At 40.7% G+C, this 105,400-nt stretch overlaps 2 protein-coding genes across 3 annotated transcripts; one reads left to right on the top strand and one right to left on the bottom strand.

Annotated features, from left to right (window-relative positions):
- Positions 1-399: 399 nt before the first annotated feature.
- On the top strand, positions 400-102,610 carry lrp1ab (low density lipoprotein receptor-related protein 1Ab). 2 transcript variants are annotated; one of them, XM_059334206.1, is made up of 90 exons: positions 400-995; positions 13,504-13,644; positions 28,171-28,308; positions 37,360-37,479; positions 38,555-38,683; positions 38,987-39,247; positions 46,881-47,043; positions 48,570-48,792; positions 49,727-49,916; positions 50,694-50,837; positions 51,012-51,248; positions 51,415-51,595; positions 51,988-52,210; positions 52,488-52,677; positions 52,781-52,903; positions 53,213-53,353; positions 53,696-53,821; positions 55,580-55,696; positions 55,799-55,879; positions 55,962-56,129; positions 57,266-57,448; positions 58,356-58,553; positions 58,702-58,947; positions 59,209-59,406; positions 61,113-61,317; positions 62,005-62,169; positions 62,466-62,710; positions 64,058-64,189; positions 65,507-65,734; positions 65,846-66,020; positions 66,276-66,370; positions 66,482-66,631; positions 66,791-66,931; positions 67,075-67,203; positions 67,294-67,425; positions 67,546-67,680; positions 67,776-67,905; positions 68,530-68,656; positions 68,927-69,078; positions 69,224-69,348; positions 70,152-70,526; positions 74,799-74,988; positions 75,183-75,387; positions 75,476-75,668; positions 76,432-76,557; positions 76,645-76,773; positions 77,193-77,312; positions 77,481-77,594; positions 77,740-77,889; positions 77,982-78,104; positions 78,268-78,384; positions 78,514-78,642; positions 78,779-78,904; positions 79,057-79,197; positions 79,924-80,111; positions 81,012-81,195; positions 81,288-81,373; positions 81,464-81,583; positions 82,383-82,570; positions 82,697-82,902; positions 85,631-85,819; positions 86,829-86,977; positions 87,213-87,306; positions 87,881-87,997; positions 88,579-88,698; positions 88,785-88,907; positions 89,002-89,127; positions 89,223-89,339; positions 90,275-90,381; positions 90,645-90,777; positions 90,905-91,027; positions 91,154-91,276; positions 91,381-91,518; positions 91,707-91,844; positions 92,211-92,330; positions 92,445-92,704; positions 92,840-93,018; positions 93,447-93,553; positions 93,672-93,791; positions 93,901-94,077; positions 94,225-94,365; positions 94,468-94,641; positions 95,588-95,749; positions 96,361-96,532; positions 96,683-96,784; positions 97,724-97,797; positions 98,103-98,196; positions 98,319-98,357; positions 99,014-99,158; positions 100,795-102,610. In XM_059334206.1, the coding sequence occupies exons 1-90, from the start codon at positions 923-925 to the stop codon at positions 100,930-100,932; spliced, it is 13,671 nt and encodes a 4,556-aa protein (XP_059190189.1). In that variant the 5' UTR covers positions 400-922; the 3' UTR covers positions 100,933-102,610. The 2 variants fall into 2 exon arrangements, with proteins under 2 accessions (XP_059190189.1, XP_059190190.1); XM_059334207.1 differs by lacking the exon at positions 98,319-98,357 and having other exon boundaries at positions 401-995.
- LOC131972375 (galanin receptor type 1-like) lies at positions 71,192-72,577 on the bottom strand. The gene has a single exon (XM_059334208.1). The coding sequence runs from the start codon at positions 72,575-72,577 to the stop codon at positions 71,540-71,542; it is 1,038 nt and encodes a 345-aa protein (XP_059190191.1). The 3' UTR covers positions 71,192-71,539.
- Positions 102,611-105,400: the final 2,790 nt, after the last annotated feature.

Below are 105,400 nucleotides of genomic sequence, written 5' to 3'. Positions count from 1 at the left end.
TCTGGATTCCTAAACCTGTGATTGAAAGCAAAAACAAAAGAATTGTTTGCTTGGTGGAAAATATTTGTGTATTTCTTACGGACTTCATCCCATGTAGATATAAATATATATAAAAATGACCATCCTGCTATGTTGGTTTGTTTCACGTTTTTAATTGACTTTGCAGTATCATTTAATACAGTAACGAGAAATAAAAATCCAGATTCTGTAGAAATATTGAGCCAACATGGCTGAACCCAGAGCGCCAGTTGCAGGCAGCGCCGCCTCTCTCTCCCACCTCCACGGTTGATGAAAAAGCGCATGAAATAGGAGAAAAGGAGGTGTGTTAGGGCATGCGCAGACGGCGCTCACCGCTCAGTTATCCCCATTTTTTGAGGAGTCGAGCTTACGTCACGGGCTCGTCCACAGAGCTGGAGCTTGAGATTCACCATCCACTCATGCAAGCACAAGCAGAGGGAGGCATTGGCGCTCCGAGGGGACAAATCGCTTTTACTTTTTAATTTTTCTTTTTAGTTTGGCACGGAATGAGCTGAGCGGAGCCGCCGGCTGCAGCGCTTCTGGACGTGTGCACGATTCTGTTGGCATGGTGTGGTGAAACAGAGACCCCTGCAAGGCACTGAGAGACAGAGGTTACACAGTGCATCATGTTTGAATGCCGATAATCAATTAGAAATATACATGACTGTGCTGCTGCATTGTCTATAGCCTCGCCGGGCTGTAGCAAGTCTCCTTTTCTTCTCTGAAGCCCGTCTGAAGCGACCACCGTGCTGAGGGGCTGAGGGTACAACTGAACGGACAATCGCACCCGGACCATTGAGGGGGTTCGGATGAGGTGGTTGATCGGGTTGTTAGGTTTTAGAAATCCAGCCAACTTTTCCTCTATTCCTTTCTAACAGCAGTGCCACCGAGCATTGCTCAGGAGATGGCGATGAGGTTGTTCTACTTGGGATTTATACTCTGCTTGGAGATCATCTCTCCTAACGGTGCAACCGTAGGTAAGAAGCCTGTTGTGTTATCTTGCATTGTGATACTCGAGAAAGCATGACCACTTTTTTTTCCTTCTGCAAAGCATCTGTGCATAGGCCTGTGTTCACCAGAGTTGGAGCCAACACCGCAAATAGGTTCACAATAACACAGTGTGGCCACAGTCTCCTCAGAAGAAGAGATCGATAATTAGCATTGCCTTTAATCAAAGAAACTACCGCACAAATAAGCAGCGCGTTGATTATTTTGGCCTAAAATCAGTCTGTGTGTGTGTGTGTGTGTTTAGCAGTGCTCCTGTCTGAGCAGACAGAATGGGCCTGCCTGCAAGGATGGCAGACAGTGAGGTTATTCACTGTTGTATCCAGCAGGTAACAGGCAACACTTGCATGAACGACCCATTTCCACAAAACGACATAATTTCTGATTGACTGCGACAAAATGGCTATATCCCCTCTCCATTTTTTTTCCCCAACACAAATACAATTTCTCATGTCTGTATGGCGACAGCTGAGAGCTACCATTCAAACCAAACGTGCTGTTTTTTTATTTAAAAAATAAATATAAGCAGCAGGCTTGAGTTTCTTATCAAACCTGTAGGAGTCATCGGCCAGATCAGCTTTCATGTTTGTTTTCAGTTACTCTTCGCATGAAAACAACAGTTGTGTCTGCTAGTAAAGGTGTAATCTTAATGGCGCGGCTTGTCCCGACGTGTAGCGTCAGTTGCTGCCTGGGAATCACAACTTATTAGTGACAGCCAGGTTCTGTGTGATAGTGAAATGAACAGTTATCCTGTTACGTCCCGGGAGCCTCCTAATACTCCCAAATCCCTGATAATAATAATTAGATATTAAATGCACCATTGCTCTTGTGACAATGCATTGCAGACCTGTTGAGCCTGGTTTTTTCTATCTTGAGCACTTGAAGGGAAACCTGGAGGTACAAAATAGCATATGTATTTGTAATTTTTCTATTTTGCCACATTCATACTTAACTTTGAACTTACATAAACGGTTAGAATTAGGTTTACCCAGAACACACATGCTGCATTCAGCCTATATACGGTCATATTCTGGAGTCTATAAACTATTGTAGTCCATAATATATTGTAGACGTAAAACTCCCCAAAAAAGCCCAGCATGTCCTCTCTTCTGTCCAACTCAGACCTGACAGCCATGTATATGGATAAGTATGTGTAACATCAATCTGACAGTTAATTTCCCTCTTCTAGCCCATGTTTACTTTAATGCCCAAAGGGAAAAACAACACATTAAAAACTTAATTTTGCCAGCTGCAGCTGTTAATGTCTTTGTAAAAAATAGCCCATGTCCTTCTCTGTGTTGGGAGATCTTATGTAAGTTTCATTAGATTTTGATGGAGGCTTTTTCAGAATAAAAGCCATAGCTGAGGTTACAGGAGTGGGCAAGCTCCTCCCAGCTCCTCCATCAGTATGTAACATCTGGACACAGGGAGACCATTAATCCAACTTAGATGTGACTGCAAGGAGGGGGGCAGGGACCAGCTGAAGAGCTGAGGGTGAGAGCGGGTGAAGCAAAATAAACTTCAGGAATCAGTCCTGGATGCTCTCTGAAACTGACACTTGGTTACATCACAGGGAGCCAGGGAATAGGAATGATTTATGTGTGTTACATCATTAGTAACAGTTGATTAACCAGCTGCCCATTGGAACACTGTTGCTTCATAAAGGTGGAAACGGTCAAGTCAGTGGTTACAAGCCTTGAGGCCGGCCAGTTCGACTGGATTTGTCTGGATCACCACGGGGCCACAGCATGAATTTACGAATGGGAAAGGATTAGTGAGAGGAAGGTCAGAAGGCCATAGTTAACAGTTTAACATTGGACAGACCTCTTTTGTTTGTTATTGATCTTTGGTGTTGATTAGAGTTTACGGCTGTGGCATGTAAATATGTCATCCTCTTTAGAATCACAAACCCGTTTTAGTGCTGATGAACCCTGATTATATGAGGAAACATAAACACAATTTGAACTGATGCATGCTCTTAATTTATGATTGTTGACATTTGGAGTCTGCAGATAAAAATGTATGGACATTGGGATTTTTTAATTTTTGGGACACAACTAACAATATTTTTCTGATTAATTGTTTGCCCTACAAAATATAATAAAAATGTAAAAATGCCGCCCACATCTTGCTCAAAGTGACATACTGTATTCAAATTGCTTGTTTTGTCCAAGCTGCAACCTCCGGGACTGAAAAATGAAGCAAACGCTGTACTGCCAAAAACTGCAGTTCTCAAAATGACCACTTGAGGCTGGCTCCAAATGTGAGTCAATCCCCATAGACCTCCATATTAAAATGGCCAACTTTACATCTGAAATAAACATACAGCCTGATACAAAACACAGTTGTGTTCACTATAGCTCTTACCCAGTTCATGAAAACTGTACAAGGGACGAGATTTTTTATTTTTTTAATTTGGACTAGCTGGGAGTTTGGAGGAGTCAGACACTGCCAAAATGGCGACAGCTGGATTCACTCACACTGATCTTCATAATGTCTCTTTAGAGACCAATGGAAACTATGTCCATATTTGATACAGTCTATGGTTTTGTCCTACCTGTAGTTCAAAACTCAAAGATATTAAGTTTTAGATAATGAGAACATAAAGTAAAGCATCAAACTTTTGAGAAGCTGGTTGGCTTTTTTGTATTGAAAAATTATGAATCAATGCTTTGAAAATAGCATTTCAGTGTTGATTTATATGAAATTTCCTCCACATTTCCTTATTGTTTGGAGTTCCACCACCAAGACCTCCATGTTGAATGACCGTATGACTACTGAGCTTACATTTAGGATCTCAACAACCTTCAGAGGCAGAAGAAGCCCGTTGGTGAAAAGTGTAAATGTGGGTCAGAGGCTAAAGAGGTTGAATTCCTGAGCAGCCTATACTCTGTTTGCCTGGCCTTTTTAATGGGACCTGGCTTTACCTTTCCTCAGAACTGTCACTAGAAACATCTGCTGGAAAAATTCAGCATCCCTCATACAAATTCAACAGCTAATGGAACTTGGATTGCTCTCCTCAGCTCTTCCAAGTGGAGGTCACTGGGGAGTGGTTATTGTAACTATGTACACCTGAGGCTGCCTGTTGATGCACTCTTGTCAGGTAACACAGGTAATCCCCGTAATGATTTTCTGCCTTTTGGAGTCTTCTTGCAGCTAAATATACTATAGGATAAAAAAGCAGAAAAGATGGATTGAAATACAGCCAAAGTGTCCAGTACATTCTTTGGCTTTTGAGCAAGATTTAATGTAAAGCTTATGTGCAGGTGTTTTGCATTTTGGTTTTGACCTAGTGAAATATTTGTGAAATGATAATAGCAGACGGTGGTATTCTTGACCATAGCCGCAGAAAAGATCCCCTTTTTATCCCTCTGCTTCCTGCGTTGCATTGCAATCAACTGTGACCAGAAGGTAAAACCAGATTAACATAAATGTCTTCAGTGTTGTTCCCCACAGATTGAAGGCGCGAGAGGACAGATGAAAGAGTGTTTGCTGATTGTGAATAGCAGGGGTGTACTGTAATTGGTATTTTCTGCTAGCTACATCACTGTTTACCCTGTTTAGCTCCTAAGACCCAGAAAAAGGAACGGATCGGCTTCTTTGAAAAAAACGGGAGTGTGTGGGTGTGTGTTAATGCAGCTCTGTAAGACTCATTGCATTATTGTTGGTATTATAATCGGGCTTGCATTGCTGTTTTCCTTCTCTGCCATTAATACGATGATGCTTTTTCAAAATGAGTATTTCTTTTTAACATGACACATCTTTAGATGGGGAGATGTTGCACTTTATAAAGAGAGTACTCAGAGTTGTTGAAATGTTGCAAATGGTTGTGATGTTTGCCCGACACCTGGCAGAGGTGACAATACTGGCTTTGTAACCCCTGTTTTACTTTGACATCATTAACGGTGGACTCCTCACCTGATGCGTCATGCTGACCTCCTCTAATGTCAGTATTCGGACACATTTAGCAGCTGCTCTCTGTGGGTTGGTCCTGTTGGCTTTACTGGGTCATGCTCATGTTCACCTCAGATTGTTCCCGATGTCGCAGGCTCTGTGCCTGACTGGAGAATCGATTTGATCGCAGGGAACCTTCGTTGCTTTCACACCTGGTCAGAGGGGAGAATCTGATATATGGAGATAAGATTCCAATTTCATGGACTGCTGCAGTGAGTCAAAGCTGTTTACTTTCATCAAAGTCACAGCCACGGCTCTCAGTCATCTGTTTGTGGATGCTGGCTGTGTTGTCGCAAATATATGGACACAAGTAACTGCATTTGTTTAATAGTACCTCTGTGCAAGGACTTGTAAATGTTCCTGTTTGATAGATTTGATCAAAATTACTGTTGCTGACCACAGATTTTCATTTTCCGCCTGGTTGAAGATAAATACATTGTAAGGGTACCCAATGCTATGACACATCCAACAACTTGTAAAGTCTTCCTTTACTGAAGTAAAGTGTTTGGCATTTCAATAAGCAGTGGCACTAAAAAACAAGTTTTTCATGTTGATGTCTGTCACAGAAAAAATGTCTCTTGTAGAGACACTGCAGGCAAATCTATTGAGCACTAGTTTCACTTGTTGGAAGCAAATTGTCTCAAGGCTTGTACTTATCTTTGAACACAAAAATCACATTCACTTTGATGGTTTTAGAGCTATGATTGAAAGCTGCTTGTAACCTTCTGAGTTTTTATTTCCTTGTCTGATTTTGTTATCACCTGAAAACTGTTATGCGCGTGGCCCCGAACCAGTTGGATGTACTCTGTGGTACTCAACAATACTATCAAGATTGAAGGGTGTGGGTAGTCTTTGACTTTAAGTGTGCTTGCCAAGGTCCACAGCTCCTGTGTAACAGTAAAGTGAAAGTTGAGTTTCCAGCAGCCCATTGTGATATTTTGTTATTTGTAGGACTTGGTGAGAGTAAAATGACTCAGAGTGCATGGTTTAAAGGACATTTATGTAAAGTTGAGACCTTTTATGTATCACTCTGTCAACCTTTAGGATCTCACTGCTGAACAAAGAGGTCATCTGTTATGATGTAAAGTGGATGACAACTCATTTGTGTGTTGTTTATGAGTCATTCCTATCTAACTATTGAGCCAGGAACATTCCTCCCTCCTGCCTCCTTAAGAGTGAATCTAATGAGGGACCCATAGAAATCGACTTTCATTAACTCACATAAACATTTCATCCTTTAGCTGAGGCAAATGCTCATTTTAATAACATACTGTATTCATACCTTACTCTTGTGGCCTTAAATGTTGTTTTCATGGTAGCTCCAGGAGACAGAGGAAAATCGGGATTTACAGTCATTTCAGTTGTAGTGAATGCCTCAATTTATGTGGTCCAGCCTTCATTTTGTGGCCTACATATTCTGTTTTCTTAACAGCTGAATCTGGTTTGACTTTTCCTCTATGGGTGCACAGAGCTGTGCTATGCAGACACTGCAGGGCGGGTGTGGAGGAACTCTGCAGAGAGCACCATGAGACCTATTTACATTCATCCTAATGTCCATCAATCACACTCACTCAGTGTTATGTCTTTTACTGCGTTGCCTTTTACTGCTCTGGCCTGTGACGTCCTGCAGAGCCTCATTGGGTTACCTCCGAGGTCAAACCTGCACCCTTTTTGTTGTGCGATGACACAAAAAAATGAGGCTTTCAGGCACAAGAGGAGCTGAAAGTATTCTGCATGTTCAACCTCTTAGAAAATGGCTATTGTGGATTAGAACTTGAATAGCCTATGGTCACTGAATGTTCACTGAGAGCCAGTAAAAGTGCTCCAGTGCTTGGCTGTGACTTGGCTTGACACAAAGCTAAGTGGTTGTTTCCACTGGATGGGCCCTGCACAGTGTGGCCATTGAAGAAGGTCATTCAGTGGCTACAGCAGCGGCCAGGGCAGGGCTTACATTAGATAATGTTTGGGAGAGTTGGGACCAAGTCATTGTTTTGCAAGTCTCAAGTCTTTGCACTCAAGTCCTGATTCAAGTCCCAAGTCAAGACATAATGTACTCATTACCAAATGTATTTCCATCACATATTTAAGCATATATTACACTTACAAAAACTTGCACATAGAATGGAACAGGACGGGATAGAAGGGAGTTAACTAATTCCTGGCACACTTTTTAAATAACATCCTTTTTCATCTTTGTGCTGGAGGGGAGGTAGCAAGTATTTTCAAGTCAAAAACCTCACGTCCAAGTGAAGTCATGAGTCATTGAGTTGCAAGCCTTTTTTGATTCTTGACACGTTGAGTCTAAAGTCAACAATTTTGTGATTGGAGTCTGACTCAAGCCCAAGCAATGTGATTTGAGTCCAGGGCTCTGGTGTTTATCACACTTTCTACCCTCTTATACCATGCCATACCACGTTTTACATCTAAAAGGCTCTGACTTTTGTTAAGAAATAGTCTTCCATGTGAATAATTAATACCGCACAACATTCAAAATAACAACTTCCCTCTGCCCTCATTATCTTCCCTGTGGTCCTTGTTTGGTTTTAATTGTTATTTATAATGCATGGATTCTTGCTTTGAAATCCTGCTAAACTCAGCGCAGAGAAATCACTTCAAACTTGACCTCAGGAGTCTAATTACATACTGTAGTCGGTTAGTTTTTTTTTCACTCCCTAAAACACCCTAGAAAGACCTGAGTTCCACAATGGAGGACCACGAAGGGGAGAAGCGATGGATGATGAGAAACAGTCCTGCTTTTATTTCCACTTTCTCTTCTGTCACAGCCATTGTACTCCGAGTCCCATTTATTTACTCATTCATTCAAGTCAATTCCCATTCCCATTCGTGCTCTTATCTTTTAGCAGCATTTAATAGAATCCATGCTCTATTGCTCAGCCTGAAAATTACCCACAAGAGGATTGGGTTGGTTGAAGACTTGGATGTGCTCAGTGTTAAAGGCATACTTGTGAAACAAAAGTTGATGTCATATATCAATTTGTTTAAACATTTCAGCTGAGTCTATGTGCATTTGGGTGGCGGTTATTATTATTTCAAGACAAGCAAACAATGAATATAACTAAAGACTAGAACTTTTTACATTGTCCGTTCTTCTTAGAAAAGGGAAACAAGTAATTTCCCCTTGAATTCAAAACTAGCAAAGGTTACTTTGAATCGAGCTGCTTGTCTGTAACAGATTGTCTTTTTGAGGCGAAGCTTTACACATGAAATCAATTAGAAGGTGCTGGAATGTGCTGCATGGATCTGGAGTTGATTTGTAGAGCAGGGATGGCCATATTGAGAGAGACAGATCGGAGCGGGGGGAAGTGGGTCAGTGTTGTGTCCCAGCTGGTGATGGTGTCTGGAGGCCTCCATCACTTGGCTGCTGAATTGGTGCCACAACACCGTTTACTCACCATCCCGTCCTGTTCCATCCCACAAAGTTGATTTCAGCCTTTTGAGATTGTTTGCTAAAGTTTTTGCATTACGTAAAAGACAAAAGAACACCTTAAATGTGTTCTTGCAAATGAAAAAGATGGCATTGAAATAACTTTATTCTTTTTGTTAAGCACTCAGGGGGGATGTTTCTGTAAGAGCTGGGCTCTGTGTACGTTTATGCATTTGCTCATCCGCTCGTGTTTAATGCTTTTTGCCATGCACAGGGCTGAGGGGCAGTCCAGTGTGCACTGTTTGGACAGCGCAGAGCTGCATAAGGAAATGCAGTGTGTGTGTTCTCCATACAACTAGCAGTATGTTCAAAATTGAACCAATTCAGCATACTGCTGCCTGGGAATCCATATACTAGGAAGCAGCTCAGTGATTTATAGCATAATATAGGGATGATCAATTATTATCAAAATGTTGTGAAGTTACACTGTGGAATAGTTCACTATCCATATTGCAGGAGGTGCAATATTAAAGGCCTGTTAAAGGCAAAATATGGGTCAAAATATTTACTGCTGTATGTCCCAGCCTTGAATCATATTGCAATTGCAATATCATAGATATTTTTTTCCAAATCATGCAGCTGTAGCATATTTAGGGTTAAAACATTTGTTCAATGTACATTTCTGTAACAACAATGTGGAGGAGCTTGAAAGGCAGTTTAGTTTCTCTTACACAATCATGCATATCTTCCTTAAAAACAAATGCACTGGTTTCGGCACTTAATAACCAGGGGAAAACCACTAATGGATCTTTTTTAGTCAGTAAAACACTGATCAGTTCTCTGTGATTTCTTGATTTGACAAGATAATGAGGACAGAAAATAGGACAAAGGGCCTGTTTTTTTTATTTTAACACAAACATCCCAATTGAGTGTCCTTGAATTTCTCTTTTTCCAAAAATAAGAACTTTAAAACCATTGAAAAACTTTAATAAGATGTTTAGCTGAGTGTAGAGAATCAGATGTTTAGAAACACTAATCCCATGTCTAATGGACAAATACTCAAGACATTTTAGTACTGCCCTTCAGGCATTCTTGGGCTTACAGACGCCTGAAGGACTTTCTCAGCATTCATATTTAATGCTTTTGCCATATTCCTCTCCTGTAAAGATATTTTAAATGACATTTACTGTCCGCGCAACATAACAGAGTACATCGGAGTGAAAAACGGGTTTTGGTTCTTGTGGAAGACAGCTGTTTGTTTTTTTAAAACCAGCCAAATAAAGATGTTCGTACATCATGTAATTTCTCTTCAGAAATAGAAACTCTGTTTCCTGTAGAGCTTCCAAAGTTGCCTTTAGTGAGTAATAGTGTGAAATTCAAAACTCTTGAGGGTTTTAGGGAAGTCTGTAAAAGTTATTCTTCTCATTTTCTTCTCTAATTAGATTTTCTTTTTTTCTTTTTTGTTCTAATATATACCCAGAGGATGGTTGTTTTTCTCAGGTTATCTTCATGCGAAGGGAGCAGTTTTACAAGTCTATTCTAAACTGATCTTACTTTTAAAATATGATTATAAGCAGCAGAAAGTGAGATTATTACTTTTTAAATGTGATAATCCAACTGTTTCGTGTGGATAGAAACACTGTTGAGTTTCCTACCATTTAGTCACAGTGGTGTGATCAAGTTGCCTTCAGCTGTGGCAGGAAATGCTTTAGCTGGAATGGCATTATCAAGAGGGGACTCTGTTGGAGGCGAACACACTGGGCTTATAGGAGTTCCTGTAAGTGGAGTATGTACTTTGATTCAATGGGATTGGTGTTTGCTGTTGGGCCAATCCCAGGAGACTAAATAAAGGCCTTCTTCATTCCCTTTTGTAGGTAAAAGTGGACTCAAATGGTTTAACATCCCGGCCTGATTTGGACCCTCCAAAAATTGTCAGCATTTTGCCAGGAACTTTGTAGAAAAAAAAGACTTTTCAGGCTGAATTAACAATTCACATCTCTGTTTGAGATATTTCAGTGGGCTTTGAAAGAGGGCTGCTGAGGGGGACGGCTGCCAGTCTTTCCCCCGGTCTCTAACCCCTCCTCTGCCACAACCTCCAATTAGGCTTAGAGGTTCTCCCCTCTGTGGTCATTTCATGCTGGTGTGTAAAGCGATGATAAAATTAGAACCCACAATGTTTTATTTCCAGTTTTATGCCCACTCATAGGGAACAACCGGCTCAGCCCAGCTGCTTCACACGGGGGACCGGAGAAACCGAGGGAATGCCTTCACATACTGTAGCAGCCTGTCGGAGATTTCAATGCTTTTACTCATTTCAGCTCAGGGCTCAGTCAGTGCGGCTGTTTGTGTGGTTGTTGGTTGTTTAGGCAGATTAAATGGCAACATATAAGCGCAGGCAAATCCAGTGTATTTACCACCATCCAAAATGTACCAGCACATTGGTAATCTGAAAAGAAGCAAAACTAACAAGTTGGCCTCAGGCCATGGCTAGCTTCTCGCTCAGTCCTTCACTGAGGGGCTGGGTGTGTGCATGTTGTCCAAACTGATTCATGCACTGGTCTCTATCCATTCTTTTACCGCCCTCTGTGCTCGCCTCAGCTTTAATTTTATGTCCTGTCACATTGTTATAACATTTGATACGAACTCTGTATTATGGAGTCTCACGGCTGAGTTCTCTTGCATCAAATTTAGTTTGGTAAGCCTTGCCCCTGCCATTGTGTGAACAGAAGAACGGAGCGAACGCTCTGCATTTTAAAAAACAGCGCTCTTTCTCTCATAATCTCCTCAAATATCAAGTTGTTGTTCACATAAGGAAAGCTGTGATCTGATCCCTGCAGCCCCTCAGCTTCTAATTGTATTTACAAAAACATGACACTCAGAAGTCTCAGTGTTTAGTGCTTACACATACACTTCTGTGAAAAAAAAAGACCAGGGTCTAAACCCTTTAGTCTGACAGTCAAAAGGAACGTGATTGCAATGATACACTAGCCTCATGCTCTCTTGTGATTTCAGTCACATCCCAGCCCCCTTGCGGTCCACCCCCACCCCACCGCCCACCCCAAACACCTCTCTGCCTGCCAAGTACGTAGGGAGGCAAGTCATCCAGGGCGAGAGAGGACTCAGTTCCTGCTGAGAATCACAATGAGACCTTTGGCGTTGTCCTTCCCAGAGCATTACTGCACAACAGTACAGTAACAGCAGCCTCCTGCCTGAAATGGCTTTTGTGGTATTTTTTATTGTGTGTTACATTTTTGACCACTCGTGGAACAGGAACAATTTCACTTGTATATATTTGGAAACCTATTTTCGCTCTAACGTATACTGACAGAAAATGTTACCATAGAATTTCAGCTTTTTACATTCTAATGTTTGCTGTTTTATTGAAAGATTGAAACAATGTTTGCATTGCTCAGAATAATCCAAAGGTCTCAATGTTTATCAAAACTAATTACTTTTTCTACTGGAAAAATATGAAAATAGTAATACATGATTAGATTTTGAAAGTGCCCTAATATTTAAACTAGTTGATTTTATTTATTATTTTTGTATTATTTTATTTATTTAATAAACATTAAAAAACAAAACATATATACACATTTAAATAAATATGTATTCTATTTATTTATAAACTTTATTACATTTATTGTTTTTGAGCTTATCTTATATTTGAAGTCCAAGAAAATCCATCATTAAAAAGAAATTTTAATTAATTTATTTTTAAGTTCAATAATTGCATGAGGTTTCCATAGTCACTAAGTAATCCTGTTAAATAATCTCAGAACTGAACAATGATTTTTTTTGTGAACTGGCCCTTTAAGACACATTTTTAAATTGGTGACTAATTCAGTGTTGACAGACTGATGCAACACCATGTAGGTAGAGCTCTATTTGACGAGGGTTTTTCTGAGTGTTGCTGAGTTAAAGCATGTCAGCTGTGTCACACTGCTGATGGGTCATGAGCGTTGCTGTGGTGCTGCTAGTCTGTGGTACACCTCAACAATCTGTGCTGACTTACTGCCCAGAACTACCGCGCTCTGCACTTTCCCATGGGTCAGGCGGTGATTGAATGCCCAGTTATGTCTGTGCTGTGACACATGAAAGAGCCTCTGTGGTATAACTTGAAAAACACCTTATGGGTAATAAAAAATAGAAGAAAAAAAGCGGAAAGAAATGAGATGTCCGTAAGAAGAGAGGAAACAACAAACAAACCCCAGAACTAAAAGGCACCACTGTTGGTTGTAAACTTGTAGACGAGTTTTTTTTCCTGAATAGAGTGTGCCTGTGGGTCTTTTGATACAAAAACATCATTGTAAACTTGGGTTGACCCTTGCATGTTGCTTTGCCCTGTTGAGTTAAGATCTATACCGCTTGAAGCTGGAAATTTCCTATGTAGATTCTGCACAGGAGAGAATAGTTGTTTAAAACTTTATAACGCGTTAAAGAACCATACACTTTAATGTTTGTATTTTTTAAGATTGAGTGTTGGGGAATTACATTTCTCTCTAAATGCATTTGTTATTGAAAATAATATTTATTTCTATAGCCCCTTTAAAAAGAGCTACAAGGTGCTTTACAAAATACAGTACCTTACCATATAGGTGCAAAGCTAAAGAATATAGAAGGGCACTTGAAGGCCCTGCATGAACCTGTTATATCCTGCTCCCGCCAGTAAACATTGTGAACATGCATACAAGTTGCACAAAGGAGATAATTTATGGAATCATTTTTTTATTGCTACCTCTATTTTTGGTAATGGTTGTGTTTTGGTGAAACAGCGCCCCCACTGGCAGATTAGTATCAGTTTAGGCAGAGAGTGGTACTGCAGAACAGGAGACGGCAAGAGGCTTCTAAAACAAAAACCCACAACATGATGATAAATTCAGATAAAGTTCTGTGAGAATATAATGTGGGAAAAGTTCAGAAGAAACCACAATACCACATAAAGCACTGTATTATGTCAAATTTTAATAAATGTGAAAAATAATTTGCCTTGTGATTTGGATCCACTCCTGAATTGAATGGGTTCTTCCCATGCCCATGCTACAACCTTCCACCAAATTTCATGAAGATGCTAGTCAGCGTTTTCAGCCGCAATTGCTTTTCCTGATGACACATCAACTTTCTTATCCTGTTTTTTTCAGCCCCCAAAACTGATGACCAGCCCAAGACCTGCAGCTCTAAGCAGTTTGTATGTAAGGACCAGGTGACCTGTATCTCCAAAGGCTGGCGCTGTGACGGGGAGAAGGACTGTCCAGATGGCTCGGACGAATCACCAGATATCTGTAAGTATGCTAACATGAAAGTAGCTACTAAAACTGTCTCCTGTGTCCTCTCATGGTTCAGGGAAATGAGGATGATTACTGGTGTTACTCCGCTTTGTGATTTTTATTTTCCACATGAACCTTTTTGTTTTATACTTCATGTTTCCACTGTGTTTTTGCTGAACATGAAGTTATACAACATCAAATTCACTACCTCTAAATGGCTTTGAAGAGACAACGGCGCAGACAGTTTAATTTGGGCCTGAATAAGAGGGTGGGTTATGCCCTTTCTACGAAGGACACAGGCTCACAGTGTGTGCTCTGGCTGCTCTGCTGAGTTATAACTCTAATTATGCAGCAGTGTTTAGTCTGACTGTTTAGGGATGTGTCTGCTCTTGTCTGGACTCTTGCGGGATCTCTGCAGTCCCTAAGAGTCCTGTCCCGGCCACTTGCATCTTTCAGCCTCTCCATCCTAACATTCCATCCATAAACTCTCCCTGTTAAAAGCCTTTCCTCTGTTTATATGCAGGCTCTAATAGTGATTTTACTGTCTGCTTGTGCCACACCTTTTAACTGTCATGCCACAAGCATTCTCACAATGGTCTGGCACGCACAGACACGAAGTTGGCACCCAGTATTAAGGGACTTGTTATAGTGAGTTAATACACAATTAGGTATTTACACATAGGATAAGGTGTTGAAAATGCATGACAAGATTTATCACCTTCTGATTCAGAACTGAAATACAAAGGTGAAGCTGAACAGAAAAAGTTCTTTCCTCTGCTCGCTGTCACTCACATCACACAGATGAAAATGTGCTCCTAACTCTTTATTTTTTAAGTTTACAGTAAATTGAGCAACAATAAAAAGCTGAAAGATATTTCAGAGGGGGAAGAAAATAATCAATTTTATTTTTGTAAATAACAGCAATCACAGGATGGGAGCAATTTTATGTTAGTGTGACCCGCATAATTCACTCAAGAAAGCTACAGCCATTCAGTTTCTGCCCTTTTCTACTAAGCAATTGAACTGAATTTTCCATAGCACTTGTGTAATTTGGTGACACAGACAATGGTGTGATTCATCTTCTGCATGGAGAGATGAAGAGCGATGTTTCACCAGAACATCAAGATGTGTTCTGCTCAATTACCCGCTTCCCATGGGCTCCACTCTGCCTGTCACTTTACCTTTAGTTAAGGCGCGTCTCCATTCATGTGAGTTTCTGAGGCAGTCATAATATATATCTGTTACTGCAATTAATGCACTTTTTTCTGTACAGCGCTATGTGTTTGCAGTCTAACAAGCACAGTCAAAAGGCGAGGCGCCTTTAAGTATCACAATGAAAGGCAGCCAGACTGTGATTTTATCCACAGTCGTTTAGTTGATCCATCCATTAAATGTGAGTAGTGTTTGGAAAGAAGCGCTGCAGATAAAGCTACGGAGTGAATGGGCCTGAGCCAGCATAGATGGAGAGTTTGGAGGAGTATGACTCTGAAGGTTATTTAAAATCCAGCTCTGACTCAGAGGAATGCAAAAGTCTTTTACTTTTTATCCTGGCTTTTCCATTCACGGGGTGAAACAGTTTTGCAGGTCATCAGTCTGGTTTCTCCCCCACTGGGTAGCATTAGAAGAGGCAATCTGACCGGCACGCTGTAAATAAGGCTGCTCTCAACTGAGCTGTTATGGAAATGGTGGATATAAAAGCAGGCCCAGCATTGATCCATGTGAGAGGAGGACTGAAATCTGGATCAACTGTGGAAGTTTTGTGTTGATGCAGTTTTTCATTTTTAAAGCTCAAGGTGTCATCTGTTCATCCAAAGCTCTCTTTCATCAGCCACAAAGTTTACAAAAGCAGTTGAACTTCTCCTTTCAAAACATAGTTTATGAAAGTCAGAGAATTCCAAGAAAATTCCCTGCTTTTGTTCCAGCATGCCCCCTGACCACAGTCTAGTTCTGTGCGTTAATGTTGATGGGAATTAGAGTTGTGCACACTGCTATAATTACGACATTATCTCCAGTTCAAGTTAATTGCTAACTACAGGCTTGGTTTACAAAGATTTCTCGCAGAGATTTCACGAGGCAAAAACATTTTCCTCTTATTTTCTTCTCTTTCTTCGAATCTATTCTTCCCCTCTCCATGGTGTGGCTTCCTGGCTGTACTCCGATCTTAGTGTGGGATCGCCCCACAGTCTGGCCATCATGTAAATCAGAGACTGTGACAGTGCAGGCAGTGTATGCAGCCAACAAGGAGCTCTGTCTCTTAAATAGATTAGTATATGATTTGAAAATGGCACTTGAGAAAAGTGAAAATAAGAATCTGCCTGTATTATTCCACTCATCCTCAAGTGTTCTGATGAGAACCTAATTTGGCAGAAGCACCAGTTTTGTTTCTGTTAAATGCCACCTGTTCTGTTTACGATGATCATGAATTTACTTGCTGTCAGCGGTGGGTGTTGTAAACATGTGCTTTTGTCTGGTGTGGACCTTTGATCTATACACCTCTGGTACCCATGCTGGAAGAAAGTACACTCCTCAGTATCATACTGTCTGGAGGTCTAATTGCCTGTCGTTTCCAAACCATTCATCTGGGCTGTAATTATGTTGAGGAGCTAAAGACCGACTCCTGCCACAGTAGTGGGGTTGTAGTGTTGCATCACATGAGGCGTTGACATGCTGTGGTTGAGGTGGCAGTTGGGTTTATGTTGCATGTTATCATCCTTGATCCTGTGGGCTTGTTTATTGGAGGGGTACTGAAGCAGAGTGATGGGACAGAATGTGCATGGATGCTTGTTTTGCGCATGGATCTGCATGACATGTCATCATAAATGGACTGGTGGGGGTCTGGGCAGGTTGCCAGATGTTTGGCCTTCATAGCCCTCAGACCCCCAGCATGCACCTCCCTCTTATAGCCCCTAGTACACACTCAGATAGCCATCAGCAGTCTGCCAGTACAGGCCCCTGTCTGCAGGTGTGACCCTGTCATCCTCTCCCAGGGACTGCACTGACTCTCTCCTCACTGTATGGCTTCAGTTGATTTCAGACAAGCCATTTCACCTCAATTACATACAGGCTTAGGGCTCAGGAAGTGGTTGACAAGTGCCCTCGGGGCATGAGTATATGCTCTGTGCGATGGTGCTCTGTGCAGGATTGCTGGTTTTTAACTCTCTCATAGGTAGTTGTGGTATGTTGTTACAGGGTTATCTTGCATTTTTCTAGCAGAGATAAAGTGGTGAGGGCTGCTCATGATGTCAGTTTATGGCTTCCCTCGCAGAAGTTGAGCATATATGTACAGAAGTCAACATAGGACTGATGAGCCACAGAGATGTGGATTAAAGGGATAGTTCTCATTTTTAAAAGTTAGATATGTATTCATAGACGGTGTATTATCAACAGCAGAAGTCTGGGAAAGCCAGTGGAGCTACTAGCATGGAATGGAAGCATACATTATTGTTGCAATATCAATTTTGAGATATTTGGTTAAAAAAAATTGTGATATTTGTCTTCCTACATATCACCCAGCCCTTATTTGAACAAACAAAGCTTTAGTTGTCTAATCACTCTGATAGCAGTTTTTCATGGTGCTGGAATTACAAATGCTGTGTCACAAATTTCATTTTATTTCTTTGTTGGAACAGTTGCTGCACAAAACAGTGACTGTATCCCAAGTCTGTATGCAATTATGATTCTTGCGTGAACCACATTCACTGTGGTTGAGCCAACTAATGGGAACAGATGTTTGAATAAGCCCTAGCATGTAAGCACTTTCTCCATCATGAAAAGTGCTTGCCATGAAGGAATCTCTTTCATCATCAAAAAAAACCTTATGCAACAATTCTCTGCACCTAATTCTCTGTTAGACTTTTTAGCCCCTGATTTAACATGACAATGTCCACAGGAGGACTTCCAAGCAGGGGGTGAAATGCATTTCAATCATGCAAATGCACTGCCTTTCTCTTCCCCCCATGGTGCTATCCACTTTCATTCAGGGTGAGAAAATGAGCTGCTAACTCAAAGTAGTTAACACTTGCAAATGACAAGCCACTCCCTGTACTTGTACTGTCAAGCTGTCATTAAAGTCGTCTCCATGGTCTTGTAGAAGAAGTACACACAAATTCATTCGTTTTACCTTGTCGGTGCTTGAAAGTAATTTTGAGGGGATATACCTTGGAATGCAGTTTCATAATGAAACTGAGGGACCCTTGGCTGAAGAGGCTGAAAGTATTTAATGTAACAATAGCCAAATGTGGACTCTCAAATCCAGACACACTCTTTCATGTTAAGCTTCCAGTAGACATGTTTTATGTCTTTCCTTTCAACGGAACAATTTGCACCAGCACACTCTAAACTCCCTCAAAGAGTTTGTCTGATGTAACAGTAGCGGCACGATACAACCATACCATGTCCCTTGGCCCACACACTCTGGCACATGCCAGTGGATGCCATGGCCTGGGGCCCGAGCTGGTAGGGAGGCCTGATGGGAAGATTGAGCTATCATCTCCGTGCAGCTGCCTGAGGCGACCGTGGGCCACACAACAAGGTTATCTGTCCATCTCTTGCCCTCGAGCCCCCTCTGGACGCTCGCCAGCATGGTCCTTTGTCCGGCCCGTCTGACTGTCATGCCTCAGCAGCCTCCCCAAGACAACCAGGAACAGCCCACTGCTGCTGAGGTGGTGGGATGGGATGGAGACATGGAGCGTTTGGGAGAAGGGATGGTCCGTCAGGAAATGCCTTTGTATAGGAGAAAATGAGCAGATTAGCATTAAGGCTGAGGAGGAAAATAAAAATGGCTTTGCAAAACTCTGATTTTCTATAGAAAACGTGTTTTACAGTAAAGTTGAGGTGGGGAGGGGCAGTCTTTTCATAGACTATAATCAGTCATGTAGCTGTACTCACAGGGGGCACCACGCAGGGGCAGGGGGGGTCTGTAGTGGCAGTGGTTGACACACTGCTTCCACAGAGGAAGGAGCAAAGCCCCGTAAATCCCTCTGGTCTGTGGCCCTGAGCCCTCCTCAGCTTCACCGGCCTATCAACAGACAGAGAACACAGGGCTTTCTCACGCCACACAGGCACCACTTCGCTTTCTCTGCTGTCTCCTCCACGCCCTGTCTCCTTCTCTCTCTCTTCCCCTTCTTTCCTGTGTCCCACTGTCTTCCTCTCTGCCTGTCAAAGCAGGCAGAGAAGCTAGACTCAAGTCATCTCTGTTCCTCATATCTCATCTCCAGTCTTTCCTCTGGTGTAATTGCCTCACAGTTTCCCCCCTTGGTTGCAGATGGTTTGTTGGTTTGTTTTGCTGGCTGTCTCTTTTGTATGTTACTTTAGGGAAATGTTCTGCGGTGCATTTTACACAGTGACAGTTTGATTGTGTTTGAAGCTGGAGACAATACTGCATTGCTCTGTGGCAACAAATGTAACGGACTTAAATGTTTGAACAAGCAGGTACACTGATTTAATAGATTTATATTGCTGTTTTACTGGAAGAATACAGCTTTAAGTGATACTACACCCAGGCTCTGTCATTTCAGTGTCAAGCACTCACCCCCATGGGCTTGAAAGGTTTCTGTTAAATCTTTGTAGTTTATAAAAACTGAGGATCCAGTCCACTCAAATGCACATCAGTTACAGTTGTTTTTTTATGGGTAAAAGAGAGTAGCTTATGATCACTACATATGCTACTTTTGGCAAAGCTGTGTGGTATTGTGACAGTCATTGCATTCATGTCACAATACCACATAGCTTTGCCAAAAGTAGCATATGTAGTGATCATAAGCTACTCTCTTTTACCCATAAAAAAACAACTGTAACTGATGTGCATTTGAGTGGACTGGATCCTCAGTTTTTATAAACTACAAAGATTTAACAGAAACCTTTCAAGCCCATGGGGGTGAGTGCTTGACACTGAGATGACAGAGCCTGGGTGTGGTATCACTTAAAGCTGTATTCTTCCAGTAAAACAGCAATACAAATCTATTAAATCAGTGTACCTGCTTGTTCAAACATTTAAGTCTGTTACATTTGTAATATATTGTACTGTAAAAGGTCTTGAAAAGTACTTGAACATTACTTTCAGAACACTGATTTATTTCTCTAATTGCAGATCGATGACTCTTAGAAATACACCGATTTTTTGCAGAAAAGTGGATATTGCTACATGGATTTTGAAAAAGATGGTTATCAATCCTGAAAACTTTTTTTGCAGACACTTATTAAGACCAAAGTGGTGTGTTTTATACTGAAAAAAACAATTTGATGTCATCACTTTGACATAATACCCTTGTCAGGATCTCAATAGGTTTGTTGGTCCTAAAAGAAAAGTTCACATCATTTTTGCCCGCTGCTATTTCCACATTTGTGTGCAAAAAGTTGGAAAAGCCACTGAAGAGCAAATAATACATGAATAACATCCAAAAAGCTTAAATAAAACTTTCTAAAAACAAGTCCACTTTGGACCAGCCACAACCATCAGATCTGGTAAAATAATTTAGTGGGCCTAAGCCTTATGATGGTAAGGAAAACCCTGACTGCTATTCATAATCATCCTTTAAGATCGTTATAAGCATGTTGGAATAAAAATGCGTCAAGTCTTCTTCCAGTGAGGGCACTATGTGCTATGCTGTGTGCTGTGGTTAGCTCTGCAGGGTTTGGCATCGCCATGTGCTTGTTGTGAACGCTGCTGTTAAGTGTGATTCCAGAGTGGGGAGAGTTAGTCAGTGGGCAGGCCTGCCTGTCACACTGCACAACATATTCATTCGAGCTGACAGCAGACTTTATGGGAGTAAGTCAGGGGCTGGCATGGAACCCAAAGAGTAGAAAGAAAAGCAGGCTTTTATGCTCAGGACAAAAGATCGACAGGGGATCCAAATTTAAGGTCATTGCATAACTACGGGAACTGAAGGATGGGGGATAGCGGGGTCCAGAGGTTGAGGTGTTGGAGGGAAGCACACAGAAGAAGAGGCCGGCATGACCCTAATGCCTTGTGCCGCCCAGACAAGTTAGTGGAACCCAGAGCCACAAGCGAGGGATGGCTGCACTCTCTACTGGGGGAAATATTTGAAGGTGACACAGGTAGTGATGTATTACCTAAATCAACACTGTGCTCAGGGGAAATGTGTAAAATTGTCTTTGTACAAAGTCATATTTCATTGCAAAGAGCACATGCACTGCATAAGAGTTTCAATAAAGCATGCAAACATAAGTTGTGCATTATGACTGATAGTTTATAAAGTTTTAATCATGATGAATCCCAGGGCTCATTGCTTTTATATGGGAGTGATATAAGAGCGACAGATCATGCAGCAGATAGGAGAAATATTTTAACAATTAAGATCCCTGAGGACACAGTGAGGATATGCTAATATCACTGTTAGCTGATCACACAGTTTAGTGCAATAATGTAATTATCCTCACTCTGCCCTCTAATAGGTGTGAGGGTTGTAATTTTCCCTCTTTTTCTTTGTCTGTTATCTACTGCACTGCCAAGCTTCTTACATTGTTCTCACTTGCAGAGCTTTGTCTCCAAGGCTGCCAAACTCACTGAAATATCTGCTATCCCAGTGAAGTGACATGTAAAGTTATTGTTAAAAATTATTCTGTGATAATTATATTCCTTCACTCCTATAGCTTATTCTATTGCTAATGGTACTTTAGGGCAAATAATACCTATTTTAACCGACAGAGCGTTTCAGATTATGCTACCTGATTGCCATGTAAAATATGCATATTTTTAAGTTATTTATTTCATTTGTCTCTGTGGTAGCTTATTTGTGGTTTGGTCTGCACTGAATTTAAAGAAGAAATTGTTTTCAGAAAGGTACCTACAACAAAATAAAAAATGGAAGTGGTTTCACATTTCTATGTTGTGGCCCCGAACAGATGGAGATGATTATCATTTTATAACGTTATCTATGTTTTATGGAACTTTTAAAGAGAGTTGCAAAGCTTTTTACGAAGAGTAAAAATAACAGCAAAAGTAATACGAGCACCGTAGGGAATGTAAGCCACAGGGTGGTAGATCTTATCTTTTGGTCCCATACAAATCCGAGCAATTGCATTTTTTATAAGTTGGGAGCTTTTGACTCAATGCGAGGCAAAAGCATAGAAAATGGGTATGAATTACTTTGTCTGAATCAGTAAATTATCTTTTCCATTTAATTTTGTTCACTTTCTTTTCTTGAATAGAGAGAGAGAGTCGATCCATCAGCCTGTAGAAACATGAAAAAACACCAGCTCCTTGATATTCACTTTGCAATGACAGACCAACTGAAATTTTAGATAGTTATAAAGTTTAGTTAGTTATGCAACACTGAGCCTTTAATATTTCCAAGGCAGGTTGTTAGTGGCCCCGCTGTAAGTGTTGCATTTATTTTTAATCTTCACCTCTTTTAAGCTTCATTTTAAGCTTCAGATGCCACTGAAGCATGTGAATTAAGAATTAAATAGAGCCAAAAGCTGGATGCTCTAATGCAATTTAAGGAAAATAAAGTTGTTGTGTTTTTTGTTATGTTTTTTTAGAACGTGGTCTTTTTGAAACAGATCTTAACTTTCAGATAAGTTACCTCCTCACTAAAGAGTTGACTCAGTTGAACAAGATAACAAGATGTGTTAGTCATCTTTAGAAGATTTAATTCCACAAACTTAAGTGAGTGTGACAAAACAACTCGTATCACACCACCTAATGTTCAACTTATAATATAATTTTTTTTTTTTTTTTTTTTACCAAAACCAACCTGATGGCAGAAAAAAACTACAGCAAAGGTGTCAAAACAGCACCATTTGTATTGAAAAGTACATTCTGCTATTAAAGACTGCAGTTGTAATGATTTTCTTGGTTTGCCACTCAGTGTTCTCTGTATGCCAGAAGTTATTCTGGGCGGCACTCACTATAGTCTCCCTTTTCAAGCTGAGCATATAATGAAGAGAAGAGAAAAAAGAAGAGTTGAGCCTTTTAATCATGAGTTGCATCTTTCCACCGAGCAACAGTGTCTGAGGACTGTAAATATGCAGTGTATACTCCCTAGACATGAATAAAAACCCAGTAATTTAATTTCTTGTTCTCCTCAGCATCTGGGGCGGAGAGAGAGAGTTTGGATGGGAATACGACATCTATAGTCTATACAGCCAGATGCTTCTGGGAAGTTTCAAAATTCATGGAAATATAACATGTAGTTGGCTTTGCCTGCAGCATTGGGGGGCTGATGTAATGATCCTTCAGTTCAGAAAAGGCACTGCCGACTTGATGGATTACTTTACATACTGTTGCTTCACTGAGACATAAATCTGCATTTTGACTGCGAAAGGTTCCAAATGCCAGATGACAAAAACCATAATGTGATCTGCACTTAAAGAAAAGGAGTCTGGGCCTTTCTGTTGATGACAACAATGCAATTCTGGGCAGTAAAATGATATCCTTTGCATTGTATTTGCTCCTGTCATGAAGTGCTTGTATATGGATATGGTGTGTACTAGTTTTCAGAAGAAATAGTGTAAATAAGAATATGCTAAATGTAGGGATGTTCTTAATCTGATTTAAAAGGTCACTTTAGTTTATCTTGGGGAAACCAGACCTGAGATCCAAGACTTTTAAAAAAGGAACAAAACATAGAATTGGTTGCTCAAACAACATGGTTTGTCACTGCGTCGCAAAGATTAGTAGGTGCTCTGAAGCACTTTAAAGCAGAATGGAATTCCTCCAAATCGCCCTTTGGCTCAAAATAAATTATTTGTGCTGCTGCATCTTTTTCTAAAACCTGGGACAAAAGTTTGGAAACAAACCTTAAGTTTTAAAAGTCAGCAGCTGCAGAATAATATTTTTTATAGACTTGGTGTGTGTGTGCTTGTGTGTGCTTGTGTGTGTGTGTGTGTGAGTGCCTATGAAAAAAAACATGACAAAAGTAGCAGTGCTGTATTCTTTCCCTTCAGATTTGCACAGTAATGCTCAGCTTCCACTGACAGATGACGCAGGAAATGGCTCCTGCCAGTATGAGCGGAGCTTATTGTAATACACTGCCAACGACTTCCCAAACTGGAGCAGGGAGTACAGGGTTCATCTCCATTGTCCCTCCTGCAAAGTTATTTAATCCTCCATATTGTCCTTTCTATTTAGTTTTCTGCTGCTGGTCTCTATTCAGCTCCTGCCAAGGTATTACTGTGTTGTGGAACTCAAACAATTCTTTCCGGCTGTTGTGTATCATTGGCAGTTGTTAGTGTGTTTCCAAAAACTTTGCTGCTGTCTTGTGAGTGAATAGGTTGGAGTGTGTGTGACGGAAAGCAGAGTTCTTGTCCCTTCAGTCTTTTGGTGGCTGCAGTGTGAAGACACCTGGTTCCGGGGATAGTGTGCCAGAAACACTATTGCCTAGTTTCCTCTGCATGGTTCGGCTCAACTCAACGACTCGACTCAACCCACTTTTAGTTCCAGGTCCTTTTAACTATTTTCGATTTCCACTAACCCTAACCCCGTCAGTGTCGGCAGGATTGACACTCACTGATTTTTTTCACTGGCAGCCAAACAGAGGAAAGTCTGCTAGATGGAAACTGATAGGGTTTTATTGATACCAATAATAAATACCATTAAATACCATTATTCTGCTTATTAGCCCGATTCTTTATCAATTCTCTAGAATTCTCCAATTCTCTCTCTTATCAGCTCAGCTAGCTTTGAACCTCATCTGAGTATATTGCTGACCGCGTTTGGCCAATGTTATTTTGCCGGTAATGCATTACAGGAATAGTTAATACTCCTGTAATGAGTGAATATTATGGATATTTGTAGTTGCATTAGTAGTATGCTTTTGTCCCAGTAATACCAACAGGAAATAAACATTATATGATATAATTATCCTTAGAGAGACAAAAGTGATTTTACACCACTCAGTGCTTGGGCCCTAATAATCACCTTTAAAATAAAATGAGTGAAGTAAAAACACAGTCCTTATGAGGCCAACGACGATGTGTTTCTCAATCAGTCACATACACACCCGTGTGAAGGGCTGACCTCGGCAGTCTGCCAAAAAAGGACCAGGAACTATCCATAACTTTTGCCAATGGAAAACCTAAAAAGAGGCCCATTGTACCATGCAGTAGAAATGCTGCACCAGTCAGTTAATACCTTTGTCTGTCTGCTTAATCCTCAACACATCACTTTTGTCAGATATGCTTACATGCATGCATAGTTGCAAAGACACTGATTTGTGCAGTGAGTGCCATTCAGATGACTTTCATCATGACTTGTCTTTTGTCCTCCGAGAAAACTGTTGACAAATGATAAATCCATGGCAGGGGTCTCATTTCCAGTGTGCATGGCAGTTTATTCCCGGTAATGCAGTTTATGTAGAAATCCCCAGGTTGGCAGTTTATTGAATGTAAATCAGGCAGGCTTAGAGGCCAAGGCTGCAGGAGGGCTGCTAATATGCTAGCATCCCCCATGAGGGAGAGCTCTCCCTCTCCCTAAGCCAACTGTATTAGAAGCTAATTCTCTGTTCGAATGTGGCACATTTTCCACGCATGCTGCTGTGGTGGGATCATTGTGGAAGCTCTTGTCACTTTAAGGTACTTGTTTTAACCGAGTTACATTTTATGATCTGTGTGCGGTTACTAATCTCTTGGATGGATAGGGAGGACTTAGAGGGAATGCTTGTGGTTTTCTTTAGGGAATGCCGGCATGCAGGCGAATGTTCTCCCTCACAAGTCTCTGTGCACATCCACACTTTGATTCATTTGATGGCATGTGTTGTTAGAATACGAGAGAGGTATTTATACTTTCCTCTAAGACCTAATAACTTCCCACACTTGATGACACATAGACATAACCTACTGAATGTCAAGTCAATTATATTTTTGTTAAAGTAAAACACCCTCTATCTTCAGAGTCTTTCTTCAGACAAGGAAAACTCGACATGTATGAAGCAGAAATAAGGGTCAAATGAACTGCATTTTAGCTGATTAGTATTCAGACACTGAAGACTGTCGGATTCTGTAGGAGGCATCTGAAACAGGTTTGAAGCTCGGGGTGCACAAATTCAGATATTATCCTCTCAAAGCCTCTCCTAGCCGTACATAACCCTGCAGAACTCCACAGATCGTTTCCTGTGAAGGCGGTGAACTTTATTTTCTCTGCTTCTAGTGTTTTTCTAAAATGGGTCAGCAGATGTTAGAGAGAGAGAAAGGAAAAGAGAGGTGGAGGAGGAGGAGGAGGAGGAGGAGGAAGAAAAACAGCCAAAGCAAACTGTTTGTTCTGCAGTGTGGGCTGAGAGGAGAGATAGAGAGAAGAGTGGGAGAGAATGAAGGGAAGAGACTGCATCTACTGTATGTTCTGGTGTGACGCTGATAAAATAACAAAAAAACTGCTTTTTCTGGACCAGAGGGGATCACGTTCTGTCCTTTGACCTCCACACCCCTTAAGATTCAATATATCTTTGCCAGTGTTTACTTTTCTAATTTTCTAATAATGTTTCTTGATCACATTTGGAGCTGTGTGAACATACAGTAAATCACATGCATAATATTCCTCTATTTGTCTTTGACACATGCAGGGAACATTCAGTTTCTCATGTGCTAAAAAGTGATAGTTCCAACGCTTATCTGCCAGAGGGTCACTACTAAGTACATTTGCTCAAGTCCAATTTTGAGGTTCTTTACTTGAGTGTTTCCGTGTTATGCTGAAATCTTTAGTTACTCTACTGTAAGATTATTAATACAAAATAAAAATCAACTAATAAATTGTGATGTATCATTATAGATTAAAGGCACACTGTGTAGGATTTTTCCTAAAAATGCAAAGACTCCTACGAAAGTAATTCCTCTCAATCATCACTTACATCATATATGACCCACTAGAAGTGTCTGGCTGTGTCTGTATCTGCAGAGACGCTGCCCTTGCCTGTATTTGCTCTTTTATTTTAAAGCCATGAGGGCTCATTAGCGGCAAAGTGCTACATCCTAAGCACGCATCCAAAAGGAAGTTACGAAAACAGCGAACACAGTGCTGCAAAAACACAAATATAGTGAGGCAAAGCACCAAGTGGACAAAGATTGCAGCAAAACGAGTGTGAATCTGGGGTTTGCTTTCACCTGCTGGCCAGCACCGCGTTGAATAGAGAAATGACACTAATTTTGGCTTAAAGCTACACAGCAGTATATACATTTTTAAAATTATCCCCACCTTAACCTACTGCAGCATTAAAGCAATTTCATATAATTAATGTAAATCACTTTAATGCTGATACATTCCAGTCATAAGTCCTATTTCTATATGATTCAGAAATGGGACACTCTGCATAATGAGTTTTACTGTTGATATTTTTTAGTATACATTGATGCTAATAATTTGTATTTTTTTTAAGATTTAAATGCAGGACTTTTACACTGTGGTATTGCAAAGTTTACTTAAGTAAAAGATCCAAGTACTTCTTCCACCACTTTTTTGTCGACTTTTGTGCCACGCCAACCCGGCAAAACAAGATTGATGTGTTAAAAGGAAGATATGAGGATGTAGAAAATATTGGTTTTCAAAATGGACCTTTTAATGGTGATTGATGATACTGCCCTCCTCACAACAGGAGAGAATTCAATGAAAAAACTTTAAGCCTACTGCAGCGAGTAAAGGCAGCCAGTTTCAGACATACTGAAAGATTTCCTCAAATGTTTGATCCAACCATTTGAACTATTTGAAGGTTATTTTTCATAAGTTTCACCTATCATCCCACAGATTGTACATTGACCTAGGACAGTGCAGGTTGTTTCTGATGCTGTTTGTATGTGCATGTGTGTGACCGTCTGTGTTTGTTGTATGTCTTATCTCTGTCCTATTTATTCTTCTGCACTCTTGCAAAAGAGATCTCGATCTCAAAGAGACTTCCCAATCATGTAAAGGTTATAATAATGAGATTAGAATGGAAATATTTGACTTTTTCCTTACTGTTGTGCCGTAAAGGAAGTATTTTTCTTTTAGTCTTGACTGAGATCTTTCTAAGTGTGATGGTATCTGCTGGCTAAAGGCCCCACAGCGAGGGATTCAGCCTCACCCACGGCAACAGTTTAACCATATTCAGTATGAACTGTCTGTGTCTGTGGTGTTTAAAATAGGTATATAAAGGCAAATACACACATTTAAAAGTCACGACATATCTTTTTAATGTTATTTTTTAAAGAGTCATAAGTTACTGTGCCAAAAAAAGAAAGTGCACCCTTTGAAATTACCTACATTTATGCGAAATCTATCCTTTAAATGTGATCTGATCTTCAGCCAAGTCACTATTACTGTGCTGTAATAAGTTTTAACTAGGTTTTATTAGCAAGGGTTTGCTTTTTTCAACCTGCATTTAAATGTTCAAGCAAACATTTCGATAAATGCAGCAAAAGCTGCTATTGTTTTTATGTAACTATTTCAGGCAGATGAAGCTTGTCCATTATTGTAAACTTAAAGAATATCAAACAACATTTATTACTTAATTATGCAGAAATGTACCATTATCCAATGGCTTTGCTTACTATTTCTTTGTACTGTATTTGTTGGAGTTTTATATTTTTCCTTAAATGTGTTTTCTTGTTTTCTAGGCTCACACAACAGGGTGAACCAGTGTCCTGTCAATGAACATGGGTGCCTGGACCTGGACGTGTGTATCCATATGAGCAAATTGTGCGATGGAGTCCCTGACTGCTCCGATGGCTGGGATGAGGGCCCTCACTGCAGAGGTAATAAACACACAGAAGCATACACACACATCTGCTTACTCAGAAAAGATTGTATCATCATTTTCTGTATCTCCTCTGTCACACAGAGAAGAGACTTTCTGCCTTTGTTGTGGGTCAAAAATGACCAGCCAGCTTCTCCTCGCTAGCATCTTCTTGTCTTCCCATCCAGCCATAATCCCTATCCAATAATCTCCTCTGCTAGACCCTTTAATGAGCCAGCCTGCTCTGGCTTGTGCAATTACAATGGAATTTCTCTTTCTGGGGAAAAAAAGTCATTAATTTATCAATCAGCTCAGCTATGAGGCTGTTTCCCCAATCCCTGTGGGAATGATGAGCATTCAGCCCGGATGCAGCTGGAAAAGAATCCCATCAAATCCTCTACTATTAATTAGAGTCTATAGAAGAATGAGTGATGGGACATATTGGGTCCATAGTGTCTGTCTTTGTTGCAGCAGACAAAGGAGCAAACACTGCCTGCCTACAGAGGATTGCCTCAGTATTCAGCAAACAGTCCTCAGATATAGCTGTGTGAAGCTCTGCCTGTTTATAGTTGCGATAACTCATGTAAGGATACATATTTCTGTTGTGTCTCTGTCTCTCCATGAAAGCCTAGATCAAATACTAATCAAATACAATCAAGTCTCAGTGGAGCAAAGTCCTGGGACGTGGGCTGGTCTGCCAGGTTCTCAAACAAAAGCTGCAATCTCAAGTCACCTTATCTCTTTTTCCTCATAATTGTAAAGTATTAACCAAACTTCTGTTGTTTATGCCAGTACTGCAATGCAAAATTTGAGTAATTTTAGATAGTGTAGGTTCTGGACGTGGTGTCTGTATTTATTTTATCACTTGCAGCTTTATCTGTTCTAGTCAGAGCATAACCCGCTCTACTCTGCCTCTGATTGGCTCACCGTGATAATCACCCTCACCTTAACCAATCTCATTCCTCATGCCTAACTATGGCGAGAGTTTCAATCAAGATGGATCCTTTCTAGCCAAAGCTGCCAGAAGCGACAATTTTTGATTGAGAGGGTTGAGCTGGAGAGTGTAAAGTTACACTAAGCTACCAGCTAGCTTGGTTAGTAATATTCAGCTGTAGCTATGATGTCAATCAGGATGTTTATTTTGGCTAGTGATTAAAACAAAATCTACTTTCAGGGAAAATAGGAACAGCCGACTCCTTAGAGTGTCTTTTGGTACAACCTAAACATTTTAAGCGACCAAAATGTTGAAATTGACTTTCATAAACTGAAAACACAGACAAGATTAAAAAAATAACTTCATTGCTTTTTAAATGTACACAGTGCCATGGATATACATTCCTAAGCCTCTAAACTGATTAACAGGTCACTTTGGTATCTACTTGACAGTCACAAGGGTAGTCATCCCCTAAAGCACACCCTGCTTTATCGTCTTTTTTACTCTAAAAAATGGTACTCTGAAACCATGGTTTACAAAATGAACATCACACTGTATTGAGGAAGACTTGAAACTAGCAATTGAGACCATAAATTAATTAGAAAAATGTTTCAGAGGTCATAAATCAAGCGAAAAGTAGGGTAATGTTCTCATAGACAGGTTTCGTCCACTTCTTTTATACAGAAGGTTTCGTCCACTTCTTTTATACAGAAGGTTTTTTTATTTTCATTTTTTAAAAATCTATCTGTATTATTTCTTGCTGTGTAATACTTCTACATTCTACTTCTACTTCTACATCTTAATCTTCCTCTGTAAACCACATGCCCAAGTGTTTTTATTGGACCACCCTGTATAGATAAAGACTAAACAAATGAATAAATCTTCTACATAGAGTTGAATTATTAGATTAAAGAGCTGAGGTGCATTAGTCAGAGTGTTTAAGTGTGATATGGTTAGTCCAGAAGAGCCGCAGCACTGTTGGGCTGATGAAGTGGACAGTTGTAGAGAGTGGGTGAGAGTGTTAGTATCCCACACACTGGTCATCACCACGAGACAAGCCTTTACACAACACAGTGATGATGTCATCTAATCAGAACATGCACTGCCTGTCCCTGAGGACACAAGTCCAGCTGTCCTCAGTAAAGGCATTGGTCACACACCTACACGTTCATGGGCTTGTGATGCATGCATATACTCACACGTGCACACAAACATACACTCACACAGTTGGATTCTTGCAAATACACACCCAAACACACCCATTACCCCCAAACACAAACACACCAGCAGTGTGTCCAGAACTTTTGGCATTGCTGTTTGTGAGCTCCACTCTTTTCAGGGAAAGGCCTGGCCTTTCACAAGCATCCTAGTGTTTGCTTGTACAAACTGCCGGGTTGTGCAAGTATACCTGGGCGCAGATGTCTGAAGGCACACTTTGTCAGTCGGTGTGTCCAAGTAATTCTGCCAAAGTTGTTGACAAGAGTGGTTAGAAAGGGGAGTGTAGCAAGGTTAGGCAGGAATTTTATCTTGCGGCATTTTCATAGCATGTAGCAAAGTTTCCGATTAGTTGGTGTGATTTGTTGTTGAATGAGTGCAAGGGAGTAACCAGGTGGACTCAATAGTGCTGTGATGGATGGTGAAGTTAATAGGGTTCCAAGGTTGAGGAAGAGCACCGAATCTGACACTTGATTTGTGGTTTTGGAAAAAGCAAAAGCAAAGCTAAAACAAATCAGAACATGCATATATTATTACGGTGTTTTTAACACCCTGAAAACCTTATATGTAAAATAAGCACGTTCGCTGCCATGCCAAGTTTAAATATCAGAATCAGACTGTAAAAAGAAGTGGACATAGCCACCAAGATGTCACCTACACTGTAAAAAAAGATAAACAATAGCTACTCAATAAAATTGAGGCAACAGATTGCACGCAATATTATTTATTAAATCTAACTACATTACAAGTTGAGTTAATAACAACTTAACAGGAAGTGCCTGTCAGTTAAAAACAGACTGAAAATTCAAAATTCTCTTGATTTAGAATTACATACACATAAAGATTATATTTAATGTGGTCAAAATAAGTACATTCTATTTCAAACATTTTTATATTAAAGTTACTTAAACAACTGCCTCAAAATCAATGACGCGTTTATATTGAATACATTTTATCAAATATATTAAGTAAAATGAAAAGACTACAGAATAATTTATTACAGTGTAATGTTTGTGAACTAACCTTTTAAAGCCTCAAGTTTGGCATTTTGTACATTGCCATCTTGGTTTTTGGCCATCACCAGCTTGTTTTGTTGTAGCCAGAAGCGTCTACATTTGAATGGGAGGGTGGAGCTAGCTGCTGGCACCAGCTGGCTGGCTTGGTTAGCAAGGTGCAAAATAAATGAATAAAACAGTTGACTCCTTGGAGTGTCTTTTAGTATGAAAACATAGCCAAAACCCAAACCAGACAACACTGTGATAGTGACTTGTCAATCATACGGCAGGCCGGCCCTACAGCATACTCTGCTCTATCATTTGTTTTACTCTAAATGGCACCATAATTTACAAAATTAACAGCATGCTGTATTTCAGAAGACTTGAAACTAGCAATTGAGAGAATTAGGATTTTTTAAATAATTTATTTCATAGATCAAATGAGAAGTTGGATCATTTTCTTATACACTCTACAATCTATACAATCAGTCTTCTTTTTGCAACCAGTGGAGTCACCCCCTGCTGGCCATTAGGAAGAATGCAGGTTTAAGGAATTTCTGCATTGGCTTTACTTTTCAAACCTGGAGGTTGCCGTTTGATAAGAACTCTGCCTGGCCATAAACTAACCCCAGTGTGTACCATACACTTACTGGAGCTGTAGGAATTGATACAAATCCTGATAGGAACCTTGTTTGACTGCAAATAAGCATGTAAAAGGCAGTAATCCAAACCAGTGTCTTGAGTTTGCTTGTCTAACCTTCTTTTCTATCCTTTGGTCAAGACACAAAGTATAGTTCCAGGCCTACATTTAAAAGGCCTTTTTTTTTGACTAAATGTAGTCTTTTCAGACAACTGGCAGTTATGTTGTTTTTCTGTCATATGGGTGAAAGTTGAGTCTTTTCATTGATCTGTGGGCCTGCATTTGTCCTTTCTCTGTCATCTTGTGGGTGATGGGGCCTCTGTTGGGGGGCAAGGCCTTAGACCTGCCTCCCTCAGAAGTGACTGATTGATAGGGAAGAGAAAATGGGGTCACGGCAGTACTCTCAAGAGATTTTCCCTTTTTCTTGCCTTCTCAAAGGGCTCCCTGATTATTGTAGTGGCCTGATGCTATTGTTTATGCATGCAGTGGGCTTTCATTGTCCTTCATGTCCCACTAACTGTGGAATGAGAAGCAGTCATAGGCTACTTGAGGCTGCCTGTGGAAAGACCACATTTTCATCTTTATTCATGAGTGGGTCTTGACCTAAATGAGTTTATTGGCTGCAGTTAGAGTTGTCTCGCATGACAAGACCTGTTTTATTGCCAGTCTTTGCCTGTCACTGTATTTAGAGACACTACAGTGTTGTGAAACTGTCATATATGTCTTGACTCATAATGGGCTGCAGATTAAAGAAAATCTGACTCTTGATTTTCTCACGCAAGTTAAACTGTTGGTAAACGTTGGTGCCACAGTGTGTACTTTGTCTGTGTTTGAACATTTGTGTTTGAGTATTTGTGTAGATTTAAGCAGCTGGGGCAGCATGCTGCCACTGTTTGGGACTACGATAGCTACTGTTTGCTCATTACTCAAGCCACTGCCCTGCTAGTGTTTGCATATGGTTACTTTGCCCCCTTTGACTCTGCAGCACCACACAATTGCCAATAAATACACTTTCATGCTCACAATTGCTGAGCCAATGCATACACACATATACACATCATTATCTTCTTTAAGTGTGATTTACCATTCTGAACAGTTCTCGCTTTGCAGTAATGCAGCATTTACCACTAACCTCGGTGTGATGGGATGCACCAAATAATCACAAAGTAGTTCCACAGAGAGAAATTGCCTCAGATAATGGCTGATTGTGTGTTTAACTGAGCATGTCGGCCTGCTTAGCTTTAAATGAGATTGTTACTCTCAAAGTTTTCGTCGATAATAAGTTTGTCCAAATTCTTTAAACTGTTATGTTCAATGCTGAAATGCAAATTAATTATTTGAAAGGTATGTGTATCCATACAAAATGAACAGAAATTTGCACAAACCATTCACTTTAAGAAGTAGATATCAGGTTATTTGATGGGACTGTGCAGGAAAACGGGAAGCTCCTGTCAGCTGCAGGTAGAGGACAGGGGCATGTGTAGACTTGTTTCCAGACAGTGCGAGCACAAAGGTAGGAATGTCCTGGGAATTACCTCTCTTTAAAGTGTCACACACTAGAATAGACTGTTTAGACTTTGGTTCAATTTGTGCTTTCAATTAGGGCCTCTTGATTTACAAATGCAGGGAGGCTTTTTTTATTTTGTTTTGTGTTTTCCGTAACTAAAGGGATTTCCAGTTGATGGATAGATGAGCAGATCTTTTTAAGGAGTTACATTTATGAAATCATTCAGTCGTTACAGTTATGTTGTGTAACTACAGCTATGACCTCAACACCACCCGGTCTTTGTCTCATTCAACCTACGTCACCCTGTTGCAGCTGGCCTGTCAGCCCCATGATTGGATTTTGGAGGAAAATGTCAACTTTCATATATTTCCTCATGGACTGGTCGTGGACAGCTTCCAAGAGCAGTTCTTCTCTTCCTCCTTCTGCCTCCTCTCCTAATGTTCTTTTTACTCATTGTGTTCCTGCTCATGCTAATCACCCCCTTGACCTTTTATGTGTGTGGATTTTTCATGCATGTGCTAGTAATTCACTCAGTCATCTGCCACTCCAGCCTACCCTAAGGCTGGACTAGTTCCAGACATACTTTCAGAATATACTTATCATATGATATGCATATCATAGAGGAGGTCGCAGCCTCAGTGGGATGCATTTGGAATAGGGCTGGGTATCATTTAAAGGGACCGTTCACCACCATATCAAAAATACACATTCTGATGAAGTCTGCTTTCTCTCAGATATAATGCAACTTTATGGCACTTAATGAGTTTGACAGTTCACACCATTTTCCCTCTTAACTGTATTGCTATTTAAAGTAAATCAAATCAATGTGGCTTTATTGGCATGGGAAACAGATATTTCCCATGCCAAAGCAAGTGTGAAAAGTTGAAAACTTTTGTGTTATTATAGATTATTGTTGAGTTTGTACAGATATAAAATAGTCACTGCAGATTGACTTTATAGTGGTTGTATTTCGGTAACTATAAATATTACAGCACAAGGCAGTACCAGTACCTTTAAAGCGATACTGAGCACTTCTGTTGATACTGTTTATTTCTTTGAATACCCATGATGTGAATGGAAGCATTTAATTGTGTAAAAAGCCACCACCACCACATGTATTTTAACAGGCATCTTGGCACGTTTTAAATCAAACACAACAGACTTTTTCCGCACCACAATTGTAGCTTAGTTTAGTTTATTTATTTGCACAAGAATGCAGAAAAGTTTGTAGTAGTAAGAGTAGTTACAGTGCAAGAGACGACAGTATGCAGGAATCATTTGACTGCCTTTTTGGTACCTGGGTTATTTTGGTCAATACCTTCAAGGTGTTGAGTACCGATATCCAGCCCTAATCAAGTGCTGTGCATATCTTATACTCCTCTTAAATTCATTAAGTTTTTGATGTCTGTTTTAATTGTGCACACACGTGAGATGCTGGCCTTTTGGCAAACAGCCTTACACTCTCACTCCCTGATTCCCTTTGAAGACTTATAGATGAGTGAAATTGAGGGTTGCCATCCATGCAGTAACAGGATCAATGGCTTTGGCATGCTTGTTTAGGACTAAAGGCCTTTCAGTGTGTCACTGTGTGATTTGTTTGCTTCGTTCATTAACCCCTGGTCAAACGCTTAACACGCTGCTGTTGCTTGTTTGCTTGGAGCTGGAGCTTTCAAACCACTCCATATCCTTAAGCCCTTTATTCACCAGTTTCCACCCTGCCTTCCTCTTCTCCTCCCATCTTTCCCATGTTTTTTGTTGTCTTCACATTTTCTATTCTCACTTCTCTCCCGTCCTGCCATCGTACAACTACAAATGCTCTCTGAGGTTAGAACAAGAAAAAGGATTTGCAGATGCACATTCCAGAAACTTTCCCCCTGCAGACTGTCTCAAAGGAGAAATACATTTTTTTTTTTTTTTTTTAGAAATAAGCCAAAAAGTTATCCAAAGTAGGCCCTCAGAAATATTTTTGGATGCATTTTTTGAGCTTGTTGATGCTCCAAAAATTGAGTATAATAGATATTAACATTTATCATCTCTCCATATAGTGTAACAAATATATCATACCATAGCATAGCTTATAGTTGTAATGTCTAAAGATGATTCATGATTTACTGAACCAACATCTGTCAATGTAAAAGTTTTTTTTTTTTTTTTTTTTTAAATCATAGAATATAATGGTAATAGATCATTGGCTGATATTGAGATATCAATGCTAATTCCAGCAATACTTATATTGCCCATATTGCCCACCCATAGCTAGACAACACACTCGGGTACAAAATGGGACAAAGTGACCCTGACAGAGTTGCATTTTGTGGGTGTTTTAGCACTCTAGTTGCCTGTGGTCTGTCACAGTGTGAGGCTCGGTGAATGGATTCGATGTGGGCCACAGTGTTTGCTGGGGGGACTCTTCCTTTCAGCGGGGCCACAACAAAAGGGTCATTGTGACCAAGAGTGCCACAGGCTTTATATAATAAGGGCCCTTCACTAGTCCAATCGCCGCTATTCACAGTCATACTATCACTAGCTACTGTACGCATAGTGTGTCCATGACCATTCACTGCTTTTTTCCCCTTTTTTTCAATGAGGTAAATTTCTTTGAGCTAGTGAAAGCCTCTTGTGTCTACAGTTTTGTTATATTGGTGTTTACACTTGATACATAATTGAATGGGTATGTTTCTCAGCAAGGTCACTCAATATTTTATTGAAGTTAAGCTTGCTGGTACAGAATATTGCTGTGGCCATTGTTATGGAGCTTCAAAGGGCTGACAGAAGTTGTTACGATGTAAAACTGCAGCATGAGAATACACACCTGTCATATTTCATGTCAGCAAAAATCTTAACTCAAGGATGAAAGCTTGCACAGATTGTGACTTAAAGAGTAATAGAGATGTTAAGACACAAAGAGAATATTGTTGAATGAATGAGAGCAGATCATAGTCAGGATAATATCTGCCCCTATGACTTCACTCAAAAAAACTCAAAAGTTTATCTAACTTTGGGGCAGGACCCACCCAGTGTGGGTCACAGGCCTGTTCTTGGTGGACGCACAACAGACCTAAGTAACAAAATATTTTATCAGTCAGAGTTCAAGAGCATTCCAACACTATTTATTTGAGGTTTAAAGCTTAAAGAAGCTGTCTGAAATATTATGTGTTATGCAATAGAAGGTGTGTGCCACTATCACTACCCTACCCTATTTATCTACTAGCCTAGACGCACATATCTACACACACACACACACACACACACACACACACACACACACACACACACACACACACACACACCTATAGCTATCATGATGAGGGGATGTGTGGATGCCCCTCTTTCATTTCCTGCCAAAAGGATGTGTCCTTGAGTTGCCTCTGGGGGCGGGAAACAAGAGGCCCCCTAACGTGTGCGCATTCAAATCACCTCGTCTGTCACATGCACAGATGAATACACATGCATGCACGTGTGTGACCCCTCACGCTCTCTCACACACGTGCACATACACACACATACACATACAGCCACAATCTATCTGATCTCCCAGTGGAGATGTGATAGGATACGACACTGCGACTCTGTGAAGATTGCGCAGGGATTAAGATTATCCTTAGAAAGCTGATCTGCACACAACTAGATCAAGGAGGCAATTACTTAAACAGGCTTAATTTAGCTTGCATTGTTGCATTGAATTTATTTGCCCTTTAAATCTGATATGTATGCTGCCCTCCCCCTTCCATGTTCGCCTCCACAGTATTTAATGTTTTCTCTGTTTTTCTCTGCTTCAGAGCGAGCACCAGGCTGCGCCTCCCATGAGTGCCAGTTTCACTGTGCTGTGACTCATGATGGGCCTCTGTGCTACTGTAGCAACGGCTATGAGGTCGCTGCAGATGGAAAGACTTGTAAAGGTGAGTAAGTGATTTTGCAGATTTATTCTAGCTTGGCCAAAAGTAAAATACATAAAATCATCTGATTACTTGGATTTACTGCTTGCTGACTGGAATTTGCGCGGGGCGGCACGTAGAGAAGATCAGAATTTTTTTATCAAACCATTTGCCTCAAGCTTGAAGATAAATGTCAGTACGCCAGGGTTTGGTAGTAACCTTTGTTTTTAGTTGCCTTGTGTTAAAACATGTTTTAACACAGTATACCCAGTGGAGTAAGTTGTGAATAATTGCTGAAAAACTTGCTGTGTCTGTTACCCCTCTGAGACCTCTGGGATCGCCAATATTACTATGTTTAATTGGCTGTACCTTCACTCAACTATAGAGCCAGAGTGAAGATACTGGTATCATATAAAACTAGATGACATAAGGCATTCATTGGTATCAGCTATGTGATACTAAGGGAGCTAAAAAATGCTCAGCTCAGCAGGGGTGAAACTGGCATGGCCATATTCAAAGGGGTCCCCTGACCTCTGACCTTTTTGCCTATTAAAAAAAATTGTGTTTTTGAATTTTTATGCATACTTAGGTCCCTAAAAAGTTTTTTTGCAACTGCATACAATTTTGTATTACTGAAAAGCTGAGACTGCTGTAGATTGAATGAGTAAATTTATTTTTTTAATGTGTGATGATAATAAGTAGCAATTCAGTGTAGTGAGATCTTTTTTTGAAATTTGATCTCACTGTATATAATGAACTAGAGCATTCAGTGGATGTATGGCTACCCTAGGTATATGGACAACAAGGGGCAATTTTGAGAACATAAAAGCTTACCACCCAATCGGCAAAAAGTGATATTCTTTCAGAAATCTCAAAATGGTCAGACATTTTTGATATCGAATCACAGCATGGATTTTTAGAGTTGAATCTCTTAAATCAATCTTCAGGTTCTCAGCTTTCACAATATGTACTCCATCCCCATGTGGCATAACTGTTGACCTTTCATCTACTCCTGAACATCTCCTTCCTCCTCCTTAAAATTACAAAATTGTGTCAATATGGGTCTCTGTGGGTTAATGCATTACTCTCTTCTCTGTAGATTTCAATGAGTGCAATGTGTACGGGACGTGCAGTCAAACGTGCACAAACAGTGAGGGTTCCTACACCTGCAGCTGTGTTGAGGGCTACCTGCTGCAACCTGACAACCGCTCCTGCAAGGCCAAAAATGGTGAGAACACACACACAAAAAGAGCAACAGAGAGAAAGGATGTATTTCATTTTAAGCAAAAAAAAGATTTGAGTTGATTTGTTTCTCTGTTGAAAATGTCTCCTGCTGTATAATATAAGATAATAACATCTGCATGCTGTGGCACATCCTTTTTTTCACAAGCTTGATTGCTGGAGAGATGTATTGACCTTTCACTCCTCTTCATCTCCTCCTGATATTTCTTCCCTCTTATGCCCTCTCTTCCTCATTTTGAACCTCTTTCTTTGCTTGCTTGTCCCCTCCACTCCTGATTGCTCTCTCCAGAGCCGGTCGATCGTCTTCCTATGCTGTTGATTGCTAACCTCCACGACATCCGCTGCACCTCCCTGAGCGGCTCCACATCTCGGCTTCCCTCCATCGCCACCAAGCAGACCATGGCTATGGACTTCATCTATGCCGAGGAGACCGTCTGCTGGATAGATGTGGGTGACAGCCCTGCTGCCACACAGCTGAAGTGCGCCAGCATCCCTGACCTCAAGAATGTCACGAACATCCGCACCATCAACATCTCCCTCAGCCTGCACCGTGAGTAGTAGTTTCATTGACAAAAATGACTGACTGCAACAGAAAGTTTCTGTTTCTGGAAATAGTATTTTCTGCTGACATAGAAAAATGTTGTCAGGTACTTTAAGGGCATAGCAGTTTAGCTGTAAACTGCCAGTGTGAGAGAAATGAATTCCTCGCATAACAGCACGCAAGCAACGCTCAGGTAATCAGTTGGAGTTGTCAGCTCACCCCGTGTGAAATTTCCGTACTTCGCCTCAGGTATCAAATGGTCAACTTTGCATCTGCTAGCTCAGACAAATGTAAGATGTGAAGCAATACAGCCTCGTCTCCCAAAGCTGCTCATACCAGCATAAAAGTGCCAAGTAGAAACGCTGAGTCCAGCTTTATTTTTCAAACGGTTTGTCTTTGAAGAACAGGGGCACCCTGACACAACACTAAATCATCCCATAGAGGCAATATGTGTGTAGCTTACTTACAGTGATATGATACATAGAAGGCTGGCAGCATGCCTTCAGGCATTCATTTGCACATTTCTTGATGGGTAAACTGTAGCCCACTGTTTAGCCTGATTTATGTACCGAGTGGGCTATTCAGAAGTCTGGTAATGTATTCTTTCACTGCTCTTGTGAAATCATTTGAATAGAATTGGTGGTATCCAGACTCTGGTAATTGATTTCTTATATAATGACATTTGGCATCACACAGAAGTCCAAGCATTAATGTGCGTTTTGTTCTGCTATGGATGGATGGATGGATGGATGGATGGATGTTTTAACATAGTTGATCCTATTTTGATCACATTTGTTAATATTAATATTGTTGTTTATTACATATATAGTTTTATTACATTTTTATATATTTATGTATCTGCTTTTTTGATATTTACTTTGTTTTTCAGATAATTTATATTTACAGTTCAAAATGTTTCAGAAGTCGATGGATTATGATGATTGAAAACGATTTAAGCTTTCTATATTGATTAAAATTAACTGTGATTATGTTTTTTAACCAGAATAGAGCTGTCCTAGTGTGTGTGTTTCTGTGTAAACAATGACAACTGAAACATCTGGCCTGTGGAGGTAATGTCCTCATACCCATAGGTGTCCTCTTAACTCACAGACTCATCTGTTGGGCAACACCCATACGGAGCATGTGCACACTTCCCTCTGAGAGACTTACTAATATAATGCTGACATGATTTAGCTCTGATTACGAGCCTGACAAGGTTTGTTTTCATTCGCTGGCTGACAGAGCCGTTACTCTCTAAGAATGGGGGCAGAAATGTAGACAAAACATAAAAGCGAGGGTGTGGGTTTGTGCGTGTGTGCAAACGTTTGTGCGCGTGGGAAGCGTTCCCTTGAGAATTGGCCCAAGGCATGAAATGGCAGATGTGAAGAAAACAAGTGGAGAAAGCCGGTTGTGTAGACCCTGAAAACCTGCGACGTGATTAGAAGTGCCTTGGCTCATATCCACTTCAAATGAAGCTTGTGCAACTGCTGTCACATGTGACAGCCGGGGCAGAGTTGAGGCTCACAGGCTCACTGAACCCCAGCGTCCTAAAATGGGTTTTTTTCCAGTTGAATCACTGCTCTCATGTGTCGCCCACCTCGCCCTCATTGTGTTGGCTCTCCACTGTGGCTTTTTTATCCTCTGTTCTGTTAAGTGGATTGAGAGGTAAATGGGGGGTGAGGGGTGGAAGTGTAGGGGGGGGCGCTGAGAGAGAGATTGAAGCAAAGGAGACAAGGGAATGATAAAATGAGAAGGAGAGAGAAGGTAGTGATTTGCTGTACCTCGGAGGTGTGTGTGCATGTGTGTGTGTGTGTGTGTGTGTGGTCATGCAGATGGTATTTAAATTCCAGCGTTGGGTTATGTCAGCCTAAACAGCCTCCACATTCCTCCGGCCGTCTAATGTCCTGTCCAGTCAGGTCACTTTAAGTCGCTCATAGCTGTGGCTCAGACGCACACACACACACACACACACACACACACACACACACACACACACACACACACACACACACACACACACACACACACACACACACACACACACAGACACACACACACAGGCATTGACCTAAATACCATTGACTCACGCACCCATTACTTAGTGACATATAACCTTCTATGAATTCAAATTTGAGTTTTTCACTCATTGCAGTTTGGCTGCAACTGTCCACATACTGTATTATTATAATTTACAACAGGCCTTATCTAGAAATGCGAGAAGAGCAGATATGTGCATAAATTAACTGTTTTTGACAAATTTTACTGCTATTTCTGCATCATTGTATATTATCTTGAAAAGGTAAAACGGCCTTTAATGTATTTATTATACACATGTTAAATACTGTATGAATGAGGCCAAATTAATATATTTAGGTGCAATTAAAAGGCTCTCATTTTATTCTTTTAATTTACTTTATTACATTCAGTGTTATAGTCTAATCTAATTTGAATTTTCATTTATATCAAACATGCTTCTTTTTGTGTAACTATTCTTATCTAACAGTCAATAATTAATTCATTAACCAAACCAGGTTGATTCCACGTCAAATCTTATTTCACTATGGATGAAATTCTGCAAATTTATTTGGCGATGCATACAAAATCCCCTGTGACTGAACCCTGTCTCTGGAAATGATTGCCTTAGAGTATGAAATATGAGAATATGTATTGTGCTCTCATTCATCAGAGTAAAAATGTAAATAAAGCAGCATCTTAAATGAAACTCTGTTGAGCATTTGCTTATTGCATTCTATTCATTTTTAATCTGAATTTGTTTTGAGTGCACTAATGTAATATCAGTAATGTTACCATTTAAGTTTCATCCCATCTGATGTTGATATGAGAAAGTAAAGTTCAGAATAAAACAATCAGGTGATTGACTTTCTGTTTACTTGAAGAAATGGCTCTGTAGTGCTCACACAAAGAGGAGGGCAGAGTGAGCTTTGTCTGAGATATATCATCTGTGGATCTGGCTCTTTAGTGTAAAAGTTCCCCTCAGGAAACTGTTAAGCAGCGGCGGTAAGCCACTTGATCTTGTTGCATCTTGTCTTGTGACTCTGTACAACACAACACTCATTAAATTTATGTTCTTTTTCTTGTTTTTCCCTGAAGGTTAAATACATATGGATGTTAGTGGAGGCAGTCTTAATTTCAGGTAAAGTGGACCACCTCCACCATAGCACATTGTGGAAAACCCTGACAGTGTGTGTCCAGTCATGTCTGTTTTGTGAGTTTTGGCTGTCCTCAGTCACTCAGGGAGCAAACAGACAAGAGGCACTCTTTGCACTTTGGCTGACTCCCCATTTTTATGTTGCATCAGTCTGGGTTTTCAGCTGCGATAAGCGAGAAAAACCCCTTAATTTAGTGGCTCTCTGCTGATTCGAAAGGCCATTTGCTGCATATTGTCCAGGTTGTTTCTGCTTTCCCTTGTGGTCGTTTGCTTTAAAATATTAGCTAAAGTGGACTTCTTCATAAACCATTTGCTTTTCCTTTTCTTGAAGATCAACTTGCTGTTTCAAAACAGGTTCTGATCATATCAATGGAACCAATGCCAGCATGGGCTCTTTGTCAGCTCCTTTCAGTGTTTTATAATGAGCAGGGCTCAGGTGCTCTGCTAAAAGTATGGTGGGCAGACCTGGGGATTGGCCTTAGGTGGATATGGATGAGGGCAAAGGGAGAAGTGCAGGGTTCACACAAACAAGGTGATTTATAGCTTCTGGGGGCCTGAGAGAGCAGGGCCGATGCATAGACGAGGGTTCCAGATGTGGCCTGCTCTGTCTGAATGTGTGAGTCTCTGACGGGGAAGATAAAAGGGGAGCAGAGCCTCCCCGTCTCATCCTCTCCACCCTCTGATCGGAACTCCACAGCAGGCACCAGCCCTTCTTCCCATTTCCCTCTGCCAATCGTTCAGACCTCCTTCCTCCTCCTTCCTAGCCTTTGTTCTTCAGGGTTTTTTTCCCAGAATAAATCAGTGCACAGGTCTTTGTAAATATGCATCAAGATCTGATTATAAACCTATAGTTTCATGGGGTAAAATCAGCTAGGGCACTCTGTGTCATAACACTTTTTTTTTCTTTTCTTTGTTTTCTTTTTTGTAACTGGATTTAACCCTCTGAACCCCAAGCATTTTCAGGGTGTTTTCTTTGCTCCAGGTCACATTTTACTCACTGTGGCTTTAACTCCTGCCCCTGTATGGAAACAGCACAATCACTCCCTCATAACTCAAACATTTATTTTGTATAGTAAAACAAGTTTAATTTCTTTGATAAATTATTTTTGCACAAACTCAGATAAAAATAGAATCTATATATATAAAGCATTTGTCCAAGTGCCCATAAGTGTTACCAATATTGGTGGGGAAATTGGGGCTTTATATATATTGAAATATTAACATGTTTATGGCCTTTGTTTTAAAAAAAATATATTTTCCTCTCTGCTATGTATAAACAACAGCCTGCAAATTCAGTTAAAGTTTCACAGAATCTTTGTCATGTGACTGTCTCAGCAGAGTCTTTCATGGTGTCCATATTGTGCTGGGAGCGCACAATTTAAAGTTATTTTTACAGTATTTGGTTATTACAAACAATTAATATTCTGCAAAATTTTAAATGAGACCTGTAGAATAAAGAGATTTTGATAAAATATCAGAATTTTAGCTTGGATCAAGGATAATCAGAAATGTTAAAAATCAGATGGACATTTTGGATTATTCTATCTCTGTCACCTGCATCCAAACAGCACATCTATTTTACCTAAAATAAACTTTTATTTTTATTTTTTAACCTATCATGTCCTCATGGGTAAAATGATGTCACATTTCCCCCTGTCATTAGGTCTTCCTATCCAGCCAGTGACCTCTCTTTTTCACTTGCCGCAGACAGGGATTTGCTCATGGCATAACTGCTGGGAATTATAGCCTCTTAACTGGAGGTCATATGTCAGATCCTTATGGAAAATCATAATCGCTGAACTCCACAACTGTGCTCTTGAGAGGTCAAAGAGGGGGGTCCATTTTGCACAGATTAACAGGATACTTTTGGCACAGGGCGGATTATGGAAGCAGCATGATGACAGTTCTTTTCTGTTTTGCACTAACATGTAAACACAGGAATACTTGCACTGACATGCAAATAGAGGAAATCACATTCAAATACAAATTTTGTGGCACAATTCCAAAGTCTAGGCGCCGCTCTGTAACTAGTTTGAAGAACTAAATAGGCTGTGGTCCTATATGTAAATAGCTTTTCTGCTTGGGCAGAAAGCATGTTTGTTGTTGCCAGTGAGACCCCCTCAGCCTGTGAAATGCTTCCTCAGAGTGGTGTGAGCTGCTAGGTGTTAAGGGCAGGAAGTGAAATGGGGTTGTGAGGGCAGGGTGGTTGGATGAGGAGAAAGGGGTGGGTTCATTCACTTTCCCAGCAAACTTTCCACTTACCAGAATCTGAATGAGCGACGACGTCAACAGACTGGCTGGCTCTCTGGATAAGGTGGTCCACTCGTTTTAGGCTGTTGCACAACGTTATAGTCACTGTGTTGCACAACTGGCTCCTCCACTGTGTATATGAGTCTAATCAATGCCTTGTGCAGCCAAGCTTCCAGCTGGATTTCTTTAAAGGAGTATGGTTTTAGAGCTGATACCAATGGGAGTATCACTATCCCACTAAACTCCATGACAAACTTCCCTTCCCTGTTGTCAGAATCTTGATGTTTATGAAACATCTTGGACTGGTTTTTACTCCCTCCCTCTGTTCTTTTGACTGTTCTTTGTGTGAATTACCTCACTCTTAAATGTGAGATTGTTTTTACCTTTGCCGGCTGTCAATGAATTATTTCCACCAAAACTTTTGATGTTCTAACATAGATTTTATTTGTATCTTTCTTTCCCAACCACAAACCAATCGGTTTCCCTTTTTCTCCTCAGCTCTGCTTATATTGTAGCACAAGGCATACTGTATGTCCCATGTAGGGCAGGTCTTTTGAAGCTCTGTGTATGTTTGGTAGGTGGGGTGGAGGGTTTTACATTAGGCCCAGATGTGTGTATGCTCTGTTGTGGAGCTTGCTTTGGCTCTGTCTTTGAGCAGCATGGCTGTCTTTGTCGAGGTCAGGACGCTCCAGTGCAGATGTTTTCTTTATGAATGGTCAAAGCCCTGGGACTGTCAATGGTGTTAGACCCCAGTCATGTACCCTAACATCAAAGTTGTCCCATGGATTAACTGGAAGAGACACGAGTGGTCACTTTGATACTGTATGTTGAAGTAGTGACTCTGTGTGATGTGTATGTGTGTGTATACAATGTTCTGCTTTGAAAGGGAGTGTGGCGGCAGCTGTTAAAACACAAGCCTGTATGTATCTTCAAGCCCCCCACCCAACCCTCTCCCTGTCCCACAGCTGGGTCTCCCTGTGGTCTGGGATTTCTGCACCAAGTCTCATACAGGACAGAGGTTCTCAGAGAGTGAGAAATGTTTCCAGTGCTAACTTAACACTTCGAACCCACTAGTGCTGGAGGCATGTCTGACATTAAGTTCTCCCTCTGCAAAGCTTCCTCTTTCTAGGTTGGCTCAGAAAGCAGTGAGGGTACAAAATGTCATGTTCTTTTGTCAGAGGTGTTCCAATAGTACTTGAGGTCACTTTGACTGATCTTCAAGTTGTAATATATCCAAGTTTCATGAGTCATGTTTTGTAATGCAGTGTATTAGTATTGGATAAAGAGACTGGAAAGATGGAGGGAGTGGGGCAACATTCAGTAAAGTTCTGCAGAAAGGAATCACACCCGGGCTGCAGCAGTAAGGTCTCAGCCTTACCGGAGCACATGCTCTACCAAATGAACTACCGGGACACCTCTTGAAGTGTTTTAAGCCGACAACATACAAAAAAACAAGAAAGCAACAACAAATGTTAATCCTTCGTCCTTATATTGATAGTGACACCTGGTACCTCCTTATTTTGTGAATTAAGCTGCTCACAAGAGGTATCTGCTATGTCTGGCCATTCTGCAATGTTTTATCCTCCCCTCGAAACCCAGGTAAGGTTTCCAAGTTGCTTAAAGGGTTCTTGTTCCCATGGGAAAGTTTCTGCAGTGAAAATGCTCAGTGTTGTCATCTTGGTTAGTTTATGTGGATCCTATGCAGGCACACTGGGCTAGTAAAACTTTGCTTTGACTTGCTTTCTCCTCATAGTCGAAATCTTCTTTAGTATTTACAACAAGTGAGCCATGCATACTTCAGTAAAATACTTAAATTCGTCCGAAAGTAATCTCGAGTCACCCTCTCTCTTCTGTGTCATTTCTCCAGTCCACTGAAAGGAGTTCAGCTTAGAAAGTGCATCTCTCACTGTTTATCTGACACATTTTGTGTTCCTGTCCCTCCCCCATGCCCTGCATGCTTTAATCAAAGACAAGTGGAGTGCTGGTAATGGACAACCTGTTGGACCCAGTAGTGCAGGAAGATGACAGCAGCTCATTAATTCGGCACTAATATTTTCTTTTTCAAGAGTGTGGGAACACTTGAGGAGAGGGTCATGGCACCATAAAGTGGGAGGTTTTGAAATGAGGCTGGTATATGACCAAGATTTATATTACTCTGAGGCTCTGTTTATGCTAATGCTTCTGTCCTCATCTCTGTCCTCTTCTCTCCTCTGCATCCCTCAGATGTGGAGCAGATGGCTATCGACTGGCTGACCGGAAACTTCTACTTTGTGGATGATGTGGATGACCGAGTGTTTGTCTGCAACAAGAACGGCCAGACATGCGTGACCCTGCTGGACCAAGAGCTGTACAACCCTAAAGGCATTGCATTGGACCCGGCCATGGGGTCTGTACTTCCCTCCACTCTGCTTGACCTAAAATACCCTCAGTGCTGTTTTAGCAACACTCGAGAGGAAAATGCTGTCTTATGGTCAGACGTCGTGCTGACCAAGCAGGCCGTCAAAAATCTAGGAAACCTAGACAGATACGTGTGCACGACACAAACACTATGGCTGTTTCAGGATCCTGATACTGACAGGCTGGTATCTGATGTAGTTCCTTTTTCTTAGGTACCAGATACGTGTGCATTACACAAACACTATGGCTGTTTCAGGATCCTGATACTGACAGGCTGGTATCTGATGTAGTTCCTTTTTCTTAGGTACCACTTCTCCCTATTTTTATCTCCTGGAAACAATTTTATATCCAATATAATGACTTATACAGATATCCCATTTGTGGTCAATGGCGTAATGTCAAGCCAATATAACGATACATGAAGTAATTCAGTTTGTTTTAAGTTATATAATTTCCTCTTATTAAAGGGTATATTTATTTGTGTTGATTTTGATGGCCCCTGTCAACAACAGTGGAAGTGTTTCTGTGAGCGCCACAGTCTTGTGTCATAAAAATATAGCATTTTTTAGGGGAACGGAGGGAGAAAGACACAATTTATTTGTAATACTAGTTTCCTTATTGAGAAATAGCTGTTTGCAGGATGCCTATTGATGAGGTAATGTCTCTTTTTGTGGCTATGTAGGATTAATAACTGTAGCATGACGATAGTGGAACAAAGTAAACTGTTTTGGCCAAATTCATGTATTGATGTAAAAACACATTTTGCAATGTGTTTCATATATAAATTAGATTTTTTTACATTCCTGTCAAGGAGGAAAATGGCAAATTAAGGATGAGTTTTGAGTCCTTTCAAATCTCTATCTGTTGAATGGCTTGTTTTTTCCACTTGTGCTCTGTCACTGTCCCTTTTAGCCTTTTTTTTCTTCAGTCAATTATTTTCTTTTTCTCTTTGCTGATCCTTCCCCAGTATCATCCATAACCTTAACTGCTTTCTCTTAACTAGCGTACTACTCAATGCCAAATTTCACCTGGGAAAATGTAAACATTGGCTCTTTTGGTCTGCGTGCTGTGAGTCATTTTGTTGGATTTCAAAGGGAATTGACATTAAGAAGAACTATATAGAAATATCTCACTCTTATCTTCTCGCTGATGGTCTTGTTTGCTTATGTAGGTCTTAAAGAGGCATCAGTAATTATGATCAGTTAAAAAATCTTTGTAATTGTTTTAATTTTTCTTCTTCTTTTCTGTCACCCTTTTTTTACACATCTTTTTATTTCAAAAGAGTGTACAATAGTTCTCAGCCACCAAGGGAGGAACATACCATTATACCAGTTCACTCTTTATTATCATACCCCCACCACCACCCTCAAGTAAACAAAGCAGGAAAGAAAAAAGAAGAAGATAGAAAATGAAAACAAAAGAAAATAAAGCAAAAATAATGTGTAGTGCACATGCAACTTACCATTATTGACCCCCCCTTCTCCCTTATTTTCTGCTCCTCTTCTTCTGCTACAGCAAAGTGTTTTTCACAGACTACGGCTCTACGCCGAGGGTGGAGCGCTGTGACATGGATGGCCAGAACCGCACCAAGCTGGTGGACAGCAAGATTGTCTTCCCCCACGGTATCACGCTGGACCTGGTCAACCGGCTGGTGTACTGGGCCGACGCCTACCTGGACTACATCGAAGTGGTTGACTACGAGGGCAAGAACCGACACACCATCATCCAGGGCCTGCTGGTGAGGTTTGAGGGATGGTTGGATGAGTTTACACTCACAGAATACCAACTACACGCAAGCATACTCAGAGATGCAGTCAATAATAACGATTTGGGATTGTTTAGCCTTCTTTTTAAAGGTTGAACCAAGCATCGATAGCCCAGAGTCTCTACTGACTTTTCAGTTTTCCTTCCGATAATGGATAACATCTGTTTTGCAAATCTGTTTCATCATTGATTTAATATCATCATCTTTAGAGGCAGTACTGTTTTCCAGTTGTCTCTTGTGTATCAAGGCAAAGTGAGCCCGCCTCTCCAGGGGGATAAGTTCTTTTTATTGCCTTGATTGATATTACTTAAAGATCGTGTGATATTCCTGGCTAGTGCCTCTCTAAACATATTAGTCTGTCCCTTGCAAAGCTTGGCTCAAACTTAAAGTAGAGTAATGATCTTAATGAAATCAGGACTGCAGTGATGGTGGTGGCGCGTGTGTGAGAGAGGTGGGGGAGGTAATATGATCCTAACCCATAAATCTTTCTGACAGTAGAGGAGAGCTGCACAGAATAGACCCTTATAAAAGTAAAACCTCTCTCTGTGTAACTGAGAAGGAAGTGGAGCCATTATCCCGCCCTGTGCCAAGTTTACACAAACTCTCTCTCTTTTTATCTCTCTGTCTGTCTGTCAGTCTCTGTCTGTCCTTGTTTGTTTGTCTCTGTCTGTCAGAGATTTCTCCACATTTTTAGAACCTGTCAAAATCTGTCTTATACTGATAAATAGTTTGTTAGGAAAGTTTCATTATGCATACTTTACCAGACAGCTTCCAAGATAGAAATGTGTACACAAACGATATCATGAAAGCCATTAGTCATGCACAATGAGCTGTTTTACTGAGAATGTCAGCGTTTTTAGGAGCAAACTCAAGAACTTTTTAATTTGGCTGCTTTATTGTCTTTCAGATTGAGCATCTATACGGGCTGACTGTGTTTGAGAACTACCTGTATGCCACAAATTCAGACGAAGGAAACCTCAACCCCAAGACCAGCGTGATCCGAGTGAATCGCTTCAACAGCTCCGACTTTCAGGTGGTGACGCGGGTAGACCGTGGAGCCGCACTGCACGTCTACCACCAGAGGCGCCAACCTCAAGGTACTCTTTCAGGAAGGCACTTAGCTTAACTGCTAACCAAAGACTGTATATAAGAAGTGGACGTAGCTACTGTGACATCACCCATTGGTTTGTGGAGGATGACTGTCTAAAGAGAATTGGATGCATTAGAGGCAACTTGATTTGAGGCAGAGTACCATTCATTACCATGAAAGTTGCATAGTGAAAAATGAAGCCAAAATGTTTGACTTCCGTGTATAAAATGATCCATAACTTCCCCATCTGTGTGCAGAAGTGCTTCCTGCCAGGGAGTGGATAACGGAAAATAACTCTGATTCGGTAGTTGTAATTACAAAGCTTGGCGCTGTTCCTGTCCTTGAGTTGGCATTTTAGCTGGCGTCATCCTGACATGTTGGAGACAGAACCATATTTGGGGGTATCGATGATGTGTAGCCACACCCTAAAGCATACCCTGCTTTATCATCTCTTTACCCTATGGGACCGTAATTTACAAAATCAACATCGTGCTGTATTAAAGAACACTTGAAACTAGCAATTGAGACCATAAAATCATTACAAAAATGTTTACTGAGGTAATAAATCATTTGAGAAGTGTGTTCATTTTCTCATTGACTTTTATACAATCCTTTCTAGTCGCCCTCTAACGGCCATTAGAAAGGATGCAGGTTAAAGACACTTCTGCATTGGTTTTACATTTTACACCTGAAGGTTTTTCGCTTGCTGCTAAGTGATCCATGTTCACTGATAACACTTACATTTGCATGACAGTTGGTTTTGTGCCCCTCTCTCCTGGCGTAGTGCGCAGTCATGCGTGTGCCCTGGACCAGTTTGGGAAGGCTGGAGGTTGCTCTGACATCTGTCTGCTGAGCAACAGCCACAAGACCCGTACATGCCGCTGTCGCTCTGGATTCAGCCTTGGCAGCGATGGAAAGTCCTGCAAGAGTGAGTATATCAAGACTGAGGGAAAACTTTAATTTGACAAAAATGAACCCAGTCCCATTAGTTTCCGCAGTGATGATTAATGATGGCAATGAAGTAATGGTGGTTACAAAATATCTGGCAGAAGTAATGACACTTATTCATTGAGAATGTTTTATTTTTCTTCTTCTTGTGCAGAACCAGACCACGAGTTGTTTTTGGTTTACGGTAAGGGTCGACCTGGAATCATCAGGGGCATGGATATGAACGCTAAGGTGCCTGACGAGTACATGATTCCCATTGAGAACCTAATGAACCCTCGAGCTCTGGATTTCCACGCCGCTAGTGAATTCATCTACTTTGCTGATGCCACCAACTACATTATTGGCCGACAGAAGATCGATGGCACAGAGAGAGACACCATACTAAAGGAAGGTAAAAAAAAAAAAAGAGACAGCTTTGCAGAGAAATCTGGGAACTATTTCTTCTCCTGAACCAAATCCTGGAAAATAATTGATTCAGGTTATTCCATATGATTTTAACCTTTCTGAATTGCCCGCTAATAGTTTCTTTTCACACCGGCTTCTTGTGCTTATCTCAGGTATTCACACAGTCGAGGGGATAGCAGTGGACTGGATGGGAGGTAATCTCTACTGGACAGATGATGGGCCTAAAAAGACTATCAGTGTTGCCAGGCTGGAGAAGGCTTCACAGACCCGCAAGACTCTCATTGAGGGCAAGATGAGTCACCCTCGTGCAATTGTAGTGGACCCCCAGCATGGGTGAGACACTGGAAGGGAGGGTATTGTTATTTTTATGTGAATTATTTTCTCATAAATGCTATGTTGACGTTGTTAATCCACTTATAATGTTGGTGAGGCAGCAGTTAATCTGTATGTTTGTACTATTAGTGTAGTAAAAGAGGATTTGTAACTTGCAGCTATGTGGGCTGCCTACACTGTTAATGTTTGTTAAACTCATTGGTTACATTCGTGTGTGTGTGTGGGGGAGCTGGTGAGTTTTCAAGGGATTTTTGGACACTCCATCCTTTGTTGTTTTCGTGGGATGATCTTTCAAAGGGCATTAAAACATTTTGGCGGCTCCAGCTCTCAAAAAAATGTCTTATCTCACAAGGCTTTTGAACATGATGATAAGTCTTTTTTTCTTTTCCCAGATGGATGTACTGGACTGACTGGGAGGAGGATCCCTCAGAAAGCAACAGAGGGAAGATCAAGAAAGCTTGGATGGATGGATCCCATCGCCAAGTGTTCCTCACCAGCAAGACGGTGCTGTGGCCTAATGGCTTGAGTCTGGATATTCCCCAGGGCATCCTTTACTGGGTGGATGCTTACTACGACCGTATTGAAATGGTTTACCTCAACACCACCGAGAGAAAGGTTGGTAATGCTTAGGGACTATATTTAGACTGGGGTGTTTTTGTTGCATTTACAAATGATAAAAGAGATACTTCCCACTCCAATGAAAATCATGTTTTAAAGCCCCCCTCCAGGCATGTTTTAAATGATTAATATTTTATCTGACATGGTCTTTGATTGGCTTTCAAAGTACTGACATATCTACTTAATTCCAACATTTTGGTCATAACACCAAGATAATCAGTTTCTTGGTACTCAGGTTGGAGATTTAACCCCTACTTTTCTCCTCATTTCTCAGGTGGTGTATGAGGGACAAGAGCTCAACCACGCCTTCGGCTTATGTCATTACAAGCAATTTCTTTTTTGGAATGAGTACCGTGGTGGCAGCATCTACAAACTGGACCAGGTCACTAAGACGGTCACGCTACTCCGAAACGAGAGGCCGCCCATCTTTGAGATCAGAGTGTATGATGCACACCAGCAGCAAGGTATCTCTCCCTTCTACTCATTCATTATTACTTCATGACTTTCTGATATATAACTTAAAGACAATGACGATTTTCTTTCTTTCTTTTTTGTGTTTTCTTGAAGGCTCCAATGCGTGTCGAGTTAACAATGGTGGCTGTAGCAGTCTGTGCCTTGCTATTCCTGACGGCAGGTCCTGTGGCTGTGCTAACGATCAAATCCTGGATGTCGATAATGTCACCTGCAAAGGTACTTAAAGGCTCTACCAGTAGAAAGGTTTCACCAAAGATCAATGTGGAAGGTTAAGGAAAATTCATTACTCAGCAGGAGTTGAGGCTGTTAAAGAATTTGAAGCTGTACTTTCCATTTGCGAGCTATTCTATATGCTGTCGCTGCCAAATTTGGAGAGAAGTTTTAAAAATCCCCCGCCAATATTTTTGGAACTTTAAGAGAGATGAAAGCCGACCTAAGCCCCAAACGACTTTGTTTTGTTTTGGTGCTCGGCTCTTGTCTCAATGGCCCATCTGTTTCTCCTCCTACCCCTGATCTCATCTCCAGCCAACCCCTCCTACCAACCCCCACCCCAGTGCCAGTCCGGGGAGTTTGCCTGCAAGAACAACCGCTGCATCCAAGAGCGCTGGAAGTGTGACGGGGACAACGATTGTCTGGACAACAGCGATGAGGCCCCTGAGCTCTGCCGTAAGTGTGACACGTCACTGTCATGGTTACAAAGCAACACATAGATAAACACAAATTCAGTTCAAGGGTTTTAGCTAACTGGAACTGACAGAGTGCAAACTGCATTTTCCAAGATTGTCTCTTTCCATGCAGCGTAATGTGACCGTAATTTCACTGGCCAGCTTTCTCCTCATCCAGCGATAGTGAGAACTAGGGACTCATATTTGTCTTGGATGTTATTCTCTTTTTTATACTTCATTTAAAGTGGCATATTAAGAGGGTGCAAGGATTATTCAGCAGGCCATATCAAACACAGAAAGCTTTGATAAATCAAGTAGCTTGGTTTCTGTTTTCCTCCTCCAGACCAGCACACGTGTCCATCCGACCGCTTCAAATGCCAGAACAACCGCTGCATCCCCCTGCGATGGCTGTGTGATGGTGACAATGACTGCGGCAATGATGAAGATGAATCCAACACCACCTGCTCTGGTATGTACACACCTGGAGGTCTTAGTAGTTTAGAGAGCCTTACAATTTTTGATTCAGCTTTTGGTTTCTCAGATACAATACTCTATCTAAGTCACAGGGCCATTAAGATGAATAAAAAAGTAAAATAAGAAGAAAATAAATGTGAAAATATATAGATCAACAAATAAGTAAATAGAAATGAATGCAAACATACAATATACTATAGAATATCAAAACATAGAAATTATATACAAATATATACAGAAATAAATGTGAAAAGAAATGAAAATGCTTATATGCTTTTATATGATATTTGTCTTCATATTTCCACATTTATTTATTTGTCTTCAAATTTCCATATATGTTTTATGTACTTATTTATCTTTTATTGCCCTTATTATTGCCAGACTGAGGTGTTGAATGTGCGGGAAGTTGCAGAGACACAGCAAAATTAACTTGGTGTAAATAAGTGATGAGGATAAATGGGATGTGAAATGGGACCAAACAAAGAAAATGTCAGTGTGTAACCATGCTACACTGTTGCATTTTTAAATTTCTGCACTGGTTGGAATTTTTTCTTAACAAAAGATGATATAGATATAGAGAAAGTAAACCCCCTTCTTTCACCTTTGTGCCTAAAATGTAAAATCTCAGTCGGGACTTAAACTCATTATGTCCAGGATAAAATCCAAGCATATTGGATGGATCTCTTTGGTCCTGGTCATCTGACTCAAGGTGCTAGTCCTGGCCGACTGTATGACATCCTTGCCTATTCCACAAGGAAGAATATCTCATGTCAAGGATAAATGTCATACCTCCCACTAACCCGGTGTCTAGACTGCAGGCGAGCCAGATGCGTTTTTCACTTGCGTGTCTCACACAACAGAAATGCTCTCATTTTATTCCATGCAGCTGTCTGCACTGGCAGGAGTACATGGGAGTAGACTTGACCTTAAGAGTTTATTTACGCTTTCAAGTTATTTTATGCACGTAAATGTGAGGTTGATTCCCAATAAAAATGCACTGAATAAATACATTTATCTACATTTTGCAAACTAGGCAGGACAGAGCAAGAGACAAAACACTCTGAACCAGTTTTTAATTAATTTTCAAAACTCACTTCAGGGTTGTACAAAAGCTTTTGTGATGAGCGTATGATGCTGACATGAAGTATGGGTTCTAGACAAAGGGAAAAATGGTAAAGCAAAAGATGATTATGGAGCATTTTACTGTGGAATACTTGACCTGTCTGCTTCACTCAATTTGTGAAGATATGGACTCCATATCTTAATTTAAGTTAAGGTTAAGAGAGAAATTAAAAGTAAAAAAGAGAAACATTGGACTAATCAAATGTTGGGCAGACAGACTGATTGCAACTAAAGCAGACGTATTGGAATCTGTTAGGTTTGAGGTAATTGAGTCACGATTTGTGCGGTGGATGCCAGCATGAATTTACAAAAGGTCCAGGAGAATTGATCTAAAGCATCAATGATTATGGGCTGGAACACAGCGATGGTCCTTGGCTAACAGCGTTTGTTGCTCTTATAAGAGCTGTCTCAGTGTCTCGCATAAATTGACAGAGAATACAAATTGTCTTCAGCTTAATGAAGATAAAGTGAGTGTGTGTTTGGGGGTAACAACTATTTTATATACTTTTTATTTTAATAGAATATGGAAATGAAGTTGTCAATGTCTTATTTATTGGTGATGAGTTATTGTGAGCTTTAATGTTGAGTCAGGTTTATTGCAATAGCACTTACCTCTATGTTCTCCTGCCAGCTCGCACCTGCCCGCCCAACCAGTACCCTTGTGCCAGTGGGCGCTGCATCCCCATTTCCTGGACATGTGACCTGGATGACGACTGTGGAGATCGCTCCGATGAACCAGACTCATGTGGTGAGTCTTATATTGCACTCTTGTGTTGTTGCTTTTTCCTTAACGGCACTTTTTAGTTTGAAACAAAAACATTCCTTACGTATCCTCTTGTCCCCTCTTTAGCCTACCCAACCTGCTTCCCTCTGACTCAGTTCACCTGTGCCAATGGCCGCTGCATTAACATCAACTGGCGCTGTGACAACGGTAATTTCTCAGACTTTCTTCACCTTCCATGAAGCTACATTTCGAAACAAAATCTTGAAATCTTTTCTGTGCTCATGTACAGACAATGACTGTGGGGACAACAGTGATGAAGCAGGCTGCAGCCATTCCTGCTCCAGCGTCCAGTTTAAATGTAACAGCGGCCGCTGCATCCCAGAATACTGGACCTGTGATGGCGACAACGACTGTGGAGACTACAGTGACGAGACCCATGCCAACTGCACCAACCAGGGTGAGGAACACTATGTGCACGAAACTGAAATAGTGCAAAAATAATTGCTTTGTTTGTACATTTGCTCTCATCACCTGTGTATTGTGCTGCACTGAGTCACATTTTGCCGTTTGCCATTGTAATGAGACTGTCACAGTGAAGACAGACTTGTTCTGTTTCCTCCGCTCTGCATGTCCCTACCCGCCCTTTGGCTTCTACTTATCACTTACAGCAAATCCTCTCTGTTGCTCTGTTCAGGATGTGATTATGTTTTGTGGTTAGATAACAATTAAACTGTTTCATGCTCTTATGCAAAAGGCACGGATGTTTTGACTCTACGGTGATATGGATAGACATGTTTCAAGTTTAAAGTAGCTGATTTGAAACATCAAGTTTTGCTGGTTAACCAGTCTTTGTCATAACGGCTGAGGCAGCGTCATAGCACAGAGTCACACTGTCTCTTCAGCCTGTCGGGAAACATACGTTCCTGTACACTGAGTGTGTTCGGATGTTGCATGTACTGTTTGATCCATGCAGAAACGCAGCCAACTGCTGTCAAGTCCCAGCATGCAAAAACGGGGCCCAGCGTGACCTGTTGGTCTAATGAGCAATCTGTGCTGTTCGGTGTGTGTCTGGCTGTGTGTGTGTTTGTGGGCTCTTTTGGCCTGCCGTCTGGAAGTCATTAGCTGAAATAAAAAAGCAATACTATCGCCCTTCCCTCCTGTATATTGTAGTCCTCTGCAAAAAGGTCCCCGTCCCATTTCCTGCTTTAGCCATGCCAAAAGCTGACCTTTGCCATGAGGGGATGTCATTGTGCCATCTCCCCACTGGTGCCTTTAATCTGCCTGTGACATCAGTCAATGAGCTGTGTGTTTCATTGTTGTTTGGCTTGGCTCAGTGTCAGGTTGTTAACCCAGTGCCCCAGCATACCTACACATTAATTAATGACTAGAATGGCCTATTCTTTGTTCTCTCTGTTTTCCACCAAGTGTGTGTGGTCTGTGGAGAGTTGTTTGCTGGTTGTTATTCCAGTCTTGTTACTTTTCAGTTGCCGATTTCTGGTATTTCATTGCTATTTTGACATTGACTAAACTGCACTCTCCATCTATTTTGTTGGATTCCTATCACACTTTTTTTTTTTTCTGTTATCGTTGCAGCTACCCGTCCTCCAGGCGGCTGCCATGTAGACGAATTCCAGTGTCGGATGGACGGCCTGTGCATCCCTATGCGCTGGCGTTGTGATGGGGACACGGACTGCATGGACCTGAGTGATGAGAACAACTGCGAGGGAGTGACCCACATGTGTGACCCAGCAGTCAAGTTTAGCTGCAGGGACTCTGGTGAGGATGTTTTTAGTCTGCTTAAGTACCAGTGATCAGTTGCACAAAACATTTTAAGTTTTCTTGCCTCCTAACTCCTGGCTAGTTCAACAATTAGCAAAAAGTTTTGGTGTATGCATTATTAAGCCTTAATATAAATAAAACCGGTGAGTTGTTTTAAAATGTACTCCCCTTGCAGTTATTTCTGCTGTAAAGTTGGACATTTTAACATGGGTATCAATTAGAATTGACTCGCTTTTGGTGCCAGCCACAAGTGGCCAGTCAAGGAAATTGAAAATAATCAAACTTATTTTGGTTTTTAAAATAGTTGAACTTACTTTGAAGTTAAGTATAAGACCAAGATGTGGAGAAAGAGAAAGAGCTTGTTATCCTTATAACGTGCAACTAATTATTAAGGAAAGGAAAACCAGCAACCAGCCACAGATGTTAATGGTGATGAACCTTTTTGTACATATAGGGTTTTATTTTCTGAGCGATGAGAACCAATAAATGAAAGAGTCAGTGCCTGGTCGCACCAGGAACTGGCAGTGGAAAATTAATTTGCTCATCCGTCATGCGGCTAGTTTATGGCTAATTTAATTTGCCGCAAACTGGATACAAAGAGGAAAGTTATGAGTGTAGCGCCTCATTCAGTGAGCAGGGTTATATAATATTGGCCGCTACAAAGAGTCTTCCATTTTGGACTCTCCAGTTCTCTCCATTCTCTCAAAGGTCAGCACTATCAAGATGATTTGCAATCGATGAAAGGCCTGAATTTGCATGTCTGTTCAGAAAAAGTTGAATTCACTTTGCCTTCTTGAGTAAATCAACTGATTGCACTTATATCAATGAAATTAATCGATTTTTGGTATTAATGCCGGTGTGACCAAGCCCTAAAGCTAAAATGATTATTTTGTGGTCTTGATAGCTCGCTGCATCAGCAAAGCTTGGGTGTGTGATGGCGACAGTGACTGTGAGGACAACTCAGATGAAGACAACTGCGAGGCGTTGGTGTGTAAATTGTCTCACCACATGTGTGCTACCAACGACTCCATCTGCCTGCCTGCTGAGAAGCTCTGTGATGGCACTGACGATTGTCCGGATGGCTCTGATGAGAAACTTTGTGGTAAAACATTCTGTATACTCAAAAATCTTTTTACATAAACCACAACTGTTAAAACATGTCTTCAGTGCTCTTTTTTATATCCAAACACAACATACAACTCTCCTGTCTCGACTGTATTCCAACTCTTTCATCTGTTTCTTGGCGGCAGACTTGTGCTCATTGGACAACGGTGGCTGCAGCCACAACTGCAGCATCATTCCTGGGGAGGGCTTCATGTGCTCTTGTCCTCTGGGCATGGAGCTGGGAGCTGACAACAAGACCTGCCAGATCCAGAGCTTCTGCGCCAAACACCTCAAGTGTAGCCAGAAGTGCGAGCAGGAGAAATCCAGCGTCAAGTGTTCCTGCTACAAGGGCTGGGAGCTGGAGGCTGACATGGAGAGCTGCAAAAGCACCGGTATTTTTGTTTTTTGCTGAAGAGGCTCTAGATTACTGATCCTATCTGTATTTAATGCATCATGGCGTTGAATGTATTTTTGTTTCCAGAAAGTGAGCAGTTTTTCTTTAGTTTTTTTCTTTGCAAGGGACAAACTGAGGAAGAGACATCTGACTGATTTGATCTAAGACCAACAAGGGATTTTGTGAATTTGGACTTTGCGATGAGATTTACTGTGTTCAGAGACTAACACTTTTCTTGGCACAACTTCTTTGCCCTCAGATCCCTTCAAGCCTTTCATCATCTTCTCCAACCGCCATGAGATCAGAAGGATCGAGCTTCACAAGGGGGAGTTCAGCGTGCTGGTTCCAGGCCTGAGGAACACCATCGCCTTGGACTTCCACCTCAACCAGAGCACCCTGTACTGGACAGATGTCGTAGAGGACAAGATATACCGTGGGAAGCTGTCTGATAATGGAGGTGAGGCAGTTAGCTACAGCTTTCAATCAGTTTAGGTTATGCAGGAAGATACGAGGATCTGGATCTGGAAATCCTTAAACATTTGAATAAGTCTGTGGCATTTACAAGGTTTAAAAAGTTATTTGAATTTGAATAACTTAAACTGGCTGGAAATTGTAATTGCATTACTTTCTGACTTAATAATAAGCTTTTTAGATGAATAAAGAAAATAAGTTGACAAGAGCCTAATTACATTTGCCTTTCACACAAAATGAAGGAAATCACTCTGCTTGAGGCTTAACTTGGTAGAACAGTTGTATTGGATTGAAATATTGAAAAATATAACTTGAAAGTCTTTGAAGTGTTTGAATTTGACTTTGAAAAAGCTGTAGAAGCCCTGAAGATAATAAGGCTGTCCATTAGTTGATTGAACAACACATCTATAAAACGGAGTTTATCCACAACAATCCTGAAAAAGCACCACTTGAAATAATGTGTTTACGAGACATGTGCTCATAAGTTTCTTGTAAATAAGTTATTCAGCATAAGAATCGACAGAGAGGGGGCATCTGTAAAAATGAAGGGCCGTTTTAAAAAAGTCCAGTTTAGATAGTAATAACTTCATTTTTCTGTGTCATCTTTAGAGAAGTAAAATAAAAATAGTAAAGTGGAAGTCCCATTTGTGCCTATGACTGAGCATTTCTCTGAAATTAACTTCCACTGTGCAGTCTGTATTTTCTCAGAGCCAAATGTTTTTTAAAAGAGTCTGTGGTCAACAGCGGTGGTCTATGACCCTGAATAAATGTCCAGGTCACGGCCGGCCTTTCCTGCTCCAAAACCCCAGGTCTCCTTGCCAATCAAGGTTGTGTTCCCAGCACAGCACTTAGGGGGCACACGGAAGGCTTTGTCTCTTCCCATTTGTCTCAGTACTCGATGTGCGTGACTGCAGCCAGAACTCTGATGTAGCGTAGGAGGCACAACACTCTGCAGTTCCAGTTCCCAGCCCTCCAACTTCACCATTTAAACAGGACTCCTGAGCAGAGACATTGTGACCAACTCGTAGATCAGCTCCTGCTGCTTGTTATTGAAGCCATTTCAGAATCTCTTAGAGTTGTTGGCATACACTTTGTAGTGCACACAGTTTTAACAAAGACACCCCTACACACACAGAAAGGCGGCCATAACTCCAGTATTCCGTAAAGCAAACTGTGAAGAAGGCCTATCCTTCTCTCTCTAATTACTACTGGAAGGCCTTGTGAAGAACTTGTCTGATCGCCCTCAGCCAGAGATGATCACACATTTTGGTTTGCACTTAGTATGCATGAGCGCCCGTTATTTCTGGGAAAGAAGAAAACGAGTGGGAGATCTGGTGTTGGATGTTTGTTTTGTTAGAGGTGGAGCAGTGGGGTTGGGAAGATAGAGCTGGTCGGAGCCATGCTGACTGACGCAGCAGCAGTCCGTGCCATTCTCTGACAGAAGAGTAAAGAATTCTAAACAATTTATTGTTTGTCAGGGTTTTATTTTTATGCAGGAAACCATATGTGCTGGCTGCAGATTTGCTCTCTATCATGAAAGTGACATAAGCCAAGCTATTATACTAAATTAGTTTAATTACAACTGCTATAATTCTACTTAAAATAACCATTAAAATGCAATGTCAAATGCATGATAAATTACTGAATGCTATCCTCATTTTAAGTTGCTCTTTCTCTGCGTTTCACATTCAGCACTAACCAGTTTTGAGGTGGTGATCCAGTATGGACTGGCTACTCCAGAGGGCCTGGCTGTGGACTGGATAGCAGGAAATATCTACTGGGTGGAGAGCAATCTGGACCAGATAGAGGTGGCCAAACTGGATGGGACTATGAGAACCACCCTGCTGGCTGGCGAGGTGGAGCACCCAAGAGCCATCGCTCTTGACCCTCGTGACGGGTAAGAAACATATATGAAGGCATTCTAAAACTGTAATCACCTTTTCAGAAAATGTGAACTCAGTGGAATTTCTGATACCTTTTAAGCTTAGCCCCTGAACCCCAAACAGCTTCAGGGTGTGTTTTTTTTCCATTCCTGTCGCATTTTATTCACTGTGGCCTTGTTTTTTGCTGCAATACTGTATATAAGTCCTGTACCTCTATGGAATCAGCACAATCATGAAAAATGGCTTTTGTGCAGTATAACACAGTAATGAACCCACAAATTGCAGAAAAAAGGCAAGTTCAATTTATTTTATAGTTTATTTTACAGACTGTAATAAAATGGCCACAAGTGTTAATTATTAAGATAAAACCACTACTGGCTTCTCTGTTGTGGGGAGGAGCATAGAATTAAATTTTTCGTTTTTTTAAAGGATCTGGTTAGTGCAAATGCTTTATTTTTCATGCCATTTTTAATGAGATGTACAGTATAATCAAGTCATTTTGATGGAATACCACAATTTTAAGCTTTGTTTGGTTACTTTACTTTTACTGGCGGAGGCATCAAAAAGTCAAAAATTCTACAATTCTTTCTTCTTATGATAAATGGTGTAATTTTGGCAAAGGAAAACATGCTTTCTCAAGTGACAAATCTGTGCACATCTGTGAAAATCCCTCCTCACACTGATTTGTTTTCTGTTGGCAGTATTCTGTTTTGGACAGACTGGGATGCCAGTCTGCCCAGGATCGAAGCAGCATCGATGAGTGGTGAAGGCAGACGCACCATCCACAGGGAAACGGGCAGTGGTGGTTGGCCCAACGGACTCACTGTGGACTACATGGAAAGACGCATTGTCTGGATTGATGCCAGGTATGTTTTCCACTGGTCTCTGAATATACAGGGACCTCTCATTGCACTGCACCCACCCACTCGCTCATTAAATCAGCTAATGCTCAGTCTTTCTTTTATTGTATTTTTTGCTTGCCATTATTATTGTTTTAATAAACATGCAGATGTGCTTTGCTACAGACTCATCTGATTATATCAGCCACACACACACACACACACACACACACACACACACACACACACACACACACACACACACAATAAAGCTGATGCATATATTATGTAAAATATGCATCTCTGTCTTAATCCTCTTGCAGGTCAGATGCTATCTACTCTGCTAAGTACGACGGTTCTGGGCTGATTGAAGTGTTGCGGGGCCATGAGTATTTGTCCCACCCCTTCGCTGTCACCATGTATGGAGGTGAAGTCTACTGGACTGACTGGAGGACTAACACTCTGGCCAAAGCCAACAAATGGACAGGACACAACGTTACCGTAGTCCAACGTACCAACACACAGCCCTTTGACCTGCAGGTCTATCACCCGTCTAGACAGCCACAGGGTAGGTTGCACATCAGATGCACATGTATAAACTGTCAAAAGCTTTTTTTCTCATATGAAATCTGTACAACGTAGCACACAACATGTATCAGACATGTTTTTACCTACTGGAAATACTCCATGTTTGATTTAGGCATAGTAGAGTGTGCCAGAAGCAGGTCATGACACAGAAAGTACGCTAAAAAAATTGTGGTCATATAACAGGTTCATAATTTAGTAACCAACCATGTCTCTTGCTATTCCTTGACTTCGTCTGATTAATCCAGCGTTGGCCCTGACCGACAGAAGTTCCTGAATTTTGTTGTCTCTTCAAATAGACATTTTTGTTGTAAAAACATTCTTCTCCACCCTCAGATGCTTTTATTCTCCTAGTTTCATGCCATTTGCATGTATGAATTCTTCGGACAATGACCTGCTCTATTTACACATTAACACACATCAATCAAACATTACACAGACAGAGGTTGTACTAGTGAGCTGGCAGGATAAAGTCCATTTAATGATGATTCAAACATTTGCATTCTCACATACAGCTCCTCCAGGTGATGTCTAGATAAGTTCAGGGTTACAGTGCATGTGTGAAAGGGACTAAAGAGAAACACACACACACACACACACACACACACACACACACAGAGGCAGGAGTGAATCTGAGATATGGAGGGTCTTTCTTTCTGTCAGTGTGACTGACTTTACCTCAAAGGAGAATAGTGACGTTCTCACAGTTCATTGCTGAATGCGTTGATTCACACTTCCTATTCTCCAAAGACAGCTGACCTTTCAGAGCTGTGAGACGTGTTGTCTCCTCACACTGGCAGCAATTTGGACACCTCCTGCTGCCTCGTTGATCAAAAAGCCACCTCACTGTTTGCCATTTCCCACCGGCTGGGTAGGAAATAAAAACCCTCCTTGTGCGTTTTAAATGTCATATGTTGATCTCACGGACACACATGATTGACAAGATGACAAAAAGATTTGCAGTTGTCCTGTCACATTGAACTAGATGTTTAGTAGCCAATGGCTATGGGATCCCAACGGTGTGCAGCAGAGAGACACTGGGTTGTGTAATTGGAGGCAGGAAAAGAGAGATCTCACAGAACGGTTGATTGACAGCTGCAACCAATGCTCATGACAGTGATAAGGCAACAAGATGGACTGGCAGACAGAGTCTTTTTCTGCACTCTTGCTTTCCTTATGGGTCCAATGATGGAGAGGTTCATTACACTCTTGACTGTTCTACTCTAGAAATAGCTTCTATCTTTAAACTATTGGCTCAGTCTGATACTAGACTGTATAGCCTGTTTAAGTGTCTTTCTTTCTTTCTTTCTTTCACCTTCATGACTTTCAGCTCCCAACCCCTGTGCCACCATTGATGGTAAAGGCCCTTGCTCCCACCTCTGTCTCATCAACTTCAATCAGACCTTCTCCTGTGCCTGCCCTCACCTCATGAAGCTGCAGCCTGACAAACGCACCTGCAAAGGTAAGGATGAGTGTATGCATTCAACAGCATCATATATAATCCACGTCATTTGTAGGAATGTTTTCCCATGACTTCTACGGTGCGCTGAGCTCCTGAACGTGACATTACCATCATTAGCTGTCACCTCTGATGACAGAAGATCTAATTACTTACTCTCTGTTTGTGCCACACTGCATTTCATTTCATATAAAAAGCTGTCAGCAGTGATGCGCCTGAGGTCTTCATTTATTGCTGTGTGATTTCACTAGTGGGTTTTATGAAGGTTTTGAGGGGCAGCTGGGGGAATATGTGTGCATGTGTGTCTGTCTAAATGTTAAGCATTCTACACAACAATCCTCTTCTCAGCAGTGTAGATTTAAGGATAATTGGATTAGAGGGCGTCTGATCCATTCACCATCACCGCAGGAATTTTCAGGAAGCTGAGTAAAGTCTATGCCAGACTGAAGTTTTCTCTAAACTCGGGACACATTCACCACCAGACACCAAACTGAGTTAACCCCTAAACGATCCAAGTTTCAAGAACTGAAGTAATTGCACAAAATGCTATTCTTGCATAAATCTCTACAATGGCAAACATTTTTGATATCCAAATGGATTTAGTGTTAGTTTCGTGTTTTGGAGGGATTTTTAAGAATCTTAATCAATTCTTCGGGGGTAAAAAAATGGTATAAAAATGTAGTACCAAATCTGTTTAACAAATCAAAAATTGCTAGAATTACCTTATACACTTTTAATTTGTTTTTATGTATTAGTTTATTTTAAACTCACAGTGCTGAGATGCATCTCATATTATTCTTCAGTTTCCCAGCTTTCAGATGATGTACATCAATCTTTTTGGCATCACATGACCTTTTATCTACCTCTGAACATTCCCTTTCTCACACCACAGCTCCTCTAAAATATGGGCAGAATGTTAAGCAGTTAAAGCTGCGTGAATTTTTGACTGAGAGGGAATAATTTGTTATCTCCACCTCCCTCTCTCAGAAGGTAATCAAGCCTTGACAAGGGCAACATGTTCCCGGCTGGTCAGTTTGACCCTCTTGAGCTTCTGTCTCCTGGGATCCAGCTATCTACCCCCTTTGTTTGCATTCCCAGAAGCCTAAACTTTGAATCCCAATGTACTTATAAGAATATAGATGGGACACCTTTGAGCATGAGAACAAGTCCTTGTTGTGAACACTGGACTTGTGATCATGTGAAAAACTGATGATATCTATAGAGTTAAGCAAGTTAATAAATATGACTTGTGGATCTTAATCTATATACAGCTGTTCTTCCTTCCTCTCTTTGAGTACATGTTTTTTTTCTTCCTCCCAGAGTCCCGCAAGTTCCTCCTCTATGCTCGTCAGATCGAGATCCGAGGTGTAGACATCGACAACCCCTACTACAACTACATCATCTCCTTCACCGTGCCGGACATAGACAACGTGACAGTGGTAGACTATGACGCTGTGGAGCATCGCATCTACTGGTCAGATGTCCGAACGCAGACAATCAAAAGAGCTTTCATTAATGGCACCGGGGTGGAAACTGTTGTGTCTGCTGGTGAGAACGATTACAGGGATATCTGTCGAATTCCTTAATTTTACAGTCAAAACTTTCTGTTTCTGTCAGAAAATGTGATTCAACCCATACGCTTTTTTCCATTTTTGTCAGACCTTCCTAACGCTCATGGGCTGGCAGTAGACTGGGTCTCCAGGAACCTCTTCTGGACCAGCTATGACGCCAATAAGAAGCAGATCAATGTGGCCAGACTGGACGGATCTTTCAAGAATGCTGTAATCCAGGGCTTAGACAAGCCCCACTGCCTGGTGGTGCATCCTCTACTGGGGTGAGTGTTGTTTCCAGTGAATTAGGCCTGCGTTTAATCGTCTTTCTGATGCTTTTTTTCTGTTTTCAACTTCACTTAATAACATTAAACTAACAACTAAAGTTCTGATGATATCTTTTACTTTACTTTACTGCCCAGGCTGCCTTTTTCTTTAGCCTACTAGTTTTTCCTCATTTGAAGCTCAGGTTGTGATGCTTTTTTGCTTGAGCACTGCTCTGCTTCTTTATGTCTCATAACGTTAATATCTCTCCTCAGGAAGTTGTACTGGACTGATGGTGACAACATAAGCATGGCGAACATGGATGGTAGCAACAGCACTGTACTTTTCATCGATCAAAAAGGACCAGCAGGTGAGCAGATGATCCCCCTACTGGATCTCTGTTTAACACCATGGTGTAAAAACACATATTATACATTGTAAGTTATATATGTATTATTGCATTATTACTCTTTTCTGTCAGGCCTCTCTATTGACTTTGAGAAAGAGCAGCTGTACTGGATCAGCTCGGGAAACAGCACTATTAACCGCTGTCAGCTGGATGGAACGAAACTGGAGATCCTGGAAGGTGTTAAAGGCAAACTTACCAAGGCTACTGCTCTAGCTATCATGGGTAGGTCAAAAAACATGATACTTAAAATGTATCCTATGTTTTCAGATGTCTCTCATCTGAAAGTTAATAGTTTTATCTTAACACTGCTTCTATTCTAAGAAATCATTAGTTAAAGGGATATCATGCAAAGATACAAATTAACTTCCCCATTTACTGTAGGAGACAAGCTATGGTGGGCAGACCAGGGAACTGACCAGATAGGAACATGTGACAAGAAGGACGGAGGAAACTGGAAGGTTTTACGAAACAACACCTCCCCTATGATGCACATGAGGATCTATGATGAGGATGTACAGAAAGGTAAGACATTTCACAACTATACTGCTAGTCCTATTTATCAATAATGAGTCAGAATGTAATCCAACATAATTTGGAAGAGATGGAAAACTAGAAAAGAGAAACTATTTTTCTCTCTACTCACTGATCTGCTGCTTTTCCTTCAGCGGGTATCAACCTGTGCAGTAACAACAATGGAGACTGCTCCCAGCTGTGTCTGCCCACCTCGCCAACAACCAGGGCCTGCATGTGCACGGCTGGATACAGCCTCAAGACAGGACAGCAGTCCTGCGAAGGTAAGACACTGCTTCACAGCTGCAGTCACACATACAGTAGGAATGCAGTGTGTTCTCAAAACAAAAACGTGTTGTGCTGTCCCTGAGCAGGAATGGGCTCCTTCCTGCTTTACTCTGTTCATGAGGGAATCAGAGGAATTCCACTCGACCCGGCAGACAAATCTGACGCCTTGGTGCCAGTGTCTGGAACCTCTTTGGCTGTCGGCATCGACTTCCACGCTGGTGAGTGACACTGAGGGATATCATTAATACTAAAACTTTGCTAGGGACTAGTTAAAGCTGTCATTTTCTCAGCTGAAGTGGGTATTTATAGAATGACACACAAGGACTTTGCATTTTCAGAGAATGACACCATCTACTGGGTGGACATGGGCCTGAGCACCATCAGCAGAGCGAAGAGAGATCAGACGTGGAGAGAAGATGTGGTCACCAACGGCATTGGCAGGGTGGAGGGAATTACTGTCGACTGGATAGCAGGTCTAGTCACAACAGATGTGAAATCCTTTTTAATTCACTTCTCCGTATTATATAAAATGACCACATAGCTGATTAACATCTCTGTTCTTTTATAGGAAATATTTACTGGACTGACCAGGGCTTTGATGTAATTGAGGTGGCAAGGCTGAATGGCTCCTTCCGCTATGTCGTCATTTCACAGGGCCTGGACAAGCCCAGAGCCATCACAGTCCATCCAGTTAAAGGGTAGGTCTTCCTGGCATGAGTTTTACACTTTTGTATCCCAACTTTTTTGTCTCTTGTTTATTGTCTCTTGTTATATGCCCAATGGCCAATCCTTTACCAGAACACGTCACTCTTGTGTCACACATTATTGTGCATGCACGTTGGTTGCAGAAGGAATCAGAGGTCGGCTTAAATACATGAGAAAACTTTAATCACAGGAAGAGTTGAAATCTGTTTTGAACATGTCATTTTGTGTGCTGGGCATAAACATAAACATTACATTATTATTCTATACATTTACATATACTTTTTTTTAACCTTGCCTATCCCCAAGGGACAAGTTTTTATAAGATCGAGACAGCATCTCAACAGTAAAAACAATTTCCCAACTTTCTTGGAATTGGGATTGAATAAAAACCCACTTTGTGTGTTGTAGTAGCTAAAGAGTATCGTTAACAGTGTTTGGCTATCAGTGGGCAAAAACTTTTGGTTTTTATTTCCAAAACAATGAGGCTGAGGTCTAATTTATTCATCCCTCTCTCCTTCTCTCCCTGATCTAACGGTTTAGTTTTAGATGTGCTATTATATCTCTAAACTCTCCTAAAATGCACTTTTAAATAATTATGTGTATCTCACTCTGTGCAGGTATTTGTTCTGGACTGAGTGGGGTCAGTATCCTCGCATTGAGCGCTCCAGGTTGGATGGCACCCAGAGGTTGGTCCTGGTCAACGTGAGCATCAGTTGGCCAAATGGAATCTCCATCGACTACGAGGTGTGGACCACAGAAAAAAAATCACATCACAGTCGACCTTTCAAAACATTGCATTTTTTCTTATCATCAATAGCCATTGTTATTGTATTTTTCTTGCTAATGAGAACAAATACACTGACTGGACCATTGATCAGCTTTTCTTTTATGAAACATGAATTATTTATCATTTTTAGTGATTTTAGTTCAAAGCAGAGGTTCAGTGCATCCCTGTGATATTTAGCACTTGACTTATTGTTATAAAGCTCTTTTATTCCTGTTTTGTCTCTGCAGGGCGGTATGCTGTATTGGTGTGATGCCAGAACAGACAAGATTGAGCGTATCAACCTGGAGACCGGCGAGAACAGGGAGCTGGTGCTGGCCAACAACAACATGGACATGTTTGCTGTGTCTGTTTTTGAGGAATTCATTTATTGGAGTGACAGGTCGGTTCAGAAGCTAATTAATTAGTTTAGCCAACCACTGAACCATCTTTTTCCATGCTCTGTTATCTGTCTTTGAGTCATGCAGAAGGTTTCATGTTGTATCGTGCTGTTAATTAACTAACAGTTTTGCTTTCTTTTTGTTTAGGACTCATGCTAATGGCTCCATTAAGAGAGGCAGCAAAGACAATGCTACCGATGCTGTGCAGCTCAGGACTGGCATTGGTGTACAGCTGAAAGACATAAAGGTTTTCAACAGGGCCAGGCAGCAGGGTAGGAACACACACAACACTCACACTCCTACACATAACCATAAACCCTAAAAATGCTTTTTGCTATGAAGTTTGACAAAACATAGGCATTTGTTCGACAAATTTCTATACATATTTTGAAGATTTGCATGAGAAACACCAAAACACCAAAAATTGATAAGACTTGCGAAAATTGCTTTTTGCGTTTTCTTTTTGTTGGTTTTTTTTTTTAAGTTAATGCACTACACTGGAGATGGAAATGCTTTTTCTGAATACATTCTGACGTAAAAAACATTAAATCACATGCCTGATCAGCTGTTTCCACTCTGACATGAAAGAACAATTACAAGTTGCTCAATTGAATCCAATTCCTGAAGACTTCTCACCATTTTCTCTCGTGGGTGGCCAAAATTGTCCGATTAGCAACCTCTTTTTTTCTTGCTATTTTTTTCTCTCTGTACTTCTTCTACTGTTTACTGCCTAGAGCAACACATTACACTGCCATCTTCTGACCAAAGTACGCTTATGCAGCTTGTTTATTCGCTCTAAACCAGTAGATGGAAACGTCCCTAATTTGCATTTTCTTTAATGCAGCATTTCAAAATTCACTTTAATGGAAACTTCTTGCTAATGTCCTCACAAGAACAATAGGCTGCCTTGCATGTGTCCTCACGTGTATGCAAAAACAAGCCCTCACACACACAATGATAAAAACTTGAACCACCCAACATAATCAACACCCACCCCAGGAATCGAAATTGTGTTTAACAAGGCTCATTATATGTTTTAACAACATGCCTCATAAACGTGTTGCACTCTCCCCAGGCACCAATGTCTGTAAAGACAACAACGGCGGCTGTGAGCAGCTGTGTCTTTTCCGTGGCAATGGGCAGCGCACCTGCGCCTGTGCTCACGGCATGCTGGCAGAGGACAACCGTGGCTGCCGTGACTACGATGGATACCTGCTCTACTCGGAGCGAACTATTCTAAAGAGCATCCACCTGTCCGATGAGACGAACCTCAATGCGCCAATAAAGCCGTTTGAGGACCCTGACCACATGAAGAACGTCATCGCCCTCAGCTACGACTACCATGGCGGTGGAGGGAAGGGAGCCAACCGCATCTTCTTCAGCGACATCCACTTTGGCAACATCCAGCAGATTAATGACGATGGCACGGACCGCAAGATTGTGGTGGACAGTAAGTAGAGAGTCATCAATCACATGTCATTCTATTCAAAACATCCACAAAACTCTGCATCACTCACCCAAACCTTTCCCTCCGCTCCGTCTGTCTACATACTGTATGTTTCAGCTGTGTTGCCGTTTCTTTTATCCTGTCCATTAATAATTGAATGTTGTCCCTCGTCTCCTCGACACTATAAACAGCCATCATCACGCATTTTGACAACACAAGCACCCAGGAGGATCCACTGCATGTACACACAGCTGCAGCTTCTCAACTAGAGGAGATTGACATCACTTAGGGCTCCCACTTGAAGAGGACACACACACACACTCACACACACACACAGACACACACACCCACACACACACTTTTTGCTTGTTTCAACGCTAAAGTGTCTTTTAAATCCCACTCTCTTTAAATGATTCAAGAGAAGGTTGTTGAACTACATCCAAAAAAGCATTACAGTTAAAAGCCCTGAACCCAAAGCTGTTCTTAGCAAGGGTAGTTCAGAGCTGGAAAACAAGTAAAGCGCCTGGGGTTGCTGTGTTTATTGATGTTATTTTGGACAGATTCAGAAAATGATGGCCAGTTTTTCACACACCAACTACAGAATTTATTCAAGTTGAAGGATAATTACACTTTACAGCTCAGGTTAGATGAATGTATTAGTTCTAGACAAGACTTATCAATCAATATTATCATGTATTAACTTTTAGTAGAATCATAATGTGATTATATGTTCACATTGTGTTACTGCTTTACTACATTCTGCTGTCCAAAGGTTATACCTGTTTCCGTACATAATGCTTAATTGCATTTAAAGGTATACTGCACAAAAGCAGTAAAAAAAAAAAGCTTCCTTCAAGAATTAAAGGTAACACGGGGAGAGTTACAAGTGGTCATTTGGCAGGTTCTTTAACATCACTTAAGTAATCATACATACATTTCCATATAGGGATATATAAATAGATAGTTTAGCATGAAGTGAGAAATGAGGTAGTCGTATTTTTTTTTTGGTAGAAGAGTCAGTTCTGGCCTCTTTCTGAGGTTGTGTCAAGCTCAAAAGGCTGTACCAGGTCCCTGCCCATCACATCAGGACAGCTAATCAGACAGCCTTTACACCATGCCCAGCGTCCTCTCCCCAGCTCCAGTAAGTCTCGTCTAAACTTCTGTGACATAAAGCCGTATAGTACAGGGTTTACCACTGCTACTGAGGATGCCAACAGTCTGGCCAGGATCGCAATGGTGTTATAGCCAGGTGAGCCTGTTATGGTTCCTCCAATGAAGGAGAACATGAGGGCATAGGAGGGCAGCCAGAGGAGAGTGAAGACCAGGACCAGGAGAGCTGAAGTATGAGTGACCTGGCTCTGGTAGCGCTCCAGCTGGGGAGCGTTCCCCAGCAGCCGTGCATGTCGAAGAAAACAGTAGATCTTGGTATACATGAGCACAATGATGCCCAGTGGTAGAGCGAAGCCGAACAGGAAGAGGGCGATGCTGTAGACCAGCTGGCTGAAGGTAGACAGGAAGGCGAAACAGTACTCTGAGCTGGAGGAGGTAACTGTACGGATGGCAAACTGTGGCGCTGCCAAGGCCGAAGCAGGGACCCAGAGCATAGCTACTGTCAGCTTTATGCGTCTGTGCATCCTCGATCGGTACGCCCAGGTGGGGTGTACTACAGTGATGTAACGCGTCACAGCCAGTGCTGCCAAGGTAAAAACTGAAGCAGATGAGCAGGCCACGCCCAGGAAGCTGATGGCTTTGCACAGGAAGCTGCCAAAAGGCCAGAAGCCCAGGGTGATTGCAGAGGTGTGGAAAGGCAGGCAGAACAGCAGCAGCAGGTCAGCAGCACTCAGAGCCAGCAGCAGGGTGTCTGTACCATGCGGGGGTTGGCTCCCTTTCCTCCTCCTGCCAGTAAGAATGGTGATGACCAGGGTTTGGCCCACCAGACCAGTCACCAGAATTAGTCCATCCAGGATGGGCACCAAGACCTTAATAATAGTGTCATTTGTCTTATACAATTGGCTGAGGCCGCTGCTGTTTACTTGCTGCCCCAGAGTCTCCATGCATTAACAGTAAAAGTCTGCTGAGTAATTAATCTAATGGCCTGTTAATGTTAAGCATCAGAGCAGCATGTTTATGCAGTGTTAGTGATGCATCTGCTGGCTCCGGTTCATGTCTTAAATTGTATTAATCAAAGGTATGACCACATTCCATTAAGTCAGCTAGCACTCTCACAATGATGCCAATTAGCTGAGCGGTAGATTCAAAAGACATTCATAAACTGTGCCCTCAGGGAAAGGGAATAGAAAGCATTTTCCAGTTTATTTTAAATCTCTGTGGTGTTGTAAATATGCCCAGAGATGGTCAAGTGGTAAAATCCTCCTGCTATTTTCCGGTTTAATCCCTCTAAAAATGTTTCTTCCACTGTGTCATCTTAGCTGTTTCCCTGCTGTTTGAAGAAAGTACAACTACTTGTACTGTATATGTCACAAAAAGAATCAAGTCTGAGAATACCTTCTGTTAAAATGTGCTGTTATCCAAAATTGTAAACATGACCTTAAAGAGCAGTCCTTGCACGCTAGCTTTTCCTTGGCTGCATCAGCATGTCCTTTATAATCCACGGAAAAAGGAAAAGGAAAACCGGAGAGATGTCAGTGCAGCAGTTACTTATGGCTGTATTGATTTCTTGAAGCCAGGCAACAGTGGACAAATTCATCCCAGTGGTTGCTAACAGACATTCCACTTTAAAAGCAGTCGATGCTACTTGATGCTAAGTGGTCACCGAGGCAGTTGGCATCTTGTCCATTTAGGAGCTCCCCAGAGACTTGAGACCTTGTAGACGTCACCCGCAGAGGAGTTACTGTATGATTCACATGAAGGAGAAAATAAGTAATGAGTTGTATTAAAAAGAACAGCAGCAAAATAATAGTACTTCTCAGGTGTCACTTGGTGTTCTATACTACTCCTGTGACAGTCAGAGACACTGTTCTGAGTGGCAAATATCTTCTTCACAGGTTTTTCACCTCTGTTTGCACAGTAACCAGGGGCTGAGCTGATCAAGGCAAGGGGAGGGGAGACTGTGCTTTTTTCTTATTACATAATGCTGGCTTGCACCTACTTTATGTATCCCTGTTGAGTATGTGATCTTCTCTTAACCCATGCAATTAGCTGCCCAAGTTCACCTTTTTATCACTTCTGCTTTTTTATGATCTTTTTGTTTCGTATGGAAAAAGAGTTTCTGTGCGTCACTCTGTATTTGACCCTAAACTGGCCTTTTAGTAGCATTTAGTTTGCTTCACCAGCTAGTCAGCCTTAAAATTGTCCTGTATAAGGTTGATTATGACACTTTGTCACTCATTTGAAACATCTATTAAATGGCAATTATTGACTTTCAGCCGAGAGCAAACAGTTGTGTTCAGGTTTTTATTGTTTGAGGTAAGTGGTCATAAATGTGGTTGCTAGTGTGTCCAAGAACAGATGGATGCACACCTTGGAGCCCGTAAGGCTGCAGCACAGTTTCCATTATGTTGACTGTCAAGTAGGCACCACAGTTAAAAATATTACAACTGTACTATGTATGGACTGTGAGTGGGGCGTCGCAGGACAAAAAGACGGTGGGTATCGAGAGCAGCTGCTCTATCTTTGACATTCACGGCTGACTTCTTCACCCTGGCCTGTGTCCCTAAAGTGACTCAAGCTGTTCCAGTGGCAGTTTTCTTCCCAGAACAAGAAGTCACCATGAATGAGTGTCCACAGGGAGCTGTATTTGTATGTGCAGGCAGCCAGCCATGAAATGACAGGATGATACAGACTCTTTAAACTCTCTCCAGGAACAGCAGGCGTGGCACATACTCGGTTCTGTGTGCAACCACTTCCATTTCACTCCTTCTTTTTCACTTTTCTTTTCAACCTTGTCCTTCATCCTAACAGTGTTTCACCCTTCATGAGCTGATGTGAGAAGATGGGGATAACCTTAAAAGCATTTACCACAGCTGCCTCTTTAATAACGTCTCACTGAGTTAACCAAGGGGCCAACTTGTTAAAGTATGACAGTGATTAATGATTTGTTGAATTCTCACTGAGGTCCTCATTAAAGCTCCTGCTAGCACCCCCGAGGGTTGATATTTTTTTATAGTGAAATAAAAAGAGTTTGTTCTTCTCAAGCGTTTTGCTTCTAACAGCATTTGGCTGGATGACAACAAAAGAACTATTGTATGAAAAACTATGGGTCCATGGGTCCAAAATATTTACACAGCGCCAACTTCTTCCTGCTCTGCTCCACAGATGTAGGGTCAGTTGAGGGCCTGGCATACCACCGAGGCTGGGATACACTCTACTGGACCAGTTACACAACCTCCACCATCACTCGCCACACTGTGGACCAGAGCCGCTCTGTGGCCTATAACCGCAACACTGTGGTCACTATGTCTGGAGAAGACCACCCCAGAGCCTTTGTGCTGGACGAGTGTCAGGAGTGAGTCATTAATATCAAAAACTTGGTGCTCTGCACTGTGTCAGGGCCCAGTTCCAATACTGTTTCTTTCTTTTTTTCCCCCCCCTTTCTTTTGAACAGTAGATTTATTTTAGTTCAGTCAACCGTGATGTTTAGACATTTTGGGAGCTTCAAATGCACATCATTATGCTTACCCTGTGTTTGCTCCCCTACAGCCTCATGTTCTGGACCAACTGGAATGAACAGGCTCCCAGCATCATGAGGGCCTCTCTGAATGGAGCCAATGTGCTCGTGATCATTGGCAGTGACATTAAAACTCCCAATGGCCTGGCCATAGATCATCGCGCTGAAAAACTCTACTTCTCCGACGCCACACTGGACAAGATTGAACGATGCGAATACGATGGAAGCAGCCGTTATGTAAGACAGCCCTTTAATTTTTCCTCTAGCTACATTAGGCATTGACTTACACTTCTGTGAAATGATGCTTGATTTTTTTCTGCTTCAGGTCTTGTTGAAGAATGAGCCTGTGCATCCGTTCGGCCTCGCTGTGTACGGAGACTACATCTTCTGGACTGATTGGGTGAGGAGGGCCGTCCTGAGGGCTGACAAATACACAGGAGGAGATATGAAAGTGCTCCGTGCTGACATCCCTCAGCAGCCAATGGGCATCGTGGCTGTGGCTAATGACACCAACAGCTGTAAGTATTTTTCACTGAAGTCACTGTAAAGTTTGTAAAGGTTGCTCCATAGTAACAGCAAGTGACGTTGGTGGTATTAAAACTTGTTTTTTTTCCAAAAGGCTGGTTGTGGTATTTTTATAGGGCTTAAGGGATGCCAGTTCTACTGATATAGCTCAACATTATTGGCTTGATTGCCATTAAATTTGGCACAGATATCCATGTCCTATTGAGAATTAACTGTAATCACTGTGGTGATGTGATGTGTTTTAACACGGGTAGTGTGAAGGGGAGTAGACTGGTCAGGTTAAAATGAAGATCTCTGTTGATGAAAATAAAAGGCAATGTTTCATTCTCGTGGAGAAAAAGAAGAATAAAGAGTTACTTGATGGATGTGATGAAAGTGTTGTCCTGTACAGTATTGCAATAGGAAATATATAGAATAATTGGGCTATTATCAGAATGAGAATGCATTTTACGGCCAAGTAGGTTTTCATATACAACAAATTTGTTGTGGTGAATTGGTGCATAAGAACAAACAAAGTACTAAAATATAGATATAGATTCAGGCAAATACTTCAGTCAACAAACAGCAGCTTAAATAGAAAATAGAAAAACATACAAAAAACAGTAAAAACAAATGTACAAATGTGGAGTTAAGAAAGCAGAAGAAAACTTTTAGGGTTAATCATGGTACGCACCTTACAGTCAAGCATGTAAAAAAAACAACATATACAGTCAACATGACAACCCAACTAACCGTCTTGTGGTATACCTTTTTCAGGTGAGTTCTCTCCTTGCCGAACAAATAATGGAGGTTGCCAAGACCTGTGTTTGCCCACATCCGATGGACGGGTCAACTGCAGCTGCCGAGGAGACCGACAACTCCTGGATGACAACACCTGCTCTTGTAAGAAAAAGACTTCAATTGTTTTCAGTTTTCCTCTTGATTACTGACGACAGCAGATACTGAATTCACATGTTTCTACCTCACCAGCTCTGAATGTGTCATGTGGAAGTGTGGATGACTTTGAGTGTGGAAACGGCGACTGTATCAACTACAGCCTGACCTGTGACGGCATGGCACACTGCAAGGACAAGTCTGATGAGAAGCAGTCCTATTGCGGTGAGTTACAAAAAAATAAAATAAAAATGATGGGGCTATTAGTTAGTGAACAATGAGCTGTCACAGGTCATCATTTATATTTTTATTATCATTTGCAGATAATTCCTTATATTCAAAGCCATTTAGAATAAGTGCAAAAATACAATATATTATTATTAAGTGATTAAGTTAGAGGAGGGGGACGGTTAATATGTGCCTATAAAATAGCAAAGGATAAAATGACTACATAGAAAGAAATGGACCTTTTTGAGCTAAGCGGTGGGAAAGAGGGAAATTGAGTATGCTTGATACTGAATATGTAGTAAGGCTTATCAGTTTTATTTATAAAATAGTAATTTGGTAGATTAGGCTGTAGTTAAGAAATGCAAAAAAGCACTCTGCATTTCCATTACCTCTAATCAACTGCTGCTCCTCCACAGCTAATCGAATTTGTAAGAAAGGCTATAGGCGCTGCATGAATGGCCGCTGCATCGGCCACCAGTTCTGGTGTGATGGCACGGATGACTGTGGTGACCACTCAGATGAACTGCCCTGCAACAGTAAGCAATTTATTTCCACTCTGTAGCTGCACAAATAAGAAGTTAAGCTATTCATAGATGCCCAAAGAGAACCCATGTTGGCTTGGTATCAGATTTTTAACTGTTGTGCCCACACAACACTGCAAATGTTGTTAGTTATCTGATCAAATTGTCTCTTGCATCCTGCAGTGACTCTGTGCAAAGTTGGTGAGTTCCAATGCAAAGATGGAAGCTGTATCTCCAACTTCAGTCGCTGTGACCAGGTGGTCAACTGTGAGGATGCTAGCGATGAAATGAACTGCCGTAAGTAATCTACTACAATAGGATTAAACAATAGGAAAGTAGATAGCTGAGCTTTAACAAGCATGGCATGGAAAATGGAAAATGAGCTTACTTGATAAGTTAATATTTCTTTAAAGTTGTTTTTAAAACCTTTTTCCATTCTTAGAAGCCACCGATTGCGCCCGTTTCTTCCGCCTGGGAGTGAAAGGAGCATCCTTCCAGAGCTGTGAGAAAACTACTTTGTGTTATCTGCCCTCATGGGTGTGTGACGGCAACAACGACTGTGGAGACTTTTCAGACGAGAGAAACTGCCCAGGTTGGGTGCTTTGTTTTCCCTTTTAAAATGCTTTTGGCTTTTATTAAACTGCCATTGATTCTACATTGTGTTTTTTTCTGTTTCGCTTGCAGATAAAAGGAAGCTTAAATGTCCAGTCAACTTCTTTGCTTGTCCCAGCGGTCGCTGCATTCCTATGAGCTGGACCTGCGATAAGGAGAATGACTGTGAGAAAGGAGCTGATGAGACACACTGTGGTCAGTCTGCAAGTTCCCTTGTTTTTTTCTGAAAGCACAAATAAAAATCTTTTTCTTTTTCATTTTTTCCCACTTCTTCCCACTGCAGATGGATAAAACTTGTGGTTTTGGTAAATTAAATAATTCCTCCAAAATGCTGAGCTCTCTTTGCCCTTCTTTGCAGACAAATTTTGTACATCCACCCAGTTTGAATGTGGGAACCACCGCTGCATTTCCAGCCACTGGGTGTGTGACGGCTCTGATGACTGTGGTGACGGTTCTGATGAGGACCAGAAATGCAGTAAGTGACCTATTACATGCACTCACTGATGTAGAAGTACTTTCTCCCACGCCCAGTGAAGGCATTTAACTCCATGTGTGATTTTTCTTGATGTTATGTCATCATAACTTTCCCACAATGTCGTCACAGAATCCAAGACCTGTAGCCCTGAGGCTTTCCAGTGTCCCGGCTCCCACATGTGTGTGCCTCAACGCTGGAAGTGTGATGGAGACAAAGACTGTCCTGATGGAGCTGATGAGAGTGTCAAAGCTGGCTGCAGTGAGTGGCACTGTTACAAAACATCCTAATGGAAAAAATGTGTCCTCTTTGTGTTGTGATTAAAGAGAAAAAAGCTGAAAGTCTCCCAACGCAGTTTAATATCCATTAACCAAAGCGTATTCTTTTCCACTTCCAGTGTACACAAACAACACTTGTGATGAGAATGAGTTCATGTGCCAGAACAGACAGTGTATCCCCAAGCACTTTGTGTGCGATCATGACATCGACTGCTCCGATGGCTCAGATGAATCCCCAGAATGTGGTGAGTATGACCTGGAAGGGAAATTTAAGGAAGACTGTGCGGAAAATTAAGCAGTTCTGGTTGGGACAGAATGTGATTCATGATTAATATTATGTTTTCTACCATGAGCTGGGGTTGAGGTTGATGACAAACATACTCTTGTTCCGGTGTAGAATACCCAACATGTGGCCCTGAGGAGTTCCGCTGTGCCAACGGTCGCTGCCTCAACCAGAAAAAATGGGAGTGTGACGGAGAGTTTGACTGTCAGGATGGCTCTGATGAAGCTCCCAAGAACCCTCGCTGCACTGACTCAGGTAGGGATTTTATTCACCTTTAAAAAAAACACAAAACAAAAAAGCGGCAATTCACAATAGCTGCAACCATGTATGCTGCAGCTCACAACATTGAAACAGGAACTTGAGGGATATCAGCTGAAAACCCTGGAGGACAGAAGGAAGACAGAGTTTGAGCAGGGAAGTTGTACACAGGGTTCTTACAGCTTTTTAAGAGTAAAAATTCAAGCACTTTCAAGGTATCTTAAAAAAAAACCTCCACTCATCAAACTGTTACTAAAAATGTAATTTAAAGATTTCATTTATACATACACACACATTTTTGATCTTACCAGCTGTTTTAATCATGATAATTTAATGCTTGCCAAGTTCCAGAATAAGGGATTAACAGGATTTATCTAGCAGATGCCAGGAGACTAAATAAAATATGACGAAGGGCTTGTTTCATTTTTGATTTTGTCAATGAAACACCAGATTATGTTGAAAATCAAGCATTTCTCAAGCAGTATATTCAAATTTGATATTGCAAAACATTGAAATCATAATGGTTACATTCTAAAGGCCTACTATGCAGGGATTGTTGCTCACTGTTTGTTAACACAACTTTCAAACTTGGCCACTCCTCCCCGGCTCAATGAAAGTGAAAGCAAATCCCAGATTCGCACACAAACTAGGTTCAGGAAGGCCGTAGCTTCCTCCTGTTCCAAAGTGACACTAATGTAACTTGCCATTTGTCTCTGATTTCAGAGAGGACGTGTAATGAGTCAGCCTTCATGTGCCGTAACGGGAAGTGTTTGAATGAGACTCTGCTGTGTGATCGCAATGACGACTGCGGTGACGGCTCCGATGAGCTCAACTGCTTCATCAACGAATGTCTCCACAGTAAGCTGAGTGGTTGCTCGCAGCTCTGTGATGACCTCAAGATTGGCTTCAAGGTGAGCCGTCTAATTGGTTGTTTTAATGCCTTTTTTTCTCTCCAAGTTTTTATTTATTTAACTAAAGCGAATCGAATTACTTTGTGAACTCACTGACTTTAATTGGCCACAGCGACCTCACAGACAAATCAGGGGGTGTATTCTATTAATGGTTAGTTAAGGAGGACCTGAAGTAAAAAGGTTGGGAACCACTCACTTCAGGCATGCGGTTATGTAAGGCAAAAACATGTTTTGGCTCTCTTCCTTGAAAGTAGGAGGCCAGTCTTAGAACAGCTTGAACTCTGTGTGAACTCTCATGTCTGTGGTCAGAGCCTTATTTGAAAATTATGAGGAATGATTTGTCCACCAAAAGCATTCACTTTTATGCAGGAGTCAGTGTTTGCACATTTAATTCTCAAATAACAGTGAATGAGTAGAATCTAGAAGTGTGATAGTGTGTGCTGGAGTTTGTTTAAACCACAGATGTGCTTATGAGAAGTGACAGTTTAAGCTGATTTTGACTAGTAATGAATACGTGTTTTTGCCATGCCTTGTGGTAAGATGATGTTCCTGCCACTTGTTTGACAAACATATTGGATGTCAGCTTATTTTTTACCCGTGCTTTCTGTTATAGGAGTATTTTGCAAATGAGATTCGTACTGTAGCTATTTATGCAGCTTATCTGTCAGCAGCAACTGGATTTTGTGACAGTGTTCGGATATTAGTACCACTCAACACAGGAATTGGGCAAAAAAAAAAAAAAAATTGGTGAAAGGAAAAACATATCACGTTGACTGACAGATGCTTTGAGACAGGCAGCGGCAGGTTCTTGTAATTGGTCCAGACTTAAAGTGAGAAATGGCAGAACCTGTAGGCAGTGAGATTTTGACATCTCTACTGTGCTCCTCTTGGCCCCTTCAGTGCAGGTGTCATCCTGGTTTCCAGTTGAAGCGCGATGGGAAGACGTGTGTGGATATAGACGAGTGCACAACAACCTACCCCTGTTCTCAGCGCTGCATCAACACACACGGCAGCTTCCACTGTCTCTGCGTGGATGGCTTTGAGCTCAGCCCCAATGACCCCACCATCTGCAAGTCCACATCAGGTAAGGCCTTGTCTAAGTTTTGCATTTTTGCTGGTTGCTCAAAGCCTAATTAATCCTGACGCAAATCTATTCTGTCTGGTATTTGTGTGTAGAAGAGGAGCCCTACTTGATCTTTGCTAACCGGTACTACCTGAGAAAACTCAATCTGGACGGATCCAACTACACACTTATAAAACAGGTGAGACACACTCAGATTTCAGTTCAAGTTAAAAATTGTTATTGTTAATGCTCCCTTCACCTGCTAATACTGTACCTGCCTCTGCTTCAGGGTCTGAATAATGCAGTGGCACTGGACTTCCACTATGCAGAACAGATGATCTACTGGACAGATGTGACCACTCAGGGCAGCATGATCCGACGCATGCTGATGAACGGCAGCAACATAGAGGTCAGTGAGGAAATCACAGAGTCTTTCAGCTGGCCAGCACAGTAAATGTCCAATCTAAAGGTTTTGTTTCGTGGTGCCACTGAAGGCTAGGGGTGTACCAATTCTCCAACTCGAGTAGACTTTCCATTTTAAGGTCATAATTTGATTCAGCCTTTCATTTAAACATGTTTTTTTGTTCAGCACTGACGGCTACGCCATTGAGTGAGGATCACCACATCATTGATTTTATTCACATTATCGTATAATTTTGATCAGTTTTAGAATTGAAAATGTGACACAGGTGTGTTTTATGTACCTTACTACATAGAGGTTTTGTATTATAATCTTTAGCAGTACCTACAAGTCCAAGAAAACCAGAGCCACATCTGCCCTCAGTCCATAATAATAACAACTATAACCATTAACTCGCAACGCTAGCAGAAACCGGCAAAAAACTGTATGTCACTTCACACACAAGTGAGTTGAAGAGTGACTATGTTGTGCCAGCTCCATTTACCCTCTCTGGCGGAGCAGCCACTGCTGGGTGATGGAAAACATGTCACTAACGTTGCACTGCTTGTGATTTCTGTCTGGGAATGTTGCCACAGACAAATGCAATTCATCAGTTGGCCATGGACTCAATCACCCTTCTGTTACCTCATTCAGCAACCGATAGTGACTCAACAGACGATTTATTTAAATGAAAATCTTCAAGATTATCACTATACCACAGTATATTGACCTCATTTTATGTCATTTGTGTGAGTGTGAAACTGGAAACTAGCTCATTGTCTAATCCTGTGACCCGCTGGTGTTGCAGGTTCTGCACCGGACCTCTCTGAGTAACCCAGATGGCTTGGCAGTGGACTGGGTTGGCGGGAACTTGTACTGGTGTGACAAAGGCCGGGACACCATCGAAGTGTCGAAACTCAACGGGGCCTACCGGACTGTGTTGGTCAACAATGGCCTGAGGGAACCTCGTGCTGTGGCTGTAGATGTTCGCTATGGGTGAGAAGCTTATATCAAAACACTATCATCCAGTTATGGTAGCTGCAGAGCTATATTTGAAATCTAAAGTAAATATCATTTAGATGTACTGTAACTGTAACACTGTCTTTATCACATGCTGGTTAGGTACCTGTACTGGTCTGACTGGGGGGACAACCCTCACATTGGGAGAATCGGGATGGACGGCACCAACAGAAGTGTCATCATAGAGGAAAAGATCACGTGGCCCAACGGACTAACCCTGGACTTCATCAATGACCGTATATACTGGGCGGATGCCAGAGAGGACTACATTGAGTTTGCCAGCCTGGATGGCACCAGCAGACACACAGGTAACCGACGGATACCTTTTATCTTACTTCTTAGAGCAACTTCACTAATCAATCACAATTTTATTATAAGTCCAGTGTGGGACTCCAGTGTCATGTAATTGTCTAAATATTGTTCTGTAGAAAGATAAAATGTGTATAAATGTAAGAATTAAATAAAATAAATAAATAATATACAGATTTGGGGAAGGCCGGTGATATTCTGACAAAAGCTCAGTGATTAAAGTTAAATTTATGTGGAAAAACTCCTTGCATTGGTCATACATCACAGCCATGGCTACCCACATCCAAATGGTTATGATATTATATTGATTGTGATTAAATCTGTGGCTTTAATCTCAAAGAATTTTGACATAACCCCAGAGAATATCTGAGTTATTTTCTTGTTATTTGGTGTGTTTTTTGTTCTTGTAAATTTCCCACTTTAATCTTGAATCATTATGAGTTTTGCCTCTAAAAATGAATTCCCCTCCCTCAGGTCTGGATTTTCTTGGCCCTGCTACACCGTCAAATATTTTTTTAAACAAATAGCAAAATTCTAAAGAAAGTTTATAAAGCTATTGAATGCCACATGGTTGCATCTTCAACTTGAAATAGACTTGAAAGTGGCAACCAATGCATCGTTGTTGATGCATTATTGATTAAATAAAGTTGATGGGGAACTGAGAAGCTTTAAGTGGTTTTTATCTTGTCCACTTAACAGGAGAAACAATTTATGCCAAAATCACACTGGGAAGTGGAACAAGAAAGTGCAGAAACTGAAAAAAGAAATATTCAGCCGATTAGATTTTACTGTGGCTACATTTTGTAGGGTGACAGGCTAATGGACTTGTTAACTGTCTGAATGAGTTTCCTCTTGTCAAATAGTCATGCATACATTCACATACTTGTTCGGGAGCCACCGAGCACCAAGCAGGCAGGTCAGATGTTAGCCCGCTGGGCCTGAGTCCTGCAGCATGGGCCCAGGGGACAGAAGCCCTTTTTGTTCTGATCAGTGAGGCCTCTAGCATGTATGACGTCTGTATAGCGCTCAGTTGTTTAGCACACTCGCTACAATAGTTGATATTGTCAGTCAACCAGGCGTGCAGAAGAATTCTGGAGCGCTGCCTGGCGTCTGTATTGTTTAATTTGCTAAGCTCTGCTCAACATACATATAAGCCTACGTCGTCCCCTCATTCCTCCGATGAAGAATGTACATTGAGGTTATAAACATTCTGAGTGTTTCATTCGACACAGTTTCCCAACATTAGGACTGCACTGATAGAAGCATTTTGGAGGGGGAAAATAAAATAACTATTCATAATAGAATGTTTGTCCTTTGACACACACACCATACAAACACCAGTGTGGCCTTGTGTGTGTTTGCAGAACAAGGTTTTGCCTGTTTGATAGATAAGGGCTGATCAAAGGGAACTTCGTGCTAATCAGAATAATATTACAGCTCAATCTGGTGTTGTTATCACATGATAACCACATTTTAGTTGTTGAAAGCACCTCACTTGTTTATAATCAATATTGAGACAGTGATTCCCCCAATATGTTTTGAACTTGTGTGTCTTCTTGGTTGTGCCGATCCATGCGTGTGTGATGTACGTGGATTGCTGTGTTTTACAGCTGAAACTAATGGTGTGTTTCCATAACGCACCAACCTCAAATACTGAGAGCAAACACATGAAATGACAGGAATATGGGAGCAGAAAAGCTGCAATCACAGTGTAAAGCCTAATGAGGCGTACAAACCATTGCATAACACAGAGATAGAGCGGAGCCGTGTCGCCCCCACCCAGCCTCTTTTTATATGAACAATGATTGTTGCAACAGTTGGGAAAGAGCAGCAAGTATAAGAAACACTTTATTCCTAAATCACTACATAATGTCATTGATATTATTAATATTATCAGGGTTCTGATTGATTATTAACATAGAGACATGTATTGAGAATGGGAAAAGGTTTTTATATTGATTTGGTTTGACAATAGTATAGTGCACACTTCTATTCCACTTCTCATTCACATGCAAATGTACAAATATTTTTAAAATCGTATTCTTTGCATTGTATCACAAAATTTGCAATTTAGTATACTTTTTCAAAATGCACTGAAATGCAGCTTGAAATAATCTTTTCTAAATATTCTTAAATGCACTTCTTATAAAGTGAAATTCTACTACACTAACAAAGCATATTAACAGTTGTATTACACAAGGCTTGAATATAAGTTCACTCTCCATAAGTACACTAATTTACCACTGTAAGTATTTACAATTTAGGTACAATTTACAATACACTTGCAGTAACGTACACTTTTTATAAGTATACTGAAATAACACTTACCAATTTTTGTTAATGTAATGTTTGTACCAAATTGAAGTTAATTTAATGAATGTAATTTAATTTAATGAAGTACACCTTTTAAAAGTACATTTTAAATATACATTTACTCTAAGCACAACATGTAAAAGTTTACTTGTAATAACTTTAGTATACATGAAATATATCACTAATACTACTTTTTTTACCTGGGCACATCAAGTTCCTCTGTTTGGAAGAGTGTTTACTTTTGAAGAGGATCTTTAAGCTAAAAACATAACAAATGAGGAACAGATTGATTTTTGGTCACAGAACTGCACTGTTTACTTAAAGTAATCCATTACTAACAGTGGGAAACCTCCTGTATGACAGGTTTACTGCACCCAACAAGTCATGATTTAATGTTTGCCTGATGCTTTGCAGTTCTCAGCCAGGACATCCCCCACATCTTTGCCATGACTCTGTTCGAGGAGCACATCTACTGGACCGACTGGGAGACAAAGTCCATCAACAGAGCTCACAAGTCTCTCGGTACCAACAAGACCACCCTGATCAGCACCCTGCATCGACCCATGGACATCCACATCTACCATCCCTACCGCCAGCCAGAGGGTAAGAGCCTCACTGTAGAAAGAAACATGTAAAAAATGGATGTACAAACAGACAGAAACAGCATGTAGTATGATAGCAAGCCTAGTAATTACACATCATTGTGCACCTGCTGTGTATATTTGTTGTTGAAAAATGTGGTTGAAGCGTTGTAGCTTAGGTGTTAAATTGAACCGTACTTTGTTCTCACTTGATAATTTAAAACTGGGACAAAATGTATTTGTATTAAGTTGAGGCACAAAGGCAGTACAGGAAGCAGTGGGAAAACATGTTATCTCAATTATGACCAGGAATATGGTTTCCCATTGGACTGAATGTATATTGTTGGTTTTTATCGTTATATCTATACATTTTATTTGGAATGGAAAAAAAAAAATCTAACAACAATGTGCCCTTACAATCTCAGCAATAACTAATAATAAATAAAATAAAAAATAAAATAAAAGGATAAAATAGTAAGAATAATTAAAAAGAAAAACAGAAAAAAACAGCCACATTTATGTAACAAATGCACACACCCACAAGAAAAAAAACACAAACTTGCAAGGCTCATGACTGTCTCTTCATCTATTTATTCATTTTTTTCATCATATTTTTCTTTTTTTCCCTCCTTCTCTTCGAAGAAGGGAGGAAAAGAAAGACAAAGAGAATTGCAATAAGTCACAAATCACAGACCAGTCTTACCGGAGTCTTTTTTTATAATAATAATGTATACCAAATGAACATCTAGTCCAAAAAAGAATAATTAAAAAAGCTTTAAATTATGTTATTTTATCTTGTATACTGTATGTATGGATTAATTGTATGTATTCATAAATATAATGTAGCAAATACATGCACAATCTCAAACATAAAATCATTATTTTCCATAATTGAATCCAGATATTGTAAAACTTCAGTTTTTTTTTTTTTTTTTCATTAATATTTTATTGTCATAACAATGGATGAAAAATGAAAAAACGTATCGTTGCAGTTAAAGGTTAATGTTTCCCTCTCTCCATGTCTCTCCCAGTGCTCAACCACCCGTGTCAGACGAACAATGGCGGCTGCAGTAACCTCTGCCTGCTCTCTCCTGGAGGAGGCTACAAGTGTGCCTGTCCCACCAACTTCTACCTGGCCAACGATCAGCGCACCTGCATGTCCAACTGTACAGCCAGCCAGGTAAACAGGCCTCTATAAACACCATCATCAGCACGAATATGACTGAATGATTAGACTTGATAAGTGGATTTTCATATCTCCATGTCTTGCTGTGTCTGTTTGATTAACTGCTTATACCTGGTGATTGTGTATTGACAGCTGGCTGGCTGCCCAGTGCTGCTGTAGGTAGCTCCAGAGGAGTGAGAAGTGTTAAACTCCATTCTCACTTTTATTCATTTCCCTCTTCCTGCTGTAGTTTGTGTGCAAGAACGACAAGTGCATTCCTTTCTGGTGGAAATGTGACACAGAAGACGATTGTGGTGACCGGTCGGATGAGCCAGCAGACTGCCGTAAGTGTTTAAATAAGATAAATAGGAGAATATAGTTTGTCATATTTCTGTAACATGCTGAGTTTTGATCTGAACTCAACATAGGAGGTGCAATTCTGCTGAGAGGAGGTGAAGAGTTAAAAGATATTGTGGTGTAACTTTCCTTTTATTTTCTTAATTCTCTTATCATACAGTTATACCAAGGTCCATACAAGCAGTGTTATCATTCTCATAGAGTTTAAAAGCTTTATCTATCTGAGCCTTCAGTAAATATTTATATATTTATTTATAGCTATAATTCAGTTATAGCAGAAAGTAATATAACTGAGTTAAAATAAAGACTATAGAAGCAAATAAGAACAGGTAAAGTAAATAAAAATACAGGTATAAAAATAGAAAATGCAAATACTTTTTTTAACCATATATTACCAGAATGTTCGGGTGTGCCTCCATGATGCCCAAATCACTTTACAAAAAAAGGGTAAAAAAAAAAAAAAAAATGTATAATAAATAAAAAATAAGTATATTGATATACAGGATGAGAGTTAACATTCTTCGTGTGATCCTGACAAACTGACTTTCTTTTCCATGACAGCTGAGTTTAAATGCAGACCGGGGCAATTCCAGTGTGGCACTGGCATCTGCACCAACCCTGCCTACATCTGTGATGGAGACAACGACTGCCAGGACAACTCAGACGAGGCCAACTGTGGTAAGTATCTTTTTTTTGGATACAATTATTTATGTATTTTACCCTCAAAATATCTTTGCACATTTAAGGGTATCAGAAAATCAATCTTGCCATGTTATAAAATGTTAAATAAATCGGACTATTAATGATATATGAACAAATCCCTCTTTAAAAACCGCCAGAATACAGATAGAAATGAAACTAGAGAGTTTGGTGTATGTAAGTGCTACTGAAGTGAAGATTTATGGCTCAGAATAAGAGAAAACACAGTATACATACATACAAGATACAGTATGTATTGTTAAATACAGGGTAAAAAAATATGAACTTATAGATATCACCATGAAACTTTCCCAGTTGATTATTTACATTAAGAAAATAATGTTTTTTTTACAAGTTTTCTCAAATGTTATGTTTAAATATGCAAAGTAGGTGTTATGTAATGCAATGTTTTGGTGGAGTGTAGTGAAATAAACACCTAAATTTGTATTTTGGCTGTTTGCTTTTCACTAGTCTGACCTATACTGTCTAATTTGTGTTGCCTGCTACAATCACCACTTTATTGCTCAAATCTGATGCTTTCTTCTTTGTTTGCACCACAGACATTCACGTTTGCTTGCCCAGCCAATTCAAATGTTCCCACCCGAGCCGCTGCATCCCAGGTATCTTCCGCTGTAACGGCCAGGACAACTGTGGAGAAGGAGAGGATGAGAAGGACTGCCGTGAGTCGAAGCTTTTTTTCAGCTTTATCATGTATGACCCAATTTGATTCACACAGTCACTATAAATGTGTCATTCCTTCCCACAGCTGAGGTCACGTGCGCTCCCACCCAGTTCCAGTGTGCCATCACCAAACGCTGCATACCTCGTGTCTGGGTGTGTGACCGCGACAATGACTGTGTGGACGGATCTGATGAGCCTGCCAACTGCAGTAAGACTCCCCTTTTATTTGGCATTTTGTTTATTCTGGGTCATTCGAATCAGGTTTCAAATGTAACCATACCCGCAAATGTTCCGGCCTCCAGCTCAGATGACTTGTGGTGTGGATGAGTTCCGATGCAAAGACTCCGGACGCTGCATCCCTGCTCGCTGGAAGTGTGATGGCGAGGACGACTGTGGTGATGCGTCAGATGAACCGAAAGAGGAGTGTGGTAAGAATATTGTCTCCTTTTAAAATTACGTGGAACTGCTGCTTCTAAATTGGATTTACCCTTTTTTTGATTGACTCTTTCTGTGATTCATACAGCTGAGAGGACGTGTGAGCCATACCAATTCAGATGTAAGAACAACCGCTGTGTCCCAGGCCGCTGGCAGTGTGACTATGACAACGACTGCGGGGACAACTCTGATGAAGACAAGTGCAGTATGTGTCACTTTCAGCTTGGAGAGTACACCTTCATTTGTTCTCTCACCTCGTCCGGTGTCACTTACACTCATGCCTTATCCACTGATAGCATACTCACTTTGTAGCTTTAACCCGTTAGCTGTTCATACCAAGTCACTTGTTCGGCACTAACATCCATTCTCCGACATTTCTGATGCATCTCACTTCATCTGATGTTTGTTTCATTTCATACTGTCGTGTTGGCGTGAGCCAGAGGTAAGTTTCTCCACCTTCATATGTCGCCTTTCGCTGTGTCTCCACTGTCATGCTCCTGTCCAGCTGTGATCCCCACCCACCTGTGAGAGTCTGCAAGCTGAGGTCTAAATAGCTTACTTTTGTAACATTGCTGTTCTGTTTCCCATTTGCCACTAGATGCCACTGCAAAAGACTTAAAGTTTACAGTTAAATATGGACACAAATATAAAACACTCTTATTAAATCATGTTAAGACTTATTAATAGGGCTGCACTGAATAGTTCAAAGCTTTACAGCTTTATTTATAATGTTGACACTTAAATTCTAAAGCAACATTCAAATGATGTGCTGCTTTATTCTATTCATTCTGTTTAAGCCTTACATTTATGCACAGTTCTAGAAAAAGATTCTAGAAAGAGATTAGTCTAGCTAATGTTGTTGTAGTATTATACTATTTGTAGAATTAGTTATTATTAATAACTACTGATTAATACACCACTGTAATTATTATTCCAGTGGTGGCTAAGTAGGATTGCTTATTGAACTCCTTTCATTCTCTCAAATCACCTCTTGCAGCATCTCCAGTCTTCCTCTGTGGTTGTTTCAACACTTGTCCTGTATTTTGTACTGAAGGCTAAAACAGCCATAGCTCACTGTTCATGGTGTTTACCATTGAATTATGTCACTGACCTTGTCTTCTTGTCTTTCTTCTTCTGTAGTGCCTCGACAATGTTCAGAGAGTGAGTTCGCCTGTACAAACGGCCGATGTATCGCCGGGAGGTGGAAGTGTGATGGAGACCACGACTGTGCTGATGGATCTGATGAGGTGCAGAAACTTTATCAATATTTAAGTGTCTTTTTAAATTATATCATATTAATCTGGAAAGAAAGTTGAACTCAGGCTGCGAGCTACAGGGGAGCCAGGGGGAGTGTAGACAATGTTTCTTTGCAACAAGTCACGGTCTGTCCCCCTTCCCCTGACGTTGATGTAAAAGCCATGTTTTAGTTCACACGCTGGTTAAATTATATGCATTTACTATTCATTTGTAAGTATAAAAGCTGACCCTGCAGGCTGTGATGTTCCTACAGAACGGCTGCGCTCTGAAGTGTGACAACGACCAGTTCCAGTGTAAGAACGGACACTGTATCCCCATCCGCTGGCGGTGTGACGCTGACCCCGACTGCATGGACGGCAGCGATGAGGAGCATTGTGGCGGTGCTGGTAAGTTTATGTTTGTGTCCATATGTGCTTTTTTGTGCTTTGTTTCTTTTATTTTTATTCTTTTATATGTTTTTTTACCATACCTGTCTTAAAATAGTAAAAAACAATCTCTTCCTGTTTTTCTCAGCTGGGCGTCTCTGCCCTCTGGATGAGTTCCAGTGTAACAACACTTTGTGTAAACCCCTCGCCTGGAAGTGTGACGGGGAAGACGACTGTGGGGACAACTCTGACGAGAATCCTGAAGAGTGCAGTGAGTGCAGCCTTGTGAATCATACACATACTGAATGTCTGTCAGTCTTCATTTTTTTGCCCTGACCTGTTTTCTATCCTCTACCCTCTTTGTCTATCTCGTCCTCTTTCTCTGTTCGGCTCTTAGGGAAGTTCCAGTGTCCTCCCACCAGAGCTCTCCGCTGCCAAAACGACCGTGTGTGTCTGCAACTGTCAAAGAGGTGTGATGGCGTCAATAACTGCGGCGACAAATCAGATGAACTGAACTGCCGTAAGTGTTGAAGTCATTAAAATCGCTGTGAAGTACCGTCCTTCCTCAGCTTTTATTAAACAGTTTGCTGACCTGCGTGTGTGTATGTTGTTATATGTGCACAGAGGCCCCTCCAGCTGTTCCCACATGTGAGAAGGACGAGTTCCTGTGTAACAATGGCAGATGCATCAGCTCCACTCTGCGATGTAACTTCTTCAATGACTGTGAGGACTACGGCTCTGATGAGATCAACTGCAAGACAGGTGCTTTATGTAAAAAAAAAAAAAAAAGTTTCTCATAAGGACAGTAAGAAAATACGAGGTCCTGATATGAACCTGTTTCTGAGGCTCTCCACTTCTGGTAGTTGACCGCAGATCTGATGTTTTAAATGTTCAGCATCTGCAGAATCACTTTACTCTACTGACTCATGTTTGACTTGTTTTGTGTTCAGACACCAAACTAAATGACTGCCGCAGTAACAGGACTCAGTGTGGTGATGGAGATGAGGCTCACTGCATCACCAACGGCACAGACTCCTTCTGCTCCTGCAAACCAGGCTTTCAGAAGACAGGACACCGCACATGTGGAGGTACGTATTCACAAAACACTGGACCTGACATATGATATCTCATTTTAAATATTAGAAAACTGAGGTGAGGAGCTGGGCTGGGATGTGTTTGTATTTGACACAAGAACCACCAACATTTAATTTATCAATTTAAGTTTATTGATTTTAAAATTGTGCATTATTTCATTGTCAGTATCGGTCTAATACATGATTCATAAGAAGAAAAAAAATGAGTCGCAGAATTAAGCCCCCCCCCCCCCCCCCCCCCCCCCATTATGCACTAGATGATTTGTTATTAGTTGCATATATTTGAAAGCACTATGGGGGTGAAAATGACCTCTTGTTGGTTCCAGTGTTTTCACTTTCCTTTGACTCTTCATTTTTCAGATAAGAATGAGTGTCTGCAGTTTGGAGTGTGTTCCCACGTCTGCAACAACACCAAAGGCTCCTATAAATGCAGCTGCCATAAGTACTTCACCAGGATCAATGACACCTGCAAGGCTGACAGTGAGGGCCAGAACTGTTTATACGCTGCTATTCCTTTGATGCTGCTTTTCAAAGCTGTGTTAGTAATTGTTCAGTTTAGTTTCAAAGGCCATCCTTGTGACCTTTTCCTTTCAGGCATGAACAGCAGTCGACAGATTCTCTATATAGCCGACGACAATGAAATCCGTAGCCTGGACCCTGGTATGCCCAACTGGCGCTATGAGCAGACCTTCCAGGGCGATGCAAGTGTGCGTATTGATGCGATGGACCTGCATGTCAAGACCAACCGCATCTTCTGGACCAACTGGCACACCGGCCGCATCTCCTCCTATGAACTTCCAGGAGCGTCCACATCACCATCCTCCTCGAGTGAGGGCAGGATCACCAACCTGCAGGTAACGCTGGTCAAATGTCTGCTCACACACACACACACACACACACACACACAAACTGTCCATAATACTATTACAAACACACACACACAAACACACAAAATGACATGCTATATTTGTTGCTCTGCTCGTATCCAGATCAAAGAGCTGAAGATGCCTCGTGGTATAGCGGTGGACTGGGTGGCAGGGAACCTGTACTGGACCGACTCCGGTCGAGATGTGATCGAAGTAGCTCAGATGTCAGGCCAGCACTGCAAGACCCTCGTCTCCGGCATGATTGACGAGCCGTACGCCATCGTAGTGGATCCACAGAGAGGGTAAGAGAGTGCCGAGCTCTTAGAGAGTGGCTTCAGGGCAACAATCATATAAAACCTGTGATTTCTGTCATGTTTTTTATGCTGTTGTTTGTTTCACTCTATTCATTAGATTTTTCACAAAACAAATTATATATCATTGTATCATTATACAAGCATACACAAGACATAAATAAAAATAAAATGCATTAAAAGTTACATAAATACAACCTAAACTACTAAACTACAACCACTATTAGATGTATTTAGCTTTACTTGAGTAATAAATGTGTGCATCAGCCAATTACACTGCAAAAGCTTTAGACAAGTATTTGCTGTCTTTCTTTGAGTTTCCTTGCAGGCCTCTTCCTACTCATCAAATGAAATGTCTTCAGTTAAATCATTGTCTTGTGTTTTGTAATTCTATGTTCCAACCCTGTGATTCCCTTCAGCACCATGTACTGGGCAGACTGGGGGAACCACCCTAAAATTGAGACGGCTGCCATGGACGGCACTCTGAGACAAACTCTAGTTCATGAGAACATCCAGTGGCCCACAGGTCAGTTCTTCATGCATGCTATGCTCTACTGTCATAGTTAGATGGCTTCATTCTTGCGAGATGTCCAGCAGGATGTCAGCCATTTATTCTGTATACATGTCTTTATCTGTCTCACCAGGTTTGGCTGTGGACTACTTCAACGAGCGTCTTTACTGGGCAGATGCTAAACTATCCGTGATTGGCAGTGTTCGTCTGGATGGCTCTGATCCTGTCATTTCTGTCTCTGGCATCAAAAACAGTTGAGTTGTTTCCACACTCAAAACAAAACTGTGTGAATAATGAAAGTCCAGAAATCTGGCATAAACATGTTGTTTTTCTTCTTTTTAATATTTTCTTTTATGTTTCAGACCTGCTCCATCCATTCAGCATCGATATCTTTGAGGACTACATTTATGGAGTCACCTATATCAATAACATTGTCTTCCGGGTCAACAAGTTTGGCAAAGGCCCCATGGAGAATCTCACCACAGGGATAAACCACGCTACTGACATAGTCCTCTACCACCGCTACAAGCAGCCAGAGAGTGAGAGTCTTGTTTTTTACACTACATTGCATCCTGAAAGCCAAAAGATGCATGTCATTTGACGTTGCATAAAATAATACAGCTGTTTTTTTTTACACATTTCAAGCAATTTTTCCTCATTGTATTTCTTGTTTCTCCCTGCACCAGTGACTAACCCGTGTGACAGGAAGAAGTGTGAGTGGCTTTGTCTGCTCAGCCCCAGTGGACCGGTGTGTACCTGCCCCAACAACTATGTGGCAGACAACGGCACATGTGTGGAGAGACAGAGCCCCACCCAGTCGCCATTCTGTAAGTCTGCAGACACACTGATGAACATGTGCAAACAGCTGAGCCCACTTTACTTTGCACTTGCTGTGTACAAAATGTTCATCATGCATCCCCCCTCCACAGCTCCCCCCTCAGGGCCCTGCGATATTCAGTGTCAGAATGGTGGGAGCTGCTTCCTCAACGCCCGTCAGGTGGCTAAGTGTCGCTGCCAGCCCAGTTACACCGGAGAGAGATGTGAGATCAACCAGTGCAGGGACTACTGCAAGAACGGAGGCACATGCACTGCTTCTCATACAGGTAAAAGCATGACACACATTATCTCCTTTCCTTCAAGCAAGAAGTCATTTCATTTTCATGAGAAAATATGTATATGTTAGGTGGTCTATGAAACCTAATTAGATATGACATCACCGCATGAACCATGAGATACAACTAATTAAATTAAATATAGAAATGTCAAATCAAGATGGAAAGCGATGGAGTTTTATTTTTATTATTTATTTTTTGCATTTACATTTTTCTTTTTTCTTTTTTTTCTTTTTTTAATTAATTTAAGCATCAGTGTGTTTTATTCCCTTTGATTTTTCTTTCTTGCTTCCTGTAGCTGTTATTCCCTCATCTTTTATGTACAATAAGTGAAATGTGCAGCCTGAATAGAAGCCCACCTCAAATTTCGACAGTGAGGGACAATAAAGTGAATATATCATCTTGAATGTTTAACTAGGTTTCAAATATTTCTGTTAAATTCAAGAAGCTAAATGGCCTTTGTAATGATTTTGTTAGACTAACGTGAGAGGGGGTATCCCAATATGTCTGCAGGTTTCAAAATAGGCACTTTTAATAACCTGCAGACAGATTATCAAGTGAAATAAACATGTTTTGCAATGCAATGCAATTTTTTGTGATGATAATTCTTTTCTAGCAAGTTATTTGGGCCACTGATGGCAGCTCGTTTATTTGTTCGTCAATTTCCATCAATCCTTTTGATGTCTGTGAAAGCTCTCTGGAGTATTCATTAGTAACAGCAGTCCCATGCCAAATGTCTGCTGCTGAGAGGACACGAAGCAGGTGCGATCCAAATATCACCTGCTGTTGTTCCAGTAAAATAAATCAGAAAAATCTTTTAAGGGACTTAGTTGTTGAGAGTCATAGCTGCAGCCTTTGTGTTCGCAGCTGTCGTTGGATTCATTTGTATTTGTCTCTTTGAACTCTAAATTCATATCTAACCTGCTGTCTGTCCCAGGTGCCCCAACCTGCAGATGTCCAAAGGGCTTCACAGGGCCCAACTGTAACCGCCACACTTGTCAGGACTACTGCCTGAATGGAGGCAACTGCTCGGTCAACATGGGCAACCAGCCGACCTGCAGCTGCCCGTCAGGTTACCTGGGAGACCAGTGCCAATACAGTAAGTGTCAGCAGTTGCTACACTGTCTTTAAGGAGTTTTAGGGTGGATGATAAATCAAATCTGTATGTGCTATCTTTAACTGTCTGGAGTCGCCGATAATGCCAGTGTTATCCAATCACATGACTTCTTCATGACATCATTACATAAAAACAAAACGGCGTCGAGTCCTGCTGTCAGCTTCCCTCAAAAGTACTGGCGTGAAACTCCATGCCAGTTTTTGTTTTATGATGAAAGGCCAAGTAAAACCGGAGATATGGTCAAATATATTTTGTATAAAAATGTAGAACTAAATGTTACCATCATTTAACCTCTTAAGAAAGTAAAAAAACTTTTAATTTTTTAATTTTTTCCAGATCAATAATGTTGATAAAGTAAGTCAAAGTGAAAAAACAATTATCAGATCATATAGGTGAGGTTGTGCAACAAAAAAATGATACCAACATGGCATTGTAAACATTTAACAACAAGTGGAATATACAGGCAGAGTTAAAAGTAATAAAAATGGCCAAAATAGTCCAAAACTCCAAAGGGTTAACTTCTTTAAAATGATCCATAATTCTTATTTGAATTCATGAAAGTTGTTCTCACACGTCTCCTTTCCCGTCCGCAGCTCATTGTGAAGGGTTCTGTCACAACGCTGGAACCTGCTTACAAACCTTCAATGGCACCAAACACTGTCTGTGCCCCACTCAGTACATCGGACACCAGTGTGAGTTGGACAAATGTCTGTTCTGCGGAACGGGCAAGTGTTTGACGGCACTCTCCGGCGAGGTTTCCTGCAGGTAGGTACACTGGGAATATATCCCAAATGGATATGGCCAAAAAATCATTCATACACTTCACATATCCATGGGCATTAATGTTGCTGTATCAGGACTCTGACAGGATATTATTGAGCAATAATTACTTTTTTCATCTGTGTGTGTGTTTAGCTGTCCTAACGGTCAGACCCAACCCAGCTGCTATTCCTGTTTGGACTACTGCTCAAATGGACAATGTTCAGTTGACACTCGCACCCTGCTGCCTCGGTGCAAGTAAGATATGACACCCATCCCAGTCCCACACATTAATACACATAATCTGTCTCACATCTCACCTGCACCAGCTTCATGCCCATTTCCTTTTGATTCCCATTAATGATGTGTTCAGATCAGTCGTATAAGAGTGTGTCATACTATACTGACTTTTTTGTATGAAATTTTGAAATCATACTATACTATGATTTTTATTTTAACATTTTATTTTGACATTTTGACAACAAACTATACTATTACTTATTTCATGAAATTTGGACAGATTATACGAGGACTTTTTTAATGAAAATGTGACGTCATACTATACTTTGACATTTTTCATGAAGTTTTGACGACGTACTATGCTAGAAATTTTTTTTAATGAATTTGGACATCATACTATGACTTTTTTTATGAAATGTGGATGACATACTTATGTTATTAAATTTGGACGACATACTATACTCACTTTTTTAATGACATTTTTATGATATACTATACTTATATATACTATACTATACTATACTACTATGACTTATTTTATGAAATTTTGACATCATATGATACTATGACTTATTTTATGAAATTTTGACATCATATGATACTATGACTGATTTGATGAAATTTGGACGACATACTGTACTATGACTTTTTTGCATGAAATTTTGACATCATACTGCTCTGACTTTTTTTTAATGAAATGTTGACGACATACTATCTATGACTTTTTACATGTCATTTTGATATCATACACTGGGATTTTTTGCCTGAAGTGAATGAAATGGAAATAACAAAATATTAATAGATTTGTTTATTGGTGAAAAGACAACAAACCATGCTCTCCCTGATTATACTAACCTCTATCATACAACTTAAAATGAAAATGAAATTAAATCATGACATTGGGATCTCCTTATACACACACTCACATTTTATAACTGTGTCTTATTGTGTGTCCAGGTGTCCTGTGGGATGGAGAGGATACAGATGTGAAGTCGCTGCAGCTCCTGTTGATGCTTCTCCCTCCAGTGGAAGTAAGTCACACAGTTCAGAGTCTTGTCAGTCAAACATCTACCTACCTCTTTTTGTTTTTCAAATCTTTATTTCTGTACAACAGTGTATATTAAAAACACACATAAGAGCAAAACTGTATTTCCTCTGTCTTGTACAGATTTTTTGTTTAAATAGAACTTTGCATATTTTAGGCGAGATAAAGTCTACACACAACAGCAATAAAATATGTTTTCCCTCTCTTTTTTCTTTAACATATTCTGCAGTGTGAGATTTAGTGAAACATGAACTTTGGTCCTGTTTGCTCACATTATTTGCTCACTCACAGATACTGCCTCCGTCGTCATCCCAGTGCTTCTGCTGCTGTTGCTGGCACTGCTGGTGGTTGGTGCCATCTTGTGGTACAAGCGGAGAATGCGCGGGTGAGTCCTTGTTCAGAGACTTTAGACTCCCACTCCATTTTTCATCTGTTCCTCACACAATCTGCTATCTAGCCTCTCTTTCTCTCTTACCTTTTGATAACCATCTATTTCCTGTCTCCCAGGTCTCTATGGCCGGGCAAATCTCGTTCTCAGTGCTCGCGGTAACTTCATAGGGTTACATAAATCACCTGTTGACCCACAAATCCTGTACCCTCCCCTCCCTTCCCTATTATCCAGTCAGATGCGAACATGCTGTCTGTCAATCCATTTGTCCACTCTGTTGTAGAAATCTGTTTGTCTTTGCCTGCCATCACCTGTTTGCCTCCCAGAAACACGGGAAGTATTGACTCTTATCTGAAGTAGCTTTGCTGGTGATGCACAAACAACTGAACTGTTTCGTCCCTGTTATGTCTCCATACCTCCCCTTGTTTACATGTGTAATGTTAGGCTTACGCTATGTGCTTGCATAGTGAATACACAACTGTGCATCTACGAAAAATGTTGATGTGCTTGCAAAGAGCCGATTATTTGCAATGTGAAAATCCAGCATTCTCCACAATAGACATGCTGCAGTATATTCTCCAGGTCTGATCAAATGACCTTTTGCCAAAAGCTCATTTGACAACCTTTAATACATGTTGTCTTGGTTGTGTAAACTGTATGTTGCTGGTGGAGTCAGTACCTGGTTTATGCCAAGTTGTGGTACTTTTCAAGCCACTGTGATTGTTTAATTTTAAGGTTTATCCCAAAAATAGTTCTTGGTTTCCTTTTTTAGCTCGGATGGATAATCAGTTTGTTCATCTTTGTCTCTCTGCAGTGCAAAGGGTTTCCAGCACCACCGGATGACAAATGGAGCCATGAATGTTGAGATTGGGAACCCTGCCTATAAGATCTATGAAGGAGACCCTGATGATGACGCTGGGGAGCTCCTGGATTCAGACTTTGCTTTGGACCCAGACAAGGTAACACAATTTGATCTCATTGGTTCCAATAGGAGGTTGAGTAATTGGCAAGTTGGTCAACTTACAAATTCACTCAGATCGTTAACGCGAAAGCAAGCCAAGAAGAATATGTTTTTAAAAAAGGCAGACTCTGCCAATGTTAACCCCAGTTTCCCCTCAACATGAGCCACATTTCCTAGATAAAACTTTTTTGTGCTTACATGGACTTTGTGTTGGATTCTATGTTGTGTTGGGTGCCAGTCTTTTGTTGATCAGTGAACTCCTTTTCTCAGCTAACGTTAGCTAGTGTTGTGCACAGTTGGTGCTGTAAAGGCATTTGGGAACATGCATAAACATCACATTCTGTAGATTTTTCAAAAACATTTTTCCAAGTCCTTTCCATACAAATCAATCCACAGGCTGTTATCTGCAGCTTAAACTCAGCCAAGGTCTCAGTTTTTAAGTTAGGTTACAATTTGTTCACACATAGCAATTCAATACAAAGCGATTAATGCAAGTAAAATTGTTAAGCATAGTAACTTTAAGTGAAGAAAATAAAGAAACAGAATGATAATGGAGAGAGAGAGAGGGAAGGGGTGGAGGAGGGGTCTTTTTAAGCCTTGTTAGGTGTCACTGGTTGGTCGGGAGCAATTGATGGGACTTCCTGAAACAAAGAATAAAAACAAGCAGAAACTTGAAATAATGAACACTTGAAGCCAAACACATCAAGCCAAATTAACTATCACCAACAGTTCTAGTGGTAAGAGGGGAAATGTTTGATTTGATTATTTTTGATGACATACTATACTATGATTTTTTTTTATTGCATTTTATATAAACCCTTACATTTTTTTTAAATGAAAAAAAAATGTTCATGAAAAAATGTATAGTATACTATGTGGTAAAATTAAAGAAAAAGTCACAGTATAGTATGTCGTCAAAATTTCATTAAAAAAAAGTCATAGTATGGTATAGGTGCATCTCAATAAATTAGAATATCAAAGAAAAGTTTATGTCAGTAATTCAATTCAAAAAGTGGAAATAACATATAGGTCCATTACAGACAGAATGAAACATTTCATGTCTGAATTTATTTAATTTCTTCTAATTATAATGATTATTGCTTACATTTAATGAAGACTTAAAATTCAGTGTCTCAAAAAAATTTAATATTACAAAAGACCAATTTTAAAAAGTATGTTTAATAAATGTAATACAATTTTGTATGTATAGTATAGTATGTCATCAAAATTGAATTTTAAAAAAGTCATAGTATAGTTTGTCGTCAAAATTTTATGAAAAAAGTCATAGTACAGTATGATGTAAAAATCTCTCAACAAGCCTTATTAGGTGCCACTGGTTGATTGGTCTTCCTGAAAGAGAGAATAAAAACAAGCAGACACTTGAATTAATAAACACTTGAAGGACATATCAAGCCAAATTAACTATCCACAAGAGTTCTAGTGGTAAGAGGAGAAATGTTTGGTTGTTATATTAACAAACTGAACTTTTCAGAGACAAAATTTTGAGTGTTTTTTTTTTTTTTGTCATTTGACCTTTCCGAGTTCAAAATACAGTAAAAGCTGCTTTCACATTAAAAGAATCTCTGCCTTCCTCGTGCCCTTTGAGTCACCATGTAATTTCCTTTGCTCTGCAGCCCACCAACTTCACCAACCCAGTGTATGCCACCCTCTACATGGGTGCCCACAACAGCCGCAACTCTCTGGCCAGCACAGATGAAAAGAAAGAGCTTCTCTCCCAGGGCGACGAGGACATGAGTGACCCGCTGGCGTAGAGCTTGGCATGGATTGAACTCTGCCAACATTGCCCTGCCCAACCCAGTGCTGAGCCGACAAGCTCTCTCATCTTATGCCTTTACCAACTGAAAAGAAAAGCAACAAAAAAAGCGCGAGAACACTGTATAAAATGTATAAAATGAAGGACTACTTTTTTAAGTGATTGCAGTATTATATTTTGTTCTTTGACAAAAAAAAAATCCGCTGGTGACGAAAAAGGAACCATTTTATAGACATTTATTCAGTTCTTCTTTTTAATTTTGCTCACCTCCTCCTCCTCACAACTCTCCCTCCCCTCTCACTCATATAGCCACTACCTCTGTGCAAATGTAAAAGATAGAGAGATACAAATGGCAGTGGAACAATTTTTATTTTTTATTTTTGTATGAATTGTATAGGGGAGAGAGAGAGCGAGAGAGAGAGAGAGCGCGAGAGGAAAAAAAACAGAATATTGTTCCATCCTAGAAAAAACGTTGCCAAGTCTTTGTTGTTCATGAAAGAGAGAGTGCCCACCCTGAATGCTTCCTGGATGCTGGTTCGACTCATGATGTGTGCGTTTGCTGCTGGAGGTCTAAGAGAGTACACATGGAGGACTCGGCATCTGTTCTGTTGTCTCAAAGAACTACATTCAAGTGATTGTCTTTTACCTCCTTGCACAGACTAAAGTTATATATATATATTTGCATATATATAAACCTATTAACAAAGTGTCTTGAAAATATACCCAGGAATACAAACATCAGTAACAAATAGCAGTCTGTACTTTTTAACAGTTTTAGTTTTTTTAAGTCATTGTATAATTGACATACTTTGTGTCAGCAATGAATGGCAGTGTGCGAGTGCGCTGGATGAAGATGATTGTAACAAAGTCCACATTCCAGGATGAAACGTCTGGGATGGATATCCGTGGCCTTGGTTCAGCCTACTGCAGGACACTCTGGACAGGAGTCGGATTTTGCTCTGAAACTGTTCTAGAAAGTTCCTTCTGGGAGTGACGGCAAAAGCTTCTGTGAATTTTTCCGGTCATCACTGAAAAAAAACGAGTCGACGACTAATTAGCTGGTTGCATTTGGCTTTTTGTTCCTTGTCTTTTGATTGTAAATGTACTTTCAGGAAAGTCCGGGGAGACTCTTTGATGGTACTGTGCGAGATTGAGGTTTTTTTTTTTTAATTGTATGTAATTACATGGATGTGTAATTTAGGTTAATGCTCATTGTTAAGTGCATTCCCAGGAAGGAGACTGATGAGCTTCCTGATAAGCATTCCTTTGTTAATTCCTTTGCCTTGCTGCTAATGCTAACCATCTGTCTGTCAAACTGGTTTTTAGTCTTAAAGTGTTGCTCTGTCTGTGTCTCACTGCTCACCACGCTGCTTTATTCTGAGCTTATTAGCCATACCTGCCATATCACTCTGCATGGTGCTCTCACACACCCATCCTGGAGGAAACTCTGGCTTTGCCCCTCACTTGTTAACAGTATTCATCACTTTTCTTTTCTTTTTTTTTTAAACATCCTGCTCTATTAAATTTTTCACATGACCATGTAAATTAGAACAATCATTTTTCAGTTGGAGAATTTCTTTTGGTGGCGAAAACCCACATGGATATTTGTGGTTGTTTTATTATGATTCTATTTCTTTTTGATATAAGAAATTAAATGGATTTTTATAGTAGAAATATACGGTGGCTCTGTCCGTCATTTGGGGGAGTTGGAGAGGAAAAACATTAATACTGATTGGAGTACATCAGAAGTGAACATTAAGTATCCATGAAGAAAAAACAACTAAGAAATAAAACAACATGTAGCAATCACTTTTATTGATTGTTGCTTCTTCAAAGAAAGAGCAGCCTTTGTTTTCATACTCCTGGTGTATGAAAACAATGTGTAACAAGCAGTAATGAACGGACCCTCGCCATACACGCGTGTCGGGGCATGCTGCCGTCGGGGTGTGTGTGTTACAGGGGCGAATCATGCAGTGTCATACAGTGTCTGAAGGAGGACTCTGAACTGATATATATAAGTTAGAAGAGGCAGGTAGCAAGGGTGGAAAGTAATGATGTACATTTACTCAAGTACTGGACTTAAAGTACAATTTTGAGGTACTTTTATGTACATTTTTTATAACTTTATACTTCTACTCCACTACATTATGAGACATATATTGTACTTTTTACTCCTCTACATTTAGCTGACAGCTTTAATTATTTTTCAGGTCAAGATTTAAAATTTAAAAACATGATACATTTAAAATTATTACCCATTTTTATAAATTAAACCACTTAAAACTTTATTAGGTAGTTAAAATGAGCGGAGTGGAGTCATTTCACAGTGTGGTATTAGTACTTTTACTGAAGTAAAGGATCTGAATACTTCTTCCACCACTGTCCTTTTTACTTCTTTACTTTTTTTAAAAACTTTTTTCTAAAACTTTTGTAAAACTTTAATTAAAAACTTTTTTTTTTACTTTTTTTCCCTTACTTTTCAGGGCGAGTACTGCGCATGCGCGGCCGCTGCAAAGCCGCGCATGCACAGTACTTGACCTGAAAAGTAAAAAAAAAAAAAAAATAAGTTTTTAAGAAAGTTTAAAAAAAAAAAAGAAGTTTAAAAAAAAGTTTAAAAAAAAAGTAAAGAAGTAAAAAGGACAGTGGTGGAAGAAGTATTCAGATCCTTTACTTCAGTAAAAGTACTACTACCACACTGTGAAATGACTCCACCCCGCTCATTTTAACTGCCTAATAAACTTTAACTAAAAGTTATTAAAAGAATTTTGATAACCCAAAGAATACTCAAGTTATTAAATAACAACTTCCTGCAGGTGGCGCTATTATCAACACAAAACACAAAGTGTTGCATATCTCCACATTGGTGTGTCTGAATGGCATGAAACTCAGGTTACTACTTCCCCATGAGCCCCTGAGGCTCTGTGCAAAATTTTGGGCGATGACCACTAGGTGGCGCTCTTTAAATTTAAGTATTTTATATCTCCAAATCGGCTGGTCGGATTAACACCAAACTTGGTATACTTATTGTCAACGCCCTCCTGAGGATAACCCTTGAAGGTTTTATTGATCAGCCCCTAGGTGGCGCTCTGGCGGCAGTTTCATTTAATAAGTGCCACTGTGCCGAGACCATAACACTTAAGGCAATGAAATTCATAGGGGTGGTATAGACTGGCCCCTGTAAGGCACACACCCCGACGGCAGCATGCCCCGACACGCGTGTACTGCGAGGGCCCGTTCTGCTTGCAGTCCTAGTTTTGTTTATTTTTTTGTCTTCTTTTTTTTTTTTGCTATTCGTATTTCAGTTCACATCAATATCTAAGTAAAGTCTGGACCTGTAAGAACTTTTAATAATTTTTAATTTTATTTTTTTATTTAACTTGCCATTTCTTAACTCCCACTGTCTTAAGTTGAATGATGTGTGATATATGCCTCTTTTGTGTGTGTGTATGAGGACTCTATACTGCAAACAAAATCTACCTCTGGGTACAAATAAAGTAAATAACATAGATAAAAAGATTTAAAAAAAAAACATGATAATGATAATGAATTTCATTGCCTTAAGTCTTACAGTGCCAAATATTAAATTAGACTGCCACCAGAGCGCCACATAGGGGCCGATCAATAAAACCTTCAGGGGTTATCCTCAGGAGGGCATTGTATAAGTATACCAAGTTTGGTGTTAATCCGACCAACCAATTTGGAGATATAAAATACTTAAATTTAAAGAGCGCCACCTAGTGGTCAAAAAATCATTCAAAATACAATAGGGACCTCGCAGGTCATTGCCTGCTCGGGCCCTAATGACTACAGAAGCCCTGAGAGGAAAAAATATTTGGGTGATCCATTTTCTAAATCTGATCTACATTGTTTTCTCTCCTGTTTTTATGACTTAAGAACAGGTGGAGAAAAAAAAGTTTTTTTTTAATAATCCATGAAACGGGAGTTTTTTTCCATCTTGGAAAAGTTTCAGTGGGGTTTTTTTTTGTCCGTGACAACATGTATTCTAAAAAGTGATTTGGCAATTTTGTTTTGTTTATTTTTTGTTCTTTAAATTTAGATTTTTTTTAGTGTTTGTTGTTGTAATACCCATTTTGGCCACAAGAGGCTACAGTGCACGAATTTTAGGTTTTCTTGCAAGTGATTTTTAATTTATAGACAAAATAAGGACATGACTTTGGGAAACTTGCTAACACACACTATAATATATCTGTTGTGTGTTTAAAGTGGCTGAAAAAATAAAAAACTCACCTGAAAGAAAACATTAATGCTTTTAGTGGGAATGCTCCATTTCACACAGCTGGTGCACGATCTGGCATCAAGTAATGAAGAGCTGCAAGGGAGCAGAATACCTCTAAAGGGGAAATGGTACAAAAAAAACAACAACATTGATCTGTTAAAGAGATCGAGGCTTATTGTGTCATTAACTGTTGAGATTACGCCACAGAGAAAACGTGATTCCCACTGGC

Source organism: Centropristis striata, chromosome 5 (genome assembly GCF_030273125.1).
Source record: "Centropristis striata isolate RG_2023a ecotype Rhode Island chromosome 5, C.striata_1.0, whole genome shotgun sequence".
NCBI lineage: Eukaryota > Metazoa > Chordata > Actinopteri > Perciformes > Serranidae > Centropristis > Centropristis striata.
This window is presented reverse-complemented; position numbering and strand designations above follow the sequence as displayed.

Coding starts and splice junctions, on each gene's coding strand:
- lrp1ab (XM_059334206.1), top strand. CDS start 923: ATGGCGATGAGGTTGTTCTACTTGGGATTTATACTCTGCTTGGAGATC. Junction 56,130..57,265: donor TGCCAACTGCACCAACCAGG/GTGAGGAACACT, acceptor TTATCGTTGCAG/CTACCCGTCCTCCAGGCGGC. Junction 91,845..92,210: donor AGGACACCGCACATGTGGAG/GTACGTATTCAC, acceptor TTCATTTTTCAG/ATAAGAATGAGTGTCTGCAG.
- LOC131972375 (XM_059334208.1), bottom strand. CDS start 72,577: ATGGAGACTCTGGGGCAGCAAGTAAACAGCAGCGGCCTCAGCCAATTG.